This window comes from Leopardus geoffroyi, chromosome C1 (assembly GCF_018350155.1).
Source record: "Leopardus geoffroyi isolate Oge1 chromosome C1, O.geoffroyi_Oge1_pat1.0, whole genome shotgun sequence".
Lineage (NCBI taxonomy): Eukaryota > Metazoa > Chordata > Mammalia > Carnivora > Felidae > Leopardus > Leopardus geoffroyi.
In genome coordinates, this window is record NC_059328.1 from 31,244,493 (window position 1) to 31,386,509 (window position 142,017).

The 142,017-nt window shown below is 43.9% G+C and overlaps 4 protein-coding genes, 1 long non-coding RNA gene and 1 pseudogene across 8 annotated transcripts; 5 read left to right on the forward strand and 1 right to left on the reverse strand.

Annotated features, from left to right (window-relative positions):
• Positions 1–1,303: 1,303 nt before the first annotated feature.
• ZMPSTE24 (zinc metallopeptidase STE24) lies at positions 1,304–41,856 on the forward strand. Of its 3 annotated transcripts, none has more exons than XM_045482324.1 (10): positions 1,304–1,733; positions 4,134–4,280; positions 10,660–10,746; positions 12,391–12,507; positions 13,319–13,471; positions 14,999–15,140; positions 21,178–21,362; positions 32,380–32,484; positions 35,370–35,513; positions 39,248–40,993. In XM_045482324.1, the coding sequence occupies exons 1-10, from the start codon at positions 1,611–1,613 to the stop codon at positions 39,470–39,472; spliced, it is 1,428 nt and encodes a 475-aa protein (XP_045338280.1). In that variant the 5' UTR covers positions 1,304–1,610; the 3' UTR covers positions 39,473–40,993. The 3 variants fall into 3 exon arrangements, with proteins under 3 accessions (XP_045338280.1, XP_045338281.1, XP_045338282.1); XM_045482326.1 differs by lacking the exon at positions 39,248–40,993 and adding an exon at positions 41,046–41,856 and having other exon boundaries at positions 1,491–1,733; XM_045482325.1 differs by lacking the exon at positions 4,134–4,280 and having other exon boundaries at positions 1,438–1,733.
• LOC123599870 lies at positions 16,655–17,029 on the forward strand (annotated as a pseudogene).
• Positions 41,857–46,065: 4,209 nt separating the features above from the next.
• Positions 46,066–61,611, reverse strand: COL9A2 (collagen type IX alpha 2 chain). The gene is made up of 32 exons (XM_045482323.1): positions 61,436–61,611; positions 60,161–60,235; positions 58,876–58,911; positions 58,727–58,789; positions 57,646–57,699; positions 57,498–57,533; positions 57,372–57,395; positions 57,000–57,053; positions 56,595–56,648; positions 56,442–56,489; positions 56,200–56,256; positions 56,064–56,117; positions 55,707–55,760; positions 55,305–55,358; positions 55,154–55,207; positions 54,981–55,034; positions 53,314–53,367; positions 52,846–52,899; positions 52,559–52,612; positions 51,536–51,580; positions 51,124–51,177; positions 50,460–50,513; positions 50,103–50,156; positions 49,942–50,013; positions 49,641–49,676; positions 49,479–49,523; positions 49,343–49,375; positions 48,981–49,127; positions 48,693–48,747; positions 48,181–48,369; positions 47,311–47,388; positions 46,066–46,858 (listed from the first exon to the last, which is right to left on the reverse strand). Exons 1-32 carry the CDS (start codon positions 61,505–61,507, stop codon positions 46,659–46,661), a joined length of 2,067 nt encoding a protein of 688 aa, XP_045338279.1. The 5' UTR covers positions 61,508–61,611; the 3' UTR covers positions 46,066–46,658.
• On the forward strand, positions 49,270–77,660 carry LOC123599871. Of its 2 annotated transcripts, none has more exons than XR_006713331.1 (5): positions 49,270–49,703; positions 49,813–49,917; positions 53,159–53,294; positions 68,333–69,602; positions 76,298–77,660. It is a non-coding gene; the product is annotated as an uncharacterized LOC123599871 (long non-coding RNA). The 2 variants fall into 2 exon arrangements; XR_006713330.1 differs by having other exon boundaries at positions 49,272–49,703; positions 68,567–69,602.
• A 9,683-nt stretch (positions 77,661–87,343) lies between these two features.
• Positions 87,344–93,716, forward strand: LOC123599873 (translation initiation factor IF-2-like). Its single transcript, XM_045482329.1, has 2 exons — positions 87,344–87,608; positions 93,376–93,716. The coding sequence occupies exons 1-2, from the start codon at positions 87,572–87,574 to the stop codon at positions 93,714–93,716; spliced, it is 378 nt and encodes a 125-aa protein (XP_045338285.1). The 5' UTR covers positions 87,344–87,571.
• Positions 93,536–141,802, forward strand: SMAP2 (small ArfGAP2). The gene is made up of 10 exons (XM_045482327.1): positions 93,536–94,085; positions 125,424–125,557; positions 126,823–126,908; positions 127,881–127,959; positions 131,372–131,458; positions 132,493–132,574; positions 133,825–133,934; positions 134,750–134,915; positions 135,374–135,690; positions 140,429–141,802. Exons 1-10 carry the CDS (start codon positions 93,983–93,985, stop codon positions 140,552–140,554), a joined length of 1,290 nt encoding a protein of 429 aa, XP_045338283.1. The 5' UTR covers positions 93,536–93,982; the 3' UTR covers positions 140,555–141,802.
• Positions 141,803–142,017: the final 215 nt, after the last annotated feature.

Consider the following 142,017-nt stretch of genomic DNA (forward strand, 5'->3'; position numbering starts at 1 on the left):
TCCCCAGAAATTAATTCATGTATCTAAATGACTGTTTCTTACTGCTAGATTAACAGGGTTTTGCTTCAATTTTCTTTTTTGTTTTCATAGATACAGTGCCAAGAAATATGACTCACGAGGGAATGCTGGTAATTCTGTTACAGAATTGTCGATCAATTCTTTGGTTTTCTTCTGAGTGATACGCCAAAAGTCAAAGAGTGCTCCTTCCTCAGTGGGCAGTTCAAATAGACCTACTACTAATTCTGTTAAAAGCAAAGCGAACCAAGCAAAACCCCAGAAACAATCTAACAAAAGAACTTGTTATCCGGTCATTAGAGTCCTTCACTTTCTCAAGTGATTTTTAATTATACTGATTACTTTTCTCTTCGAGGCATTTAGGAAGAGTTGGGAAATTCGAGATATTGTTAATTTCAACACATCTTTAGCATTACAATATCACTGTAATTTAAATATATTTTAGTTGCAGCTGCAGATTTAGCTCAACTTATTGTAAATAATAATTATGCAAATTAGCAACGCCAGTCTCTTTGACAAACCAACTAACCAAATTAGGCTTCTCTTTGGGGAGAAAAAAATTTTCCTTTTCAAGTCAAATAAATGTGTTAACAGGCGCCCCCGTGACCACATGTCACTTCTCAATCCCAAGATAAACATGGCACTGAGCTTTGACAGGGGTTGGTCCCTAAGGAAAGTAAGGCTCTTTCAGTTCAGGTGTTTTTAACCCACGCCTTCCTTGCTTTGTTCCAGGACACTCTTAGGCAAGATGCCACCCCGCCTTCACGTGGGGTGGCAGAGGCGACATCTTTAAACGCAAATCTCATCACTACCGCCCACTGTCTAACAGGTCTGCACTCGGAACACCCCAATATGGGCCCAAATCCCGCACTAAGAATGCCTAGTCTCGCTCTCCGCTCTCCTTTTCAGCCCTAAGGTGTCCCGGGCACGCCAAGCCTCAGTTTGATCTGCGCCAGGTCAGAAGCACGGTTTCCAGAGCCGGCGAAGTCGGCCCCTCTGCGGCTCTTCCCCGCTTCCTCACGGCGGGAGTGGCGGCCCCCTCAGCGTCAGCCCCAGCTCAGTCCCGACCACCAGTGGGCTTGCGCTGGCCGGGAAGGTCCCGCGCAGGCCGCAGCCCTGCCAGGGCAAGCCAGGCAACGAACGACGCCACCTCCCCCTCGGGGTAAAGCGACAGCTCTGCTGCGTTGCCGGGCCCAGGAGAGAGGCCGGAACCCTCGGCGAGAGGCAGGCGTGGGAGGGAGGGAGGGGGAAGAATGTTGGTGCAACGCAGCTCCGAGCGATCTGACCGGGCGTCCGAGCCGCAGCGGACGCAGGCCGGAACTCGGCGTGTGGACTTCGGCCCGCCTTGGGCCGGAAGTGGGGAAGGCGGGATTGTCCTTTTCCGGCAGAAAGTAGGAGGAACCGGGGGCGTCGCCGTGGGGAAGAGTGTTGGTGTAACACTGCCGGCTGCGCCGAGGGGTAGGATGGAGGCGGGTGTCGGTGTAGTGGCGCTCGGAAGGGACGGATATCGCTGTGGCACTGCGGAGACGCTCTGAGGGGACTGGTGTCGGTGTGGCACCGGTGCACGCTGAAGGAGCTGGCGGAACCGGGTGGCCATGGGGATGTGGGCGTCGCTGGACGCGATGTGGGAGATGCCGGCCGAGAAGCGTATTTTCGGGGCCGTGCTGCTCTTCTCCTGGACAGTGTATCTTTGGGAGACCTTCCTAGCGCAGCGACAGGTGAGCCTAGACGGGGCCCACCTGACCCCGACACCTGACCTGCCCGGGCCAGCGTCGGTCTCGACCCGCAAGTCCCTGGATGATTGCTGCGGCTCCAGCATCAGCCTCGACCCTATGGGTCCCTACTAGGCCTCCTAACTTGGCCCGATGGCGGGCTTGGCCTTGAGGGTATCTGGTGCCTCTGGGAGGTTTTCCGCGACGTGATCCTGGGACCCATGCCGGTTAGGGCCTGGTGAAAGGGAAGTCAGGGCCGACTTGAGTTGACTTGAGTCGTGCCTGGCCCACAGCTTTCTTAGGATCCTCAGGCCCAGACTTACCTCCTTTACCCTTGGCAGAGACCCATGAGCCTTTAAAAGGAAGATGCAACATTTTTACCAATCACAACTTCCCGGTGATGCTCAACCATGGGATTAGGACACCATTTTCTGAAAATAAAGACTTAACAAATCCTTCTAAGGACCTGAACTTTTTTCCCTTAAAAAACAAACAAACAAACATGTATACAGTATGTTGTTTTGCCCAAAGAACAATATGTTCTTTTTTTTAAACAATTAGAGCTGTAAAATAGAAACTGAAAGTTACTTAATAACAGTTTCCTGGAGGTAATCATAATGAACGGCCTGCTGTTGGAGATGCGAACTTTTAAATGAGATAGATCTTAAGTTTGTCTGCTTTATTGTCTCTGATTGCTGATTTGTTTTATCTACATTCTTCTATGTTGTCATTGTGTCAACCTGATGGCTATGAGAACCTTTTTTTAACTGCCAGAACTCTTTCTTGAGCATTACCTTCCTCTACAGTACACATTTCTTCTCTTGGGTTACTTTCTGCATGAATCTTTAAATTGGAATTTTTAGTTTTTCATCAGTGGCTGAGTTGTGTCTTGATCTCTTCTTTTAGCCCAGGATCTTTTTTTATTTACTTATTTTTTAGTCTTTTGAGTCTTTTTTTTTTTTTTTTTTTTTGTCTTTTTAAAAAGTAATCTCTATGCCCAATGTGGGGCTCAAACTCATGACCCCAGGATCAAGAGTCACATGCTCTACCAACTGAGCCAGCTGGGTGCCCCCTAGTTCAGGATCTTTAAAGAGGTGTTAAGCTGTATAGCACTAAGTTCTCTGACATAGATATCTTTGGATAACTTTATTAGTACAGAATCTTGAGGTCCTAAAGAAGATCCTTTGGATAAGGTAAACACAGTATATAGTGTCTAAATTGAGGGGCTTATTGAACATCTATCTGTCTTACTTTAACGATAAGCCCAGTTACAGTAACTGCTTTTTGAGAATGTCTCCTTTACTCAATTATGCTTTAACTTTTTTAATGTTTTTTATTTATTTTTGAGAGAGCGACAGAGAATGACTGGGGGTGGGGCAGAGAGAGGCTCCAGGCTCTTAACTGTCAGCACAGAGCCTGATGTGGGGCTTGATCCCAAACTGTGAGATCATGATCTGAGCCGAAGTCAGATACTTAACCAACTGAGCCATCCAGGCGCCTCCTCAGTTATGCTTTAATGTAATGCCTTTTATTGAGGGTTTGGTAAGGTGTCCAACAACGTATAGGGAAGCCATGTGTCATAAAACCATTGTAGGAGATACTGTCCACTATATTGCTTAGTTTCTGTGCCCTATATTATGTCCCGTGGTCTGAAATTTACCATTTCGAATTTGGCATAATGATAAAGTTTGTCTTTTATTTTTTTAATTTTAGAGATAAGAGTGTGTGAACAGGGGGGAGGGGTAAAGGGGAGAGACAGAGAACCTTAAGCAGGCTCCATGCTCAGTGCCGAGCTCCACCCTGGGCTCGATCCCACTACCCTGGAATCATGATCTGAGCCAAAATCTAGAGTTGGATGTTCAACTGACCGAGCCACCCAGGTGCCCCAAGTCTGTCTCTCTTGAAGACCTGATCTGTTTCCATTTGTCATTCCTCAGATTTCTCTGAATTTAGTTTCCAGGACCAAGTTTAGTAATTAGCTACAATATCTGTTAATACTTATGGCTAGCATGGCTTCCTTCTCCTTTCCATGAATTTGTTTTCTATATTATATAGGATGTATGTTTTTCTTGGAGTGAGTGGTACATCACCCTTTGTACATCACCATTTGTGATGTACAGTTTTGGTTTACATGTGCAGACTGAAGTGTGATGACAGCCCTGATTTTAATTTTCCCTTGTCAGCTAGCCTCCGAGTCTCTTGTTCTGCTTTTACTTTGCTGCGTCAGTTGTCTTCGCGGTCAGTGCACTTGATCAAACGTAATATTTGTGTATATGTAAAGCAAATTCAGTAGGCTTAAGTGACAGGTTAAGGCTGTAACCACTCAATGTTTGGTCATAAATGACTATTGTAATAAATAAGGCGTTGGCTTGACTGTCTCAAAGTGTTTTCTTCAAAATATTTCAGAGACGGATATATAAAACAACAACTCATGTACCACTGGAGTTAGGACAGATCATGGATTCAGAAACCTTTGAGAAATCCCGACTGTATCAGCTGGATAAAAGTACTTTCAGCTTCTGGTCAGGACTCTATTCAGAGATTGAAGGCACTGTGAGTAAATTACTTTCTGGAGAGACAACTTATCGAAATGTTTAGTACTCTGTAATGTTGGTTTTCATTTTGTATTGTGACACAAAATAGGGTACCATATCTACACATCCTAGAATGCTTTTTTAACCTTTGTTACCAGTAATAATGGGTGTGGAGCAAAAGAGGCTCATACATAATTGTTAGTGAGTTGAAAACTGTGGCATATGATAACTATCGTAGGTCAGGTGTGAAAAAGAACCTTCTATTATAAGATATTAAGACCTTCTTTTTTTTTTTTTTTTTTTTAGTTTATTTATTTATTTTGAGAGAGAGAGAATCCCAAGCAGGCTCTGCACATGAGGTCAGTGCGCAGGGCCTGACACAGGGCTCGAACCCACGAAACCGTGAGATTGGGACCTGAGCCAAAATTCAAGAGTTGGATGTTAAACCAACTGAAGCACCCAGGCGCCCCTCTGAGATATTCAGCAGTCTTTACAGGCCTTCCTGCCTCCGTCTTAACTTTTCTACTGCCCTTCACACTGCAGCCAAAGGAACCCTGAAGGATAATTCTGATCATGCTGTTCTCCTACATAAAACCTATCACTGGCTCACTGTTTCCTTCTGGGTGCAGTCCAGATTTTTTGGCATGAGTTTTGGGGGTACTTTTGACCTGGCCGTTGCTTACTTCAGCTTCATCTTTTTATTCGTCCCCCCAAATTCTTTCTCCTTTTTTGTCCAGCTTGGTTTCTTGTAACTTTGAGTTTTTTCACATGCTAGTATCTATCAGGGGTGCTCACCTCTACAAGTCCACTCTCTTGCTGGAGGCTGATTAATCCCCACTCTTCCATTAGGTTCCAGCTGAGACATCATCTCTTCTAAGAAACAGTTTGAGGGGCTCCTGGGTGGCTTAGTCAGTTAAGCCTCTGACTTCACTCAGGTCATGATCTCACGTTTCGTGAGTTTGAGCCCCACATCAGGCTCTCTGCTATCAGCACGGAGCCCACTTTGGATCCTCTCTGTCTCTGCCCCTCCCCAGCTCATGCGTGTGCAATGTGCTCTCTCTCTCAAAAATAAACATCTAGAAAAATTATTTAAAAAAAGAAAAGAAACCGTTTGAATCTTCCCCTGTCCCTCGAGATTGGTTAAGGCAGCATTCTTTCATTATTCCTGTCAGTACTTATCACATGGTGAGACTGATAGTTCTTTTTTTTTTTAAAGTTTATTTCTTTATCTTGAGAGAGAGAGAGAGGAAGGGAGAGGATCCCAAGCAGGCTCTGCATCAGGAGCATGGAGCCTGACATGGGGCTTAAACTCACAAACTGTGAGATCATGACCTGAGCTGAAACCAAAAGTCAGATGCTCAACCAACTGAGCCACCCAGGCACTCCAGACTGATAATTCCTTAAAGAAAGGATACTTTAAGGTCTTGTAATCATTTGGCATCTAGTGACTGGCATAAAATAAGCATATAATCCGTATTTCTTAAATGAAACAAGCGATGGGTCATTTTTACTTAGTAAAACAGACCCAGTCTTCCCCCCATGCTAAAAGAAGAGAGGCTGTGTAGTGTAGAGCAGTGTTTCTCAGTCTTTTCTTCATGATCACCCCTGGCCCTGTATCTTTTTAGACATTTTTTCTTTTATTAAAAAATTTTTTTTTAAAAGGTATCTATTTTTGAGAGAGAGAGAGAGAGAGAGAGAGAGACAGAGCATGAGTGGGGGAGGGGCAGAGAAAGAGGGAGACACAGAATCCGAAGCAGGCTCCGGGTTCTCGGCTGTCAGCACAGAGCCCAATGCGGGGCTCGAACTCACGGACCGTGAGATCATGACCTGAGCCAAAGTTGGATGCTTAACTGACTGAGCCACCCAGGTGCCCCTAGACATTTTTTTCTTAATCACCCCTCCATGAAATTTTAATACCACAGATATACTGTATATCTGTTTCTGTACTGTGTGTATGTATATCTGTGCTTTATAAATAAAATGAGTAAGGTTTCTCTTCATTCCCAAACACCAGTTGTTGGTTTTCCACCTCCAAGAACAATTGAAGGTCCGTGGTGCGGAGGTTAAGAACCCAGGTGGCTTGAGTCTGAATCTCAGTTCTACCATACCAGCTCTGGGGCCTCAAGCAAGTCACCACTTCTGTGCCTCAGTTTTCTCGTCTGTTAAAATTGTGTAGTGATACTTCCTCATTTGTAGTGTTGTTGAGAGGATTAAATGAGTTAATATGTGTGAGAAGATTCGAACAGTGCCTGATCCATTATCAATGCTCTGTAAGTGTTGGCCATTATTATTTTTATCATCATGATCGTGATTATCATCACTATTCCTCTAGACCTCTTTTAAATCTCCAGTACCACTAAGAGAAAGATTCCTAAATTGAAAATAAATGAGGTCAGCGACCATAATTGTTTCCTCAGTTATAGAGAAGAAACCAGCTGTTCAGAGCTTTGTTAAATGATGAAAACATTTCCAGCTGGTCACAAAATTTTCCTTGACAGTTACGGACTGGTGTGATTAGAACCAAATTATTACAAGTCTTTCCTATTTCCTCAGGATGATGTAAAGTAGCGAAAAGGTAAGGAGAAGAATTAAATCTTATCTGAAAAACAAAATTCATTTGGCTTTTAGGATATGTTGCAATTATTAGTAATTAGTCTTCTCAATGTTGATTTTTTAAATTATATTTTTTACAAGTCCAAGCCTGGTTTAGTTACAGAGATATTGAAGATTAGTATCGAAACTTGATGCTTTCCAACCAAGCCAGGCTTTATTGTGGTTTATATTTGGCTTTGATTAGTTTATCTGAATCATTTCTTTTGTTAAGGTCCAACTGTGAAATCATCCTTCAGAGGGAGAGATGGAAGCAGAGGTGGTGAATTTAGACACCGTTCTCTTTCCTCACTGATGTTTGATTCTGTGAAGTTCTTTGGCTTACCCCTCACAGGGCCATTATAAAAAGACAGGCAAAACATTTTCAGTCTCTTTCGTTGTCACTAGTAAACAGTTCCAGGAAAGATGGGCAGTAGCTTGGTTGTTACAGTTGGTGAGCATGGGGGTGGTCTAGTTTGTTCCAGGAGATGACAGAGACAGGGAAAACACATATAGAAAGAGAGCTTTGTAATGTGCTTGTTTGATGTTTACAACAGTGCTTTGAGGTAGAAAGGGTAGGCATTGTTATTCCCTTTTTGTGGATGAGAAGGTGGAGGCTCAGAGAAATTAAATGGCTTGTCCATTTAACGGCCAAGTGACGATAAGTGGGAGAAGTGGGTTTCAAGCTCTGCTCTTCTAAGTCTTTAAAATTGCATTGAAGAAACCATTCTCAAAACTCTAGGGACCACATCATAAATGTGCTGAATTTATCCTTGGGGAATTAGCTCTATTTACCGTTCGATGGGAAGCATTTTGTGTTACTTTGAAATCCTGTTCTGTTTGAAGACAGGTTCATTAATTCCTATTTTGTGTTGATTAAAATTAATAAGTTTTTATATTTTGGTCACAAAGAACAAGTGCAAAGATTGATTTAAACTTTTTGTTGCCTCTTTTTTTCTATCCGAAGGAACATAAGCAGAGGCCTTGTGTGACCAATTACAGGTGCCACTGTTCACGCAAATGTGACAAAGCACCCAGAGAGAAGGTGTCCAGCCTTTCTGAGACAGACTTTCCTGGTGTCTCACAAATGTCAGTGAAGAGCCTGATCAGGAAGTGGAAGGGCTGGGCAGTCGAGGAGGGCAGTGTAGCAACATTGAAATTGTTGCTTTTCCAATTTCTGTGGGTTTCTGAGTGAGCACCTTGGCCTTCTTGAGCCTCGTTTTTTTCCCCTCTTTGTGATGAGAAGCCGATACATATTAAACCATATCTCACATGGTTTGTGGCAAGGACTGAGTGAGTGAGATAATGTCGATGAAGCCATTAGTACACTGCTCAATACATAGCAGTCACTTCGTCACTGGGTTTCTTTGGGCAAGTAACTTTAACCTCTGATTTTCAGGTGTCTCATCTATAATGTGGTAGTGACTATATGTCTTGCCTGCTTTGCAAGAGTCTAGTGGGATCTTATGTTTAAGAGTGATGGAGTTGTGGGGCGCCTGGGTGGCTCAGTCGGTTAAGCGTCCGACTTCAGCTCAGGTCATGATCTCACGGTCCGTGAGTTCAAGCCCCGCTTCAGGCTCTGTGCTGACAGCTCAGAGCCTGGAGCCTGTTTCAGATTCTGTGTCTCCCTCTCTCTCTGACCCTCCCCCGTTCATGCTCTGTCTCTCTCTGTTTCAAAAATAAATAAACGTTAAAAAAATATTATAAAAAAAAAGTGCTGGAGTTGTTTTTGTTGGGCTCATTAGTTCTTGTTATAAGACATCCCAGCAGCCTGCTCAGTGAGATTATCAATAGAGGGAAACTTTACTGTTCACTGTGTTTTATATTTCATTTCCCAAAGTATACTAAACAAGGTTTGCGACAGCAGTTTCTAAAAGCATTCCGAGATGCATTTGAAGTTCATATTAAAACTACCCTTGATGCGTACTTAAAAGCTGGACTTTTAATAATAGGTGTTTTAACGTTTCACCAGAAGGCTTATAAATCCTTAATTTTGCATTATTTATTAGGATTAAGAACAGGATGAAAGAAGTGCCGTCTCAAGTCGATTAGTTCAACAGGCGGTGCATATACCAGACAGTGGTGCCAAAGCATATCTTTTGGGAAGACGGGGTTTACATCCAAGATTGGGTTAGGTGAAATAGTTGGACGAAGAGTTAAGGGAGCCTTTAAGACAGCAATTTATTAAACCCAAGATTTTCAGACTTTGGTGACTGTGCCTGGAGACTGCCCGGCTCCACTTCCAGTTCCTGATTCAGTGGTTCTGGGGTGGAGCCCGAGTATTTGCATTTCTAACACATTCCCAGGTGATGCTGCTGCTGCTGCTGCTGTACAGAAACTATATTTGAGGTCCATGGTATTAAACCAACCCAGCATACAGGGAAACATCTAAAAGATGGATGGCACCAAGTGTGGGTGAGATTGTAGGGAACAGGAGCCCTCCAGTACTGCCGACGAGGGTGTAATTTGGCGTAAACACTGCAGAGAACAAGCTGATCATAATACCAAATACATTTACCAGTCATTGTGGATGGATCTAAAAATATGTAGAGTGTAAAAAGCAAGTTGTAGAATAAGTACAATATGATGTTATTTATATATAGTCTCAAAAAGCATATATAAATCACTATATTATTTATGGATACATATATAAAAATGGAAAGTAGATTGGAAGGCTTCCCATGAAATATACGATAGTGCCAAAACCTGTCAAAACCACAATGAACCGTGTGTGAACCAATGAGAATATTGTGCTTCTAACCAAGGAGTGTGATTGATCGTTGTGTTCCTGAGACTCCAGGGAAAGGAAAACTAAACCGATTCCTCTTTAGTTCCATAAACTTAGTATCTGTTGTGGCAGGTTGTGTTTTGTAAGCATGCATTCTTTTCAGATTTTAAGAGCAGCTTGCTCATTCGAATGTCATGGTGATTTGGTGAATATCTTTGTTTGCTGTATCTGCCCAAGACAAAGGGTGGTGCTGAGAAGGGGGCCTCCTCCTATGAAACCCTGACTCCTACCTCAAGATTCACCTTTTCCTTACCTGGGGGAAGCACAGATATCCCATTCTGTCCCTCAGTTTGGTAAGTGGACCTGACTCTCCACTTACACTGATACTAATACTTTGTCCTGACGGATGGGGGCTGTTTCCTTTTAGGCGAAAACCACTTAGGGAGCCACATAGCCTTGGTCAGATCCCATTTATGTGACTCATTAGCCGTGAGATTCTGGATAAATTGCTTACCTTTTCTAAGTTTAGTCCCTGATCCATAAAACTTTTGTTGTGGTCTTTTGGCAAATTTATTTATTTATTCATTCATTCATTCATTCATTCATTCATTTATTTTACAGCTTCACTTTATAGAGACATAATTCACATACCATCCTAATTTATCTGTGTAAAATGTACAGGCATAAATACTTTACCAGGCTAAACTTAGTATCTCAATTGGTTTGTATCCACGTAAATGCATATTTTAGCCTAAATAAGATAGGTCTCTTTTTTCTTCAGAGATAATTATTTTGTCCTTTTTTCTTTTCTTTCTTATGTTTTATTTATATTTTGAGAGAGTACGAGTGGGGGAGGGGCAGAAAGAGAGGGGGACAGAGGATCTGAAGCAGGTTCTGCACTGATAGGCTGACAACAGAGAATGCAGGGCTTGAAGTCACGGACCACAAGATCATGACCTGAGCCGAAGCAGGATGATCAACTGAGCTACCCAGGCACCCCCTGTCCCTTTTTCTTTATGAAATGTTCCCATCTGATAATTTCTAGTCTTCAAATTTAACCAAAGTATGTCTTGTTTTATAGCTTATTCTTCTTTTTGGAGGAATTCCTTATCTCTGGAGACTTTCTGGACGGTTCTGTGGCTATGCTGGCTTTGGACCAGAATATGAGGTATGTGATTCATTAGCATATATATTTTAGAGTCTTACTTTTTGCTTGGCTAGCTATACATGGAAGTTAATTTTTTGGCTCTGTCTTAGGCTTGCTTCTCCGTTTGTACAATCCTTGTCCACACATGCTATGTTAGGATAATGCTAGTTATTGTAGCACACTCCAGAATTTCAATAGCTTATCACAATACTTTATTTCTCAATCACAGAATAGCCTCGCGTGAGTATTTTTGGCCAACAGGTGACATTCTTCCACATGGGGAGCCAGGGACCCGGTCTCTTTTCATCTATGGCTGTGCCGTCTCCTGAGTGCCCCAGAGTTCTCTGCGTCCAACAGGCAGGTGGAATGAGGGGGTGGAGAAAGTACATTCTCTTCTTAATTCCCTTGGCTCTGTAGTATCCTTTGCATTCACATCTTGCTGGTGAACCAGTCATTTAGTCTCAGATGTAAGGGAACGGGGGAATGTGCGCTCCAGTTAGGCAAGCTATTTCTCAGGGACAACCCCTTCCTTCCAGTGAAAGGGGAAACAAGAATTTCCTTGAACCCACTCAACAGACGCTCTGTACCATACGTAGTTAGCAGATACTTCAAACAAGGACAGGGAATGTATCTTTGAGAGTCTCCTTGGAGCTCCTTGAGTCGACTACCTCTTCTTACAGAAGTTCCATTCCCTGGGCAAAGCCCTAAGCCTGAGACTCCCTGACCTGTGGTGGATGCTAGGACACTGCCTCCTGACTTCTTGTTGGAAATTGCCAACTCTCTTCCCTCTTTCCTGATTGTTTATTTGAAATGATGGCTCTCTTCTACATGTATGGGTACCTTGGGTTTTAATTCAGCTCATCCTATGTCCCTTTTCTGTATACCTTTTTCTAAATCAGCCAAACTCTTTAATTTTTTTTTTTTTTTTTTTAACATTTATTCATCTTTGAGATGACAGAGAGAGACAGCATGAGCGGGGAAGGGGCAGAGAGAGGGAGACACAGAATCCGAAGCAGGCTCCAGGCTCTGAGCTGTCCACACAGAGCCCGACGCGGACTCAAACTCACAAACTGTGAGATCATGACCTGAGCCGAAGTCGGACGCTCAACCGACTGAGCCACCCAGGTGCCCCTCAGCCAAACTCTTTAAAGACATGATCTAGTATAAGTTTCTCTGCCTTGTCCCAACCAGGCTTGCCATCTTGTCCTCTTCCACTTACGGGGTGCTCTTTTCTCTCTCTGTGCTTTTGTAAATTGCAAGGAATTCTTCCTTTCCTTGTCTCTCCTGTCCCTTTAGTTTACCTCTTCAGAGTGGCATCCTGAGTCTCCTCAGCCTTGTAAGCCTTGCAAGCCTTGCTTGAATTTACCAGCATATGTATTTGTCTCTCATTTTTTGGTTCTTTTAACCATTTTGTCTATATGGCTTCAGGTGACTTTCACATAGTGCCTATGTAATAAAAGAAACATTGTTTTATTGCTTCCTCTGGCAAGTAAACTCTGAGATACAGATGTTGTTTCAGACTTTGTAACCCATAGAATCAAGCACATTGCTTGAAATCCTGTAAGTACTCAGCAACTACCTATTGATTTGTTCACTAATCATTCATTTGAAGAAGGAATTAATATTACACTATAAAAACCGCCACTGTTTTCTTCTTGTGTTTAGATCACTCAGTCCTTGGTGTTTCTCCTGTTGGCTACGCTTTTCAGTGCATTGACTGGTTTGCCATGGAGTCTTTATAATACTTTTGTGATAGAAGAAAAACATGGTTTCAATCAACAGGTAAACTGGAGAATGCAAATATTCTCTCTTATTTATTTTTATATTAAAAATTGTTTTTAATGTTTATTTATTTTTGAGAGAGAGGGAGAGAGAGTGAGAGCAGGGGAGGGGAGGAGAGAAAGGGAGAGAAAGGGAAAGGAGAGAGAAAGGAGACACATGACCTGAGCCGAAGTCTGACGACCAACTGACTGAGCCACCCAGGCGCCCCTCAAATATTCTCCTGTAAATATAAAGACTTCTTTGTGCTTTTTTTCCCCTCTGCTGGTAATAATTGAAGCATAATTTGCTGTTTTAGAGCATGAATTCAGTGAAGGAAAAGGAACTGCAGATCATAGGTTAAAGTCTTGCCATAAACTCTTCTAGTACTAAAGTCTAGTATCCTTTTGCTAACATTTAAATGGGTTGATTTTGAACTGTAAAATGCCAGACATTTACTTGTCGTCTTAGACAACCTAGTGTCATATAATATAGACTCACTGCCTTTTAACTGTTAAAATTTCTTTAATAGGGACGCCTGGGTGGCTCAGTTGGTTAAGCATCCGACTTCGGCTCAGGTCATGATCTCATGGCTCGTGAGTTCGAGCCCCGTGTTGGGCTCTGTACTGACAGCTCAGAGCCTGGAGCCTGCTTCAGGTTCTGTGTCTCCCTCTCCCTGCCCCTCCCCGACTTGTGCTCTGTCTCACTCTCTCTTTCTCAAAAATAAATAAACATTAAAAAAATTAAAAATAAAATTATGTATCCTTTATATTCACTTATTATTTACTTTAAAAGCAGTTTCTCATTTTCTTGTGATAATCTTTTCTTTTTTCAGACTTTGGGCTTCTTCATGAAAGATGCAGTCAAGAAATTTATCGTGACTCAGTGCATTTTATTGCCTGTGTCTTCACTTCTACTTTATATTATTAAAATTGGGGGAGACTATTTTTTTATATATGCCTGGCTGTTCACATTAGTTGTTTCTCTGGTGAGTAAAATCTTTGTTTCATTTTCTTTTACAAAATTTTCTTGGCAAGATAACTATGATTTAATCTTCATTAGCATGTAAACAGTTCTTGAGAAGCAAATGAAATATAAATAAGTGGTCATCTAAATTTCCCCCTTGGTTTCTGCCTTTGGGTATAGAAATAGGAGAACTGACCCTGACCGTAGATTTTTTTCCCCTTATGCTGACTCGGATCCTAGGAGCTGGTTATTAGTTACCGTTAATAGTTGTCAGGCAGTTTTAGGCTGTGCATTTGTGAGTTGTCACCAGAATGGATGACTAGGTTTGATCATTTAGTCACTCTTTACTGAGCTCCAGTGCCTAAACATCATGGATGTTTTGAAGGGAGACTAGATTTAAGAGGGATAAGAAAAAGAAACCCTAAACCTGCCTGATTTTTTTCTGCCCTCTTTCCCCTGCTTTTTCCCTCCTCCGTTCGTGCTTTTTTATCCCTTCTTCTCTGTTCCCTTCCCCCTTGCTCCTCACTTCTCTTCTCCCTTTTCTCCCCTCCCCTGTCTTCCTTCTCCCTCCCTTCCCTCTCACCCCGCATCTTTCCTTCCTCACATCTTTGCTTCTTCTCTCTACCATATTCTAAACCACTTCACAACGCACACACTACAACACAATGAAAACAGTCTGTTCACAGCTCCCAGGAAATAGCATCTATCAGCTCTTCAACTTCTGTGATGATGAGGTGTATTTTAGTCTGAATTGCCATGGTGCTCTCTGCTTCACTTTCCACTGGTGGGACCAAGCTCCAAGAACAGGTGCTAGTTGGATTTGCACATATCTGTGTATGGCCAATGAAGTGAGAGGAGAGAGCAGACGGAATGTTCCAGAAATGCTTAAGGAAGTGCCATTTCAACCTCAGTGTACACTGTGGGTAATTAATTTTTTACACTACAGGTAATTAATTTTAGTAGACCACCCAAATAATAGCACACAATCAAGCTCTAGTAATTAATTTTTAGCAAAGAATGCAAGTCTCTTGTGATTACTCTGAAAGGCAGAATTCCAAGTTATGATGGGCTTATGAAGTAGCAGAAAGTCCCAAGATAGTTTTTGAATGGACCATTTGACTTTTCAGTTATTACCACATAGAGACTACTCACTTTGATTTAATTTAACAGATACTGAGCACTTATTATCTGGTAGTATTTGGGGTTGGGAATACCAGAACAAATGAAAAGATCCATGTTCTCAAGGCTAGATCATGTAGTTGTTTTAATATGATTGAATCTGTATAAATGGCAGTGCTTTTTTAAGAACGTATTCATAGGGCTGCCTAGGTGACTTACCCCGGTGGGGCTCTGCTGACAGCTCGGAGCCTGCTTAGGATTCTCTGTCTCCCCTTCTCTCTTTTTCTCTCTGTCCATCCTCCCCTGTGCATTCTCTTTCCCTCTGTCTCTCTCTCTCAGAAATAAATAAACATTTAAAAAAATGATGGAAAATCAGATTTCTAAAAAAAAAAAAGCATACTCATAGGTTGTTCTGACATTTGTTTTTCAGGTGCTTGTCACAATCTATGCTGATTATATTGCCCCTTTATTTGACAAGTTCACACCTCTGCCTGAGGGAAAGCTTAAACAAGAAATTGAAGTAATGGCAAAGAGTATTGACTTTCCTTTGACTAAGGTGTATGTTGTTGAAGGTAAGGCTATCCGGGGGTAAGGAGGTTTTACTCAAGTGTTTTGATTTGTTAGGATTTTACATTTTGGCTTCTGAAGATTTCTAGGACTTGGTGGCAGAGTCCAGGGATAGAAACTGGTAGCCTGATACCAAGCCTGCTCTTACCTGCAGCTGTGTTGGGTTGGCTTTACCGTGTTGGTTTTAAGTTTTGGCCAAGGCCTTTTTCACTGCTAGTTGTATCATGTATATGACACTGGTTTATATACTTCTGTTACCTTCCTGCTCCCTCAGGGAATGGAGTTGGACTTTCGCATAGTCCAGTTCCATTTAGCTCTAGTTGGGGGCTTATAAAATAAAACCAGTGATGCTGGCTTTGTCTCATCCAACAAAACTTCCAGTGTTCTGGAGGAGTCCGATTTCACTTGCACGTACACCAGAAACTGTAGTACCATTGGATACTTCAGATTAGTTGTTCTCTGCTTTTTTGATGATTGCTTTTGAGAGTTAAGCTATGTATTAGCTTACATAAGACTACTAAAGTCTCAAGCCCAAAAAGACGTAGAGTAAAACTGTTGTATGATACCATGACTTTCAGAATCTATAATTAAAAGCCATGTAAATGTGTGAGGCACTGGTTCTGCCTCTGCCAGTGGGATCTTGGACGAATCCCTTCACGCCTCTCGGCTTCGCTTTTGCTTCTCTTAAACCATAGTTTGGCAAACGTTTTCTGTAAAGGGCTTGTCAATAAATATTTGAGGCTTTGTGGGCCACATGGTCTCTGTTGCAGCTGTTGAACCCTGCCATTAATTAGTACAGAAGCAGTCACAGATAATGCATAAGCAAATGAGCATGGCTATGTTCTAATAAAATTTTATTTATAAAACCAGGTGGGAAATTAAATTTGTCCTGCAAACCATACTTTGCCCATCACTCCTTTAAATAAAAAAAGAAAAAAAAAAAATCAGTGAGAAACAGCTGTACTGAATGAAGGACTAGAACCTGAGAAGTAACTGCAGGGCCAGGGAGAAGAGATGACTGCGATGGGAAAGAATGAATTAACAGCAACTAGAAGAGCATAGAAATCTCAGACTTGTAGTGGCTTCTGAGGTTATACAGCCTGGCTGACTGCACAATTGGGACATTTCCATGGGGGAAATGGTAGAAGAATGACAATTCACACTACTTCTTTAGCCTCTGGGATCACTACTCTTTTAGTGAATAGTAAACTGGAAGTGCAGTAATCAGGGCAGAAGCATGGTCTCTGAGGGGTTTTTATGGAAGGGGGCGGCCTGAGTTGCTTATCACTTAAGTTATAATCAGAGAATATGAAATGACAGCTAATGATATCAGAATAGAGGCAATTGATGTGTAAATATATACTGTCAGTGCCATATGGTTTTAGATGAAATAAGGACAGCTTTATGGAGAATTACAACATGAGCTGGGACTTTATGGAAAATAAGGATTTGGCTTTTTTTTTTTTTTTTTTTTTTTTTCTCACTCCCTGGCCATCTTGTGGGGCCAGCCCACACCTAAGACAGGAAGACGGTGGCCGAAAAGATGAAAAAGCCACTGGAGTTGATTAACTCTGGGCTGCAAATCAATATGAAAAGTGGAAAGTATGTGCTGGGATACAGGCAGACTCTGAAAATGGTCATCCTGGCCAACAACTGCCTAGCCTTGAGGAAATCTGAACTAGGGTATTATGCCATCCTGGCCAAAACTGGTGTCTGTCCCTACGGTGGCAATAGTATTGAATTGGGCATAGAACGTGGAAAATACTGTGGAGTATGCACACTGGCTATCATTGACCCAGGTGATTCTGATGTAATCAAAGCATTCCAGAACAGACCAGTGAAAAGTAAATCATGCAACTTTTTTTTTTTTTTTAATATAACTGGCCAGAGCGTGTTAAAAAAAAAAAAAAAAAGATTTGAGTAGGTGGAGGGTAGCATATGAGAGGTCAGGTTGTGACATCAATAGGCTTGGGTTTGAATCCTGTTTTGTTTTGTTTTTTATAGTTTATTTTTTAATTTACATCCAGGTCAGTTAGCATATAGTGCAACAATGATTTCAGGAGTAGATTCCTTAATGCCTCTTCCCCATTTAGCCCATCCCCCCTGAATCCTGTTTTTATCACAAATTACCTGTGTGACTTTGGCGACTTACCTTTGCTAAATGGAAGTTTACTGATCTGTAATGTATGTTTTTGTTCTTAATAATGATCACAGTCCTCAGAAATACTTTGACTAAGTGTTGTTACTACTAATAACAATACACATTATGGATTTGTAAATTGACAGGGATATTGTAGTGAAAAGTCCACAACATTCTGTTCTCAGAAAGTACCAGATAGCAGGTGCTGGGCAGAGAATCTAGTGTGATGTGATGCAGGATGACTGAGTAGATACTTTAGATTGGGTCATCAGGCAGGACCTCTCTGAGCAGATGAGTGTTAGCTGACACCTGAAGGAAGGAGCCATCCATGCTGAGATTAGTAGGAAAACCTTCTAGAGCTTTGTGTCTTCAAGAAACAGAAGAAAGTCCAGTGTGACTCAGCACAGCAGAAGGGTGTTATGACATGAACAGTGTGAGATATACACAGGAGTCAGTCCACACAGGCCTTTGTAAATCACGGTAGGACCTTGGGTTTTATGTTAAGTTCAAGGGGGCAAAATCCATTAGAGGTTTTAGTGACATGGTCTGGTTTGTACTTTTTAAATATTGTGGGTTGCTGTGTGGAGAAAAGGTTGTAGTGGGAGGGCAAGAGTAGCAGCAGGACGAGCAGTTAGGAGACTGTGGTAGGGGTCAGCGAGGAGGTAGGGCAGCTTAGACTAGGACAGTAATTTCTAGAGTGAAGTGGATGCATTGGAGATGTGTTTCAGAGGTAGAGTTGATGGAATTTATTCAGAGATTACCTGTGAAGGAATTGGGGAAAGGGAGACACTTAGGGTAATGACCTAGATTTTTGGCCTGAGCAGCTGAAAAATGATAGTTTACTGAGATGGGAAAACTGAGCAAAGAGCAGGTTTGTGGGGGATTAAGTTCTACTGGATTAAGTTCTACATTTTGAGGTATCTATTTCAACACTGTATTAGAGTTCCTCAAGCAGTGATTAGCTCTGAGTGAGCAGTAGAACCAACTGTGGCTAACTGAAGCAGGAAAATTCCTTATTGAATCAATGTTTGATAACTCACAAAGTCACCGGGAAAGTTAAGTTTACTAGCTTGGAAAATGGACTGTTCCCAGGGAGATGAGGAGGTTAGAATCACATTGTAGAACCAGTCTGGTGTGGACCCTGCTCTTGCCTCCTGCTGTTGAATTCAGTAGTATGCTCCCTTATATCATCCCTACCACTTGTATCCATAGCATTAATTCCTCACTGCCCTGGTTCTTTGCATAATTAGCTAAATCTTGAGAGTCCCCAGTAGGTGCATCTGATTGAACCAGGGCACGGGCTAACTGCCAGCAGTGCTGGGGATGCGAATATCTGGCCTTTTAGATTTCTCAAATGAGAAGCAGTCTCCCACAAGACTTACATGGTGAGAAATTTCCTAAACTCTGAAAGGAGAATTCAACATGGAGCAGGAAAACACACACACACACACACACACACACACACACACACGAATATAAATAACAAATCTGCATTAAAGACCTCCTTGTGGAGATATACAGATGTCAGATAGGCAGCTGGATATATGAGTCTGGAGTTCTAGGGGAGAGGTCAGGGCCAGAATATTGATAGGGAAGTATCTGGCACATAGATGGTGTTTAATGCCATGAAGAGGGCACTTAGAGAAGAGAAAGGGGCTCAGGTTGAAGTCAGTAGGAGAGGAAGAGCCAGCAATGGAGGCTGAGGAGGAGAGACCATTGAGGTAGCAATAAAGCCAGGAGAAAGTGGTGTTTCTTTTAAGACAGGAGAAGAAAGTCTTTCAGGGAAGGAGTGGTCAGCTGTGTCAAATGCTGCTGAGGGGGTGCCTGGCCGGCTGAGTTGGAAGAGTAAGTGACCATTGATCTCAGGGCTGTGAATTTGAGCTCCCATGGGGTGTGGAGATTACATAAATAAACAAAAAATGCTGCTGGTAGGTGAAGGTAAGACATCATAAGACATGAAGACACAAATGGCAGTGCCTTACATTGGTTTTTCAGAATTCTCAAGTATATTACTTCATATCTCAAGTGGTATCATTAACCCATTCAGTAAACAAGCATTATTGAATATACTACATGCCACTACAGTGATACAAAAAGCTTATGGTCTAGAGCAGGGACTCTTAAACTTTAGTGACTATAAGAATATTCTGGAAGTTTTGCTAAAAGACAGATTCTTGGGCTCCATTCCCAGGTGTTTTAGTATCTACTTTTAACAAGCTCCCCTAGGTGATTTTGGTATACGTATTCCTTGAGCTACACTTTAAGGTATTAATTTTATTTTATTTATAAGCATATAATTTGCTTACTTCCATAAATAAGGCAGCTTCTAAGAAGTATTTTTAATTTAAAAATTAGAATCAAAGGAGACATAAATGAGATAGAAGTGTAAGACCTCTGAATTACACATAACTTTCCAGATGCTGAGGTCCTGAACTACTGACAAAATTGGACCACGTGTTTGACTCTTAATTTCTAGGCAACAAAACCAAAAGATGAAAAAATAAACACATAAATAGGTTAATATTTATCAAAGTCTTACTATATTCTAAACATATATACTTCTATATATGTAAATATACTGTATTCTAAATATATTGTTGGGGCGCCTGGGTGACTCAGTTGGTTAAGCATCCAACTCCGGCTCAGGTCATGATCTCACCGTTTGTGAGTTTGAGCCTATGTCAGGCTCTGTGCTGACAGCTTGCTCAGAGCCTGGAGCCTGCTCCAGACTCTGTCTCCCTTTCTCTCTGCCCCTGCCCCACTCACACTCTGTCTCTGTCTCTCTCAAAAATAAACATTCAAAAAAATAAAAATACAAATAAATAAACATATATATATATATATATTGTTAAGCATATTTTACACTAGAAGTGTGAATAGATACAAAATACACATTTTCTGTGAGACATCTCAAATTCTCAGGAGAAACAAATGTTTTATCATTTCTTCTTTTTAAGAAATGTATATAAGTAATAGTAGTAGTTTATGGATCAGGTGGTATACAATTGATTTACTTAGAATTTCTCATGTAATCTTTAATCCAGTTCAATGAGCTAGAGATTAGCCTTTACCATGAACAGGTAAATGAAGCTTAAAGAGATTAAGGAAGTTTCTTACATTTACACAACTAGTACATGGCAGAGCCAAGATTTGAACCCAAAGTCTGCTTTTAACCACTAATGTCTCTATACAGTGTAGAACATTTAGAAAATAAAGAAAAATATAAAGAATCAAATAAAAAAATCAACCATAGTTCAGCTCCTGTTAGCCACATACTGTTAAGTATGTTCTTTTTTTTTTTCCAGTCTTTTTAAAAATAGCTTTAATTTTCTTCTGATTCTAGAAGTAAGTATACTTATTTTTAAAAGCCTTGAAAAGTATAAAGGATGGAACAAAAGTCTATAGTTCTAGCAGCCAATGGTAAACACTTCAATATATTGATATATGTCTTCATAGGCTTGTGTTTATGCTTTTCTATTTACATGTATTTTTTTTTCATGACAATAATGGAACCTTATATACATGAAGTTTTGTATCCTTCACAGTATATTGGTGAATTTTTTTTCCATCTTGTTAAGATTCTTTCAAAAGTACTGCTTTTTTCTGGCTGTTTAAATTCCATTTCGCAGCTTTACCGTAATTCAGTCATTCCACTACTGTTGGATATTTAGACTTTCCTTATTGCTGTAAAGCTGTGCCGAGCACAAATATTTGTTGGCAATATGGCAGGAAAACAGACAGTCTCCACTGCTGGTGGTGATTTATGTTGATACATTTTTCTTCAGGTATTAAACAGTTTGAAAATGTTAATGTCCTTTGCAGTAATGCAATTTCTAGGAGTCTCACCAGAGGACCCCAGACTTTTTAATTCTTTTCCATGCTTTGAACTGTCTTTTCCTTAGGATCTAAACGCTCTTCCCACAGCAATGCTTATTTTTATGGCTTCTTCAAGAACAAGCGCATAGTTTTGTTTGACACTCTACTAGAAGAGTATTCTGTACTAAACAAAGCCATCCTGGAGGAGTCTGGCATGGAAGCCCGCAAAGATGGAGAAGGGGACAGTGAAGAAGTAAAAGCTAACGTTAAAGTGAGTTTTTCTTTTCCTAAGAGGCCCTGGGCTCAGTTTTTATAAACAGTTACTATGACAGCTCAGAATAATATCAGTTTCTGTGCAGTGAGTGGTGAATTAAAGGAGACTACCAAATAAGAACACCGTGGCACCTTTATAATTCTGGTATTTGGGAGAGACTATCACTATTATTACATGCTAACTACCTCTCAAGCTTTTATAGAATGTACACATGGAAATCGGAAGTGTAAGACAGGAAAATTCTTATGACTATAAGCTGTCTTTAAAACAGGACTTCATATATATTCTTGATATGTTTATGATCAAAGACTTCCCACAGGTAGGCCAAAGAGGAGATAAACATTTGATTTTTACCTCATTGAGATGCAGAAATGATAGGCTTGGCAATGGAGAGACTTGGATTTGAATCCTGGTTCTGTCATTTAGTAGCTGTGTGTCCTTGGGTACACTATATAATGTGGTTGGCTTTCTTTTGTTTGTTTGACAAATATTTATGAAACCTATATTCTGTGCTGAGATACTTTGCCTGGCACTAGAAATGCAAAAATAAAGAGGGAAGATCTCAAGAAGCTTGTGATCTGAAGGGGAGAAATATAATTGTAACAGTGAAGCTATGTATACTGAATGCAGGGGGAGCACAGGAGAAGACATGTCTTAAATCTGACTTGAGTCTCAGAAAGCTTTTTCGGGGGGCTCCTGACTGGCTCAGTCAGTAGAGCATATGACTCTTGATCTAAAGTACCAAGACTAACTGGGGGAAGAAGGGACAATGATAAGAAACAGCACAGTTTTAATCAGGAACAGCCAGCAGTATTTCTATATGTATTGGAATATGCTATTGGCCTTGGTGTCATTCAGAGATGATTTTGGTTCTGTATAACTCTAGGCAATATGTTAAGTTCTCTAAATCATTGATCATTGATCTGTCTCTCTCTTTTTTTTATTTTTTATTATTAAGTTTATTTATTTATTTTGAGAGAAAGAGTTGGGAGGAGGGGCAGAGAGAGAGGGAGAGAATCTCCAGCAGGCTCTGACATGGGGTTCAAACTCACAAACCATGAGATCATGACCTGAACCAAAATCAAGAGTTGGACCCTTAACCAACTGAGCCATGCAGGCGACCCTAGATCATTAATTTCTTTTTTTTTAAGTTGATATATTTTGAGAGAGTGAGCATGCACGTGTGTCATGTGCACAAGATGGTGAGGGGCAGAGAGAAGGAGAAACAGAATCCCAAGCAGGTTCTGAGCCATCAGTACAGAGCCTGGTGCGGGGTTTGAACTCATGAACTGTGAATTCTTAACCTGAGCTGAGATCAAGAGTCAGATGCTTAACCGACTGAGCCACCCAGGCACCCCTGAATCATTGATTTCTTAATTAAAAGATGCTGCTGCAGGGTTTCTCACCTTGGCACTATTGACATTTTGAGCCAGGTGATTTTTATTGTGGGAGGGTATCTTGTGCATCATAGGATATTTAGCAGCATCCCTGGCCTTTCCCCACTACATGCCAGTATCAACCTTCCCTACCACCAACACCTTTTACAACTGAAAATCTCTCCAGACGTTGCCAGATAGCCCTTGGGGGCAGGGCTTGGGGGGCAAGAACTAGGAAACTAGTTGGGAAACTAGTTCCTAGCAGAACTAGGAAACTAGTTGGGAAACACGGGGCTGAAGCTGCCTGCCTTTAGGGCTCTGAGGATTAAATGAAATGATATAGGTGAGATACTTTGTACTCCATATTATACATTCTAACTACTAGGAAATATTATCATTTGAACATACATTTTGATCCTAAAAAGATAGTCTAATAAAATGGCCTTGCCTGTTATAAATATGTACACGGGGCAAGATTCTGTGAAGGGATTAAATAGCATTGGGAGAGGGTTAACTCCTGTAATTTAGCTTATTTTTGAAGTAGGGTTATCCTGCCGGTTAGGATGTTGGAATAAAAGTCACTTTGGTTTGACCAAGAGTCAGGATTTTAAGCTAAGAAGAGATCTTAAGGTTATGTCATCAGTAGGAACACTGAAGTCCAGAAAGGGTAACTCGGGGACAGCACGAGGGAATCATGCAAGGTCAGCAGGTCACTCTGCTTAAGAGGTACCCACATCCAGGGATGAGGAACAGGGGGTAACATTATAGCCAAACCATGATGTTAGACAGTGGCCCACTGATTTCAAACAGTGTGATGAAATTACTGATCTTTAGTATCTAGGAGAACAGTATTCTTTCTTTCTCCTCTTTCTAGTATTTCTCCTGTTTCTAGGAGAACAGATTTTTTCAGTAAATCTTAAAAAAGATTAGATAGTCTTTTGAAATGTGTTGAGTGGAGTCTCTGAGTTATTTTGCTGGCTTTTTTTGCTTTATTTCATTGATAACTACAAATATTTTAGTATCTGGGTATAAGTTACATGATTAAAATACTTTAGACATAGTCCTGAAGAACCTTTAGTAGAAGAGACTAGCCCTGTACACAAATAGCCCATAAATTAAAGCAGAGTGTGGTAAACATCATGAATGGCTGGAATAGTGTGGTTTTTAGAAATTAAGAGGTTAATGAGGATTCTAATAGATAGTTTTCTTCTTTTTAAAAAAAATTTTTTAACGTTTATTTATTTTTGAGAAAGACAGACAGAACATTAGTGGGGATGGGCAGAGAGAGAGGGAGACACAGAATCTGAAGCCGGCTCAGGCTTTGAGCTGTCAGCACAGAGCCTGACGTGAGGCTTGAACTCAGGAACCATGAGATCATGACCTGAGCCAAAGTCAGACGCTCAACCAACTGAGCCACCCAGGCGCCCCCTAGTAGACCGTTTTCTTAACGGAGAAGATATTTGAACTAAGCAGAATTTTGACTTGGGAATGGGGCTTTTCAGGTCAAAGTTATGAAATGAATAAAATGATACAGACATAAAAACTACACACTGGCTCTTCTAAGATTAATGACTAAATGTATTCTTATAGATGGGGATGGAAAGGTACACTGGGACCAGTTTGTAAAATTCTTCCTGAAGATGTTGAGTGGTTGTCTCCAATGGCCAGGAAGGTTGATTTGGGTAGAAGCCAAAGCTTGCTTTAGGAAGATTACAGTTTGGTGGCAGCATATAGGATAGAACAGATTGGAGGCAGAGAGACTTCTGGGGCCAAGTGCATCAAGGTAAGCATGAAATAAAGAGAGTCTGCATAGAGTGAGAGGTCAGAGTAAGTTCAAGAGTCACAACAAAAGATGGATTTAAAGTACCTGGTGATTGTGCTTGTGGGGAGTGAAGGAAGTCAAAGATTGACTCAACACGGAGAAAGACAAATACCTTATGATTTCACTCATATGTGGAATTTAACAAACAAAACAAACAAGCAAAGGGGAAAAAAGAGAGACCGACAAACAGACTCTTAAGTATAGAGAACAAACTGATGGTTCTCAGAGGGGAGGTGGCGTGGGGATGGGAGAAATAGGTTAAGGGAATTAAGAGCACACTCATCATGATGAGCACTGAGTAGTGTATAGAATTGTTGAATCACCGTATTGTGCACCTGCAACTAATATAACACTCTGTGTTAACTATACTGGAATTAAAATAAAAAACTCAGTAAAGAAAAAAACAAAGATTGACTCAACACTCATTAACTGCAGTGCTTTCCAGTGTATGTGCCATACTATTTTAGGGAGTATATTAGTATTTTAAATTTGAATGGCTATATCTTTATTAATGTATATTAGGACAATGATAAAACTAGCATATAGTGATTTCATAAATATTGTCATTTAGGACAAGTCTAAGTTTTAAAAAGTGAATTGGTTTAGAGAGAGCTATTGAGTAAATAATCACATAGAGATTACACAGATGTAGCAGAAGTTTAGGAAACAGTGGTTTAGTCAGGACCTGCTACTGAACACCTACTATGTACAACACATGGGGGGGGAGGCGCATTCAATCTGGATGAGGTGGGGAAAATGAAGCATTTCATTTTCAACAGAAGTTTAAAGGAGAAAACCAAGTTATCTGAAATCCCTCCTCTCAGGGAGATCTAGTACATTTTGATGAATGTTTCCATACTGGTTATTAACATTTAAAAAGATGTCTAGGAAACTTGACTGTAGGATTTTACCCTTCAGGAGACAAAGAGAATATTTGGAACAACCTGTCTCAAAAGTAGTTTAAAAGGAAAAGTAAAACTATAGAAAAGCTGCCCCTTTGTAGAAGAAAGTATTTCCCAGCAAGGGCTAGGGTTATGTTAAGTCTTCCCAGTTAGTAAGAGTAAATGGAAAGTGCACAGGCTATAGAGATATGGGTTCGGGTTTTACCCACGACATACTAGCGAGATGATCTTAAGACATTTAAAAAAAAAATTTTTTTTTTAATGTTTACTTTGGACGCAGAGAGAGAGAGAGCATGAGTAGGGGAGGGGCCAAAAGAGAGGGAGACACAGAATCCACAGCAGGCTCCGGGCTCTGAGCCGAAGTCAGATGCTCAACCGACTGAGCCACCCAGGCACTCTGATCTTAAGACATTTTTAATTTCTCAGCTACCTCTTCTTTATCTCTAAAATGAAGATAATATTCCTCTCCTGCCCAGTTTGGTGGTGTTGGGATCAAACGAGTCAGTGTATGAATCCTGTGAAAAAAAAGGGCTATAGAAAGCGGTGCTTCTTTCTGTTCTGTTATGTGAAATTAGTGTGGGAAGAAAAGAAAATTCAGTTTTGTCTAAGAATCTGTCACAAAAAAACAAGAGTCCGTTAGTGGACCCTGTTTAAGCTCTTTTCATTCCGTATCTTTGAATGTGACTCTGTGCACTTCTAAATAGCTCCCTAGTAGTACGTGAGTGACTCGGCTGGTTAAGCGTCCTACTCTTGATTTTGGCTCAGGTCATGATCTCACCTTACGTGAGTTCGAGCCCTCTGTTGGGCTCCATGCTGGCAGTGGAGGGGCCTGCTTGAGATTCCCTGTCTCCCTCCCTTGCTGTCCCTCTGGCACTTGTGCTGTGTGTATGTATGTGTGTGTGTATATATATATATATATATATATATATATATATATATATATATATATATAAAACACTTGTGTGTTATATATACATATAACTTCCTAAACCTAGACACAGGAACCTGCACCATCTAGTAGAGAGCTGGTTGTTTAATGAAAGAATTCATAGTTCATACTGGGAAGCTGGGAACTAGTGAAAACAGAAGCCTGAGGACCAAGTTACTTTATATAAAATGACGCAAATGATAGCTGCCTTCTAGCAGTGGAGATTAATGAGCTGCATGTAAAATGTCTGATCCACACATAGGCCATTAATGGGTGGGAGCTATTATTTTTATTATTAAACAAAACAGCCATATTTTTGCTTATGAAAGCAATAGAAAACTTAGAAAACATGACTAATCCGCCTGACCATAAACATTTTACTATATGTATTTCTAGTCTTTATAAACTCATTTTTTCCATCTTTCTCCTCCTATTGGATATATGGATTATTGCCAGTGTTTTGTTGTTAAAAATATTCTTGCAGTAAATATCTTCATATGTGGATCTTCAGTCTTAATTTCCCCCTTAGAATAGATGTCTACTAATTGGTGCTTTAAATTGTGATTCTTTCTTAATGGCCCTGAAGGTGCAGGTGCACGAATGTCTCTCTGTCTTTTAAACAACTAGGCCAGTTTTCTTACCGGTTCTTGCTCTGGCCAAAATTCTAATACTTGAAAGGAAAAGAGATAATAAATGTCAATACTATCTTGCAAATCTCTTTATCCTCTTTCTCATGTATCTACCCAGCCTCACTTTAAATGGACATCTCCTTAAAAAGGAGGAATTGGGGAAGGAGGGGAAAGGTGGTAGAATATCTAGATTCCAATAAATCTTACTGCTTGTGTTCCCATTAGGTTGCATTTTTCTAAACTGCATAAAACAAAATCAATTCCACAATTCATCTGGGTTTTTTTGTACCTCACCCTTTTAAGTATCTGGAGTATATTTCAAAACCCTTGGCCTTTACTTTCTAGGATATAAGTTCTCTAATTGTTGCAGGATATTGTGTGTGTCAGTAGGTCAAGCTTATTTAGTATTTGGCTCACATCTTTATATCTTTTTGATATTTTATTTGCTTGGTGTTTCAGTTATTGAGAGAAGTATGTTAACATCCTCTATTATGATAGATTTGTCAGAATAAATGTATTCTGAGGAAATAGTATTAGATACATGTAAATTTAGAATTAATGCATCCAAAGGTAAATTGAACCTTGGGCGAATTCTGTGGTGACCTTCTTTAGTAATGCCTTTAAGTTTCTTTTCTTTTCTTTTCTTTTTTTAATTTTTAAGTAATCTCTACACCCAACATGGGTTGGGTCTCGAATTCACCGTTCTGAGGTCAAGAGTCCTATGTTCCACCTATTGAGCCATCCGGGCACCCCTTAAGTTGCCGTTTAAGTTGATTTTGTCTGATGTTAATACAGCTACACCAGTTTTCTTTTAGTTAATGTTTGCTAGATGTCATCCATTTTTTAAAAAATTTCTTGAGCTAAAATTCACCTTTTCTACCATTTTTGAATGTATAATTCAGTGGTTTTTATTTATTTTTATTACGTTGTGCAGTGAGCCACCACTAACTCAATCATCCTTTTGCTTCTCAACTTACCATCCTGTCTTAGATGCCTTATACATAGCATGTAGGTAGATTTATGATTGAGAGTCACTATTTTTTTTTTTTGACCAGCTTAGTTTATTTATATATGTTGTGATTACTGATACTTGGAATTGTTTCTGCCATATTACTTTATGCCTTTTTCTTCTGTCCTTCCCGTATCCCCACCCCACCCCTGAACATACACATGTACATCTTCATGCCTTTTTTTTAAACAACTGACTGAGGGTTTTAAAAAATTCTATTTGAGTTGTAATTCAGGTTGGAAGGTTCTTGTATGATTGTGCTTTTAGTGACTGCTGTTAAAAATTAGGATTGCTCGGGGGCGCCTGGGTGGCTCAGTCGGTTAAGCGTCTGACTTCAGCTTGGGTCATGATCTCACAGTCTGTGAGTTCGAGCCCCGCGTTGGGCTCTGTGCTGACAACTCAGAGCCTGGAGCCTGCTTCAGATTCTGTGTCTCCCTCTCTTTCTGCCCCTGCCCTGCTCACACTCTGTCTCTCTGTCTCTCACAAATAAATAAACATTAAAAAAAAAATTAGGATTGCCCATATAACTTAAAATCTTAAAATATATAGTATCTTCACTGCTTCCTGAACAATCCAGGGACCATATACACTTTGATCCAATTCCTCCTTTCATCTTGTGTTTTATTTTTATTTTATTTTTATCCCCCAAATTAGCATTATAATTATTATTTCATACAGTCATTTTTTAGATTTACTCATATGCTTACCTGTTTCTTTGCTTACCATTCCTTATTCATCTTATACCTTCCTTTCAGAAATAACTTTCCTTTTTCCAGAAGTATATGTCTTAGCAACTTCTTAAGAAATTTTTGGATTTTGTTTTTATTTCATTCTCATGCTTAGATGTCAATTTAAGACTATCTTTTTTTTTTTTTTTAGTTTATTTTGAGAGAAACAGAGAAAACATAAGCAGGGGAGGGGCAGAGAGAGAGGGAGAGAGAGAGAATCCTAAGCAACCCATGAGATCATGACCGCAGCCACAATCAAGAGTTGGATGCTCAACCCACTGAGCCAGCCAGGCGACCCAGGACTGTCTCATTGAGCTATTTATATTAGCACTTTAAAGATGCCATTCCATTGTGTTGTGGCTTTTGTTCCTGTTGAAAAAGTCTACTCTGAGCTTTTGTCATTTCTTTATAGTTCTCTTTGGTGGTTCTTAAGATTTCTCTTTGATTTTCATGTTCTGCAGGTATGGGCTTCTTTATCTCAGTCCTACTTGGGATATATTGTGATTCCTAAATCTAACAACTTAGATCTTTCCTGAAGTTTTGAAAATTCTTGGCCAGTTGTATCTGTGAGTGTTGCTTCTCTCCCATTCTCTCCAGTCTGTCTTTCTGGAATTCCAGTTAGATGAATGTCGCACTATCTCATTCTGTCTTCCACAAGTGGTAAACACTATTTCATATTTTCCCTCTCTTTATTCTTTTCTCTAGGTATATTTAATCTATTTATTCTTTAGCCAGCCTGTTGTGTTTCAGTTTTAAAGCTCCGTTTGTTTCTTTTTCAAACCAGTTTGGTCGTTTCTGGAATTCTCTAGTTCCTTCCTCAGTGTTTTTAGATCTCTTCTTTGTGTAAAGCATGCTGTTTTTTTTGTTTTTTGTTTTTTTTTTGTAGCTAATAGTTCCATTATCTGAAGTCTTATGGAGCTAATGGTGCTCTTTATTGTTTCTGCTAACTTACTCATTGTTCCATTGTCTTCTGAAGTCTTTGGTAATTTTTGTTGTGACCTCATAATGCATCACTGATTTTAATCTTTAGGAATCCTGAGGGGTCTGGGTTTAGGGTACAATCCTCAATAGAGGATTTGCATTTGCTTGGGTCATCTGTCCCCAGTGCCACCAAACCAGAAGTATTTTAATCGGTCAGCTTGGGATTTTTCTGGACCATATTATACAGATAATGATTTTGACTTTTCGTAAGAAATATTTTTTTTTCACTTTAGGTGAGACTTGACAAATTTGGTTTATTTTGCCACTGTAGTTTTTCCTAGCTCACTCTTTGACTCAGAGTGTAGCCCTTCATGGATTTGTGCGAGGGATCTCAATTTCACCTCCTCACCTTTGGCTTTTCCTTTTTTTTCTGACGTACTAAATAAACTATATATCTAAAAGGATATTTATAACTTAGTATTTTTAGATGTCTGAGGGTTTTTCAGACTATCTAGTTAGTAACATTGCCAGACTCAGGTGTCTAGGGGTGTGTGTGTGTGTGTTCGTGAGTGAATATGTGTGTGTACATGTGTGAGTGTGTGTAAGATTAAATTGTTCATTGTGTCTTGGCACTATTTACATTGAATCTGGGAAATTTATGAACAGAATTTTATTTGGCTTAGTAAACATTATATATCATCATCCATATGACCACCTGCCATTTATGTTTAATTTTGTAATATTGTAATAATATGCAAATGATTACATATGTGTCAACTAAAGTTATTTATCTTATTTGATTGATGAATATTGAATACTTTTACATTCATAGTTTGTAAAAGTTGAAAGTACAGGTCTCTGGCATCAGACCACTTGGCTTCAAATTCTAGACTTTGGCTTTGTGGTTAGAGGAAAATTAGTTAACTTCTCTGTGCCTAAATTTTCTCATCTATAAAGTGGTATGGTAAGAATACTTTTGTCATGGTGATTTTGATGTATAAATGAGATAATTAAGTATTTAGCACAGAGGGCCTATGTATGTAGTCACTGTTTAATAAATGTTAGCAATTTTTGTAGTTGTTTTTTTTTAATCTTTCCCGGCCCGGTCTTCGTATGTGTTGAAGGGAAAAAAATTCAGATATTTTCCTTATATAATTTCTATGTCATCCATACTGCTTTTTTTCAGGTTCTAGTGTTCTATCTTAACAGCTTCCTTCATATATCTGGTAATTCTTGGTTGTCTACTCCTTAGTAAGAGAATAGGGGCTAAAAACTTGATTGGAATCTCTGAGCCTGTAGCTAAGGCTTGTCCACTTTGAGCTTCACTGTAGGGTGACCTGGGTGGGCTTCTTGCTGGAGAACACCTGGGTGTTAGTATCCTCAGGTGTTTCCTGGTAGAGTGGTCAGAGTTCCCAGGGAGTACTCATCTGATCCTCTCCCTGGGGGGTAGTGTTCTGGGAGCCCAGTGTGGGGAGAGGGCTTGGTGGGGGAGAGTCCTCAGTGTTCAGCATACCCTTACAATAGCTAACCTAACACAGACACATAGTCTGTGTACGCAGACCATGCTCGTGTGCCCTGGCCCTCCACTAGGCCCACTTGCTAGTTGAAAGGTCCTCTTTTACCCAGAGAGAATGAATGTTTAGGCTCCTTCCAGGGACAGGGGCAGTTGCTTTTTTGTGTAGAGTTGGAGAAGGAATCTATAGCTTTAACCACTGCTGAAACCACTCTCACTCAATTCTTATTTTAGCTGCCTTCCCCCTTCCCCCAGTTCCAGAAGTACCTAGTGCTGTTAGTTCCCAAGCCCTGTGAAGACTGTGTGGGATAAATCAGGCTGCTTCTGCTTGCTGCACTGCTGGCTTGTGAGTCAGCTTTCTTTAGTCAGCTAAGTCCATATCACTTGTCCATCTGCTTTCCTGCTTCCAAAATGTTGCTGTTGTCACCTCTCCTGTTTTCCCCTTCCTTGTGGGGTTAATATCTTAAAAATCTCTTGATCGTAGTTTTATGGGGGATTTTGTTCTTTCTGCTACCTTAACTTGGAAGTCTTGCTTTTTTAAATGGCAATTCATGGTGTATTTGTGATCATAAGTGATATGTGCTTATTTGTAGATAATTTGGAAAATAGGAAAGATATAAGCTAGTTACACATCACTATAATTTCTATCACATAGAAAAAACTACTGTTGACATTTGATGTACATCATTTGTTTCTGTGTTGTTTATTTTTATATGCACATTCACATTTTTTCATCATTGGGATCACTATTTTTAGCTTTGTATCATGCTTTCTTCACCTAGTAAACTGTTTTCCCATGTCAGAACATAATTTTTGAAACATTTCTAATGGGTTTATAATATAGCTGTCATATAAATTTGTCATGATTTATTTAAATGTCCTACTGATAAAGATTTATATTTTTAACATTTGTTTTTGTTTTTGTTTTTTTTTCAAATCCAAGTTAGACTATAAGTTTCATGAAGTCAGGGAATGTCTATCTTGTTCATGATTCTCTCTCCAGTGGTTAACCCAATGTCTACCACGGAGTGATTCAGAGAATGTTTTGTTAAATGAATGAACAGTTTTGCACAAAAGTCTGATTTTTTTTTTAAGTTAGAATCTAAGGAAGGCTCTTACTGGGTTAAAAGGTATAAACTTTGTGAAGGTTGTTAATAATTTATTTGCAACGTGTTCTTTGATTTAGAATAAGAAACAAGGATGTAAAAATGAGGAAGTGCTTGCTGTACTGGGCCATGAACTGGGACACTGGAAGTTGGGACACACAGTCAAAAATATCATTATCAGCCAGGTAAGTTGGGAGTGACAGTTCCCTTTTTATGGCAAGGTAGTCAGAGGAGAAGTATGGCAGGCAGGAGAGGTGGTCTAGTAGAGAGGTTAAGACGGACTCTGTAGCCAGGATAGCTGGCTTCATATCACGGCTCCTTGACTTCATCCCTGTGCCCTCAGGCAAGTTCCTTAACCTCCCTCTGCCTCCATCCCTTATTGAATGATAATACTTCCTAGGATTGATGTAAGAATTCACTGAGTTAATACATGTAAAGACTGTGGAGTAGTACGTGGAATGTGGTTAGGACTGTGTCAGTGTTGATCGTTACCACCACCATCACTGCCTGCAGAGTCACTCAGCTGTGAAGATCAAAGCTTGATAAGCTGGATTTTTTTGTAAACTTTTCTCCTTTAAAAGTCATTATACATCTATTGAAAAGAAGTTGGAAAAATGTAGTAAAGATAAAGAAGAAAATAACTATTCCTATAACATTCCTCCTCTGGGACCTAAATCATCTCTCTAAACCAACTGTTAACCATAGTTGTCAGGCTCCAGGTGAAATAGCACTATACTTTGTTGACTGGTTTGGAGCAGGTGTGGCCTTCACTGAGTCTAAAGTAGGTCTTTGTACCTTTCTAAAGGGCCGATGGTTCTGGAGGACGGTGTGTGTGAGGATTTGTAAGCCCCCATGGGCCCTTCCTGTTGCCTTGCATCTTTCAGCAGAAAATGAGTTCCTTGGCTTGAGGCTAGTTGTATGGATACATGGCAGTAGATAAGAAGATAAGTCCAAATCCAAGTTCAGAGTATTCAGTCTAAAGAGGAAAGTCTCAGCCGCCTTCATGAAGAAAGGGGTCCAATGGAATTAGGCTACCCTGAGGTGGTCGGCTGGTCCCTGAGGTGTCGTACCTGATGTGGGTGGGGTTGACTGCCCCTTCTAATAGATTGGGCACTCATCAAAAGCCAGTGGGGGGAATGTCTGGGTTGTTGACCAATGCACCGACTCCATTTCTGGCACCTTGACCACTTTTTCCAAGAGTCCCTTGACCAAGTCCTAGAGTGTCTAGGGAAAGAGGCTGACTGGCATCCACAGAGCAGGTATCTTCTCCACCTTATCGACAGCCTCCTTTACCATGGACTCCTTTGGTGAACATTCACATTGGGCCAATATATCATCGTACTCTGGGCTAATTTTGGAAGTTTTTCCACATACCTCTTTTCCAGATCTTCTTGTTAGCCATCCTTGAGTTTGTTCCGAGGCCCTGATCATCCAGCCAAACCAATATTTACCCACTGCCAATGATTTTATCCTCAGCTCAGGCCTTCTCTTCTTCCAGACTGAGTGGGCAATGAGGTATACTACTAAAGTTTCCTTCACTGAGAGTATTTCCTTCACCACTGTTTGCCAGGAACAGCCCTGAGTGGTTCTGTAATGCCATAGCAGTTCATTTCAGCTGGTGCCAGCAAATTGTATTAAGTTATTTGTAAAATGGGCTCGGATTTTTCCTCCTCAATCAAATGATTGTAGGGAGCTCCCCATGAATAGGGTTGGTTGAGGGATGGCAGAGGGTCAGGAGTTGGCATACTAGGTGTATGAGCTACCTGCTCTTTTAACTTCTGCCTTCATGACATCCTTCATTTCCGCTCGCATATATGCCACTTAGGCGTGATGTTGGGGCGCTTCAGGACATTCCAGTTTCCTGGCTAGGTGAGCTAGCATAGCATCCAGTGTAGGAGAGGCAGCTCGGTTTGCAGGGTCCTGCCGTCCCAGTCAGGAATCAGTCTCTAGTAGGGCACAGTAGCAAACCCAGAGTTGTTTTTCAGAAAGACAGTAGTTACTTGACAAAAATGATATGCATAGCTCATAATTCTAGGACCTTCATAATTCTAGGAGCTTGTCATGTGGATCCACGGGGTTACAAGGGCTGAATTGCGAGCTGCTTGCACTTCATCCTGGGGCTGGCGAACCTTATGCTGAGCCCCACTCTAGGCTGGTAGTGTTTGAGTTCTCTGGCAAATGGTTTGGAGCAGCACCCTCAAATATGGTACCTATGGTCTCCCAAGATCCTGACCTGCCAAGGGAAAGAATGGTATTTGTTCTCTACCTTACTCCAGTACCCCTTTACTCATATTTTGGTACAGACTTTTCACTCTTTTTCTCTCATTTATTGTTAAAGATACATCATTTTTCTCTTGGACCTAACTGCTCAGTACAGCTCCAGTGGTCCTAAAAAGTATTCAAGGGAAGCTTGTTTCTTCGAGCTTCCACATCAGAGTCAGGTGGAAGGCCTTGTATCTGATTACGATTTAATGCAAACAAAGCCAGAATGCATTCTAGCCTTTTAACTTTTTATAGAAAGAAAATATCTCATTGCTGTTGGCCACTTTATTATTATCATTATTTTTTTAAATGCTTTTATTTATTTTTTTGAGAGAGAGAGAGAGAGAGGGAGGGTGAGACTGAGCGCTAGCAGGGGAGGGGCAGGGAGAGAGGGAGACACTGAATCCGAAGCAGGCTCCGGCTCCGAGCTGTCAGCACAGATCCTGATGTGGGGCTCAAACCGTGAACCACGAGATCATGACCTGAGCTGAAGTCGGAAGCCCAACCGACTGAGCCACCCAGGCTCCCCTGCTATTGGCCACTTCAAACCCTCAGTTATTAGAGCCTCCATTTAAGCCTGTCCTTCTAAAAAACTATACAACTTATACATTTGGGGAAATTTTATTTTTATTTCTAGAATAAAACTATAAAATTACCTAAATAACTTGTTTCTCTGATTACACTAACACTATTATTAAAATCGCACCATGATGTCTGATTCTAGTTTTTTTTTTTGGTACTTCTGATTCCACAGTGAAATAAATCACCTTAGTAATAACTTAGAGAGATTTTGTATCTTTCTTTCCAGATGAATTCCTTCCTGTGTTTCTTCTTGTTTGCTGTATTAATTGGTCGAAAGGAGCTTTTTTCTGCATTTGGTTTCTATAACAGCCAACCCACTCTAATTGGATTATTGATCATCTTCCAATTTATTTTTTCACCTTACAATGAGGTAATGTATAATCTTTATAATTATCTTACATATGCCCTTGTATTTCAAATCTAGAACCTTTAGGATAGTGAAAAAAGAAATAAAACTGTAGTTTTAACAAGTAGATGAAACAAAACCTTTTAGTCCCTTGATTTACTGGCCAGTAGAAGAAAGTAGCAGAAAAACCCAAGCCCAAATGAACAAATGCTTGCATGCTGTTAATGGGGGAATAGTCGAGGACTAGACTTTGGTGGTGAAAACTTAGATCCTAACGTACCTCAGAGGCATGGTAGGTGGAGATTAACTAGGAGAATGCTAAGTCCTAGATGACGTATTCACCAGTGTTTGGCTGAAAATCTTCTGTGTTTGAGGGGACGAAACAGTGATAGTTGAGTGCCTGTATGGCTGGATAAGGGAGGCAGTGTGACAGTGTTCCCCTGATCGCGTCCTCCGCCCATCCCCTTCAGAATGGCCTTAGGGTCCCACCACAGGCCCTCTAAGTCAGAACTGGGTGGGGTGCTATGGTAAGTGAGGCTTAAGAATCACTGCTCGGATTGCCCAGTAGGGAGATTGCATACAGGTGATACGGCATGGATTGAGACTGTATATTAACAAATCTGATGATGGCAACATGTCATGATATTTGATAAATTAAGCCAGGAAATAATATTGGGGATCTTGAGTGATTTCCATTGACAAAAATTCTCTTTGAGACAGGTTGTAGAGTTAAGATTTTTAGATAAACTAAATGAATCCTATTTCTCCATTAAAAAAGGGGGAGGAGGTTTGGAAGAGAAATAGGAATAGATCATATTTGCATAGCATTGTCCACATAAACTAACAAAGTTTTCCAGAACACTGAGATTTATTACCTTTAAATTCTTTTTTATTTTAACTGAGAATATTTATAAAATGCCTTTATGCAGTTTGTTACTGCTTAAAGAGGTTAAAGAAGACTTTTTTTTTTTTTAAGATTTTAAGTAATCTCCACACCCAGTGTGGGGCTTGAACTAACAACTCCGAGATCAAGAGTCCCATGCTCCACTGACTGAGCCAGCCAGGCACCTCTAGAGAACTTCACAGTTCAGGAGTGCCTTAAGGACACTGAGCTATGTATACTGAGTGACTCCCGCTGCTCTGCTTTTGAAGCAGTTGTGCTATTTATTTAACAAATTTTTTTTTTCTTCCCTCACTGTCAGGCTGATGATCCTGTCAGTGTGACTTTCTTGTATGTTATTATCCCTTTCTAGTTGGTATCCTTAACCGACCCTAGACGAGAAAATCAGATCATCAAACTCATTGGGTCGTGGTTACTAGATTGACTGATTCGAAGGGTCCTATTCTAAGTACAGGCATGCACGGTGTTAGTGGTTATTCTTTGCCGCAGCTAATTTGACTGCTCAGAGATTTTTGTTTTGCTTGTTTGCTCTCTTATATTGAGTGGTTGAGTTCACTTCAAAAACCACCCAAATAAATGTGGGGTATTAGAGCAATTTGAAACGTGATTAATCCGCAGAGATATTAGCAACTGTTTAAAAAATCTTGAAGAGGGGCGCCTGGGTGGCGCAGTCGGTTAAGCGTCCGACTTCAGCCAGGTCACGATCTCGCTGTCTGTGAGTTCGAGCCCCGCATCGGGCTCTGGGCTGATGGCTCAGAGCCTGGAGCCTGTTTCCGATTCTGTGTCTCCCTCTCTCTCTGCCCCTCCCCCGTTCATGCTCTGTCTCTCTCTGTCCCAAAAATAAATAAACGTTGAAAAAAAAAAAAATTAAAAAAAAAAAAAAAATCTTGAAGAGCCCACGAGATTTGTTTCAAAAGAACTAGGTATTTAAACAAAAAGACTTATGTTTAATTGTCAGCGTTTAAGAGGGCATGATAGGATGGGGCGCCTGCCTGGGTGGCTTAGTCGTTAAGCGTCTGACTTTGGCTCAGGTCATGATCTCACAGTTCGTGGGTTCAAGCCCCACATCGGGCTCGGTGCTGACAGCTCACAGCCTGGAGCCTGCTTCAGATTCTGTATCTCCCTCTCTCTCTCTGCCCCTCCCCCTCCCCCACTTGTGCTCTGTCTCTTTCTCTCAAAGATAAATAAACATTAAAAAAAAATTTTAATAAAATTTAAAAAGAGGGCATGATAAGAAAGAGCTATTTTCCTGGGAAAGATGGGGAAATTGCCCTTAATATTAAGAAAAGTTTGGCCGTGTACAGCAGAGCCAGCAGGTGCAGGTCAGTAAAGAATGCTTTGCTTGGGACACTTACAATCAGGAGAAAAATTGATCCATCGATAGCTCGACGAGGACCACTTAATGATTCTGTCCCAAAAAGTCTATTCAAGATTTGGAGAGAAATTTCAGGCAGAATTCAGATATTAGCTTTGAATATGTCTAAGAAGGGATTAGGAACTCCCAGACTTCATTTTGAAACTCTCTATTTGCTAATAGCAGTGAGAGGTACAAATGAGAGACTTTTTTAAACTTATTTTTTGTCTTAATGCTGAAGTATTTCAAGGTAAGAACTAGAACTCATGTCATTCAACCTGAAGTACTCCAGTATACAAATAAATTATTTTTCCCTCAGAAATGTGTATTTTCAAATGAAGTTTGTCCCCTTTGTAATGGTCCATTCAGAGACTGGATATTTATTCTGGCAATGTTGTCATAGCTCAGAACATTTTAGAAAATTCTGTTTTGAGGTTGTAGACTATAGCCTCTTATATGGAATTAGTGAGCAAGAATTTTTTTTAAGTTTTTTAAAATGTTTATTTACTTTTGAGAGAGACAGAGAGAGAGAGAGAGAGAGACAGAGCATGAGTGGAGGAAGGGCAGAGAGAGGAGACACAGAATCTGAAGCAGGCTCCAGGCTCTGAGCTGTCAGCACAGAGCCGGACGTAGGGCTCGAACTCACCAACTGTGAGATCATGACCTGAGCTGAAGTTGGACACTTTAACCGACTGAGCCACCCAGGTGCCTCCCAAGAATGAATACACACACACACACACACACACACACACACACACACACACACTTACTTATTTATTTATTTTAACGTTTATTTATTTTTGCGAGAGACAGAGACAGAATGCGAGTGGGTTGGGGCAGAGAGAGAGGGAGGCACAGAATCCAAAGCCGGCTCCAGGCTCCAAGCTGTCAGCACAGAGCCCGACGCGGGGCTCAAACTCACGAGCCATGAGATCATGACCTGAGCCAAAGTTGGACGCTCAACTGACTGAGCCACCCAGGCGCTCCAAGAATATATTTTAATAGAGAAAGAAAGGGTCTGAATAGAAATCAGCACGACTTAACTCTGACCCGGAGGAAGGTGGTGTGTGTGGGCAATGGAGGTACCAAGAATCTCAGCGCCACAACCTTCTAGCTGTGTGACTTCCACCAAGTTATTTCACCTCTCTGAACATGACCTTCCTCATCTGTGAAACAACAGTAAGACTAATGACCACGTAGGATTGTTGGGGAATACATAAAGTGCCTACAGCAGTGGCTGGCACCTGGCAGATGCTTAAAAATTAGTATTTTTTTGGTAAGAACATTGATTTGGGTATATATCTGTTTCTGGTCTGTTTGCTCGGGGGAAAAGTCTCAATTTATAACAATTCCCCACCTTAGTTCCCTAAATACTAGTGATCTTCCTTTGGACCTGTTGTTTCTCTTATCCTGAGCTGGACTTTGCCTGCACGCCTTGCTCATGCGCCCGCCAGTGGCCGCAGAGGCGGGCAGTGGTCAAACCCCTTCTGTTTACTTTTTCAGGTTCTTTCTTTCTGCCTAACAGTCCTAAGCCGCAGATTTGAGTTTCAAGCCGATGCGTTTGCCAAGAAACTTGGAAAAGCTAAAGACTTATATTCTGCTTTAATCAAACTAAACAAAGATAACTTGGGATTCCCTGTTTCGGACTGGCTGTTTTCAATGTGGCATTATTCTCACCCTCCACTACTGGAGAGGCTTCAAGCTTTGGAAAGTTCAAAACAAGACTGAGGTGCCCAGGGTCTGCGACTGAAGACATTTCTGATTATTTCTGTCCTGGCAGCATGTTCCAGCTCTTGATGTTTTTAAACCTTTTTTTTTTTTTTTTTTTTTTTTTTTTTAAGAAAAATTATTAAGTACAGAAAAACCCAGATTTAAATACATTTAATATCTCATTTCAAAAATGATTTTAATAATCCATTTCTTAAAACACTGGAAGAAATTTTGAGGCTTAATGTTTTTAAAAGCATGGTTTTATCTCTAGCATCTAATTTTACCATCAACTTTTAAAATTATTTGAGAAAATACAGAACTTGTTTTATTTACACACTTATATGGAACCTGCATATAAGGTGTTTAGGGGCCTGTGTTTAAAAGAGGAACACCACCCAGAGTTTTGTCTGTGAGGGAGTGAGACAGTGGTCCCAAATCACTGTGCTCGAACCTGAGTTGAGATTTGTTTTTACTTCCATGTTCTTGTGATCTAACCTGGTGAATCAGTGTTTTACCTAAGGAAGAAAGGTAATAATTGGTAAGGCTGATGTGATTTAAATGAAACCAATTAGAAATATGTTCTGTTCTACCAAATGTCTCTGTTCCCTCTCTTGCATCACACCGATCAGGAGCTTCTAAATAGTGCTTTGAAATTAGAAATTATGTTTAGAAGGTTTTAAATCACTGGGTTTTGTTTTTGTTTTTAGGAAAATCTCCGTCTTTATCTTTCTTTCTACCTGGTGGATATGATCTCATTATGGCGTAAACTAGTATTTTTCAGAACATTTCAGCTTTTTCCTCATTTATACTCTGATTCAATAAACAGTACATCCTTTCACTTAGCAGCAATCGCCATATTGAAAAGGTTTTGCTATTTTTAAAGTGGCAGAATGTGGAAAGAAGAACAAAAGGACATTTTAAGAGACATAGGGTGAAATACTGATGGTTCTCTTATGGTATTTCAGGAAAAAAATATAGTTTTATATCTCTTTCAAGAACAGAAGAGTTTCAGTTTTTATTTTTGTAATTTTTATCGGGAAGTCGTAAGTACTAATCAGGCCTGATTCCATTTTTGAAAATTACAGTTCTTGATGTGCAGCTAATTTTTATTTTCAAAACAAATGTCACGAAAGATTACTTTTCCAGTTTTCAAAGCTGTGTGTTTGACTGCTTCGAATCTCTGTCCATTTTCTGAATGAGAGCTTACTTTGTGCCTGGAGCTCGCACCCTCTGGTAATGTTTCCTTTCTGGGCATTCATCCCAAAGCGGATCAGCTGTGCACCTTTGGTATCTGGCCAGAAAGTCTTTTACTCAGCTGATATTTGGGTACTGCCTTTACATGGAAATATAATAAAAATAAAGCTAGTTTAGTACTGCATTATTTATTTTCCTAAGGCTAAAGAGGAGCAGTCTGATGATTTTATCCAGCACCCTTTATCTGTGAATTCACGCTGTGATAACTGCCTTTCCTTCCTTCTGTGCCTTTGAATATAAATTTCAGTTCTGCACAAGTGAAACATTAAAAATTGCCAATGCGGATTGATGGACTTTGTCCTTAATTTGACAAAATTGTGTGTCATTTGTTACCTAGACGTATGTTTGTTATCCCAGAGGGACCGAGGGCTGGTCGTGACGAGTGGGAAGAAGCGGCCCTACTGCTGAGCGACGCCACTGCCACCCTGTGCCTGATGCGCACAGCCGTCTCTGTGCCTTCCTCCTGCTCCACTTCCATCAGCTCAGGTTGTCTTGGGTCTGTCTGGTCTGCTCCAGCTGCCTCTTTGGGCTCCCTTACCTGTGACAGCAATAGCTAGCTTTCTGATATGTGATTGTTTGACCTAGTCACCTCCAGTTTATGGATGGCAGAGGCATAGGGATGGCTGGCTAGTACTGATGGGTTCCCTGGATTCTGACCTGTCAGGGGCAAGAGTAGAGAGGCCAGCTAAGGAAGGAGGTGGCACTCTGTACCCTAATTCTCCCCCTAATATACAGGGGACAGGATAAAGCAGATTAAGGCCTCAGGTAAAATGGCAGGGCCTCGGCAGTGTTGATCTCTGAATAGGGTAGAGTCTGCTGAGGTAGAGTATATACTGTCTTTTTAATTTTTTTATTTTTTAATGTTTATTTCTGAGAGAGAGAGTGTGTGAGCGGGAGAGGGGCAGAGAGAGTGAGGGATATACAGAATCTGAAGCAAGCTCCAGGCTCGAGCTTCAGCGCAGAGCCCGATGTGGGGCTCAAACCCACGAACCGCGACACGAGATCACGACCTGAGCTGAAGTCAGATGCTTAACCAACTGAGCCACTCAGGCTCCCCAAGTATATATTGTCTTTGTATCAAACTTGGCCCTTTGCAGAAGTCTGAGAGCTACTAGTAAATTTTCCCTCTGTTGAGGATGGGAGCAGAATTCCTAGGATTAATTCAATAATGTTAGCTCCAGTGACGGTGCCAGCTTGCCTGTGGCCTTTATGTTCTCCCCATCATCCTTAATCCTGTAGGTAGCATTCCCCTCCCTGAGGAAGCCTTCTTCCATTTGGTCTTCATCAATCCTTTGGATTCTTCTGCACATATGTTTTATGTAGCTTTGACTGTTTTGAGTGTTTTATCATTATTAGCAGAAAGCTTAATGAGTACTACATGGGGGTTTTTAAGTTCTGTCCTAGGTGCTATACAAAGAAAATTACAAGGAACTTCTATCTCAAAACGTACATTTCAAGACCACAATGATGTGAGTAAGTAACTTGTGGAGCAGGCTATATACAGTTTGGTGGGAAGGCAGGTACGGCCCGTAGTGGAACGGTACCATCCTCTTCAGACAACACACATAGGAAAGCCTCTGGGTCTTCTTATCCAGGATGGGTTCCAGGGAGGAGGATTTCCCAGTTTGACCAGAGACAGATAGGGAGATACATCTTTTCTAAAAATCTGTGAAACCAGGACTGCCCATACCCAGTAAGCAGGATGAAGCTTGCAGTTGGCAGTTGGAGGGGAGAGGATTGCTAGAGGACCTGAGCAAGTTTTGAAATAGGAGTAGGAATCAGCTGAGGAAGGGTGGGGGTGGTATTCCAGGGAACAGCAGGTATAAAAACAAGAGAACTGGGGCATTTTAGGAATTGCAAGAAGTTAGGAGTGAGAAATGAGCCTGAAGAGGAAGATGGGCCAGGCCCAAGGGGCTTGTGTGCCATAATGAAGCTTATGGATATTATCCCAAATAATACTCATTTAGCTAATATAAATTTCCTGTTAAATACTGTATATTGTTGGAGGCTGAGAATACAGCAGTGAAGAGAACAGCAACAACAAAAAAAAACTGCCTCCATAGAGCTTACGTTCTAACTGGGGAGACAACGGTATTTATGCAATGAATGAATATTTGCTGAATGAGTGAAAAGGAGAGATCGACAGGGTTGGAAATGAATTAGCGTTGGAGGTGAAGGCAGGAGTTAAAGATGATGTGGGTTTCAGGCCTGGGCACCTGGTAGATGGTAGAACTAGTCACTGAGGTGGGGTACGCTGAAGAAGCAGTTTGGGGGAGGGGAATGACTTCAGTTTTGGACAGGTTGAGTTTGAGGTGCTTATCACATAGGGTAGGCGAAGGGGCAGAGGACACATTTCTCTCCTCATCCACCTGGAGCTGGATCCACTAGCTTTGGTTCAAGGTGACCTCGTGAGCAGCATGACACAGGCCCAGTAACTAAGGCAACTGGCTGTGGGTCCTATCACCAACAGAAGCCTTGTTCTGTGGCTAAGAAACAAGCCCACCATTTATCCTGGGAATATTTCTGCTCCTACCCAATCTTTTAGAGCAGCCTCTGGGCTGCTGCTACACCGTTCCTGTGCATGCTTACCTGGCAGAGGGCCTCATCAGCTTCTAAGCCCGCCCAGTGCCCTGGTCTCAACACCCCCTTTGGAAAGTGCCAGAGTACCCAGCAGACAACTGGAGACCCTGTTTGTCGGTAAAGCACCAGAGCTCTGGCTGAAAGCCCTTGTCACTGTTGATTTTAGCAGCGTGGGTTGGACACTGGCCATCTGGGTTGAAAGATTAGTGACTTACTAAATTACTTGAAACAAAAATCCCATCATCCGGACTCCTGGAGTTCTGCCAGGGGCAGGTTTGGGACCTGAGTCTTCGCAGGCCACATGGAGGAGAGACTGCTCGGCCTCTGAGAAGGAGCTGGGCTCTCTTGATGCAATACTGGCTTGATGCAGTTCGGGCTTTCTGAATCCCCCTTTTCCTGACTCCAACGGGGAGGGGTGGGGGTTGAGTTCCTACTGCGTTTTTGTTGCACTAGACTTTTGTCTCTCAAGGTCCAGTGGTGGCTATTCATTCTTTTTTTTTGTTTTTTAAAGTTTATTTGTTTTGAGAGAGACAGCACGAGTGGAGGAGGGGCAGAGAGAGAGGAGACAGGGAATCCCAAGCAGGCTCCCTGCCATCAGCGCGGAGCCCAATGTGAGGCTCAAACTCAGAAAATGGTGAGATCGAGATCGTGACCTGAGCTGAAAACAAGAGTCAGACGTTCAACGGACTGAGCCACCCAGGCGTACCTGGAGGTTCATTCTTGACGGGAAGGGAGGAACCTGGATGCTCTGGGCCATCTGGGAACGTGCCTCAATCACACACAAGCTGAGACCAAGTCCTTCCTGGCTTGATGATTGGTGGCGCCTTCCTTTCAGCATCCTGAACATACTAGTCATTTATTTAATAACTATTTATCGAGTACTTACCATGTGCCAGGAATGTTTCTTGTTTGGTTTTTGGTTTTGTTTTTCAAACTTTTTTTCTTTTCAAATGGGGTGTGTGTGTGTGTGTGTGTGTGTGTGTGTGTGTGTGTGTGTGAGAGAGAGAGAGAGAGAGAGAGAGAGAGAACATTTAAGTTCTATTCTTAGTTTTAATTATATAGGGCAGTGTTATCAGCTGTAGTCACCATGTTACTAGATGCTCACACCCGGCACTGTTTTATGTGCTGGGGAATGGAGCAGCAAATGAGAGACCAAAGTTGCTGCCCTATGGAGCTTATATGATGTTGTTGAATAGCAATAAATGCAAAGGAGAGATAATAAAGGGGTATCTGGAATATTGGTGGGGGCGGTGAGAAGGTCATTTTGAGTAAAGACTAGAAACAAGGGCACTGGTTGTGATGGTATTTTGGGAAAAAGCAATCTTTTGGGGAAGAGCGGGGGGCACAACACTTGTGTGACACAGCATGTTCAAGGAGCAGCGTGGGGGCTGGCATGACTGGAGTGGAATATACTGGGGTCCCAGTGTCAACATGAGGTCAGAGAGGCTTAGGAGAGTCATATGGATCATAAGAACATGGGTTTTTCCTTAGTGAAATTCACCCTCCAGGCTGGTGCCTAGGAATCAGCCCCCCTTTCAGCCCCTTCAGATGCCTGAGTCCTAAGGAAGGAGGTGTAACACTTGCATAAGATTTGAAATCCTCCAGTGGACCCGGTCTCTGGAAAGTTGCAGAGAGGGACATGGAAGGAGCCCCAGCCGGCGCATGAGGAAACCTCCAGGAGGCATACACTGGCTAAGCCCAAGGCTTCAGGCACTAGGACAAGTACAGTGACTTGGCTTAGGGAAGGGGGCACCCCCTCCTTCTCCCACTCTCTTCCCCTCACCCCCTGAGCCTGTTCCAGCAGCCACAGCAGCAGTGGGGGCTCCTGGGGGAGGGACAGGGGAGCTGGGAGGCTGGGATACAGGATTTGCTAAAGTATTGAGGGCGAGGTCACCCCTGTGGTCCTTGGGGGCTACCTCACCTTGTCTGTCCTGTTTGTCATTTGGGATAAGGGGGCTGAGATGTCACTGTGTGTGTGTGTGTGTGTGTGTGTGTGTGTGTGTGTGTGTGTGTTGAGGCAGGGGAGGGAGGACCGGGGGTGGACTAGTGAGAGGAGTTCTCTGCCCTGCTCTTCGGAGGAAAAGGGTGCTCCAGCTTGTGTGGGGACCTAGTGCCAAGTTTAGGGTGAGGTGTAGGAGGGTCCAGGCTTCAGCAAATGCTTGGACCTCAGGCTGGAGTCCTGTACCTTCAGGAGGGGCTGAGGCCAGTAGAATGCTTCATTTGGGGGAACAAACACCCAAATCAATAATGGAGCACTGGGATCGGTCACTCCCTGAAAATCAAAGGCTCCCATCCTTGCACGGGTCCGAGGTACCCGCCATGCCCTTTCCTGCTTCTTGGGTGGCCTTGCTGGCCTACAAAGCTGTGAGGCTGGGAGTGCCCAGGGATACTCAGATCAGATCAGATCTGAGCCAGTCTTCCCTAGACGTCCTGAGTGAAAGTGGCATGAGTGAATGTCACTTCTGCTCTAGTGATCCAGGTCCCACAGACCTGGGAACCCCTGAAGGCAAGAACCAAGTCTTTCAATCTTTCATTACCAGTTCCTGTCCCAGGCCAGCCCACCGTGGGTAGCAGGTCTCACAGAGGACCTTCTGTGCTCTGGGCCTTGGCAAGACGCTGGGTGTCCCCAGCTGGCACATGGCTGAAGGGATCTGCCCAAAGTTACACAGCAGGCCACCATCCGGTTCTTCCCACAGATGTTCCTCAAACGTGCCTCCCCTTCAGGAGCCCCTGCCCACCCTGCCCCGACAGTGGCAGCAGGGAAACTCCCATCCTAGTTCGTATCCAAGTCGGGGGCTTTTATTTACAGAAAGGCCTGGATGGATCTCGGGGAAGGGGTGAGGATGGGAGGGGATAATGCCAGGAAGAGAGGGGAGATGGGTGTTTAAATACTCAGATGGGAAGGAGGCAGGGAGGAAGTAGTGGGGCTGGCTTAAGGATGGCCACCTCTGGGGAGTCACCCACCAGCCATCACCCAGCAAGTCCAGGGGAGGAAGATGGGATCAGGGACGGGCAGAGACCTCAGTCCACCTGCCCCAAAGAAGATGGCCCCTGGAAGATGGCACAGATTAAGGAGACATTTGTTTTGGTAACTTCCGAGTCGTGCTCCAGGAAGGAAAGCCACCCATCTGCTTTGGAGCTGGGACTTTCGGGTGACACTCGCCCTGTCGGTCTCACTTTTTCATTCCAATGCCCTCCCTTTCCTTCCCCCATATTTTAGAATTTCCTTTTTCTCAGGACTCCTGGGTCCCAGATGGAAGGTCCTGGGAAAACTGGCTTCCTGGGCTGAGGGATGGGGTATGTGTCCATCCAGAGGGAACCCAGTCCTTTCCCCCCAGGGTGCCCACCGGGCTCTGTCCCAGCCTCATGCTCATGGCCCTTTGATGGATCCAGGTTCTGTGAGGCGTGCAGAGGCATAGGCCGAGGCTCCAAGGCAGGCCGCGGGCTCACAGAAGCCTGGCAGCCCCATGGGGCCTGGCAGGCCTGGTCGGCCTGCTTCTCCCGGGGCCCCTGGGGATCCCCGAGCTCCATCTTTGCCGTTGATTGCTTGGCCGGGCCGGCCAGGGAGTCCTGTGAAAGGGAGAAGACCGGGACATCAGGGCCGCCTCCTGTCTCGGCTGGCTGTAGGATTCTCAGTCCCGTTTTTCAGGGAAGTGGTGGGGGTGGGATGAGGTCAAGGATGGGGCCAGGAAAAAGGGACTGCCCCAGATGGGTTCTGAGAGAGTCGCATTATCCATTATTCCCACCTCCCAATTAGTGAATCTTGGGAGAAAATGCCTTTTCATTTTCCTACATGAAGCAGATTTTGGTACAAGCCAGGATGTCCTCAGAATCTCAGCTGTCTGGTTCCCAGCCAGACCCCACCCAGCAGCTCCCGGGTGCTCCAAAGGGATGCAAAAGCTGGATGTGCGAGAATGAGCTGGCTGAGTAAGAGGCCGCCAGGGCAGAGACCCAAGTGTCTGCAGGTCCTGAATCCCAGAGCTGAGGGACAGAACTGCCGCTCGGCAGGGCCAAGGTCTTACCTGGGATCCCCGGGGGCCCAGGCATCCCGGGATGCCCACGTCCCATCTCTCCCCGGTCACCCTTCTCGCCGCGTTTTCCTGCGGAGAAAGAAAGAAGCCTTTACTTTTCACAATTGGAGGGTGTTTTTTCTACTTTGGTTGCTATTTCATTTCTATTTCACACACAGCAGTTATTCCTGTTTTATGCTAGTTTATAATAGGGGAAAATTGGAAATGTCTGCAGAACTGGTTAAGTAAGGGAAGGTCCAGACAGGATGGAAGGCTACAGCCAATCAAGTTCATTACAGGAAAGCATCTAATAATAATAATGATAGCTAATATTTACTATGTGCCAACTCTACGTAAATTACCTCCACATGTAATCCTCAGGACAATGCTATGAGGTGGTTGTTATTAACATCCCCCATTTTACAGATGATAAATCTAAGGCCCAGGGAGATTATCAGGTAACTTGTCCAAGGTCTATAAGGAGAAAGTGGCAGAGTCTGGACAGACACCTGTCTTGTGACTCTCAAGTTTCCATGCTTTACTACTTTGCTAACTTACCTCCCCGCTTCTAGGATTTTTATGGAGTACCACTAAGCAAATTTATAACAACACCCCCCGCCCCCAAATACTCAAGTTATAAAATAGTACATTCATCTCCATCAATTTTCTACTAAGAAAGCAAGCCCAGGAGTCACATATGACTTCTGGAAAACTTTGCTGAGGGAGTGGGGGAAAATGTACCTCATCCGGAGAGGGGGAATGATGAAAGAGAAAACAGGAGGCTGAGCCATCAGACCACACAACCCATAACCCAATTGGGGTCTGGCCTTGGCCAAGTCCATACCTGCCCAGTCCCCACCCCCACCATAGAACAGCACTCACCCTTGGGCCCTGTATTGCCAATCTGACCCACGGCTCCCACGATGCCAGGGACACCCCGAGGGCCAGGGTGCCCGTGGGGTCCCTGCTTGCCTGGGTACCCAGGAGGCCCAGGGGGTCCTGGGGGACCCATCATCCCGACCGCACCCAGGGCCTCCCTCTTGGCACTCACAGCGACCTCTGCCAGTTGCTCTGGAAGGGAGGGAGGGAGAGGAGAGGTCTGTGAGATGGGGGTGGGCTCGGTGAAATGGGAAGGCAGAGCGTTCCCCACGAGCCGGGCCCCTAGGTGTGCAGAGGAGAAAGCCCAGTGTGTAATGTCCCATTCCCCCCGGTTTGCGGAAGTCAGAGATCCAGCGTGGACAGATGTACATAGGTCCCCGGCCTCTTGGAAGCAGAGCTGGAATGAGCACCCAGGCCTGCAGACCCTCGGGCAGGGCCAAGTGGAGCAGCTCCTGAGGGGTGGCGCCGCGCCGGCTTGGACTGGGAGGAGGAGGGGGTGCTGCCCCCGCCCTCACCTTGCATCATCTTCATCATCACCGCCACGATGTGCTGGTCACTGGCATCTCGGCCCTGCGAGCAGAGAAGGCCTTCCAGGAAGAAGCCCCTGGCCGGCTCCCATTCTCCCACGGAAGTCTGTGCGGCATCGGACAGAAATCCCCCCCGCCGCACCGACCCCCAAGCCGTCCGAGGTGGGGCCTCAGGGAAGCCAGCTGGCTCCGGGGACTCCCAGCCTTTGAGGGGTCAGCCGCGCCCGCAAAGGGATTTCCTACCGGGAGACTCCCCGCTCCTGGGGGCCGACTCACCGCCACGCCCTGTCTCCCCGGCAGTCCCGGCACGCCTCGGTCTCCAGCTAGTCCTCGAGAGCCGGGGGGCCCGGGGTAGCCCTGCACCCCCGGGGCGCCCGCGTCCCCGCTGGGGCCCGGGTAGCCGGGTTCTCCGCGGACTCCTTGCTGCCGGGGCGGGGGTAGGGGTGGTGCGGAGCTGCGGTGAGAGTTCGCACGCGCGGGGGAGGGAGAGGGGGAGGGGAGGGGAGAGTGGGGGGTGGGAGGAAGAGGGGGTGGACAGGGAGGAGAAGGGGAGGGGAAGGTGCGGGAGGAGAGGGAGGAGGCCGGGACAGCAGCCGTCGCCGGGCAGCGGGGCGCGGCATCGCGGGGGCTGGACTCACCTGTCCCTTGGGCCCCGGCTCGCCAGACTCGCCCTGCAGGCACAGGGAAGCCGGGTCACGGGCGCTGAAGCCCCAGAGCCCTCCCCCCTCCCCCCCCCCCCCCCCCGCCCCGGCCGCCCCAGCGCGGCCAGCTCACCTTCTCGCCTTTCTCTCCCGGGAGACCGGCCACCCCCCGGTCGCCCTGCAAATTGAGCACAGCGAGTCAGAGCGGCGACGGACCCCCACCCGCCGCCGCCGCCGCCGCCGCCGCCGCCGCCGCCGCCCGGAACGCGGGGGGAGGGGAGACGCTGGTACTCACCAGGCCGCCGCGGGGTCCGGTCTTCCCTGGGGAGCCCTGCAGCAAGCGGGCAGTCAGGACTTGGTGAGTTCCCCTCTCCCGGGACGTCTGGGTCCCCTCCCCCTCCCCACCCCCGCCCCCCGCAACCCCCGGTCCTGGCCACACCCCTCTGCAGCTCCTCCCTGTCTCCCAGGGCCGCCTGGGACCCGCCGGACATATTTTTCCGCGAAGATCTGGAGGGCTGAGGAAGGACCTAACTGAGCTCCAGCACCCCCAGGACCTGAAGCCTCTTGCCCAGGTATTTTCCAGCCCCATTTGGTACCTTGTCTCCCTTGATGCCTGGCAAGCCTTGGGGCCCTGGAATTCCGGGAGGCCCCTGCTCCCCCTTGGGTCCCTGAGGAGAAAAGAACCAAGAGTAGTGTATCAAATGAGGTGTCCAGACATGCTCCCCACTGCCCATCAGAGCTGGCCGCCTCCACTAACCTGCCGTCCTTGAGGGCCTGGCTGCCCCACCGGCCCCCTCTCACCCTGGTCACCCTGAAATGGAAAGAGAGGATGACACACAGGCCAATGACACACAGGCCAGAGGATGACACACACCCCCTCCTCGGTCGCCCCCTCCAGACCCCAGACCCTGATGGTCAGGATGCCCTCCATTCCTCCACACCAGCACTGAGGTCCTTTGCTCCACTTTACAAACCAGCAAACTGGGGCCCTTGCCGGGAAGGCCTCACAAGGCTGGGCAGGTGCTGGAGCCGTGGATAGGACCCAGATCCTGGGTCCAGTGGTGCCAGCTGCTGCAAAGGCCACCAGGGAGGGACCACTGTGCCAGGCACTTACCTTCTGCCCCATGATGCCTCGGGGTCCGATTTCTCCTTGAGGTCCTGGCTCTCCCTGGGGGACAGAAACTGGGAGTGAGGCAATGGGCCTGGTGCATCCCTCCCTTCCACGGCTGGCTAACCCCTACTCTCCCTGGGTCTTAGCTAATTCACTTCATCATTTATCCCCTGTTCTTTGGGTCCCTGTCCTTTTCCTTCAGTAGGACCCCACATAGTTGTAGTCAGTCATCATGTGATTATTTATTTAATATGTGCCTTTTCCACTAAACTGTAAACTCCAAGTACGAGACTATCTCAGCATCTAACACAGTTGCAGGTATTTGGTGAATGTTTATGGAATGAATGAATGAATGAATGAATGAATGAATGACTCTGCTGGATTCTTAGCCCCAGTCAACTTGGCCATCTGAGCATGTCATACCCATATAGAACAGAACCAATCCCGCCATCACCACACTGTACATAGAGAAACAAGGACCCAGAGTGGAAAAGGGGTGTCTCCCTGGGTCAGTGGGTCAGTGGCATAGCCCAGACTGGCATTCAGGCCCCCCTAAACTAGGGCTTCACCCCACACTCTCACCCAGGCTGCATATGCTGAGTGCAGGGTCTTCAGACCTGGGAGGGGGACTAATGCAAGAGCCCTGTGTCAGGGAAGGGACACTTACCTCCTTCCCAGGAGGACCAGAGAATCCAGGGAGGCCCTGCTGGCCTGGCTCCCCCTGCAGGAAAACAGTTTTCAGGTCAGTCTGGGGGGTCTAGTCAAGCTCTTGATCTTGCAGAAGCCTGATGAACCCTAAACAGAATCTAGAACCAAATGAGTTGGGGGAAAGGTGTTCTTGGTCAGGTCTTTTGGAGTCCATTTATTTTCCTGTTTGTTTCTCCTCTGGTTGGGAGCCATGCCATCCTGTTTCCACAGAGGGCTGAGGGGAGCGGCAGGAAGGAGGTGCTTAGGCACTGTTGTTGAGCCGGGGGTGAGGCCTGGGCCTTAGGGTCTTTTAGCCATGCCCCTGGACCCTGCCCCCCAGGCTCCCTTGCTCAGATGAAGCCAATCCTGTCCCCAGCTTGAGGTCACCTTACCTTGTCTCCAGGGCCTCCTTTTGTCCCAGGCTGGCCCGGCACACCCTGGAGAAAGAAGATGACATCAGTTTCTATCCTGGCACTGGGGAGCCCCAGGCACCTCCTGCTTTACCTCCTATCCCCATTTCAGATCCCCTCCTTTCCTCAGCCCTGGCTTGTGGGAGCTGAACAACAGAAGGCCCAGCCATGGCATCACAGAGTTGACTGTACCCTGAGCCAAGGTGGGAGAGGACGGGGGTACAGAGGGGCCTATAGTCTATGGGAAGAAGAGAAGCACCCTGTGTTCACAGGCACACGTAAATGACTATAGGAACACAATCTGCACACAGGCATGTTATCAGGCTTTGGCCTCAGCACCTCCAGCAGGGAGGCAGGGGGCGTCCCATGGACTGGGCTTCCAGAAGGTATGCGATGGAGGTGGCCCTGAATGGTGAGAAGGCACAGAGAGGTAGGGAAGGGCATTCCAAGCAGAAGCACCTGCAAAGGCCTGAAGGTGTAGGGGTAGAAGAGGCAAGGCAGGGTTCCCTGAGAAAGGAGAGGACACGGAGGGGCCATGGCTGGTGAGGATGGAAGGGTATGGTGGGGTCAGATTATGGTGGCCTTGAATGCTAAAATGAGCTGTGAGGACAAGCCTTGCAGCTGTCCTGTTCACAACTTTCTCTGCCTCTCAGTGCACCCTGGGGACTCAGTAACCATGTCTTGAATGACTGGATGGAATGACTTTCCTGGAGGCAGTGAGGGCCATGAAAAGTGCCTTAGTGGGAAATAACCAACATGGAGAATTGGAATGATCAAAGAGAAGTCTAGAGCAACTGTCCAGATGATGAGGCCTAAGCCAGGCCAGGGTCCACAGAGGTGGTGATGAGGTCTGGGCTGGGTGGGAACAAGGACTAGAGCAAGATCCCTGGGTGTGTGGATTTCTACCTCATCAACCACTCATGCCACCATGGGGAAGTGGGCAACACTGAGCAGGAGAAGCAATTTGCCCCTGGGGCCGCCCCTGGGACTCCACCCCGTACTCACCGCTAGGCCCTGGTGGCCTTGGTTTCCTGGCCGCCCCGCCTGTCCTGCACTGCCCTGGGAGAGACAGAGAACCAGAGGCACAAGTGAAAGCTCCAGCTAGAGGGTCCATGGCTTCTGCCCCCGTGCAAGTAAGGAAACTGAGGCCCAGAGGCAAGCAGGGATGCATCAGTGGCACACTTAAGGATCCCAGGCTCCTACGCCTCCAGGATCAGTGTGATGAGACTCAGGGCCTGAGCTGGGAGGAACCCTGACCACTCCCCAACTCTACCGGCAATCCCCACTCATACCTTCATGCCAGGTGTGCCTGGGGTCCCATCCTTGCCGTCGATGCCTGGGGGGCCCTGCTCAGAAGGAAAGTGGGGAGATGCCTGGGGTCAGGCCACCCACCCATGTCCCTCTGTGACAGCTGCAGTCAGTGTGTAGGTAGGAAGTGGGTCTGGTTATCTCAGGAACCCCCACCAGCCAACTGAGTCGGGGGGGGGGCAGAAATGGGAAGAGGATTTGGGGGGATGGGCCACAGTCCTTCCTCAGTGGATGACAAGTGTCCCAGATTGCTGCAAGCTTCCCCAAACCTCTGCTACATCACCACCCCATTTACAGGTGAAAGAACTAAAGCACAGAAAGAGGGCCTCTCCCAAGGTCACAGAGCCAACCCGCCAGCAACAGAGCTCAATCCAGAATCTCAGGCTCCTCGTCCTCTGAAGCTTGGACAGAGTTGACCCCGCTCTCTGTCTGGGTAAGCCTGGGCCACTTACGGTTGCTCCCTTCGGGCCTGTTATTCCCTGGGGTCCTCGAACACCTTGGCTGCCCTGCAAAGTAGATAGAAATGAGGTCACCTTCGAGATGCTGAACCCCTGTCGGGCTGATCAGAGAGGGGAGCACTGAGAACAGGGACCTCCAGCTCTCAGGGTCCCTCTTGGCACAGGCCACATTGTGCAGGGGCTGGAGAAGAGGGGCCTGAGGCCCAGAGGGGAGGGAGTAGAGGTCAGCGCCAAGCTGATGGGACTGGGCTGGGCTGGGCTGGGCAAGTGCAGGGATAGGAACCAGCACTCACCGAGACCTCACCTGGGCTCTGAGCTCCACTTATATGAAGGAACACAACCAAATACAATGTGTGGACTTTGGGTCTTGATTTGAACAAGAACCCTGAAGAGACATTTTTGAGACAATTGGGAAACACTGAACATAGACTGATATTAAGGAATAACTGATATTTGCTGATATTAAGGGATAATGGATAATCTTGTTGGTATGAAAGTGAATGATATAATTATGTGAGAAAAAGCCCTTTTTTTTAAGCTATACAGACAGAAGTATTTAGGAATGAAATGACATGATGTTGAGGCAAAGATTTGCTTGAAAATATCAACAACAGGAGCACCTGGGTGGCTCAGTCAGTTGGGTGCCCGGTTCTTGGTTTTAGCTCAGGTCATGATCTCACAGTTCGTGGATCGAGCCCCGTGTCAGGCTCTGCTCTGAGCATGAAGCCTGCTTGGGATTCTCTCTCTCCGTCTCTCTCTGCCCCTCCCCCACTAGAGCTATCTCTCTCTCCCTCTCTCTCTCTCTCAAAGTAAATAATATTTTTTTTAAAAAAGGAAGGATATAAAATATCAGCAACAAAGTGGTGGATTGAATAGGGCAAAGTGTCAATTTGGGGAGACAGGTATATAGAAATTCAGTGTATAATTCTCTCTACTTTTATATGTGTTTAAAAACTTAACATAAAAAACTTTTAAGAAAGTTTAGTTACTGCTCAGTTTTTCTATAAACTCAGAACTGCTCAAAAGAAATAGTCTATTAATTTTTCTAAAAAGTTAAGAGAACTGGGATATAGACCAAATCCCATTAGCCCCATGGCTGATTTGCTGGAATTTCATTGTCTGGCCACAGCGAGCGTGGGACTGGATCCTATGCCTTCTCCCAAATTGAATGTGATCAGCACAGGCTGGGCTTGCAGGAGTGGGGGCTGGTGGGGTGCCTGGGCTCCCAGCACAGAGGCTCCTGCCCCGCACGGATCACTCACCTGCACAGACACACAGGGTAACGCACACACACATGCACGCACTTGCAGACACACAAAGTACAGACGCAGAGTAACTCACTCACACACCCCCATGCATTCGCACAGACGCTCAGAGTAACACACACACACGCACCTGCAAAGACACACACAAAGCAACACATTCGTGCGCACCCATACAAACACAGAGTGATGCACGCACACACAACCATGCATCTGCATGGAAAGAGTAACACACACACACACACACACACACACTCGTATAGACACACAGAGTAATGCACACACACACACACACACACACACACACACACACACACACACACTTGCACATGAGCCTTGGGTGGCCCCCCCAGTACTCTCCAGGGACCCTGGCTGGACAAAGGGTGGCTGAGGACTCACCACATCGCCCTTCTCCCCGGCTCGGCCTGGCGGCCCCCGTGGACCTTCCTCACCCTGGCAAGAAGGACAAACAGGCATCCAGATCACATGGGCTCAGGGGGCCCCACTCCCTTTGCAGCCCCAGGAGCTCCAGCCTGGAGGAGGTATGTGTGCAGGAGCAAGAGGACACTTACTGGTGACCCAGCAGCACCAATGGAGCCCACCATGCCTTTGTACCCACGAGGACCCTGGGGAGAGAAAAGAGGTACAGTCAGTTCTGGCTGGACCCCAGAGGCCAGGGGGCTGTTCATGATAGCTCTTGCAGGACACCCCCGACTTACTTACCGTCTCTCCTTTGGGTCCCTCCATGCCTGGGTAGCCCCTGATGCCCTGGGGACCCTGTCAAGACACAAGAATGACAGCAATGGCGATTTCAAGGTTCCTCTGAGGCGGGCAGCATAGTCCCTATCTCAGAGAGGGGACACTGAAGCTCAGAGATGGGGAGGGACTCACCAGGGTCACTCAAGGGGACAGAGGCAAAACCTGGGCCTCAGCTGAGTCTTCTGGCTGACAGCTTTGGTGCCTGTCCCTCAATTTCTGACAGTCAGCCTCCCTCTCTCCACCCAGAGACGTGCCAACTGGACACAGGTGTTTCTTTTACAGGTTAAAGGCCCGAGCGAGGGAATGGCGCCACTAAGATCCCTTAGGATGAGGAGAGAGGGGGGTCCCGGGAGGAGCATTCCTTACCGGTGGTCCAGGGATGCCTTGCTCTCCAGAGGCACCCACGTCTCCCTTGGGACCCTGTGGGGCAGGAATGAGTGATCAGACAGGCAGGCAGATCGAGAGAAAAACATACAGACATCCAAAGATACCATCCCTTTCCCAGAAAAAGCAGACAGGAAGGACCCTAGAACCCGTGGGAAAATGGAGGCCCAGCAAAGAGAAGGTACTTGTCCAGAGACACGCTGACCTGGAATATAGGCCTCTTGCTTCTCAGCTCAGTGCCCAGAGACCCACAGGGAAAGGAGAAGGGATGAAGAAGGGACAGTCCCTGTAAGACCCTCTTCACACACACCTCTGTAGCCCTCTGTTCCTCATACTCACGGGCCTCCCCTGGCGGCCAGAATCTCCCAGAACCCCGCGTTTGCCAGGATGCCCCTGAAGGGAAGGAGGGAACTCAGTGTGAGGTCGCCTCCCAACCACCTGCTCTGCCCTCCAAGGACTTGGGCCAGTAGCTCACCTTCACTCCCTGCAGCCCTGGGGGGCCTTTCACACCCGCCGGACAGTTGGTTGGACACTGGAAAGAAAATCCCGCCAGGTTCTGTGGTCACTGGCCTGCCCTGTCTTGCCAACTCCCAGACCCTCCTCTCACCCCACTTGGCTGAACCTCCGTGGGGCAGCCCCTCGCCATCCCACTGACTCTACCTCCAAAGCCGACCCACCCCTTCCCCACATTAGACCCGCCCCAGGGCCTCCTCTCACCAAGAAATCCGCACTGCCTTCCAGACCCTGGATGGTTCCTGGGCGGCCCTGAGAGGAGATATGTGGAGATGAAGCCTGACCTGAACCTTTCCCACCTCAGGCTTTGCCAAAGACCCTCATCCTTCCCCATGCGGGAAGTCTACGGACACTTACCGGTTTGCCAGGTGGCCCCGGGGGCCCTGGTGGCCCCTCTGGTCCAGGATCCCCCTGGAAACAAGATGGGCCAAGATCATACTCCTGTCCAGCTCTTCCAGGGTCACTCTGCCCCCTCCTCCAGTCCCCGATACTGTCCTGTCCACCCTGTCCTCCAGGTCACCTTCTGAGATCTGAGATCTTGGGGAGATAAGAGGCCTGGTTGCAGGGAGTGGCCCCAGCCCTTGGCTTTCCTGAACCACCTACAGCAAGGTGGGCTCAGCGGGAGAGGCTTCTGCCCCAGACCTGAAGGAGCTCCTGCTGGCCAGAAGCAGGCCCAGGAGCTGCTGCAGAGACACTCCAGCTTGCCAGCTTGGAGGTTAGAGGGCAGGAGGCAGAGTGAGCAGAGGGGTGGCTGGGGCTCACCTTGGGGCCTGTGATTCCAATCTCACCAGGGAGGCCAACAGGTCCAGGTGGTCCCTAGGAGGAAAGCTGTCACTGGTTAGGATGCCTCGGAGGTTTAGCCCACCCTGATACCAAGGTAGGGGCACCTAGAAGCCCCTTCTCCACTTTTACTTTGGAACCAAGCCCAGAGAGACTGACAACTTAGGGCTTTACGGGCCATAGAATCCCAGAGGCAGCAGGTAGGCCCAGAGTGAGCTGGCCCAGAGTTCTCTGGGAAGTCTGCCTGTTCTGGACACCATCACAGGATGCTGGCCCCTCCCCTTGATGGCCCGTCCTTCTGTATCCTCCTTCCCCAAGAGTCCCAGGGACCCTGTCCCACCCAGAAGGACTTACAGGAGGTCCAGCAAAGCCAGGGCCCTGGAACAGAAGGAAAGGAAATTGAGTTCATGGCTCCTTCTGCAAGTCCCCCCCTCTACCCACAAAGGGTCCCTTGAAGCCCTTGCAGGTTATTATACTCACTGGCAGGCCAGGGGGACCTGGGAGGCCGGGCTGCCCCTGCAAGAGCAAGGGGAGAGGTTCAGAGGCTGGGGTCTCCTAGGTCTCTGCTCCTCTCTCCCACAGCCCCGTCCTTGGATGGCCCAAACTGAGTCCCCAGCAGGCCACTTACCTTGACTCCAGGGATCCCCATGGGGCCAGGCTCCCCCTTGGCTCCAGTTAGACCCTGGGAAAGAAACAGAAGGTAGATCAGCGAAGGGCAAACTTGTTCCCTGAACCACGGGAGAGGGCAGGGCCTGAAGTCTCTCCTGGGCAGGCCCCAACTGCTTCCCATCCCTCTCCATGAAGGTCAAGTGACTGCAACACTGCTTTCCCCTCCCCCAGTGCTCACAGCAACCCTGGGAAACAGGAAGGCAGAAGGATTACTCTTTTATGAAAGATGAGAAACCAAGGCCCCAAGATTTGTCTGCACAGGCCTCACACCTCCCAGCTGAGGAGCCTAGAAGAGCTACATGTAGGTCTGGATTGGCCATTTTCTTGACGTCTGTCTGCCCTTGGCAACTTTTTCCAAGCCTTAGTGTTCACATTTCCAAAATGGGTTAATCATGTTTACCTCTCTGGATGGATGTGAGAACCAATATGCCAGTGGAAGGCAGTGTGCTTCTTAATCTTTGCAGGTTGTGGAAAATTTGGAGGGGTCCTGGTGGCTGTTCATAGCCACGATGACCCTCTTGAGCCAACAGGGCAAAGGCAACTCATGGGACCTCTTTCTCCTCCCATCTTTTAGTGACTGACCCAGGTGTATTCCTCAGTCAGATGACTGTCTCAATGGTTCTGGCTGTGTCCAGGAGCCTGTGACCTTGGGGCTCCTGGGAATTCTGTGGTATCGACGAATAATGTTCCTCTCCTGCATTGCTCCTGGGGCCGCGAGGGGGTAGTAGGGAAGGGAATAGGGAAGGAAAGGACAGCTCCATGCACAGTGTTCAATCTGCTACTTGGAGGCTGGAAATGTGAGACTAAATCCTGGCTGCTACAGATGAACAGAACCCCTGTTTGGACCCCCATGTGCCTGTGATTCATGCTCCTGGGGTGGCTGTGGGGTCACAAGTCATATGGAGGTGAAGGGAACTCATAGCTATAGTCTCCACCTTGCTGCCCTGCTCTGAACAGAAGAGAGAGAAGATGCCAGAATCGGACTCTGGAAGTCAGTGAGTGGAGCCCTAACTGGCTTTACCAGACACTCAGGTACTCACATCAATCCCAGGCTTCCCGTCCGGCCCATCTGGCCCCGCTTTGCCAGGTTCTCCCTTAGGTCCCTTAACAACAGAGGCGGGGCAAATATTAGCCAGAGGAGGGCAAGAACTAGAAAGGTCAAAGGTCAAAGAGGAAAAAAAGCACTCACCGGAGGCCCAGCTTTCCCAGGGGGCCCCTTGTCACCCTGTAAGATAGGAGTTGGTTAGACAGCACCCTGTGGCTCATGCTACCCCAAATGGGCAGCCCTGGCTGGCTGGCCCCACATCCCCTCTCCTCACTTTCTTCTCTTCTGTCCTGCATCCCCTCAGCCTTGCTTTTTTTTTTTTTTTTTTTCTTTTTGAAAATAGCTCCCTTTTCCTCAAAAAAAAAAAAAAAAAAAAATCATAGATGGATTGAGACCAACCCCAGCCAGGTTGGAGAGGTGCTGTTAACGTGCAAGCGGGTTAATAGACACATAGATGTTGGTAAGGTGCCAGTTAGAAGACCCGCAGATAAGGTTGTGGGCTCCAAGCTACCTCAGAGAGTGGGTGTCTCTTGGATTTGGGCAAGTGTGGGAGAAACTGGGACTTTCAGAAAAACATGAAAGGGAGGTGAACTGGGTGGGGAGCAGCTCTTTTCTGGATTGGGGTCAGGAAAAGAAGAGACTGGGGCAAGAGCAGGGACCAAGACGGCCTATGAAGAGGGTCGATTCAATCTGTTCCTAAAGCAGAAAGGATCTCCTTCCCCGGTGACAAAGGACCCATGGTGGAGGACAGCCAGGGCCTGTGGAGTTATATGCAGGCCGAGAGGACTTCAGGCAGTTCAGGGCCTGCAGCCGCCAGAGAGTCTGGCAGGGACCCAGCGCCCAATGTTTGGAGGGTGGGGGCGCCAGGTTGAATAGAAGTCTGTCCAGATGGGTAAACATGGAGCTGACCTCCTGGGGGAGCCTCCTGAATGAGGCATTTAACCCTCACCATGCTAGGGAGAGCAGGGAACAAGCCCTGCTGGTTCTAAATCGGGGAGGAAAATGCAAAGGAAGAGACAGGAGTCTGGTTCAGCTGGTCAGCGGTCTGACCAAGGCTCCCAAGCCACCCTGAAGAAGAATGCAGACATGCCGGGGGCAGGGCAAGGCGTCTCCCACCCCCCACCCCCCCAAAAAAAAGGGAGAGTAGGGGTGGGGGATAAGGAATCGCTTTGAGCTGCGGCCGGCAGACGGAACAGCAGCTCCTTGTCCGCCGGCGGCTATAAGGGGCTTTGCATCTCAGCGCTAGTTTTGAGGTTTCCCAGAACAAACGGGCTCCTTGTGGCGCAGGCCGGCGCCGCTTACTGACAACAGGGGGCGCTGCATCTCCAGGCACCCACCCCACAGCCGCCGCCGCTCACAAAGTTCGCCTTTGTCCGCGGCCTCTCCCCCACTCCGCCCCCCCCCCCCCCCGCCCAGGTTGGAGACTTACGTCGATGCCGTCAGATCCAGGCACTCCCGGCGGCCCTGGGGGGCCCGGGGGCCCAGGTTCTCCGGGCGGGCCTCTCTGAAAACACACAGAGGCGTGCAGCCCTCAGACTGTGCAGGGAGCCGGGCGTCCCAGCGGCGAGCCTCCCCGGGAAACGCAAGCGCCCTTGCGTTTATTGAGAACCTAGTGTGCACCGCACTGTGTACCACTACATGTACCGTCTTTTGGAACGCTCAGAACTGTCAGGCGGATACTATTACGAGCCCCAGTTTGCAGTTGAGGAAGCAGGCTCAGAAGGATTATGAATGATCACAGAGAGTAAGTGGTGGAGCTGGGGCCGCCGGTCTCCTTCCACCGGACCGCGCTGCCCTTGGGCTGTCGCGGTGGGGAAGAGATGGAGATGCCGACGGCGCAAGTGAATCACAGATGGTAGGCGAGGCGGTGCCCAGCAGACTGCTGGCTCCAGTGAACGGTTGCTCGTATTATTCTTTTTAGATGAACAACAGGTATACATGGTGAGTAGGTACCCCTCCCTCTCGCCCGAAAGGAAAGTGGGGGAGGCGCAAGGAGAGGGGGCGTAGGGAAGGGAGGCCCGTTCTCCCTTCCCCTCAGAGCAACCCTCTCCCAGCGCCGTTCCTCCCTCGGGTTGCCCTCGTTTGGGGGCCAGCCCCGACCCAGGCAGGGGTCGCGCGCCTGCCTGGTGCCCGCGCCCTCCCCTGGCCGAGAAGTGCCAGGCTGGTGCCCGGGCCCGGCCCCATCGCGCCCCTGTCCCGTTAGGCCCCCAGCACCCCCCCCCCCACGGCCCTCCGCAGCGCAACGGGGGCGCGGGAGTGGGAGCCGGGCCGAGGGGCAGCGGCCGGGCCCGAGCGGCGTCTGGCTGGAGCCGGGGCCCCCGGGGAGGAGGCGGGGCGGAGGCTCCGGAGCCCTGTGAATGGGCACCATTGTCTCCCCCGCCTCCTGGGCTCTTGGGGCTGCCAGGACCGGGCGCCAGCTCCTGGCCACGCTGTCGGTCCCAGGCTGGGCCGAGCGTCCCCCGACAGGGTCCCTCTGGCTCCCCGGCTCGTCCGCCTCCCTTCGCGGCGCCTGGACGCGCCCCCGTGCGCACCCACCGAGGGGACGCGCGCCGCGGGGCCGTAGGAACCCGAGGGGGGCGTCGGGGGGGGGGCGCCAGGGTAGCGGGCAGACAGGCCGAGCCCTTCACCAGCCTCCTGGGTCCCGCACCCCGGACCCCCCCACCCCGCACCCTGGCCCCGGCGTGGCAGCGGCCGCGGGACTTACGATCTGCGCCAGGGCGAGCACGAGCACCTGGAGGAGCACCAGGAGGCTGCGGGGGGCGGCCGCGGCGGCCATGGCGGGCGGCGGGGTCGCGGAGGACGGGTGCTCGGGTCCACGCTCGCACCGGCCCGCAGAGGCTCCGGGCGCGGCGGCGCTGGCTGCTCTCGGCCGGGCCGGGCCGGGGCGCCTGGATATGCGGCGGGGCGGGGCGGGGACCCGCGGGGTCTGTCACCTGAGAGGGCCGGGGGAGGGAGGCCGGCGCCCTGCGCCCAGCTCCGCCCCGCTCCGTCCGGCAGCCAGTGCCCACCCTCTGCCCTCCGAGGAGCGGCCGGGGTGCAGGACTGAGACCGTCGTCCCATTTCTCCGGGAGGCCGTCCGAGGTCCCCCTCCAGCCTGACCTTCAAGGCCCAGCACCTTCCCCCGGACCCGCAGCCCGCGCCCCATCGCTGGCCGGGTGGTCAGCCACTTCTGCCTGCGAGCCCTGGCCTGGGTCCTTCCTCTCTCCTCCAGGGCCCGGGCCCAGAGCGAGTTTTTAGGTTCTGCAGACCCTGTCTGTAACATAGGCACCACTTTGTTCAACTTCACACACAGTCAGGCCTCTTCTCTATGAGCACCTACCAAAGCCCTTCCTGGGTCAGCCATCCCGTGAATACCCCTGTCCACCTTTTCCTTCTTGCTTCCCTCCCCCCTCCCCCAACTCTATAATGGAGTTGACTGTGCCTCACCTCCAAACTCCTTCATTTCCCTCTCATCTCCCTGCTTCCGCCCCAGCAGGGAGATACGTCTCTTGGAGGTCACCAGTGGGGCCCAGCCCCTCTTTAGTAACCCTCTCTCCGCTCCCCCCACCCCCCACCGCCCAGGAGGCTGTTGGCTCCTGGAGCTGCCGTTAGCCATTCTCTCCTAGAAGCTTCCACCGTCCAGCCCTCCTCCTTCTATTGCCTTCTTCTATTGCCTTTTCTTCACTGCAGCTTTATCTTTAAGCACCACAGTCTCTAACTCTGGGCCTTCTTTCTCATTCGGGGTGATCTCCTCCACCTTCATGGAAACAGCCACCACCTTATTTACCAGTTTCCAAAGCCTACTTACCCAGCATCACCTCTCTCCCAGTCTTAGCTTCCTTTCCATTCACTTAAGTAATATTGGTAGGGTGATTTGGAATCAGACTGTCACTAACCATGACCACAGGCACCTGACACTATATGATGTCTCAGTTGCCTCATCTGTAAAAGGGGATGATGATAGTCCCTGTCTTACAGGGTTTTTGTGAAGATTGGATGAGATGGTGTATATGAGGTACTTAACCTAGCAGACACGCATACTAGGTGCTTGATAACGTTTTCGCTTTTATTGTGATTTATGGAGGACACTTTCTTTACCATCCTGTACCCAGTATGAGGGAGAGGACCACAAGATCAGCTAAAATAGTCAACTCTCTGGAACTTAGGAAAGTCCAACCCCATGGGGCACGTGGGCAAAGGGCCCTGAGCTTTGAGACGTGTTCCTGGAGCTTAGTTTGGGAGAGAAGGCTTGAGAGAATTTAATTGATCTGCCTAACAGAGTGGGAAGGAATTTGGAGTTTAGAGGAGGTAAGAAGAGAGGAGGAGGAAGTGAGGGAAGGATGATGGCATTGCCCAGGGTAGGAGGGTAATATTTGTAACAGACATCTCAGAAATGGGATGGCCAAAGTTGTTGTTGTTTAATTAAAAAAAAAATTTTGGGGGCGCCTGGGTGGCTTGGTCGGTTAAGCGTCCGACTTCAGCTCAGGTCATGATCTCGCGGTCCGTGAGTTCAAGCCCCGCATCGGGCTCTGTGCTGACAGCTCAGAGCCTGGTGCTTGTTTCAGATTCTATGTCTCCCTCTCTCTCTGACCCTACCCCATTCATGCTCTGTCTCTCTCTGTCTCAAAAATAAATAAACGTTAAAAAAAATATTAAAAAAAAAATTTTTTTTTTTTGAAGAGAAGGCGAGTGAGGGAGGGGTGGGGTGGGGGCAGGGTGGGGGGTACACAGGATGCAAGCCCCATGCAAGGCTCTTTGGAACTCACAAACCGCAAGATCATGACCTGAGCTGAAGTAGGACCCTCAAGTGACTGAGCCACCCAGCTGCCCTTGTTGTGGATATATTTAAAAAAAATTTTTTTTAATGTTTATTTATTTTTGAGACAGAGACAGAGTGTGAACAGGGGAGGGGCAGAGAGAGAGGGAGACACAGAATCTGAAACAGGCTCCAGGCTCTGAGCCGTCAGTACAGAGCCGGACACGGGGCTCGAACCCACAGACCGCGAGATCATGACCTGAGCCGAAGTTGGACGCTTAACTGACTAAGCCACCCAGGTGCCCCTGTTGTTGATATTCTTAATATTTGTTTATTTATTTTTGTTTTGTTTTTTTTATTTAAATTTTTCTTTTTTTATCGTTTTTATTTATTTTTGAGACAGAGAGAGACAGAGCATGAACGGGGGAGGGTCAGAGAGAGAGGGAGACACAGAATCGGAAGCAGGCTCCAGGCTCTGAGCCATCAGCCCAGAGCCTGACGCGGGGCTCGAACTCACGGACCACGAGATCGTGACCTGGCTGAAGTCGGACGCTTAACCGACTGCGCCACCCAGGCGCCCCTGTTTATTTATTTTTGAAAGAAAGCAAGAAGGGGAGGGGCAGAGAGAGAGGGAGAGAGAGAATCCCAGGAAGGCTCCACACTGTCATCGTAGATCCCACGAACTGTGAGATCATAACTTGAGATGAAATCAAGAGTCAGATGCTCAACCGATGAGCCACCATGGTTTTTTGCTATTTAAGTAATCTCTACACCTAACGTGAGGCTCGAACTCATGACCCTGAGATCGAGAGTCACATGTTCTTCTGACTGAGCCAGCCAGGCGCCCCCAAAGCTGTTGGTTTTTACGTTGCTCATTTCTTCATCTCTTTGTGAGCTAAATACACATGGGCCTCGTGTAAGTTTTCTTTTGTGGGTGGAAATTACAGAAAGGGGATGCGCTTCGCATCTGGATAGCACATATTAGTGTATTAGTTGTCTTTTGCTGTATAGCAAGTCACCTAAAAATGTGATGGTTTAAAGCAACAATTTCTTGGATCAGGAGTGGCTCTGTTGGTTGGCTCTGACTCCGGGTCTGTCATGAGGTTACAGTCAGATGTGCCTGGGCTTGGCTCGTCTAGAACGCTTCTCTACTCAATGCATCTGGTGTCTGTACTAGGAAGCCTCCGAGAGCTGGGGCGGGAACAGCTGGAATTTCTCAGGAAGCTCTCTCCTTTATCTATTTGTGGGCTTTCCACAGGGTCTCTCCAGCACAGCAGCTTCAAGGTAGCCGAACTTCAAACATAGCAGCTCAAAGAGAGAGGGAAAACACCAGACCGAAGCAGAGTTGCCTCTCAGGATCTAGCCTCAGAAGTCATACAGCATCAATGTCACTGCAGTCTCTTGGTCCAGGCAATTTCAAAGGTTTTCCCCGTTTCAGGGGAGGGAACAGAGACTCCACCTCCTGATGAACGAATGTCAATGTAACATTTTAAGAAGAGCATGGAGCATATGTGTGTGGGGGGTGTGGAACCTATATGGGTGCGGCCATCTTTGGAAAATGCAACCTACCATACTTGGGCTTATAACCTGAACCAATTCAGTGGAAACTGAAGCTCAAAGCAGGCACTGAGCAAGAGAAATTGTCCCACAAGACATGGACTAGAGGTTCAGGCCAGTCGCATACAAATCTTAAGGAGCAGGGAAACTCTGAATAAGTGGAGAGTTGTATATCCACATTCCTGGATAGGAAGACTCATTGTTGCAAAGATGTCAAATTAATTTAGGGGTACCTGGCTGGCTCAGTCAGTGGAGCACATGACTCTCGATCTTGGGGTTGTGAGTTCAAGCCCCATGTTGGGTGTAGAGATTTTTAAATTTTTATTTTAAAAATAAAATCTTAGGGGCACCTGGGTGGCTCAGTCAGTTAAGTGTCCGACTTTGGCTCAGGTCATGATCTCACAGTTTGTGAGTTCAAGCCCCACTTTGGGCTTTCTGCTGTCAGCACAGAGCCTGCTTCAGATCCTCTGACTACCTCTCTCTCTGCCTCGCCCCTACTGGTTCTTTCTCTCTCTCTCTTTCTCAAGATAAATAAATAAATAAACGTTAAAAAAAAATTTTTTTTAACGTTTATTTATTTTTGAGACAGAGAGAGACAGAGCATGAACAGGGGAGGGTCAGAGAGAGGGAGACACAGAATCTGAAACAGGCTCCAGGCTCTGAACTGTCAGCACAGAGCCTGACGCGGGGCTCGAGCTCACGGACCGCGAGATCGTGACCTGAGCCAAAGTCGGCCGCTTAACCGACTGAGCCACCCAGGCGCCCCAATAAATAAACTTTTAAAAAAAGTACTAACTTCTAAAAATAAAATAAATCTTAAAAATTGATTTATGAATTCCATGCAATCTCAGGCAAAATTGGAATGTAGGTTTCATGAAAGTTGACAAACTGATTCTAAAGATATTCTACTAGAGAAATTACATGAAAATAGCCAAGAAAATTTGAAAAAGCAAATGAGAAAGGTCTTTCCCCACCACAGATCAAAACATACTGTAAGGGAGTTGTTCAAATAGTGTTCTATTAGCCCAAGAATAGATTTTTTTTGAAAAGAGAAAGACAAAAGACACACACACACACACACACACACACACACACTTATCACATCTGTTTAATTTATGGGAAAGGTCTTTATATTTAGTTTATGATAAAGGTTAAATATAAAGTCATTGAGGAAAGAGTAGCCTAGTCAATACATATTGAGGCAACTGGATACATATTTAGAGAAAAATTCAAGTTAGATTTCTATATTAGTATACAAAAATATATTCCTGGACTAATTAATTGAGGACCTAAATATAATAATAACAACAAACTATTAAAACATAAAGGAAAATGGAAAATGTTTCTTTAAAAAAATTAAAAAAAACCCTTTTTTAACATTTATTTATTTTTGAGAGAGAGGGAAAGAGAGAGCGTGAGTGGGGTAGGGGCAGAAAGAGAGAGACAGAGGATCAGAAGCAGGGTCCATGCTGTGAGTGCAAAGCCTGATTCGGGGCTCGAACTCACGACCGTGAGACCATGTCCTGAGCCAAAATCAAAAGTCAGGTGCTTAACGGACTGAGCCACCCAGGCGTCCCTACAAAAATTTTTTTTAGTTTATTTATTTTGAGAGAGAGAGAGCAAGCAAGCAAGGAAGGGGCAGAGAGAGAGGGAAGGAGAGAGAGAGAGCGAGAGAGAGAGAATCCCAAGCAGGCTCCTCACTGTCAGCACGGAGCCCAATGCGGGGCTTGAACCCACAAACTGTGAGATCATGACCTGAGCTGAAACCAAGAGCCAGATGCTTAACAGACTGAGCCACCCAGGTGCCCCTGGAAAGTGTTTCTTTTAAAAATAATTTTGTGGTAAAAAAATTTTTTTAAATAAAAATAATTTTGTGGTGGGGAAAACTTTCCTGAGCAATACACAAAACCATGGAAAGATGCCTAAGTTTGACTTCATAACACTTTAACATGTCTTTACAATAAAAATGTATGGAGAAAGTGGAAAGACAGAAAAATATTTATAATATATATTAACAGACAAAGAACTAATATGGATAACACACAAAGAAGTCTTACAGATCAATAAGGCAATCTCTATCAAACATTTAATGGAATATCTCATTTGAATCTCCTACAAGCTTTTAGAGGATAGAAAAACAAAGAACACTGAAACTCATTTTATGGGGTTAATAATAACTTTGAGTTTCAAACCAGTGATGGGCAGTACGAGAAAGGAATATTAGCAGCCGATCTGTCTTATGAACACAGATGGAAAAATCCTGTTTAAAGTATTAGTAGATTGAATATAGTGAACTATTGAATGATACATCATGACCAAGTTGGTTTCATAGCAGGAAAATAAGGATTATTTAAAGTTAGAAAATCTTGAGGTGCCTGGGTGGCTCAGTCAGCTAAGCATCCAACTCTTGATTTCAGCTCGGGTCATGATCTCACAGTTTGTGAGTTTGAGTCCTGCATTGGGATGTGTGCTGACAGCTCGGAGCCTGGAGCCTGCTTTGGATTCTGTGTCTCCCTCTCTCTCTGCCTCTCCCCTGCTTGTGCTCTGTCTCTCTCTAAAAATAAATATATATAAAAAAAAAGAAAATTAAAAAAAAAAGTGGAAACAGGGTGACTAATGTAGTAGATGCTGTCCACGAAGTCAGCATGGAGCCCACTCGGGGGTCTCTCTCTCCCTCTCTCTCTGCCCCTCCCCCCCTTGCTCACTCACACTCTCTCTCTCTCAAAATATATAAACTTTTTTTAAAAAAATAGAAATTTTATGGGGCGCCTGGGTGGCTCAGTTGGCTAAGTGTCCAACTTTGGCTCAGGTCATGATCTCACAGTTCGTGGGTTCGAGCCCCGTGTCGGGCTCTGTGCTGACAGCTCGGAGCCTGGAGCCTGCTTCAGATTCTGTGTCTCCCTCTCTCTCTGCCCTTCCTGGTCGTGCTCTGTCTCACTCTGTCTCTCAAAAATAAATGTAATTTAAAAAAAAGAAAAGAAAAGAAAATCTCTGGGCACCTGGGTGGCTCAGTCGTTTGGGTATCCGACTTCGGCTCAGGTCGTGATCTCCTGGTCTGTGGGTTCGAGCCTGGCATTGGGTTGCGTGCTGACAACTTGGAGCCACGAACCTGTTTCCAATTCTGTGTCTCCCTCTGTTTCTGCCCCTCCCCCGCTCATGCTCTTCCTTGCTCTCAAAAATTTTTTTTAAATAGAAACTCTACTAATTTAATTTACCACATTATTAGATTAAAGAAGAAAAGTTTAAGATCATCTCAAAGATGAGGGGGAAAACAAAGAAACTCTGTTTTTGTCTTCCCACCTACCATAGTAATTTACTCTGCACAAACAAACCTGAAAATAGGAGCCCAAGAATCCCAGGTCCTGGGCCAGAGGGAGCAATGACACCCCAGCCCTCACATCAACCTCATCTCTCCCAAAGAGTGCCTTTTCATCTGAAGGAGCTCAAGATTTCTTTTCCTTTTTTCAATAAAATTTTGTTGTAACCATAGAGATATTTTATATTTGATCAGAGACTGAGTCTGATTCATCCTCTGTTATCAAGCTGCAGGTGTCCACAGATTTTTGGAGAAAGTGACTGATCACTGAATCACCCCCAAGTTGGATCCATGGACTGAAGTTTTCCTCAGGACCTTCCCTAACCATGCCCTTCTCTCTCAGGGGTAGGTTCTCAGGACTCAATTTGGAGTAAATGACTGAATTCTCTTACACCTGACCAAACCCACTTTGTTTCTTCAGTCATTTTCCGAAATACTTACCTCCTTGGTTCTCCGTTTCCCCTCCCCCAACCCCACATCAAGTTCTCAGCCAATCTCCCATCCCAACCACTGCGTCTTCTGGAATATTGGTTCAATGATTAGCAAATTATCTGACTGTTCTCAATTTCTCAGGGCACATTGTCCACCTCCAAGCCTGGACCTCCACATGATGCTCCCTGACAACCTGCTGTCCTGCAGCTCTCACAGTTGGAGGCGTCACATCCCTCAGGGTCAGAATGTGGGATCAGCATCCACATTATTTCTTTGAGTGCTTCTCCAGAAATGTGCTTGTAGAAGACTCTACTCCCTCAGGTGCCAACTGGTTCTATCACCCCTCCTCTTTTCTCTGGGTCCTTTCCCTCACTCACTAATGATTTGGGCACCTGGGTCACATCTTCCCCTCCTCTCAGGGTCCTGCCATCTGGGGCGCCTCACCATCTTCTTGGATGACCCTTTCAACATCCCAGATCCCATTGCCTTAACCACCTCATTTCTAGTGATCGTCTCCTCAACTCCACTTCAGCCGTATTCTCAAGGCCATACCTGGGGCGTTGGCTTCATTCAGAGTGCCTCAGCTCTGAAATATTAAAACCAATCCACCCTGGGATCCCTGAGCCACCATGCAGGAAGTCTGACCATCCTGCTGGGGAGACCACACAGAGAGAGATGCCCAGCCGAGCCCAGCCTTCCAGTTGTCCACACCAAAGCACCAGGCATTTTGAACGTTCCAGACCTGCCTGATCACCTGCTAAATGCCACTGAGGGCCTGAGGAAACTCCACATGGAACAGAAGAATTGCCCAGCTAAGCCTCAATTACAGTTGTGAGTTTTTTAAAAAAGATTTTAAAATCTTTTTTTAATTTTGAAATAATCATAAATTCACAAGGAGCTTCAAAAATAGTATAGAAAAGTCCTATGTTCCCTGTATCCAATTTATCTCAATCATAGTGTCTTACATAGCTATAGAACAATAACAAAACCAGGAAATTTGCAGTATAATTCAAGCACATTGTAATTTTCAGCAAACATGTACTGGATGGGTTTTGGTAGTAGTTTTGTTAGTTATATGTTATAAATATATAATTTCTAAGTGATTGTGAATGGTATTTTGTTTTATTTTTAAGGTTTATTATTTATTTTGAGTGAGTGAAAGAGAGAGAGAGAGAGAGAGCACACATGCAAGTGGGGGTGGAGCAGAGAGAGAGAGAGAATCCCAAGGAGGCTCCCCACCATCAGTGGGGAGCCTGATGCAGGGCTTGAACCCACAAACTGCAGGACCATGACCTGAGATGAAGTCTGATGCCTAACCAACTGAGCCACCCAGGCACCCTCTTATTGTATTTTAAATTTCTCCTCCACGTGTTCACTGCTAGCATATGTAAATGCAATTGATCTTTGTATATTTATATCCCAATACCTTGTTGAACTCAATTCTAGCAGGTTTTGTTTGGGGGTAGATTTAAACATTTTTCCATGTGAACAGCCATCTGCAAATAGAGACAGTTTTATATTTTCTTTCCTATCCATATGTCTTTCATTCTCATTTCTCACCTTATTGCACTGGCCAGAACTTGCAATACTATGTTGAACAAGAGTGATGGAGGTGATTGGGGCGCCTGGGTGGCTCAGTCGGTTAGGCATCCAACTTCGGCTCAGGTCATGATCTCACAGTTTGTGAGTTCGAGCCCCGCATAGTGCTCTGTGCTAACAACTCAGAGCCTGGAGCCTGCTTTGGATTCTGTGTCTCCCTTTCTCTCTGTCCCTCCCCTGCTTGTGCTCTGTCTCTCATAAATAAATAAAAATTAAAAAAAAAAGAAAAAAGAGTCGTGGAGGTAGACATATTTGCCTTGTTCCTGGTCTTAAGAGGTGTGATAGACAGTTTTGTGTCAACTTGGCCAGGCTATAGTCCTCTGTTATTGAAACACCAATCTAGCTGTTGCTGTGGGAAAAAAAAATTTTTTTTTTTAGATTTTATTTCTAAGTAATCTCTACATCTAATGTGGGGTCGAACTTCCAGCCCTAAGATCAAGAGTCACATGCTCTACTGACTGAGCCAGCCAGGTGCCCCTGTAAGAATAATTTGTAGATAGGATTCAAGTCCATTATTAGTTGGTTTTAAGTAAAGGAGATTATCCTAGATAATCTGGATGGGCCTGTTTCAATCATTTGAAAGGCAGAACTGAGGGCTCTCTGAAGAGGAAGAAATTTGGCCTCTCTTGCAGAGAGAGAGAGAGAGAGAGAGCAGGGGAGGGGCAGAGAGAAAGCAGGACAAAGGATCCGAAGCAGGCTCTGCTCTGACAGCAGAGAGCCCAACGTGGGGCTCAAACCCACAAACCATAAGATCATGGCCTGAGCTGAAGTTGGATGGCTAACCAACTGAGCCACCCAAGCATCCCTACATTGACTGATTTTTGAATATTGAACCACCCTTGCATCCTTGGAATAAATCCCACTTGGTCATGACATAGAATTTGTAAATATATTGGTGTATTTTATTTGCGAACATTTTGTTAAAGATTTTGCATCTGTAGTCATGAGGGAATTGGTCTATAGTTTTTTAATTTTTGTGTCGTCTTTAGTTTTGATATCAGAATAATTCTAGCCTCATAAAATGAATTGAAACGTATTCTCTCCTCTTCTATTTTCTGGAACAGATCATATAAAATTGGTGTTAACTCCTATTTAAAGATTTGATAGAATTCTCCAGTGAAACCATCTGAGCCTGGAGGGGTGCCTGGCTGGCTCAGTTGGTGAGAGCATGCAACTCTTCATCTCAAGGTTATAAGCGGGAGCCCCACATTGGGTGTAGAGATTACTTAGAAAAAAAATCTTAAAAAAAATTTTTTTTAATGTTTATTTATTTTAGAGAGAGAGAGAGAGAGAGACAGAGTGTGAACAGGCAAGGGGAAGAGAGAGAGAGGGAGACACAGAATCCGAAGCAGGCTCCAGGCTCCGAGCTGTCACCACAGAGTCCGTCGCAGGCCTTGAACTCACAAACCTCGTTTGTCAATATTATTGGTCTTTTCGAAGAACGAGTTCTTTATTTTATTGATTTTCTCTATTGTTTTCTGTTTCAATTTTATTTCTCTTGTTATCTTTGTTAATTACTTCATTCTTCTTGCTTTGGATTTTACTCTCTTTCTACATTCTATGGTGGGAGCTCTCTGAGAGATTCTGAAACATATTTTCACAGTTATTTTTAAGTCCCTGGCTGTGAATTCCAATATCTGGGTTGTCTATAGCTCTGTTTCTATTGACTTACTTTTCTATTTGAATATGGATCACATTTTCCTGGGTTTTTTTGTTTGTTGTTTGTTATTTTTGTTGTTGTTTTGCATGTCTATTAGTTTTATTGTATACGGGGCATGAATGATGTGTTATAAAGACTCTGAATTGTGTTATATTCCTTTGGAGAGTGTCAACTGTTTTTTCAGCCATTTGGATCTTCTGGTGGATGATCTTGAACATGTGTATGCTTAGTTTTATTCATTGTTAGGGTAATTCTACTTCTGGCTTTGCTCCTAATCCTAGGGTATACCTCTTAGTTACATGATGTAAGAATTTCTCCTAAAGGTGAGACCCTTCTGGGACTTTAATAGAATGTCCCGGGTGTTAACCAAGCACTTCTAACTTGGCATAATTTAAGCTCCAAACTGTCTTCTTGCAGTGGGCAGCAGCTGAAATCTTTGCTCAATTTCATCCTTCCAGCCACTAATTTTCACATGGGTTATTTGGAGTCTTGTTTGTGCACATGCAGTTAGGAAGTTAGCCATGAATTTGAAGGGAGTTGACATACAGATTTTTGGCCATCCCTCCTTGCGGCTCTTTTGTTTTTGTGGTTTTCCCTCAGATTTTTAGCCAGCGGCAGCCCTGAACTCCGTCTTCTGACTCACCAAACCCAGAGGATTCTGGATTTTTACTTGAATTTTAGCTTATCTTTGCTATGGAGACTAAGGGGTCCCCTTGGCAGAAAATCCATATAAATGTGGACCATATCTCGTGTGGTTCTCTTCATTTAAATGCTGAATCCTCCTCCAGTTTGTGCCTGCTTTTGGTTACTTTACCGTGTCATAATTCAATTTTGTGACTTATTTTGGCAATTTGCTGCACCATTCCCAGAACTGGAACTCAGCCCAATGTAGCAATGAAACAACTGTTTAGTGAACATCTGCTGTGTACCTTTGAATAATACAGACACAGTTCCTGTCTTCACAGAGCTCACACTGGGGGGATAGGGGCTCAAATAGGAAAGACGTGTGCTGAGGGCTGTATTAGTGGAAATTTGGGGGACTGTGGGGACCCAGCATATATTGCTATCAACTCTCTACTAATCGTTTTGCTGGGGATCCTGTTTGCAGTCCCTTTTCAGAGATCCTTAGCTCAGCTAAAACACCTCCTTCAACTTTTTTTTTCCTTCCTTTCCTTCCTTTCTCTCTTCCTCCATTTCTTCCCTTCCTTCCTTCCTCATTCCCTCTCTTCTTTCTGAAGTATTTAGTGAGCATTTTCTCTGTCCCCAGGCACTGTAACCCAAGAGGGTGTGGTTATCCTTATTTGGTCCTTAAAGACTCCACCTCCAGAAGGTCTTTCCAGACTCTATAAGCTGGATCAACCCACAGAACATGGCTGAAATTCATTTTTTCAATGTTTTATCCCACTAATATTTCCCCAGGACCTGCTATGTATCAGGCCTGTAGTGTGAGGAAAGAATTAAATAATTGACATCATCAGAGAAAGGGTAGCTAGGAATTACTAATTATTGTAAAGATTTTATTTTATTTAGAAAAATATTTATTTGCTCATTTTGAGAGAGAGAGGGGGAGCGTGTAGGGGAGGGGCAGAGAGAGAGAATGAGAGAGAGAGAATCCCAAGCAGCCTCCATGCTATTAGTGCACAGCCCGTGGGGCTCAATCCCATGGAACTGTGAGATCATGACCTGAGCGTGAGTTCGTGGCCTGAACAGAGATTAAGAGTCACACGCTCCACTAACTGAGCCAGCCAGGTGCCCCTAGGGACTACGAAATATTAATATTAAAATTTATCATTTACATATTTATATTATTATAATTATCATTTACTTATAATCATACTTCTTGAGCACCGGCTATATGACAGACACTGAACTGGTCTGTTCTGTGCATTTTGTGGTTAAGTCCTCACAACCTCTCAGTGAAGTAGGTCCTGTGATTATCCCCATTTTATGTAAGCCTCGGTAAAGACTGAGGCTTAGAGGAGTAAGTGGTTTTCCCAAGGGCACGCAGCTGTATTCCCACCGTTTCCGGCTCATGGTAAGTACCAATAACGTGTATTTCCTCCCTTTTCCACAAAGATCACAGCATATGGTTGTGCAGCTGGGATTCTGCACAAACAAGGATGATAGCGAGGAGAGTGGAGCTGAAATCCAGCCTCTCAGCCACCAGCTTGTCACAAGCTTTTATTTTGCTGGTCTTTGCCCTTCTTAGAGACTTAGAATCTTCTGTTTGACTGGAGGTCTGGGGCACTGCAGTTTACAATCCTCAGACCTCTAATCTCTAACCTTCCAATCTCCTGCTCTTTTCTCCTCAGCTCTGATGGGGAGGAGGGGTGGGCGTGGAAGGTAGGAAGAAAAGTCCAGCCTCCCTTGTCCCCCACTCCCCCCTTCCCCCGCCCTCACCCATCTGTTCTGTTCTTCGGGGAGTCCAACTCCTGGTCAGCAGGAAATCAGGCTGTCTGGGGCTTTGGCGCCACCTAGTGGTTCTCTGCCGCAGCGCAGAATGCCTACAACTTGACAAGTTGAATAAAAGCCCTTTCCTCGGGGAGGAAAATCCTTCTGGAGATGAAATGCGGAGAGAAGAAGATAAAAGATGGTGGGAACCCAATGAGAGAGAGATCATGGCTTTGGGGGGAGTTTGAGCTTAGAGCCTGTATTCAGCTAGACTTGGGTCCAGATTCTACTGCATATTAGTTGCGTGATGACGGGCAAGTCACTTCACCTCTTAGAGCTTTGGTTCCTTCATTTGTAACATGGGGAAAACACCAGTGCCTCTTGGTGTCCAGGAAGTGCTTATCACAGTGCTGAGCAAGCTTTGGATATTTATTTTAGGCAGAAGGAACTTTGTCAGCAAAGGCAGGGCACAGGGCTAGTTTCTCGGAACACAGAAGAGGTGACATGATCCCCTTCTCTGCTAGAACCCCTTCCTGGAAGAGAACCAGCTGCCTGTTCCAGGCTGAGCTCCAGTCCCAACCAGGTTTGCTTACCTGGACTCTGGCTGCCCTCAAATGCCTGGGCAGAAAATGCCAACCACTGCACTTCCTTCTCCTCTGAGCTGCCCAGTCCTGCTCCTGCTTTCATCTGACCCCCTATTTGTTCCAGCTGATTCTTTCCCAGTGCTGGTGCAACACTGATAACATTGCAACTATGGTGCTGGCTTTCACTGAGCTGTTTTCTCCTGGTTTCCCTCCTACCTCTCTAGCAGTTCCTTCTGAGGCTTCTTGTGGGTGTCTTTTCTCTGCACGCCTTTACTTACCACTCCACAGGGTTCTGTCCTGTCCTTCTCTTCTTACTCCCCGTGTTCTTCCTGGACCATATTACCCCCTCCTCTGACTTTAACTATCACCTGAATGTTTCCCACAGAGCCTCAGACCTGCTTAGCCAACTGCCTCTTGGATGTTCCACAGGCAGTTGATAAGTCCAAAATGAAAGTATCTGCAGACCCCCCCAAACCTGCTCTCTTCCTGTGTGGCTTACGCAGCCAGCCAATAGTTTCACCCTCTGCCCTATTGCTTAAGCCAAAGATATGAGTGTCAGCCTTGACTCTCCCCTCACCCCTCCCCCAGTTTTATCACCACGTTCCAGCTGCTATACCTCATATATGTTTATCTAGTCCTTCCACCTCTCTCTATTCCTGGTGCAACTGCCTCACCCTGGACACCATCCTCTTTTGCTTGGATTATTACAACCGCCTCTGAATTGGACTCTTTGCCTCAGTTTTACCCATCTTTGCTTCTAGTGTTCCCTTCTGGAGGCTGTAGGGGAAAGTCCATTTCCTAACATTTTCTACCTTCTAGAGGCTTCCCACATTCCTTGATTTTGGACACCCTCCCTCCGTCTTCAAAAGCAGAAACATCACACCTCTCGGACGTCTGGACTGTTCTTCCATAGTCAGATGGAAGGGTTCTTTCTTCTTTCTTCCATTTTCCTCTTCCGTTTTTAAGGACCCTTGTGGTTGCCTCGAACCCACTCAGACAATCTAGGATAATCTCTATTGCAAGATCCTTTATTATATCTGCAAAGACCCTCTTGCCATATAGTATAACAGATTCACGGGTTCTGGGGATTAAGACACGGACATCTTTGGAGGGCTCTTATTCTGCCTGCTATAGTCCTCTCCCTGATCCCAAAATATTCATGTCTGTCTTACATGCAAAATACATTTACCTCGTTCCAAACAATTCCCCAAAGTGCCCCAAAGTCTCAGCCCATTGAAGTATCAAGTCAAAGTCCAAAATCTAAATCTCATCATCAATATCATCTCTATTAGGTATCAGATGAGACTCCGTGTCATCTCTCCTGGGGTGGAGCTCCTCCCCATCCGTGGTCCCGGAAATCTAGAAAACAAGGTCTCTGCTCCCAGAATAGAATGCCAGGACTGGCATATGCTAACAGTTAAAGGCATTCCTGTGCAAACAGAGAGAAGATGGAAGAAATAAAGGAGTCACAGGTCCCAGGTAATTTCAAAATTAAGTTGGACAAGCTTTATTAGGCTTCAAGGCCTAAGGATAATCCTCCGTAGCTCAAGGCTTAGCCCTCTGAGTTGTTTGTTCTTTTTCATGAGAGACAGCACCTATTCCCAGCTGGGCCATTGTATCAGCCTGCTTCCTGCTTGTAGCCTTCTTTCATTTCTGACCCTCTCTGTCCCTTCCAGTCCAGGTTCCACTGTTTCTCCTGAGATATAAGACTCAAGAACCTTGTGGGCCTCTCATGGGTGTCTCAGAGATGCACTCCATTACACCAGAGGCTCCTTCACAGATGTTCCCTGGATAATTCCATTTCTGGTTTTGGCTTCGTTGAGACAGCTGATGTGATCTATGAGTCACACACTCTCTTCAAAAATCCCTTCACGTGACCAAATACTTGGACCTTTGGATCTTTCAGGGATGTTAACAAAAGGTTGTCCAGGCGCACCATCGGCTTTTTCTCAAGTTCACTTTCCCTGACAGTGAATCTCTCCATTTTAATATCATTTGCAATCTAGATAAGCTGAGAATTCCCCCAGGTCATCAAGCCCCGGTTTGTTTTTGTTTGATAGTTCTTTCCTCCGTGTGTCTGTGTCCCCTCCCGGTTGGTTACGGCGAGTGGCAAGAAGCCTCGAGGCCACACCTTTCAACGCTTTGCTTGGAAATCTCGGCGAAACATCCAAGTTCATCGTTTGTAAGTTCTGCTTTCCACATGACTGCAGGGCGTGTGATTCGAGGCCTCTTGCCACCGAGGAACGAGTTTCCAGTAAGGCGTTCCTCATTTCCTTCTTAGCTCTTATGGGCAGCACCTGTAACAGCCATATTTCTACCAAGTCTGTGCACGATGACGTGGGCCTGCTCAAAGTTGGTTTATGTTTTCTCCTCCGCGCCCCTCACTTCTGAGTCCTCAGCGGCAGAGTCATCGTTAGCTCCCTTGTTGCCACCGAGTCTGTTCAAGGTCATCTAAGCTTTTTCTATGATGCTCCCTACTGTCCCTACTCCCTACTGTCCTCTCCCTACTGTCCAGTCCCACTGCCTCTTCCACGTGTTGAGATGCTTGGTCCAGCACCACCGAAATCTGTATTTGTTTTCTACGGCTGCTGTAACAAATAACCACGGACTGAGAGGCTTAACGCAATACAGATGTGGTGTCTAAGAGTTCTGCAAGTCAGTAGTTGGACACTGGGATGAAATCAAAATGTGAGCAGCTCTGCCTTCCTTTCTGGAGACTACGGGAGTCTATTTGCTTTCTTTTTCTACCTTCTTTTCTTTTTTTAACCTTTATTTATTTTTGAGAGACAGTGCACAAGTGGGGGAGGAGCAGAGAGAGAGAGAGAGAGAGAGAGAGGGAGACACAGAATCCAAAGCAGGCTCCAGGCTCTTGGCTGTCAGCACAGAGCCCAATGTGGGGCTCGAACCCGTGAATGGTGTCATGACCCGAGCTGAAATCAGAAGCTTAACTGATGGAGCTACCCAGGAGCCCCTCTTCTTCTCCCTTCTAAAGGCTTCCCACATCCCTTGGCTTGTGGCCCCCTTCTTCCGTCTCCAAAGCCAGCAATGATGTATCTTTCTGGAGATTCTTCCATCACAAAATCTCCTCTGCTTCTCTCTTCTTCCTCCCTCTTCCACTTGCACAGATGCTCGTGGTTATAGGAGAGTCTCCTCTTCTAAAGAGCCTTAATTTAATCACACCTTCAGAACCCCTTTTGTCATGTAATTTAACATAATCACAGGTTCCAGGGATCAGGATGTGGACATCTGGGGGGGGGGGGGATTGATTATTCTGTCTCCACACCCTCCAGAAGTTAGCCAGGGTGGTCTCTCTGAACAAACTCAGTCATGTTCCTCTCCTGCTTAAAACTCTTAAATGGCTCCTGGCCGACTTCAGGATACAGACCAAATTCCTACCTCGGCTGGTGGAGAACGGCTTTGTGATGTGGTTGTTCTTGCTGTTAAACACCACCTCTCACCTTCCCCTCCCTCCTGCCTCAAGCACCCTGCATTACAGCCACACTGCCTGCTGGCAGCCTCACAGCTTCCATGATCACATCAAGGTCACTGTTCAGCTAGCTCACTCTTACCGTACCTTGGGTCTAGGTTAGGCATCATCCCCTTCCAGAAGCCTTCCCTGGGTTATGTGTCTCCCCCTCCTCCCCACAACATGCTCCAGTGCTTCCCCCATCAAGGTGTATCGTGTGGCCCTGGCATGACCGTGGACTTCTCAGCCTCCTCTGGTAGACTCTAAATGCCCGAGGGCAGGGGCTGTGTCTGCCTCTTTGTTGTGTCCTCATTGCCCAGCCAGGGTCCACTATGCAATGGGCCCCTCATGACTGTTTGCTCTGAGAAGTAATGGTCACAGTTCCTTCCAGCTCACGCCTTCTGTTCTGTGAGCTGTCATTGCAAGACTTGCTTGAGGTGTCCATCTTGCTAGTGGGAGCCATCTGAGCTGTGAATGGGAGCAGCAGAAGCGAGAGGGCTGAGCATGGGGCCAGACCACTAATGACTGCTGGTTTCAGCTGTTTCCCAGCTCAGGAGGCAACACAACCAGCTACTACTGTCACTCTCTGGACTAGTCAAGGAGTTTCCTTTCCATTGATGGAAAAGAGACTCCGCAGCTTGAAAGGTTGACATTTATTCGCTTTAATTTTTATTGTCTCTGTGAAAAACAAAATAGTAAATAGCATTCAGACTCCCACCTCTTTTTTTTTTTTTTATTTTTTTTCAACGTTTATTTATTTTTGGGACAGAGAGAGACAGAGCATGAATGGGGGAGGGGCAGAGAGAGAGGGAAACACAGAATAGGAAGCAGGCTCCAGGCTCTGAGCCATCAGCCCAGAGCCTGACGCGGGGCTCGAACTCACGGACCGCGAGGTCGTGACCTGGCTGAAGTCGGACGCTTAACCGACTGCGCCACCCAGGCGCCCCAGACTCCCACCTCTTAAAAATGCCCCCCCTCCTCTCAAGTGCTTTCTATAAACACACAAGCACACACACACACACACACACACACACGCATGCATGCACACACACATAATTTCCTTTTCTTCAACGTATCAACGTATCATGGATTTCTTTCCTAATCAGCACATAAAAATCTCCCTCCTTTTAAAATACCTGCATCTATTGTGTATAAAAACATCATAGTAAAGCCACCTCCCACTAATGAAGGACACTGATACTGCTTCCATTTTTTTTTCTTTTTTTTTTTTTTTTTGCAGTTACTAACGCGCTGTCTCTGATCTAAACCTTAGCAACACTCCCTCCGCAACCAAATTCAAGTTCATTTTTGCTTAGCTTCTCCGCTCACCCTGCCACTATCTTGCCTCCTACTCAAAGTTCTGTCTTTTCTGGGCTTTGTGCTTCAGGATCAGGAATAGGTAGAGAGCTGGGGCTGGAGAGGCAGGAGGAAAGGAGGAGGGGAACAGAAAGTTAGAGCTTTGCGTTTGGTGGTGTGGCCAGGGAGAGGACTGGTCTCCCTGGAAGTTAGGGAGAAGTGTGGCCGCAGCTTATGAAAAAGCTTATCACTCTGAGAGACACAAGACTGCAATTCCTCTCCACTGCGCTTACTTTTGATGACTGAACATCTTCAAATGTGACTCCATGTAAAGAGTGGGCTACCTGGAGTCCCAGGAAGTGTTAGGATTACACATGCAATGCTACAGCGAATGCCACTGGAGATGCATATTCTGGCGCCCCTGTTATTGTTTCTGGAGGGTCAATCCCCACAAGAGGAGTCACTTGTCCCGCAGTGTGTGCATTGAAATACCACTCCAAAAGTGTTTCAAACTACTTGCCAAAAAGCTTGGAACCAATTTCTACTCCTGCTACAGTTTATGAACCTGGCCATTTCTCTACACCCTCACTAACACTAGTCTTTATTTATCGTTGATGAGTTTGCTACTATGATAGGAAAAACATGCAAGAGCCAAGGAATTTCTTTTCCTTTCGTTATCAGGGAGGTTGTGCAAGGCATTTCGATCGCACCGTTTTGATCTAGCTGATATTTTCACCCTGTGTTTATGAATATAAATGTTTTTAATCAGAATCACACTAAGGGCTTTATAGACCTCATGACTTCAACACATCTAGTGTCCAGTGAGTTGCCTAGAGCTGCACCACAAGCAGCAGAGGGAGGTTTAGAAATCAGCTTTCTGGATAAATTTAATCAAAGAGGTGAAAGACCTGGACTCTGAAAATGATAAAACACGGATGAAAGAAATTGAACATGACACAAACAAATGGAGAGGTATCCCATGCTCATGGATCGGGAGAACGAGTATTGTTAAAATGTCCACACTATCCAAAGCAAACTACACATGTAGCACAATCCCTATCAGAATACCAACAACATTTTTCACAGAGCTAGAACAAATAATTGTAACATTTGTATGGAATGACAGAAGACTCCAAGTAGCCAAAGCGATCTTGAAAAATAACAAAACTGGAGATATCACTGTCCTGGATTTCGAGACATACTACAAAGCTGTAGTAATCAAAACAGAATGGTGCTGGCACAAAAAATAGATGAATAGATCAATAGAACAGAATAAAAGGCCCAGAAATAAACCCACGATTATATGGTCGATTAATCTTTGACAAAGGAGGAAAGATTATGAAATGGGAAAAAGATGGTCTGATTACTGGTTTTCTGTCTCCCAGCCCAAATGAGGGTATTATAATTTTAAAACCTTTGCCAACATGACAGATGAAACCAATTTTATTATTCCATTAATTTGTAGTTTCTAGTGAGAGTGAAATCTTTTCATGTTTATTGATCATTTTGTTTGTCTTTAATCAAAGTTCCTGCTCCTATCACCTACTGTATTTTCCTACTGGGACTTTTAATTTATTAAGTTCTCTCACAATTGCATTACTGTGAATTTTTCTGGGATTACTATTTTTGCTTTTTGTTGTTGATGCTGTTGCTATGTTATTTAATGCACATACTTCAGTGATAAAGTAGAGGTCAAAAATAGATCTACTGTTCATAGTTAATAATAAGGATAAGCCCCACTTGTTAAACACCTACAATATCCCAGAATCTTCTCATACATTGTTTCTAACTTTCATAGCCCTTCTTTTTTAAATAAAATTTTAAAAATTTTTACGTGAGAGAGAGAGAGAGAGAGAGAGTGAGCAGAAGAGAGGGGCAGAGGGAGAGAGAGAATCCTAAGGAGGCTTCATGCTCCGCACAGAACCCAATGTGATGCTTGATCCCACAACCCTGGGATCATACCCTAGGCTGAAATCAAGAGTTGGACGCTCAACCAACTGAGCCCCTCAGGTGCCCCATAGCCATTCTTTTAATCCCATGTTGAAGATGAGGACACTGAGGCACATAGAGGTTAAGTATCTTGCTTGGGGTCACACAGAAAATAAATGGACAGTTCTTTTATTATTTCTAATCCTCATGTTATTTTCTCTGCAGTCCAAGTACCCTTTCCCCCTCCTTTCTAAGGTTACTTACAGGAGAACCTTTCCCAACATGGTAGCGTGTAGGCAGTTGGAATGGCAGAGGGCTGTTGAGTCAGAAGAGAAGCATTGTCTCAAACCTTTCCACCGAGACAAGGTTGGTGGGGTGGACTCTCCAGCCCTATAAGAAGCTAAGGGGTGAATTTCCCTCTAGTGAGGATCAGTGGGTATATGGCCAGGGGATCCCTGTCTCAAAAAGTCATGGAATGGTAGCCTGGTTAGGTGCTCTGAATTCACTGAATGAGCCACATGATGAAGCCAATAGTATACATCATCAGTACCAGAGGCCAGAACAGGCAAGCCAGCAGAGAAATCACTGGTTTCCCCAGTCATGACCTTCAGCAGGGATCAGCAGTGTACCTGAACAGAACCAGCTGTATCTTGGGGTGCATTAGCACCAAATACATAAGACTCAGATCAGACTCATCACACTGTGTTGGAGATCAGCAAAGGATACGAAGGGCAGTGTACAAACTTGAGGTCCCTACCCCATGACACTGTAAGAACTTGGCCAGAAGAGGTCCAGGAATCAATGAGGCCTTCAGGAATAGAGGAAAGTGGGCAAGCAAGAATGGGTGACATGTTTGTTTCCTGGTAAGAGACAAAACCAAAAGGAAGACTGTATTATTGGTGCAAAGCTGAATTTGTGTGGTGGTTTGCAAATCTGGGCCACTTCCTGTTCAGGCACTAGTTGTATCATATGTTTGCATAAGCAGGGCCCCAACTAGCTGGGTCAAGGGACATCCCCCCTAATCAAGGGCACTAAGGAAGTTACTTGGAGGCCTGTTGAGTCTGCTTGGATGAATATTTCTGGCATGTGGTACATAAAGGGCTAAGAACCTAAAAGGATCCTTCTGCTCAGGAATTAATCAAAAAGAACCAAAATAACACCATTGGTGAGCAGGTTTAGTCATGTGAAGGACATTTCTGTGTCTTCTTCTAAAACAAATGTTTTTAAGGGGGCCTGGGTGGCTCAGTTGATTAAGCATCCAACTCCTGATTTTGGCTCAGGTCATGATCTCATGGTTCATGAGTTCGAGCCCTACGTTGGTCTCTGTGCTGACAGCTCGCAGCCTGGAACCTGCTTCGGATTCTGTCTCCCCCTCTCTCTCTGCCCCTCCCCTGCTTGCGCTCTGTCTGTCTGTCTGTCTCTCTCTCTCAAAAATAAACGTCACAAAATTTTTAAACAAATGTTTTTAAAGTTCTGTTGTTCCTTCTGATATTTGTAAAGCAATTTCTTTTTGAGTTAAGAAAAATAGGTGATAATCTTCTGCCCCACCTTGCTTGCCCACTTGTTACAATTAATGATTGCAAGCTTCCAGAGTTGAGGCTTCTGAAGACTCAAGGTTGGGAGCAGAGCCAAATGACCCTATTCTTTACCAGGAGTCACAGGGGCAAATCACAGACAAATGCCCATGCACTCATCCCACTCCCTTGGAAAAATCCCCTCTTGTTCCACTTTCCGGTGTCTTCCTGGGGTGCCATTCTGGAGTGCCCCAGCTTTGATGGAAAGCTGGTGGATCTCTCTTTGCAGATGTCTCATCCCTTCCTTTCTCATTGCTTGAGAAGGGTGTCAGAGACAAGACTGAGAGGTTTTGGAACGAGGAGGAACTTTGTGACCTGATAAATACTGGAGGAGAACCTGTCTCTCTCTTGGCACTTGTTGGAGATGGTCTGCTGTGGAAATTGCCCAGGAAAGGGCACTGGATGGAAAAATGGTATCCTGGTTCTAGTCTGGGCTCTGTCCCTTTCTAGTTAACCTGGATCTAGAATCTAGAGTCTGAATTCATTCTAGTGATAAAAAGATTTAATGACTAATTCCTTGAATCCTCAAAGAAGTAATTCCTAAATTAATCTAGGTTATACACATCTTTGCAAATCTAGCACCCACTCCTCAGAAAAGTACACATACCCACACAGCCATGAAATTCGTCATATAATTGCAGGGCATTGACAAAGAGCCAAAGTCCATTTGTATACCATGCTTTCCATGCTTTAGTGATATTAGGAAAGATGCTTTCCATGCTTTAATGATATTAGTAAAAGTATGAAGTCAGCACAACCCACAATACCCTTTGTGATCTGACCTCTGCTCCTTCTCTGGCTTCTCCTGATGCTGGTCACATGCATCCTGTCCAACAACTTGCAGTTGTCCTTTGTCACTAATGCATGCTTATCTTTCTGCCTGGAATGTTCTCCTTGATTACCTGGAAACTGTGATTAATTCTATTAAGGCAGAGTTAAGCACTTCTTTTTTGTGTGTGATGTGAACCTAAATAGGGCATTTTGATGGGCTGTTTGGTTGATGGTGTCAAAGTAGCCACAATGTCAAATCTCTATGTTAAAATGTAAACAGTTTTCTTTAAGCCAGTGTGGCAGGACAGGGTTTCTAGTCTCTCTTCCCCCTTCTTCTTTCCCCTAGCCATTTCTGATGGAAAAGGATCATTTTAACATAATGAATTATGATCAGAACGACTGTTCCGTGAGAGGCAGGTAACATCAATAAGAATAAGATTTCTATGTCCCAGATTCTTCCATCTGAGGAATTTGGAAGTAAGAAGCCTACTTTCGCAGATGAGTTTTAAGATCTTCTGCTTCTTTTCCAGATTGGAATCAGGAATGATGTTATCTGTGGCCCTGACCACCATAGACCCTGTGGGAGACATTGTCTTCTAGCTGACCACAGCCATTCCCAGCCCTTTCTCTCTTGCTGCCTCCCCCTATAGGGGCTGGAGAGCCAGATACACGCTTTTTTGACTGCCTTTGTAGTTAGGTGTTGAGCTATGAAGTCTAGTTCTGGCCCAGGAGTCGTGAGGGAAAGTCTATTGGGAGTTTCCAAGAAAATGTTTTCTTTCCTGATAAAAAAAAAAAAAAAAAAAGGAACAGTCAGATTGGAGACACTCCTTTTCTCCTCTTCCTGCCTTCAACGATGTTGTGATGTTTGGAGCTTTGACAACTATTTTGTGACCACGAGATGATTCGCAGGCACCATGGTTCTCAAATCTGAATGTGCATCAGAATCGCCCAGAAGGCTTCTTAATATATAGACTGCTGTTATTTGCCCCCAGAGTTTCTGATTCCCAGGTCTGGAGTAGGCCTGGGAATTTGCATTTCTAACAAATTTCCAAGTGATGCTGATGCTGTTGGGCTGGGAACACACTCTAAGACCCACTGAACATGAGGATAGAAATTCCATAGGCTGCTGATAGCAAAACAGAATGGTAGAGTCTGGATACTGACTGGATCCTGACTGGATCCTGACTGGATAGCTGAATACATGTAAATAACTCCTGTGTCTGGAATTCTCGTTCTGTCGGAAAACCACTATTTGTTGAAGCTTTGGTTAGTTGGGTTTCTCATGATCTACATTCAAAAACATTCTGAACTTACAGAGAGCTGGACACTGTGGAGCGGGCCAGAGAGAAAAATCCAGAGGGATGCTCATCCAAGGCTAACTTGACATGAAGTAAAAATGGCCACAACAGCAAATACTTTTTTTTTAAGTTTATTTCTTTATTTTGAGAGAGAGAGCACGAGCAGGGGAGAGGCAGGGAGAACCTCAAGCAGGCTCCACACTATGGGTGCCGCACCTGCGATGCAGGGCTGGATCTCATGAACTGTGAGATCAGGACCTGAGCCGAAATCAAAAGTTGGCCGCTTAACTGACTGAGCCACCCAGGCACCCAAACAGGAAATATTTTGAAACATCTCTTAGTGTCAATGACTTGATAATAGTAAGATTGTGGGAGTTTTAAAATATTAAGTTAACTAAAAATTTTAAAATCAAGGTAAAACTTAATGACACATGATAGTGCCCTGCCCCGCCCTTACCCACCCTGATGCCCACTCTCCCAAGCAAGCATTCTCAACCCATTTATTTATTTATTTATTTATTTAGAGACAGAGAGAGCACGAGCAGGAGAGAGACACACACAGAGAGAGAGGGAGAATGCCAAGCAGGCTCTGTGAATGGTCAGCGTAGAGTCTGACATGGGGCTTGAACCTAGGAAACTGTGAGACCATGACCTGAGCCGAAAACAAGAGCCAGACGCTCAACCGATTGAGTCACCCAGGTGCTCCACATTCTCAACTCTTGTAAGTTTCTTCCGGAATTTACAAATTTACCTAAATGACATGCTTATGCTAGTATTATATACCTTTTTGTCTTTGTTTATTCACTTCCTGCTATGGAAGATAAGAATTTAGATTTCTTTTCGTATTTCTGCCCCCCTTTCCATGCCATACACTTCCTCTCCCACCTTTTCCCCATATAGTTAAATAACAAAATTTTGTTAAATTAATGCTCGATGTCTGTGATAGCATGGCTAAATAGCATTGATAGATGAACCTTGCTTACACTTCTTTTCTGGTTAAACTTTTTTTCCCTTGGAGTCCATAACTGCCCCATTTAAATTTTTTTAAAATTTCCTGTGAATCTATGATTAATTCATCCGCTCATCCTCTGACAGAAGAGAACTTCCTCTTAGTTCCAACACATCAGCTCATCTATAAATTTCATTTTTCTTGGCACTTTCTGTTCTAAAGTTTGTCTTATGCCTCTAATCAGGAGTAGGCATTCTGCATAACCATCACCCTGGAATTTCCCTTCATCAGCACACTGGGAATGACCTTTATCTTTTTCCTGTGCTAAATGCTTTGCTTTCAGGATTTGGTGTTTTCCATTTTCCTAGGTTTACTCTGTCATTTTCGACAAAGTGTGCACAGGAGGAGAACTGGTTTGGGTTCCAAGAGGAAGCATATGGCTGATGCAAAAGAGGCAATTGAAGACAGTTTAAAGAAGCATGGGCAGGGTTAAAAACACCAATAAGGAGTATGATGTACCTTGGGGCGAGCAACAGCAGAAAGCCTAAAAGGGCAAGAGGAGAGGGTATTCTCAGAAAGACCACAGCTGTAGGAGAGGGTCATCCTCACAAGACTCTCGCTGTCATTTAGGGTGTGTTGGCTCAGCCAGCAGGGAGGGAGTAGAGAAAATTATTCAACCTCCCTCCACCGCTGCCCTCTGATTTCCCTCAGAATGCCTCCCATTGGCTGAAGCCAGCCTGCCCTCGAGTTGCACTGATGCCTTACGCTGCACCTGGGGGGCACACAGCAGGGCTAAGAGTAAAGTGGACGTGGAAAGGCCAACAGAGCACAGCCAGCACTGGAGGTAAAAGTTTGAAATCTAGTGTATCTGAGAGTCTCTCTGTTCAAAACTGCCTCTAGAGTAACACTTTGGCTGGTATGGAATTCTGGGTTGGCAACTCTTTTGTCTCAGAATTTTGGAGGCAATGTTCCGTTGTCTCCTGGCTTCCAGAATTGCTGTCGAGAACTCTGTGCCATTCTGATTCCTGATGCTTTTTATGTGACTTGTGTTTTTCCTTCCTGGAAGCTTAAGATCCTGTCTTTTTCCCCAGTGTTCTGCTATGTGGTGAGGGGTGAGTTCCTATCATTATACAACAGGGCCCCAAAGTAGGCCCAGGCCAGGTATACTTGCTCTGTCCTTCCTCGGCCCTGAAAATGTATGAAATATGGATACAGGTGCCCACTCTCCTACATCATTACAGAGGTGCAGTGCAACGGCTCATGTGTGATGTTTGGCCATTATTATGCATCTGTGGACAATGAAGCAAGATTGCAATGGTGGTGAGTTAGGCTGGGATTCAGACACTGCTAATACAGACAGCTCTGTCTCCTCTGGTGGAATCTGTGCTGGTTGATAGTAATGGGCAGTTATATTGTGAAACTAGGGGCGAGGAGGGAAGAGGGAGACTTTCAGTAGAAGTAAGGGGCACAAATTGTTTTGAAGAAAGTGGTAGGTTAGTATGGCATGAACAATGGGCCCACCAGGGTCCTCGGGTCTCTGGTGATGGGCCTGAGCCCCCAGGTTAGAGGGAGAGGTTCAAAAGCCAACCAAGCTGTCTTTAACAAAGACTATGAGACTGCACACAAGTAATCTGGGGCCTAAATGACAATGTGTGACCCAGAGGTAGGGAGAAGCCACTTTCTCTGTCTTTGCAAGGGATTGCCTGGAATCCGGAGAAGTCTTGGTGCTGTGAGTATCAAGAAGTTGACAGGGACACCAGCCTTCTCACAGTGGGCTCCATTAGCTGTGGAAAACTGATGCTCTTCCAAGAGTGTCAGGCTGTGGAAATTGACACATAGGAACTGGAAGGGGAGAGGAGGGTCATGTAGCTCAACCCCAGGGCTCAAAGAGTTGGCTTGTGCAGCAGACATATGTATTCAAGGCTGAACACTCAATCCACTGCAAGGCAGGGGAGGCTTTCAAATGTCACAAATTCTCTACACTAAGGAAAAAGTTTGAGGGTTGGTTGAAGAGAGTTGATTGGAAGGACTATGAGTTTATTTGAGACCCTTAGTTCATTTATTTACATGTGACAAATAGAACAGAGCTAGCAGTAAAGTGGGGGAACATAATTATCCAACTTTCTTAATGAAAGTCATTTTATGAGTAGTACCCTATTCAGGTAAAGTGACTGACCAGTCGATTAGAAGCTGGTTTAGTTCTGAGGCACCTGGGTGGCTCAGTCGGTTAAGCGCCCGACTTCGGCTTGGGTCATGATCCCACGGTCCGTGAGTTCAAGCCCCGCGTCGGGCTCTGTGCTGACAGCTCAGAGCCTGGAGCCTGTTTCGGATTCTGTGTCTCCCTCTCTCTCTGACCCTCCCCCGTTCATGCTCTGTCTCTCTCTGTCTCAAAAATAAATAAGCGTTAAAAAAAATAAAGAAAGAAGCTGGTTTAGTTCAACATATGACTCAAGATTTGACCTCTTAACAAGATGATGATACACTAATGAAAATTTCCAATAGCAGTAGTCCCAAAATATTCACCATGCCACCTTTTTTGGTAGTATTCTGGGCATTTTATCACAGTGGTTACTATAATATAATAGTTTTAAAAAGTTTCTATTTAGTCCTCTTATTTCTAAGAGTTGGGTTTTCAAAATACTCAGATATAAAGACCAAGGAGAGAAACCGTCTGGAAGTCAAGCATGATATGTGGTGTTAGGTTTCTCCAATTCATCCCAGTTTTTTGAAATCCACAGATACAAGGTGGCCAAACTTGGTTCAGCAGCCACTGAGACAGATAGGAGGCTCTTCTCTCTGGCGGTAACTAATGTGAATCACTTTTATGATAAAATAACACAATCATATTATGGAATAAAGGGAACTGTTTTGTAAGAATTGTCAAGGTAAAATTCAAGACTTCAAAAACAAAATCTGTACTTGGGAAGAGAAGAAATTTGCTTTAGCCATATCCTCAGACCCTGGGATATGCATTCACTTTCCTCTAATAATAATAATAATAGCAAATACTTGATGTATCTGTTAAGATAGATAGATTATGGGGTGCCTGGGTGGCTCAGTCGGTTAAGCGTCCGACTTCAGCTCAGGTCACGATCTCACAGTTTGTGGGTTTGAGTCCCGCGTCGGGCTCTGTGCTGACAGCTCGCAGCCTGGAGCCTGCCTCAGATTCTGTCTCCTTCTCTCTCTGTTCCTCCCCTGCTCATGCTCTGTCTCTCTCTCAAAAATAAATAAGGATTAAAAAAAAAAGATAGGTAGGTTATGCCATGGCAAACAAACAAAATTCAGTGGTTTGACAGAAAGAAGACTCATTTCTTGCTCATGCTACCTACCTTCCTTTGTGTGTTGACAGAGGGCTCTTGCTTATTAGTCCTTCTGGAATTCAGGACTGAATGTTTACCTCCTCAGATTCATACTGAGATCCCAATGTGATGGTATTAGGAAGTGAGGCTTTTGGGAGGTGATTAGGTCACGAGGATGGAGCCCTCATAAATGGGATCAGTGCCCTTACAAAAGAGATCCCAGAGGGGTGCCTGGGTGGCTCAGTTGATTAAGGACCGACTCTGGCAGGTCATGATCTCGTGGTCCACGAGTTTGAGCCCTGCGTCAGGCTCTGTGCTGACAGCTCAGAGCCTGGAGCCTGCTTTGGATTCTGTGTCTCCCTCTCTCTCTGTCCATCCCCCACGCTCGCTCTGGCTCTCTCTGTCTCTTGAAAATAAATAAAAATGTTTAAAAATTTTTGTTAAATAAATAAATAAAAGAGATCCCAGAGAGCACTCACAGCTTTTGCCACATGAGGATACAACAAGAAGTCACTGTCTATGAACCAGGAAGTGGGCTTTCAGTAGACATGAAATCTGTTGGTATGTTGATCTTGGACTTCCCAGTCTCCAGAACTGTGAGAAATATATTTATGTTGTTTATAAGCCACCCGATCTATGATATTCCATTATGGCATTCTGAACTGAGACAACCACCATCATGAAGGCTGATGGTTGCCATGCCAGGGGGAAAGAGAATCAGAGGAGTCTCAAAGCAGCAAATAAATGATTTGGACATGAAGTGACACATATCCTTTTTGCTCAAACTTGTTGGCCACAACCAACCATAAGAGAGCCAAGAAAGAAAATCCTACCATGAGCCCGGAAGGCAGAAAGCCAGAAATATTTAGTGAAGAGAATTAATTGTCTATCACTCACTTTGTGGCAAGAGCTGTTCCAAATATATTGCAGGCACGGGGTGCCTGGGTGGCTCAGTCAGTTAGGTGTTGGACTTTGGCCCAGGTCATGATCTCAGGATTTGATCCCCGCATCGGGCTCTGAGCTGACAGCTCAGGGCCTGGAGCCTGCTTCAGATTCTGTGTCCCTCTCTCTCTCTCTCCCTCTCTCTCTCTGTCCCTCCCCCACTTGTGCTCTCTCTCTCAAAAATAAATAAATAAAACATTAAAAAATATATATTGCAGGCGTTAGTTAAGCCTCATAACAATTCTGCGAAATAGGTCCTATTAATATTATCATCCCCATTTAATAGATGAAATAACTGAGGTACAGACAGGCTAAGTAACCTGATCAAAGTCACACAGACAGTAAACGGTGAAGCTGAAGATTTAAACCTACCCATTCTGGTCCTGTGGCCTGTGAGCTTAACCACCAGACTATGTAGTCTCTCACTAGATGGGAAATTTTGAGAAGCGCTGTCATAGATGATGGAGAGCCACTAAAGGATTTTAAAGCAAGAGGGTGTGACTCAATCAGATTTGCTATTGAGAAAGCTCTCATTGATATTGAAACTATAGGGTTAGAGTAAAGCAGGACGGCTATTTGCATAGTGAAGGGATGGAGATGAGGAGGGATTGAGCTAAGATACATTTACTACAATTAACGGGATAATCTTGAGCTTCTGTTTCATCAACTTGAGCCTCTGTTTCATCATTTCTTGAACATGATTACGGTAATACCTACCTTAATGGGTTTTTCTGAGGATTATAAAAAATAACATAAGCAAAACCTGGCACTACTATCTGGAATTACAGAGATCTACATTAAAAATCCCAGCTATACTACTCACTGGATGAGAGAGTTCATTATTCTAAGCCTCAGTTTGCTCGTTTATAAAACACATGTTAGGGGCGCCTGGGTGGCTCAGTCGGTTAAGCATCTCACTCTTGATTTCGGTTGGAGTCCTGATCTCGTGGTTTGTGAGTCTGAGCCCTGTGTTGGGCTCTGTGCTGACACTGTGGAGCCTGCTTGGGATCCTCTCTCCACCCCTCCCCTGCTCATGCTTTCTCTCTCTGTCCTACTCATGATAAATAAATACGACTTAAAAATGTTTTTCTTTAAATGTTTGTTTACTTTGGAGAGACAGAGTGCGAGCGGGGTGGGAGATAGAGCAAGGGAGACACAGAATCCAAAGTAGGCTTCAGGCTCTGAGACGTCAGCACAGAGCCTGATGCAGGGCTCTAACCCATGAACCAGGAGATCATGATCTGAGCTGAAATCCAATGCTGAACCGATTGAGCCACCTAGGGGCCCCAATAAACACAGATAAAAAAAAAACACGTGTTGGGGTGCCTGGGTGGCTCAGTCAGTTAAGCATCTGACTTTGCTCAGATGTGACCTCACCTCTGGTAAGTTCAAGCCCCGCATCAGGCTCTGTGCTGACGGCTCAGAGCTTGGAGCCCATTTTGGATTCTGTGTCTCCGCCTCTCTTTTGCCCCTCTCCTACTCGCCCTCTGTCTCCCTCTCACTCTCAAAAATAAATAACATTAAAAAACCACATGTTAATGTCAGAAAAGTTAAATAAGTTGAAAAATTATTACAAGCTCATTCAAGTTGAGAAAATTAGCTTAATTAGCTTAGGAGAAAGGCAGAATTCCTTCCAGAGAAAGAAATGAGATTTTGTTTAGGAAAAACTTACGTGTTTATGAAAGTCAAGTCTCCTAAGCACAAATAGAAGAGAAGAGGATTAGACAGAGAAGTAAATGTTTTTGTGGGTTTTTTTTTAATGTTCACTTATTTTTGAGAAAAAGAGCACAAACAGGGGAGGGGCAGAGAGAGAGGGAGACCCACAATCTGAAGCAGGCTCCAGGCCCTGAGCAGTCAGTGCAGAGTCCCATGTGGGGCTTGAACTCATGAACTGTGAGATCATGACCTGAGCTCAAGTTGGATGCTTAACCAACTGAGCCATCCAGGCACCTGACAAGTAAATAGTTTTGATCAATAAATAGAAAGTGTTGGTTTTCTACTGATGAGATGAAAGTTTTGAGGGAAGCCTGGGCTTGGGAGAAAGTAAAGAGATGGAGGAGAGGGTTTCACTAGAGAGAACTATGGGAATCTTGTCTTACCAGCTTCCCCAGTCCATTCTTCCCACCGCAGCCAGAGTGATCTTTTAAAACTACTAATTGGATCATGTTGTTCCCTTTCCCTTAGTCCAGTGCCTGATACTTAGAAGTTTCTCAGTAACAATTTGCTGAGTGAATGAATGAATGAAAACCCTTGCCAGGTAGCAGGTGGATTCCTAAAGAAAGAGACTTTTGTGGAGAAGTTCTGTGTAGTGAGGGCGGTTTTGGACACTGATGTTTAATAGTCATTTTAAGTAGTTCCCCATTTGTTTTGCTGTAATCACCCTTCCTCTCCACCACATCCCCCCAAATAACCTTCAGTGAAAGTCTGCTGCACAAAACAGCACTGTTTGGGGAGGATTTAAGAAATGAAAAAAAGTATCTAGGCAAACAATGTCCAAAGATGGCAGGAAATCTAATGAACAGGGGAACCCAGAATTCAGTGGGACCAGTGAGAGGTGACCAGAATCCTCTGAAAACGTGGGGGAAGATGTGCTGTCCCCCTTATGGTGGATTAGGGGCTTGGGCCCTCCATTCGGCTGTTGAAGAAAAGAATAAGCAGGACGACTTTGGAGTAGCCACAACCCTCAGGTTACATAAGAATGATAAATATTTAACTCATAGAGACGTTTGTTTTGAGGATTATATTGGGATAATTCATATAAAGCACTTAGCACAGAGCCTGGCACATAGTAAGAACTCAGCAAATGTTAATTGTTTCTCTTCACTTTCTTCCACTCCCTCCACTAGCTTTCTGCCAGGCTTCATTCATTCTTTTCCAAGGACACCTAGGGGGCGTGCCCTGTCCTCTCTCCGCCCACCACAAGCTCCGCCCCTCACTTCTGCCTGGCTTGGTTCTTGAGAGGCGGAGCCGAGGGAAGAGCCCAGGGCGCCGCGGTAAGGGCGGGGCGCATGCGCGGGCTGGGCTGGGTGGAGGTGGAGAGGAAGAGCTGCCGGAAGTAGGCGGCGGAGGTGGTGGCAGAGCAGGCGGCAGCTGCCAGGGAAACCGAGGCGCGGGACGCACGGCCCGCAGACAGGCAGGCCAGGCGGCGTCTCTGCGCGCCCAGGAGTGCCCCGTTTGCCTGGGCTGAGGGTCTCTAGTCCGGCAGCCTCCTCTGGACTCGGGCCTTTCCCTGAGCCCGCCAGGGGGCGCCGCACTGAGGGGGCTGCAGAGTGGGGGGCGGGCGCGGCTGACAAGAGAAGGGGGCGCCCGGCCCGGCCCGAGGGGGAGGGCTTTTCCCCCCGCTCAGGAGGTGCCCCTGGGCGGGGGACCCGGAGTCCTCACCTCCGAACTGAGGCAGGGGTTCCTGGGGGCGAGGAGGGCGCTTCGCCCTCTGCCCCCGCCGGCACCCTGGCCATGACGGGCAAGTCGGTGAAGGACGTGGATCGGTACCAGGCGGTCCTGGCCAACCTGCTGCTGGAGGAGGATAACAAGTTCTGTGCCGACTGCCAGTCCAAAGGTAGCGCATCCCTCCTGGCGGGCACGGGGTGTAGCTAGCCTCCGGCCGCGCCTGGGAGGTGGCCTGTGTGGGGAGGGGGTTTCTGGAGCTTAGGCCGCCCGAATCACGTTAAATGGTAAGGCGTGCTACTCTAACTGATGAGGCTGCCGCGTGTTCTGCGGCGCCGGGATGGTGTGGGGAGAGGCTGCGAGGGCGAGTGTGAGTGTCTGGGAGGGCCGGTGATGATGGGGGTGGAAGTGGCGTGTTGTGTGCAGGTGAGAATGTCTGTATGTCAGGGCTCCGAAGGAGTTCTGGGCCGACTGTCATTTAGAGGCAGCCCAGAGCTCACCGCCTTCCACTTGCAAAGCTGGGGGCGGGAGGGGAGGGGGGGAAGGAGGAGGAACTGCAGTGTGTGTGTGTGTGTGTGTGTGTGTGTGTGTGTGTGTGTGTGTGTAGACGGTGGGGGGGGGGCGGAGAGGCAGAGAGCGGGGGAGGAAGAGACGGAGGGAGGGGGAGGAGGGAAGTGACATGATGGTAGAAAAACTGCTTAAATAATTTTTTAAGGTGGTGATTGTTGCTGCCCGCTACTTGCGTAGCAGCTCCTTCTGTCATTTTACAGCCTTGCTGAACTCTGTCAGAGTGCATGGGTAGCTTTCTTTCTGGATATGTGAAGTGGGTACCTGCCTTATGCAGTGACACAGTGCGGATTTCTAGACAGCCTGGCCCTGGCCGTGGAGTGCGTTGGAGGCCTAATGTGTGTGTGTGTGTGTGTGTGTGTGTGTGTGTGTGTGTGTGGTGGCAGAAACTGGCACATTGTGGCTGAAGTGCAGGATCCTGTTTAGTCAGTGGAGAGAAGGAAGCAGTGGATGCATCAAATATGTTGTTCCATGATGCTTACCCTTCCAAAGGTGAAATGCGATCATTGTAAATGGGCAAAGCCATTTAGTCTTTGTTTTCTGTGTCCTCAAAGATTGATGATTTGATCCCATTAAAAATCAGTATGATAGGAAAGCTTGGTTATAAGTGAAAGCTTGGTTATATGCACCCAAAATGTACAGATACAAGATTCTGTAAATATTTTGTTTCCTTATTTCCCTTCTGAATTCTTTGGAATACAATTGGAGAAGTTGGGAAAATACTTTTCCCTTTGGGGAGAAGGGGATAGTTCTATTTGGGGAGCTATTGTTAATTTGCTTCTGTTCATAATGCAGTGGATTTACCACAGTCCTTTGCCATATAGCATATTGGGCACACAGTATACAACAAAGATTCAAATGTATTTGTATTTATCAATATTGAGAAAGGAAGGACATGCCTAATTCATACCTTTAGGTAATTAACTTTTATTTTAGAAACATGAGGTTATGAAAGGAGAACAGGGACACATAGATTTAAATACCTAGTAGTATATTTTAATGCCCTCTGCTAATAGATAAATGGCATGTGCTCTTAGGAAAAAGGTCCCCAGACTTCTTTCCTGAATTTTTGCTGTAGCAAGAATTTGCTTTAAAAAGTATTTTAGAATCGGGGAGCCTGGGTGGCTCAGTTGGTTGAGTGGTGGACTTCGGTTCAGGTCATGGTCTCCCAGTTCATGGGTTTAAGACCCACATTAGGCTCTCTGCTATCAATGCAGAGCCAGCTTTGAATCCTCTCTTCCCCCTCTCTCACTGCCTTCCCCTGCTGGTGCTTTCTCTCTCAAAACATAAATAAACTTAAAAAAAAAGTATTTTAGAGTCAATTTATATTGAGTAGGTTAATTTCTTATAGTTGACTCTTGTTAAATCTTGTCCTAGATCTACTGGAAGATTCAGTTTAAAATTTAGGAGTGTGTCTCCTGGCTTTACTCACATTCCCTTATGTCCTTAGTTGACAGATCTGGAGTCACAGTGAAGCAACCCACGAGAGTGAGCATTGCTACATTTGGGGAGTCAGATGCCATTTTGATGATTAGTACTGCTTTCAACCCCCCATTTCTCCTACTACTCATACTTACTCATATTCCAATGAAATATAGCATATGGAAGAGAGAGCTTGATTCATCACTTCTTTCCCCCAAACTTTCCACTACTCTTTCTTAATAGCATTATTGGGGATCAGGTAATGAAATATTAGTTAATTCTTAATGAGAACTAGTAACTACTGGCTTGTGAACTTTCTTAACTGCTATTAATGGTAGAATTCTGCCTCCTGAAATGATTTCTTATCACAAATTAGTTTCACATTTTGGCTTAGTGGCTTCAGTGACTTGGCCATTGTAGTAGACATGTAATGACAAGGTGTCAGTCATCTTTCTAATTTTTTAAAATGTTTATTTTTGAAAGTGAGAGACAGAGTGCAAGCAGGTGAGGGGCAGAGAGAGAGGGAGACACAGAATCTGAAACAGACTCCAGGCTCTGAGTTGTCAGCACAGAGCCTGATGCGGGGCTCGAACTCAGACTGTGAGATCATGACCTGAGCCAAAGTCGGATATTTAACTGACTGAGCCACCCAGGTGCCCCAAGTCATCTCTCAATTCAGTTAAATTATACATTGATGAAGCCTCAGTTTATCCATTATGTGAATAATCTAGCTCCTTCCACTCTTTCAATCTTTGTCACTCATTTTCCTCCTCTTTCCTAATTTTGGTTTCCATAAATGATCATGTAGACAACTACCGGGTCATGGAAGTTGACACTTCCATGGAAGTGTCCATGGAAGAGACATTATATCAGGAGATTAAGTTACCTGTTAGCTCTGGTAAAAAATACATGTAGTGGGGGGAGGTATTTAAAAACTATTGGGTTTGGAAAATGAGATTCAGATCTGAGTTTATTTATCCCTATGTCTCATGTTGTTTCTTACTTAGAAATTGAGAGCTAACTATACAGAACTTGGTGAGTGATTACTAATCCATTAATATTAAACCACATAATATAGCCCTGGGCTGCAGACCTATGAGCAGGTATTTTTGTGATGTTCTAAAACAACCCTTTGGTAATGGCTCTTCTGTTTAAAATCTTATACTTGCTTAAGGGTGTTACTATCTTTAGATATGTAATGTGAACACCAGAGTAGAAAACAAGTATGTGTATTCTTTACGTAGTATGAGCTTTGTTGGTCCTGGGATTTTTAACTCTCTTGAACACAAGACTCACCAGTTTCTGGGACTTCTAAGGCACTGAAGTGATTCCTGTGTGGCAAAGGAAGCTGCTTTGTTACTACCTTTTAAAAAGTGCTTTGACTTACTTTTAGGTCCAAAGATATGGTTTCCTCCTCACCCAAGGCTATTGTGACCTTTTGGGTAAATTTTTGGACTGATTTAAGTAGTGATAGAACAAAGGACAAGCTTACTAAAAATTCCAGATATGCCAATGGTAGCTCTACTCAGTTGAGGCTGGGTCCCATTTTTGGATAGAACCTTGTGGGATTGTACTAGTCCAAGGCTTAATCTTAACTCTGTAGTTCCATAGTCAGTGGCCCTGGAATGACTCCTACTAATCAACCTCTTCAGAGACTGGTTTAAACTAGACACTATCTTACTTACCATGTAAGGATCTTTGTCATGACCTGGATACCTGTTTCCACTAATGGGACGTTACTCTCTCAGTATCAAATTTTTTAAAACAATTGAGAGCTTTTTAATGAGCAGAGAATTAAAATGGAAGAGATTTGATGGTCTTGTGGAATATTTACTACAGACTGTGAAATCCCACATGGAATTCTGGAGTTTGACAGAAACTTTGTAATATTTGGTACTTTCCCCTTCTGCTGCATCCTGTCTCTGAAATGTTTTACCTTGAATTACCTAACCATTGCTTCTGTTCCAGTTTCCATTATATGTTCTTAAATTTATTTTATTTTTAAAATTTTGTGTTTTTGTGAGAGAAAGAGAGTGTAAGCGGGGAAGAGGGGCAGAGGGAGAAAGAGAATCTTAAGCAGGCTCCACGCTCAACGTGGAGCCCAACTCAGGGCTCGATCCCACAACCCTGGGATCATGACCTGAGCTGAAATTGAGAGTTGGAAGCTCAACCGACCGAGTCACCCAGAAGCCCCTATACTTTTAAATTTAAGAGATATCACTGTCCTGTGGTTCAAAATGTAAAAGCTTCAAAGGCAAATATGTACAAGAAAAAGTTGTATTCTTCGATCCAACTACTAACTAGGCCCAACACTGGTTAGCTTCTGAGATCAGACTAGATCCAGGTGCATTCAGGGTGGTGTGGCCGTAGACAGAAAAAGTTGTATTCGAATTCCTGATCCCTTGGGGCACCTGGGGTGGGGGGGGAGGTTCAGCCAGTTAAGCACTGACTTCGGCTCAGATCATGATCTGGTGGTTCATGAGTTCTAGCCCCACGTCGGGCTCTGTGCTGACAGCTCAGAACCTGGAGCCTGCTTCAGATTCTGTGTCTCCCTCTATCTGTGCCCCTCCCCTGCTCATGTTCTGTCTCTCTCCATCTCTCAAAAATAAATAAATGTTTAAAAAATGAAAAATAAATAATCCCTGATCCTTTAGCCACCATTTTCCCTTCCTCGAAGTAACCACTTTTGGTAATACCTTATGTGATTTTTGAGAGATGATATATACACAAACAACTACTTTTTTGAAAGTTTACTTCTTTTAGTAATCTCTGTACCAAGTGTGGGGCTTGAACCTACGACCCCAAGATCAAGAGTCACAAGCTCCTCTGACTGAGCCAGCCAAGCACCCTACAAGCAACTACATTTAATTATATGCTTTTTCAGTGCTTTCATGCAGGGAGTAATATTACAGTTCATAGCACTTTGCATTTTCAATCAGTAGTATAATATGGACAGCATGCAGGTGCTCTGTCTATGCACATTCAGGAGCTTCTTCATTCTCTCCAGGTGTTTTCTAAGGTGATACCTAGGATATTTTGATTAAGTTCAAAGATATGCCTAAGTGATTTGGAAACATCTGCTCTTGTTGAAGTCATTTTAGAAAACGTCCTAGGTCTGTCCATAGCACATATTTACCACATTTCAGGTGGTAAAGAAGTATAGGAATGGAAGGGGCTGCAGACCTGATGTTGAAACATCCAATTAAACTCCTTCACTCTTATTTTAGCTTTGTGGCCTTCAGCACTGCCCTGAATTTTCCTCATTTGAAAAATGAAAGTGCCTTGTAAAATAAATGTTCCACAAATGTAAGCATCACTTGCTATCACCATTGCTGGTCTGATTGACGCGGCCTTGGTTTTAGTTGTTTCACTTTCTGATTTTATGCCCTTAAATACTCTGGTGACTGGAAGCCATGGTTAGAATGACTCACTCAATAATTCCCTAGTCTTTAAGCCAAAACCATTTCCTATATATGGGGGTTCTGGCATTTTTGCAAATGTACTTTATGGTACCCTTGAGGATGGTCTCGGAATTTTTCCTCACTCTTCAAAATTGTATGAAAGATTAGACCAGGGAACTTTATGTAGAGATTTTCTAAAGTAGTCCTAAATTTTAACTCCAGTAAATTAATCTCTGGCTTTGCTTTATATTTGTTTTGTGTTGATAGTTAAGTCATTGCTTGTTAAGTAGCATTTTTTAGAACATGAACTTTCCTATCAGTTTTTAATTATTTTACCTATATTTGTGACACCTTTTGAGAGGTTAAAAAAATTCCATCAAATCTAGACAACAGAAGAAGTTTTGTGGCCATCTCTAGTTGTTAAACACTCTTCTCCGGCCAAGATCAAATAAATTTCTGGGTTTTTACAGCAAATGCACCTTAACTCTAACAGTCATGGCTGGGTTGACACAGTTACGCTGAAAGTAATTTATCAAAATCCTCATTAGACTGTCTTTTAATATCAACTTGTTAAGCCTGTTCCCTGGGAGATGCTTTCCTATTTGTTCTCCTTGTCCTTTAAATAACATTCGGTGGCAGTGGGATAGGGTACAAAATACCTTATCATTTAGGCGGAACTCTGCAAACCTCAAATCCACACCATATATATTCTTTCTGAAAATATTTCTAAGCACTTACTTTGCGTCAGACACTGTACCAGGCTATGTGGTAGATTCAGAGCTAGGGCCTTTGGTCTGAAGGATTACACAGTTGAATGGGGAAGCAGATGTGTAAACTGATAATGATGCAATGTAGTATTATCATGACGGCACTGTGTGCAGGGAGAAAGGAAAGACCGGAGAAAGCAAACAAGTCTGCCTCAGGAAGTCATGACTTCAAAGGCTGTGTAGGCTGTGTCTTGAATGATAAGCATGACTTTGCTAGGTGAATTTAGGCGACTTTGCATTCTAAGCAGAGGAAAATGGAATGTGCAAAGCTTCCAAAGTAGTGTGTGTGTGTGTGTGTGTGTGTGTGTGTGTGTGTGAGAGAGAGAGAGAGAGAGAGAGAGAGAGAGAGAGAGATTGATTCTCTAGTATATTGACTACATGTTGGGGAGTGGCAAGGGATAAAGTTTTTGACAGGTAGTCAGGGGCCAATAAGGTTAAAATCCTAGCTCTGTAGTTGATTTGGTGTATAGTATTGAGATTATGGATATGCTTTAGACCCTCTGCTGTGTAAGAAGCCCATACTATTGGAAGTCTACCTGCTACTCAAATGGAATAATAAGTATTGCAGACATGAAATGTTTTCTAATTGATGAGTAGTAAGAAAGGTCTCAATATTGTGCCCACAAGATCAATATGGAAGTGTGCCTTCACGAGTACATTAAATGATCTTAGAAAAGTCTAGTGAAATGCCAGCAGTAGATATTATGTCATTTCTGGAGTTGACGACGTTGATTTTGAGGCTGAGCATGCTTAGATACTCAAGTGGTTTAAGAGTGCTGAATATTTGATGTGCGCTCTTGGTTGCTGAGTGCTTAGGAGGTGTAAGCAGGTAGCTTGCAGCCCGATCTCTCAGTGCACTTTTCAGCAAACATATTGCTTTCCAATAAACCAGAAAATTACTTTCTTTCTGCATTTTTCATCTGATGTCATTATGATATGTAGGTGGCAGCTTTCTTGGGCACAGTTGTCTATATAACTGTTCACCACATGAGTCATTGTCTGTTCCTATTCTTCTGCCTGAAAATTCCCTCTTGGAAATGATGTCATGCAGTTGGTGACTGCAACACTTTACTCATTATGCACATTGCAGTTGGCTCTGTATGTTATGTTGATGGAACCTACCTATGCCATAGACACGGGATAAAGTGACTTGTTCAATGGACTCAGACTCGATTCCTTCAAATGATATCCCCCCGTAATAAAGATGCCAAGAAAGAATCTGCATAACGCACACACATGTGTTACATTCTGAGCATACAGTGCCTAACTTCTGTTATTGTGTCTGCTTAAATCCTTATCACAGTTGTACTTCTGTTTGAGCAAGTGGCCAGTTTAAGTAGATACTAATTTTGAAGAAGTTCTGTATTGGCCCTGGAATGTGACAGTTCAGCTTACCACACTGAAAAGGTAGGAACCAATCTATGTAGAGTAGAACACTTTAAAGTTAATTCCCTTTTACCAAATTCCTCTATTGTTAAAGAAATATTCCTATATTGATACATTTAAAATAATTATAATGTGCCACAATTAACATGTCCACTAGAATGTAAGCTCTACAGGGGCAGGCATAGATGTAGCTCTTAGTAAATGTTTGAATGAATGAATTGATCTTGTCATTATAAATCTTTTGTTTCTTATTAGAAGAAATCTTATACAGATTATCTGAATAGTTGTTTAATTCTTAAGAAAGTTAAGTTTTAAAATATATTTTAAAGTCCGGGACCTGTCAGGGAAACAGAAACCACTGTAGGTAGTACAAGCAGAGGGGATCTAACATACGTAATAGTAACATACGTAATGGATGATATAAGAGCTTAGCAGGTAAATGGGCTGGTGAGGCAACCCAGATATTAGCAACACCTGGGAGCTACTGTGCCCCTAAGGAAATGAGAAGGTGCTCGTGTCACCAAAGGCCGGAAGTCTGAGCTATCTGGTGTAAGCTAGACGCACAGAAAGCAAAGCTGTGTGGTGCAGCTGGAACTGTGACCCTGTAAGAGAGCATTACCCTGGCTTCCCTCTTCCTCCTCCCTCTTATCCTCATGGGTGCCTCCCATTGATGGAACTTACCCAGAAATCGGTTGGCAAGGGAGCCTGGGAGATGTAGGTCCCACTGACAGAGTGGAGCAGGGGTAGGATCCAAGTGGAAACAGGCAAGGCACAGGGGCACTTAAAAAAAATCTCCAAGATGTTATTCTTTCTCTTTATAGGTAAATAGTTGAGTTATTTTGGACAAGAGATAAGTGTTTTCAGGCAGATATGACCTTGTGTGCTTCTAAAGAATCTTAACGGTTGCTGAAAAAATAATTAGTCCCAGGAAGTAACGTAACAACTCAGTTATTGAGCTGGCATCCTATATAGTTAGGATGTGTGACCAGGAAAATTGGCTTGTGTTGAATCTGTATTTCGCTATCTTTCGCTCTAGGAGCAGTTTATCAGTTTGGGTACTCAGAAAATAAGTTCCCACCCTGTCGATCCTGGGAAGTGTTGGGCATGATTGTGTGTATGTGTGTGTGTGTGTGTGTGTGTGTGTGTGTGTGTATACACATACACTAAGCTTGTCTCATCTACAACTGAAAGACTTGAGTCAATAACACGTAAGATGGACAAAGAAAGTTTTAAGGATTTCAGCCTTCTAACATGGTGCAGATGAGACTTTCCTTGACAGTTAAAGTAATTGCAGTGGAGCTAATTTTCCTTGTGCTACACATCATTTTAACTAGTGTTATTGGTTCATCTGGGGTTTTCCCCCCACAGCTTCAGATAGGTTAGCACTGGGGGAGGGAGGTGAGATCACCTGATCCACTTTCTTCTATACTGGACCTGAAAAGTATTTTTTGTCTTCTAAGGAAGGTTGCCGCTGTTCCATTTAAAGGCAGAGCTTTCCAAGGTACTGCTAGTAGTTTTCTTCTTGATTATAAAATGTTTAATGAGTTACAAGATAGAAGTTTGGCACTTTCTAGAAGGGCTTTTTTTGTCAATCAGGTCACCTGCCTTTGGGCCCCTGCTACATTAATGGAATTGGTGGAACTAGGCCAGCAAAGGTTTTCAGTAGAGTGTGAGTATATTTCTCTTCAGGCTGTTATTTTCCACAGAGGCGACGGGGTAAGGGACTCTGAGTAAAGTTACCGTCTATAAAAATTGCAGATTTCATTGTTCTTCTCTTTCCTCCCAAAATTAACTTCCTCTTGGCAGGTACAATTCACAGATGTAATTAAAGTGTAATTTGGTATTCTAAAAAGCGTATCAGACTGCTTCCCAAAGTACCAGTTCTTTTCAGCCAGTCCATTTCCATTTAAGAGGTACATCTATGCATTTTTTGAAGCCTCATGTTTAATAATTACAACAGTTTGCTACTGTGTTTGACTCTTCCATTTTCCAAACTTTCTCCTTCCCTACCCCACTCTTCTGGCTCCTGTATTTCCCCACAGGCTTTGTGGATGCTGGTCCATTGATGGCTGAACTGCAGGTCCCTTCCCAGTGGAAAACCCCAGAGATGAGCCAAATCTACCTTCAGCTGTGGCCATCCATCAGTGTAAGGTTGCCTGGCGGTTGTCTTCAGTTTGTCCAGCACTCCTCTCCCTTGCTCCCCCTCCCCCCATCCTCCCTCCTGTGTGGCTGAAACTTGCCCTGGAATCCCGCCTTTGTAACATGTCACTGGGTAGTAATGAGATTTTAATATCGCTGCTGCTTTTCGTTTTCAAGTAATGTTAAATAGTTCTCTGACTTTTTGTTGACCATAGCCCTCTTTTCCCCACCCAGTTTGTATATTTCTTATGGGTATTCTGGTTTGCTTTTGAATGCATATAGGATATGGTTTATTTAGAAAGTATTGGATTTCATAAGCCCAACTGGAGAATACTTTGTTGATTTTTTTTTCTTAATTTCAAGTCAGAACTTTCAAAAAGAAATTTCTTAATCTGAAAGACTGAGAACTGGATCCCTCAGGCACCATTTCATTTCTCCTCACCCAAAAAACAAACGTGTAATGTTCTCATTTTATGATGCGTTGAAAATAATAAAGCAAATACAGGAGTAAGGGAGGCTTACTCTCAGCTCTAGCTCATAAGCCTGGCCTACCGTAATGATTTGAGAAAATAGAGCACCTTCTCTTTTCCTTTTTTTTTTTTTTTTTTTTTTTTTTTTTTTAAATTAGCATGCTGTCTTTCACAGCTAGTGATGGGAAGACCGTAAAATCCCCAAGCCTTTACTGGGGCCGCCTAGCTTACTTCTTTAAGACCTGCGCATTAATCCTGCAACGTAACTTACTGAAATACACTCAAAGTTAATTTTATTAAGCTTCTTCCTCTTTCCTTGCCTTACTGGAAGTCCCCCAAAGTGTAGATTTAGAAATGAATTCTCTAGAATTTCAAGCCTTGAGTTAAACATTTCGTCTTAATATCGTTTAGATGGTTGCTTTTCTTCTTCTGCCTTCAAAAAATAATTTGTTACAGAATTTTCTGTGTGAACTGGTAACATCTTATGCTGCAATCTAAAGATCGTGAAGGAGAGGGTGTCAGTGTCTTCTTGCTGATACTTTTCCACTTGCTTTATAATTGACACAAACTCTTCGATGAATAATAGGAAGGACATGGACATTCCGTGCTCTTACCATGATGCTTTTGTTCAAAGTAGCGATAAGCAGCGGTTAGTGGAAACCAATTTAAGTGTGGCAGCTGATTTGAGAAAGAAAGAGTGAAAAAGATTCAGGCTCTTCTGCTATGTTGAAAGCATTTGTATTGAAAGAACAGCTGTTTGAAACTGGGGGCCCTGTCTCTCTGAAGGTAGGCCTGAGGAGTTTGGTTAGAGGAACTGTCTTAGACTAGAGGAGAATTGTGAGAAAAACTTTCCTGTAGTGTGAGTGCTGTGTGAACGTCCCAGCTTGTATGTGAGAGAAGGAAAAATCATTAAATGCAGCATTGGAAGGAAGATTCCAGAGCAGTTCCTCTGAGCTTTCTGACTAGGTTCTGAAGCTGGTTTGCCTGATACGAGTGACTCAAATCAAAGGCCCATATTGTGGGCAGAGTAAAAATAGGGCTCAGTTTCATTAGACTTCTTTTTTTCTTTTTTAATTTTTTTAATGTTTATTCACTTTTTTGAGAGACAGAGAGCGTGAGTAGGGGAGGGGCAGAGAGAGAAGGAGACACAGAATCTGAATCAGGTTCCAGGCTCTGAGCCATCAGCACAGAGCCCAATGCACGGCTCAAACCCACAAACTGTGAGATCATGACCTGAGCTGAAGTCGGATGCTTAACCAACCGAACCATCCAGAAGCCCCTCATTAGACTTCTTAATGCATTTAAGGAAAAGAAAAAATTCATCACCATAGACCAATTATTTTTTGTATTGTGGGATATTGGGGAGTGGGGAAGCAGGAAGGTCCTTATGCCTATTAGTTAAACATCTTTAAATGTTATTTTCTTTAAAAAACAAACTTTATTTTTTTTCTGCTTTTGAAAATTACTCATATTTGTGAAAAAAATGATTGGGAAGTATGAAAAAGGGTAATGATGCAGAAGATATTTCACATAATCCCTATCACCCATTGTTTTACTTGAAATTATTCTATAATAATTTTATATCATTGTTTTGCTTAACACTTATCATAAGCGTATTTCATGAAATTAAAAACATTTAGGTACCTTTACTGTATTCCATCATTTGAATATGTCATTGTTTATTTAATTCTTGCCCAATTGTTGAACATTTGGGTTTTTCGTTATTATTATAAATAATGGTATAATGTAAATTTTTGTGTTGTTGTTAGACTCATGGGTTATTTGTGTGTTCAGAGTTGAGTGGTCACGTGGGCCCTCTAATTTTAAAATGTTGTCAGGGAGTCCTCTGGGCTGAGCCCATGCAGAGATGGCCTTGCTGTGGAGTTGTCATTGTGAACTGCTTCACTGCAGTAGACATCTGTTGAAGTGAGGAGTGGAGAGCTGCAGAGAATCCTGGCTTAACCCTAAAGAACAAATTTATGGGACATGATCACAGCAAGATGGGCCAAGATGCATTCTTTTTTTTTTTTTTTAAGTTTTATTTATTTATTTTGAGAGAGAGAGCACACACGCAAGCAGGAGAGGGGCAGAGAGAGAGAGAGAGAGAGGAAAAGAGAGAATCCCAAGCAGTCTCCTCATTGTCAATGTGGAGCCTGAGAGAGAGAGAGAGAGAGAGAGAGGAAAAAAGAGAATCCCAAGGCAGGCTCCTCACTGTCAGTGTGGAGCTTGACTCAGAGGTCGAACTCACAAACCATGAGATTATGACCTGAGCCAAAACCAAGAGTTGGACACTTAACTGAGCCACCCAGGTGCCCCCCAAGTTATATTCTTATTTTATGCATAGTCTTCCACATTATATGCTTGATATATGGACATGTTGTTGTTCATTGATGAGCATCTTTTGTTGTTCATACAGTCCTCCTTCACTTAACCAGTCTACTGGGAAGGTAGATTAGAAGTCCTCCATTAGTAGAAAGGGGGTAATACTGCTGCATTTTTTGTTTGTTTTGCGCTGGATTTTTTTTGCTTCTGTTTTAAGAGCTTTCCTTGGACTGTAAATTCCACAAGGACAGGGACTGTGTGTTCCATGTATGTCTGTATACCTAATGCACAGCATCTGGCGCACATTGTCCATGTCTCCATCATGAACACTATTATTCTATTAATGTGTGTTCAGATCATATTCTTTTTTTGTTTTGTTTTTTGAAAGTCATCCTCACGCTGTTAACTCTGATGTTTGAAGACCTGTGACAGTCCAGGAAGCCGAGCAGGTGAATTTCGTGGTTGCTTTATTGTGGTTACTTCTTTGCGCCATCTCTTTTTTGTGCTTCTGGCATCTGTGCCGCCTTGAAAGAGGGAGCCAGTCACGAAGCCAGTACTCTGCCCTCTCAGTGGGAGGTTTTCGTGTGACACATCATCTTTGGAGAAATGTAGCATGGGGTGTGAAACAGGAGGCTGAAAAAGCACTCCTTTAGCCTTTTTGTGGGATGGGAGTAAATGTTTAGACACTGCTCTCAGGTGCTACAGAAATTAATAATAACCTTGCAGCAGTTTTAGAAGCTCTTCTTATACCCACTGGAACAGGTTTACTTAATTTGGAGAACCCTGCTTTAGTTGTTTTGAAGCTGCGATTTTTTTCCCTAGAGGCCTGCCCTGGGTTCCTCTACACACTGTTCCTTTTGCAGGATCTTTCTGTCCACACCGTTGACATTTGCCTCACCCCATTGCCCCACACTTTCTGACCCGTATCTCATTATGCCCAATTCTGAAACATCGAGTTTTGAAACATGGTAGTGAGTGTTTTCTTTTTGAAAGGGCAAACCTCTACCTTTTGCTCTCCTCCCTTAAGCCAGGACTGTTTAGATGACTAACATTCACCTTGCCACTGGACTGTCTGTACTTTGATCCCAGAATTCATTTCTAGTATGCTGTTTGTTTGAAAATGAAAGTTCTCTAGCTTGTTTGGATACAACTGTGATTCAGTTAAACTGGACCTGATTTTCCGTCTGTTTGCCATTGGTTGGGGATCCAGTGATGTGTTAGGAAAGCTGCTGCACACCGTTGCAGAGAGGAGGCCATGTGTCATGGTCTTACACAAGGGTTTGTTTGTTGACTCAGATTTTGTGTAAAGCCTCCTTCTGGGTGAAAGGCACGAGCTTCCCTTCAAATAATGGAAAGGCATATTCTGCCTGGCCACTTGTTCTGGAGCCCTGGTATGTTCCACTCTTCTCCACTTTTTGGGCTTCTTTTGAGGAAGAGGAATGTGGGTAGGAAGAGGTGTGAATAAGCCTTCACACACAATCTCAGTTGTTGGGCATCCCAGTAGCAGAGAGTGAATTGTATGTTGTAATAGAAAAGAACATCTAAAGAACAGGGTATCAGTTTAGCAACCATTATTGAGCATCTATGTGTAACACACTTTTGGGGGTATAGAAAGATGATTCTGGCTCCAGCCCAGCTGGTGATTTCTTCTATGAAGTTGGGTAAATGACTTGACCTCTCTGGGTCTTGGTTTCTCCATCTGTGCTTGGACTAGACAATCCTTATGGTTCTTTCTGTACTTAATGTTTATCTGTTTGTTACAGAACAAGAGAAAAGACTTTTTCACAGAATTGATATATTCTTAAATCTCATGTGCTTCAGACTAAATGGCCTAGAAATAATTCCTGTAGAGAAGAACTTCTCAATATCAGCCCTATTGATATTTTGGCTACTTCTTTGTTGAGAGATTGTCCTGTGCCTTGTAGGATGTTTACCAGCTTCCCTGGCCTTGCCCACTAGATGCCAGTCATGACAGTCCCCACCCCCTGCCAATCGTGACAACTAAAAATGTCTCCAGACATTGACATTGCCTCTTGGGGGGAAGTTGCTACAGTTGAGAAGCACTGCTCTAGAGGGCAAAGAGTGGTACTGTTTGAATGTGGGCTATTCTTTCTTTTTTTTAATTTTATTTTTTATTTTTTAAAATTTACATCTAAATTAGTTAGCACACAGTGCAACAATGATTTCAGGAGTAGATTCCTTAGTGCCCCTTACCCATTTAGCCCATCCCCCCTCCCCCAACCCCTCCAGTCACCCTCAGTTCTCCATATTTATGAGTCTCTTCTGTTTTGTTCCCCTCCCTGTTTTTATATTATTTTTGTTTCCCTTCCCTTATGTTCATCTGTTTTGTCTTTTAAAGTCCTCATATGAGTGAAGGCATATGAGTTTTGTCTTTCTCTGACTGACTAATTTCACTTAGCATAATACCCTCCAGTTCCATCCACGTAGTTGCAAATGGCAAGATTTCATTCTTTTTGATTGCCGAGTAATACTCCATTGTGTATATATATATATATAACACGTTTTCTTTATCCATTTATCCATCCATGGACATTTGGGCTCTTTCCATACTTTGGCTATTGTTGATAGTGCTGCTATAAACATGGGGGTGCATGTGTCCCTTTGAAACAGCACACCTATATCCCATGGATAAATGCCTAGTAGTGCAATTGCTGGGTCATAGGGTAGTTCTATTTTTAGTTTTTTGAGGAACCTCCATATTGTTTTCCAGAGTGGCTGCACCAGCTTGCATTCCCACCAACAATGCAAAAGAGATCCTCTTTCTTCGCATCCTTGCCAACATCTGTAGTTGCCTGAGTTGTTTATGTTAGCCATTCTGACAGGTGTGAGGTGGTGTCTCATTGTGGTTTTGATTTTATTTCCCTGATGATGAGTGATGTGGAGTATTTTTTCATGTGTCGGTTGGCCATTTGGATGTCTTCTTTGGAGAAGTGTATATTCATGTCTTTTGCCCATTTTTTCACTGGATTATTTGTTTTTTGGGTGTTGAGTTTAGTAAGTTCTTTATAGATTTTGGATACTAACCCTTTATCTGATATGTCATTTGCAAATATCTTCTCCCATTCTGTCGGTTGCCTTTTAGTTTTGCTGATTGTTTCCTTCACTGTGCAGAAGCTTTTTATTTTGAGGAGGTCCCAGTAGTTCATTGAATGTGGGCTATTCTTAATATCTATTTTCATTTTGTTCCTCTTCTGCTTATTACCTATCCTGGGGATGGTGAATGAAGAGCAACCTCATTGGTCAAGAGCTATATCACTCTTCTTTAGCTACTAAAGAAATTCTTCCAAAGAAGAAGAAATATGCATTTCCCAGCCAGTGGGCTCGGTTTGGATCTTCAGAATTATTTTTAGAATATGAGTAGATACTGGTTGTTGCAAAGAGGAAGTTAAGGCTTTAACCTGAAACAACCTAAAAAATGTAAAGAAGTAAGTGTCCCCAGGGAGTGAAGACTGTGACTTCTAGTGGATCAAGTTAGCTGTTGCTGCCTAAAGTGAGGTCATGAGTGATAGTTTAATCATAATATCAAGTGTTGAAATATCAGGTCCACCTGGGAGACTTTGGGGTTTGTTTGTTTGTTTGTTTAAGATTTTATTTTTAAGTCGTCTCTATACCCACCATGGGGCTTGAACTTACAACCCTGAGATTGAAAGTCCAGTGCTCTGCTGACTGAGCCAGCCAGGCACCCCCACCTTGCAGACTTTGAAATGATTGCCTAGCTGTTAGCTCAGCCATCCCTCCCCTACATACCTCCTCTCCACCTCCTCCCTCACACCATTGAGGCAGTGATTGAAATGTACTAGTTCCCTTATGAGACCTAATTTTAATACTTGTTATTTTTGCTATAATATGTTGGGTTTTGGTTGAATGATTTTGCATTTGCCCCCAGTGCCATCTTTTCCTCATTTCTTATAAATCTACAGTCTTGACTAGGTTGGGTACAGAATGATGCTGTTGGCTGACTGGGGTAGAGTGTGTTTCGTGACCATCCTCGCTGGGATGCTGTGGGATCCCAAAGCCATGATTTAAATGCTTAAGCCTGTGTTGGTCCCTATCCCTCGGTCCTGGCAGGCTCTATGTTCCATCCCAGCTGAGCTTTTGCTGGAGTAATTGCCCACATAGAGCCTTCAAGCCAAACAATTGTTCGTACTGAGATAGTCTCACTGTTTAGCTCCTAATGAAACAATCTCCTTCCTGCCCCCAATGAAAGCAGCTATTTTTTATTTCCTCCCTCCCTTTTTGGAGACGCTGTATCTCAGCCCCCACTCTTCTATCGTATTCATAAATGCTTTAAGCAGGGTCTTTGTGCAGAGGAAATTGGCTAGAGCCAAAATATCATGGGCTAACTAGGAGACAAAGAGCAGTAAGGACACCCTTTCCCCAACTTTCTGTGTAGGATATTTAAATTACCTTTGTGTGATTTTTCCGAGTAATAAGTGATTTAAACCTCAAGTCCACATAAGAAAAATACTAGGTTTTTTAACAGTATACTAAATTGGGCCGTTGTTACCTAAAGGAGCTCACAGAAATAACCGAAACCAAAAATAAAACTGAACCACAAAACAACCATAGATGAGTGCCACAGGACAACAATAAGATGCTGTGGGAATCAGGGCAGGAAGGAGAAGAGGCTCGATTGGGAAAGTGGATGGAGCAAGATTTTCATAAAATGATGTTTTGTAAATACAAGTAATAGCCCAGATACAGCTATTTGTGAGAGATCTTAAGTTGATCAGAAAGTATGAGTAATCCAGTTTTCCTTATGACCAAACTTTAGAATCTCCAGAATATGAATTCAGGGAGAGAATCCCAGGGAACTCCAGTGTGTCCTGCTTCTCTTTCCCACTTTGGGTAGCTTCTTCTGGATTATCGGTGCTTTCACATGTTGCCACGTCTACTCTAAAGCTCTGGCTCACATAGAGACACAGTCACTTCCCTTCATTCTTTCCCCTTAGCCCTGTTAAGACTGTTTGGAACTTTGGGGTGCCTGGGTGGCTCAGTCAGTGAAGCATCTGACTCTTGATTTGGCTCAGCTCATTATATCATTCATAATGGTGAGATTGAGCCCTGCTCCAGCCTGCTTAAGATTTATTTTCTCCCTCTCTCTCTCTCCCTCCCTCCCTCCCTCCCTCTCTCCCTCCCTCTCTCCCTCCCTCTCTCCCTCCCTCCCTCTCCCTCCCTCTCCCTCCCCCTCCCTCTCCCTCCCCCTCCCTCCCCCTCCCTCTCCCTCTCCCTCTCCCTCTCCCTCTCCCTCTCAAAAAAGAAAAGAAAAAAAAAGACTGTTTAGAACTTTGAGTACAAAGGGAGAATAAAAAAGGGACTTTCTTACAAAATATATACGAAACTAAAAAATAGTCGCCCTTTCAAAGTTTAATTGCTGATCCTACCTTGGCTTGTTTCTAGTCCCTGTTCTGCTTCCCAATTCTGAGGTCTCTGTGCCTTAGCTTTATGGGACCAGCTTCTTGATTACCTTGCTTGATTTCTTTTTGCTCAGCACCAGGCTCTCCTCCATGTGGAAGGTGCTAAGGACCCACCACGCAGGAATTTATGCTCTAGAGAACTTGACCTAGAAGTAAAAGCCAAAGTAGCCTTGTGCTGCTGCTCACTTAGGGCTCTTTTACTCATTTCTTAGTAGATAGGCATCCAGGCCTGTTCCTGAGGTTGTTGACATAGGAGACCTCATCCTCTGGGTTAAATTCAACACTCTCCAGAAAGAGTGGGGCTTTCCACTTGGAGGCCCAGCAGCATATGCCACAACTTGTACTGCTTTCTCAGGGAGCATTTATTTAACAAGAACTGTGTACACACTGGGTTTTTTTTTTTTTTAGAAGGGAAACTTTTATTTGGCTGCATGAAATTTAAAAACAGTTAAATACAAAAGCACATTCTTTTCTTCCTTTCTCTCTTCTTCATCTTTTTCTTCTTTTTAAAAAAATTTTTATTTATTTTTGAAGGAGAGAGAGAGATCGAGTGCGAGCGGGAGAGGGACAGAGAGCACGGGAGGCATAGAATCCCAAGCAGGCTCCAGGCTCTGAGCTGTTAGCACAGCCTGACGCGGGGCTTGAAGCAACGAACCATGAGATCATGACCTGAGCTGAAGTCAAATGTTTATCCGACTGAGCCACCCAGGTGCCCCTCTTCTTTTTAACAGCAAAACACATTCCTTTTTTTTTTTTTTAATGTTTTTATTATTCATTTTTGAGACAGAGAGAGAGCATGAGTCGGGGAGGGGCAGAGAGAGAGGGAGACACAGAATCTGAAGCAGGCTCCAGGCTCTGAGCCGTCAGCACAGAGCCCGAAGCGGGGCTCGAACTCACGGGCTGTGAGACCATGACCTGAGCTGAAGTCAGACTCCTGACCAACTGAGCCACCCAGGCGCCCCTACAACAAAGCACATTCTAAAGTTTATTTATTTTTGAGAGAGAGAGAGAGTGCACATCTGCTGGAGCAGGAGAGGGACAGAGAGAGAGGGAGAGAGAGAATCCCAAGCAGGCTCCACACTGTCAGCATAGCTCGATCTCACAAAACATGAGATCATGACCTAAGCCAAAATCAGGAGTCAGACACTTAATTGACTGAGCCACCCAGGTGCCCCACAAAGCACATTCTAAACAAAATAACAAAGGTTATAAAGAAATTTAACAATTAAGAAACAAATAATTGTAAAATGTCAGTTCCCCTAATCTATGAAGTTAGAAGTAAATGGATATAAATATTACTAAATTTAGCTGGGGGTGTTGCTGTTTACTTTTTGTTTGTGTTGCATGGTTTTTAAAACCAATCAATCAAAATTTACGGGGCACCTGGCTGGCTCAGTCAGTGGAGCATGCGACACCTGGTCTCAGGGTCATGAGTTCGAGCCCCACGTCGGGTGTGCATGCGACACCTGGTCTCAGGGTCATGAGTTCGAGCCCCACGTCGGGTGTACAGATTACTAAAAAAAAAATAAGTAAAACTTAAAAAACAAATCAAAATTTGTTTGGATAAATATTAAGTTACTTTTGTAGATTTTTAAATAATAGCTCATTGCATTTTCTGTATTGTTTCAAGTGTCTCTACCTGGTTGTGTCAAACTTCAATTAATGGTTTAAGTAATAGTGGATATTTTATTACTGTCAAAGTGCAATAGTTATACTGCCCAATTCTAGAGAGTCCAATTAATTGGTAATAACGTGTTCCTAAGAATTATATTAAGCACTGGCTCAGGAATTATAATGAGAGCAAATGTAGTATCAATTAAATAACAGCCATTTCCTAAAAAAGAGGTAAATCGAAATTACTTTTAAAGAGAGAAATAGGCAAATGTCCTGCTGTGGTTGTGAATGTTCAGGAGGCAACTGCTGTTGAAGCTAAATCAAATTTGCATGTGACCCTCAGGCCTCACAGTTTAACCCTCTTCATTCCTGGGGAACCTGATGAAGGGAAAGCGTGCCCTGACCCTCTCAGGCTTCTGCTTGATGAATTAGCCACTTGGGAGAAGTTGGAATTTAAACTTTCTGTGAGCCAGTATTTGTCTGCTGGGACCATTTTCTTTTCTTAGCTCATTGAGCTTTCCTCCCAGTCGACAGGGATGCCAACCAACTTTGTTGAGCTTTTTTCTCATGGAACATAATCCATCTTTGGCAGAGGAAAAATATTTCTTTCCAGTTCTCTCTCAAGGTCTTTGGCCCTCTTTCTGTAGGAGTTGCACTTCTGTTATACACTGCTGATGTTTTGTACACTTTGAGAAGTTTCTTTATTTCTAAGCAGTAAGTTACCTTGTTAATGAACCTTCTGCATGTTTCATTATATGTTCTTGCTGTAGTCCCCTCAGCGTTTGAAGTTTCAGCTGAAGCTTTGGAGTTTCACTTTCAAGCTGTGAATAGTCAAACTGTAAAGATGCCTGCTCCGTTTGGAAATTTCACTGGACCTGCAGGCTCTTGTTTTCATTGACTTTCTTCACATAATTGTTTAAATGTTCCTGGCTTTTCTCCTTCAAGCCTTTTTAAAGGGACATTTAAGGTAACGGCATGGACGAGTTTCTTCAAATTGCCTTTGGACTCATAGTCTAGGTGGTCTCCATTTTCTGATCCACTGTCTTTGTCTAATCCCAAATTGCTGTCATTCGCGTACTATTCTCTAGAGAGCAGGCAGGTTTATCATTTCCAGCACACTTCAGTCATAGATTTTTAGCTGGCTCTCTGTATCATTTACAACTTATTTCATTTGCGTCTTTGAGTTTTCAAGCATTTTTTTTCCCTACCGTTCCCATACTCTGCTTCCGTCCTGCGGCTTCTTGGGAAAGCAACTCTAGGCTTTCCTGAAGATGCGTGTTTTCAACCACACCATCCGTTCTTTCCCTCTGAAGTTGTTCTACATTCTTCTGAGATGCTCTTAGTGTTTTGGCACCAGTCTCTAGGAATTGGAGAGATTTCAATGTATCTTTGAGTGACCGTGTGTGTCCTCGAAGGCAAGCTGTCATCATGCATGAAATGAAAGTTTAGGGGGCTCACTATTCTATTCTTTTTTTGAGAAAGCCTATTGTGTGTTAAAGTGAAGAGGTGGATATATTTAGATTTGTATTTTTTGTCATACTCTGTGTTTATAATATCAGAAGACTAGCCTCCACTGGAGGCATCAGCTTGTGCAATCAGCCTAATCTTCTCCTTGACTTTATGAGATTCTTCAACCCCGGGCAGAAAATCTTTTGACTAACTCTTTTCCTCTCCTTAAAATATGTTTGTTCTTTACTATAAAAACAGTCATAGCAGCACATACCAGAACCTCCCAGGGAAACCCCAAGAGACTTGGGCCTTGTCTCAAGCTTTCAGACAGCACCACCAAGAACAGCTGGTCCAGGACTGGTTGGAAAGACACTTTGTGGCAGTCAGGAGGCCCTCTGTTTGGAATCAGGGACTTACCACGCCCAGGAGTCCCTCTGTCTGTGTCCTGTCCCTGAGTGTGAAAAAGGCCTCTGGGTGTCTATGGGTAGGATTGACCCTCCAACATTTCTCTGTGAGGCTGGAACATAGCAGCTGGCACCTGTACACATGGTTTTAAGGGGGGAGTGATGTCTTCATTGGCATATACAGGTGAAGAGAGGAGTAATAAGAATTGATTCTAGAAAGGCCCCGATCAGGCAAGAATTTAAGCCACACTTAGGATTCTGGAGTTCACTTGACCACAAAGGTCCAGTTACATGTCTTTGAATGGGGGTAATGACATCATCAGAACATACCTTGCCAGAATGTCCATTTCAGAGGGGGAGCGGGAAAAAGGCCAAACTAGGACCCTGCCCTTTCCCCTCTGAAGTGTTCTGAAGAGTTGAATAATAATGGTACAGGTTGGTTGATTTGGTAGTTCTTTATTACCAGTAAGATCACCTAAGTATGCACTAGTTATCTATTGCGAGGACAGATAGGGTGAGTTATATAGCCTAACCTACAGTGAATCCCTACCTACTGTGGACCAGGAAAATAAGACTGGGGTGGACCTTGAACCTACATTTACTAAAAGTTAACTGCCCTTCCTATAGTCTTTTCAGAGTAGTTCAATGAATTTTAGAGATACTGTTACTACGTTTTAGAAGAGGTAGATTTCAGAGATAATCTAATCTAGGTAAGGAAATTGACTCTTGGAGAAGTGAATTGACTTGCCTGAAGTCAAACAGCTGATTTTGTGGTACAGCTTAGATAACCCATATTTTTAGCTCTGTGGATAGCAGGGGCTAAGTAAATAACATGAGATATGTACAAGCATGTTTTGGACTAGTTCAGAGCAATTACTGTTTTTGCTAGGATTTAAAGGAAATGAATAGCCACTGTATAGAGTTGCTGAGGAAAGTTGCTGCGCTCAGCTATAGACATGTGCCCTGTTTTGGGCCCTTTGGCTATGTAATTCCTATAGGCTCTTTTTCAGTTGTATTTAATTTTTTGGTCCTCCCTTGCCCAGGGCTGAGCAAAGTCCAGGCAAATCCAGGTCTGTAAGCACTGCTGACACGTAGAGAAAGATGAAGAGTGTCTGCTTCCCTACTGATTTCTTAGCTTTAATGTCTTTAGAGAAAAGCCATTTTAAGTTGACTAATCATTTCATCAATGAGTACTTAGCAGTGTTGTACTTCACTAACCTTTTTCTGATTACCTGGTAGGAGGATAATGTTGCTCTGCTTCATCTCCACTGATGTCATAGCAAGCTGATTGCTATCTCTGTTTTATCACTGATGTCCTGAGTTGAGTTGTTTCACTTATCTCATATTTTGGTTGAGTGTATGACAGCTGCTATCTTCTACTAGAATCTCCAAACTTCCGTCTTTATCTTGCGTGTCTTTTTTTTCAATGTTTATTTATTTTTGACGGAGAGAGACAGAGTGGGAGTGGGGGAGGGGCAGAAGAGAGGGAGACACAGAATCCGAAGCAGGCTCCAGGCTCTGAGCTGTCGGCACAGAGCCTGGCATGGGGCTCGAACTCACGAGTTGTGAGATCATGACCTGAGCGGAAGTCAGATGCTTAACTGACTGAGCCACCCGGGCGCCCCATATCTTGCATGTCTTTATCTTGCATACCGTGTTATTTTATGTAAATATGAGAGGAGTGTAGATGTAGCACCAGGAGATAAAAATGCAGAATAACGGGACTCAGTATAAGGCATCTCTAATAATGAATGCCGTCTAACAGTAAAAGTGACTGTCTTTTGACATGGTATATAACTGACTTAGCACTGGAGCTGTTCAAGGAGGACCCAGGTGGTCACCTGAAGAAGGATTGCCCACATTCAGTGAGGGCTTAGACTTAGTGACTTCTGAGGTTCTTTCTACCTCAGATTTCCCAAATTAACATTTCTTGGGGTACTATTTACCTTTATTCTCTAATCAGTCTCAGAAATGTTTCAATTTGCTTTGTCTCAAACATTTAAAAAGCTTAACTTCCGTTTTTCTTTCAAATATATGAATGTGAATGGTGTCTCATTTTGAAAAAAGGAAACAACATTCTTGCAAGAGAGACCAGATGGAAAGGAACTTCTCTTGCAGAACATTCTGAGAGCAGAGGTTGATTGAGTAAGCCCTTGTTCTGATGTGCTGGTTCCTTAAAATGTTCGTGCTTACAGAAGTTCAAAGTTACTGTTTATTGTTATTTTGGAACAAGGAACTAAGTGAATTCTCTCTTGTATAGGTGAAAATAGGCTGGTAGACATACCTCTCAGCAGACTTACTTAATTTCTCCAAGAAGCACTGGCCTTTCTGTGTATTCTTCTTCGTAGTGAAACAGGGGGTGAAGGGATATGGTGAGTGGAAATGAGGTAACTATCATTAGAATTGTTCTTAAAACAATCACTTCATCACTTTGCCTCCCAAATTTCATGTTGGAGTTAATGACAGGCCAAGTCAAAGAGAAATAACCTGTTTTCAAACCAGAGTTTGTTGATTTGGCTTCTTCCTCACGTGTGTATCACATTCAAACCAGTTTTCAGTGCCAGTCACAAGCTCCGTGAACTGAATTTGACTCAGTTCTTTAAGTTCATCGAGCCTTAACATCTTCATAAATTGATTATCTCATGTTGCATCTTCAGAACCGTTGAATGTCAAGCAGGAAGGAACCCCACCGTTACCTACAAATCAGCTAATAGAACTGTGATAGTGGAAGAGATCATGCAGGGATCATGTCTCTGCCGTCCCTGAGAAATGATCATCCAGCCTCTGCTTGAACACCTGCACTTAACTGGATTCTGCCATTTCAGGATAGGCTGCATTTGTTTTCACACAGCCTTAATTGTTTCAGAACTCTTCCCCAGAGTGTGCTAAAATCCACTTCTACTCACTGGTGCTAGCTCTGCCTTTGGAGCCTCACCAAAGTAACTTAATCCCTTTTCTGTGTGGTAGCTTCACCTTTAAGGTGTTTGAAAACAGCTCCCTTCATTTTGCAAAACAGGAAAAAAAATTATATTACTTTTATCTTATTGATGACTTCATTTAAAAAAATATTAGTTTTGGATACACTAGTTGCTTGCATTGTGCTAAGTATTTGGGGTAAATGATGAAGGCGTGTGGTCCTTGCCTTTTAGAGCTCACATTCTATTTAGGGCAAGAGAGACCGTAAGCAACTAGCTATAATAAGATATTGAGTATTAGAAGAGCAAAGTACATAGACACTATTAGCCATAAATAAGGTCAAGATTTATTCCATTAGAGAGCTTCACAGAGGAGGTGGCATTGGACTGGATTTGAAGTTTGTGAAGCAGGGAATGAGAAGAAAGCCATTCCAGGTAGGAAGAATGGTGTAGGCAAACAGGTGTGAGCGCATGGCAAATTTCAGAATGATGATTTCCTCAGCATGTATAAAGCGCAGGCTTTTAGAGGGCTTTATCTGTCATGTTAAGGAGTTTCAACCTCTCTTGCAGCCAATAAGGAGGCACGGGTGGCTGTGCTGTTTTTAAAATACCTGTACTGTTCTTTCTCATTACAGAAGTAACACAGGTTCATTGCAAACCATTCAGTAAGTACATAAAAATATAGAGAAGGAAATAGGTATTTCACAATGCTACTCCCCAGCAAAAAATATCTTTTGGTATTTTACATATTAAAACATTAAAATTAAAATATTATCTGCTGTCTGCTCTTGTGGCACTTACAGTCTAGTGGAAAAGAGGTGGTACACAGCTGCACAAATAAAAACATGACAAAATGTTGTACAGCTTAAGAAACTAAAGGGTAAATGAAGGTTTATAATCTTTAAAAAGTCCTTATCTTTTACTGACTTACACCAAATCATGTACAGATCAAATGGTATAATATTTGAGATTTGCTTCAAAATGTTCCACGGTTGGGAGAAAGGGAAAGTGTGTGGGAGTATAACTGAAAAGACATTGGCCAGAGGTTGATAATTGCAGAAGGTGGTGGTTAATTACACTCTGCTTTTGTGTGTTTGACACTGTAATAAAATGCAAAAACCAGAAGAAAAGATGGAAGAGAGATTATTATCTGGTTTTGATTGGGAGGCCAAGGAGTTCCTTTGAGGAAGAAACTTTTCAGCTGAGATCTTTGATAGATACAGGAGTTGACCAGGCTATAAGTGGCAGATGGTGGTTGGGGAGAGAGCTTTTTAGGCAGTGGGGTCAGTGTGTAAAGGCCAAAAGCCAAGTAAGGAATGTATTGGTGCTTTGAGGAAATGAAAGAAGACTGGTATTGGAGTTGACAGACTGGGGAAGTAGGCGAGGGCCAGGTCACGTGGACTTTGGAGACCATGTTAAGGATTTTGTTGTTTAATCCCACAGTGAGAGAGGGAAGCCTTTCACAGAAGGGTTTTACATGACCCTTTACAAAAGGTCCCTTTTGCTTCTCTAAGAGTTCAAGCTGGCTGTTTTGTGGAGAATGGTTTTGGTTTGGGGCTGGAGGAGAAGAGAACATAAAAGTGGGGAGGTGTCAGGAGGTTATTGCACCGGTCCAGGCGGTCTGGAGACTTTGTATTAGGGAAATAGGGTTGCCGATGAAGAGAAAGGATACTGAACTGAGAGATATTTTGATCTTGGTGATGATGTAGATATGGGGATGGAAGGAGAAAGGTGTACATTTCTGACTGATGCAATTGAATGGGTGGAGGTGTAACTGACTAAGACCCTAAGAAGGATGGAGAAAGAGCAGGTTTTGTGTCAAGAATGAGAGCTCAGTTTGGAATATGCCATTCAGAAAATTTACACCAGTTTACATTTTCACACCTATATATGAGACACGTGTAAAGTTAATATTCGGGCTTCTGATCTGTACAGGTTTAATTTTTAGAAAGATTCTGGGGTGCCTGGTGGCTCAGTCCGTTAAGCATCCAACTCTTGATTTTGGCTCAGGTCATGATCTCACAGTTCATGATTTAGAGCCCAGTCCAGGTTCTGCGCTGACAGCACATTCTATCTCCCTCTCTCTTCTGCCCCTCCCCTGCTCATTTGCAAGGAGGTGGGGAGGAATGTTCAAAATAAGGACTCTCTCAAAATAAATAAATAAACATTTTTTTTTTAAAAAGAAAGTTTATTCTGGTAGGAGGCTGGAGACCAATTAGTCTGTGAGCTCTTTGAATCTGGGGATCTCATCTGTACTGTCTCTGCCTTTGTATCCCTAGTACTTAGGTAGGCAGAGTGTTTGGCACATAGTAGGTACTCAGCAAATAATGTTCCAAGGATGAATGCTTATAGGTTTAGGTAGAGATTGATAGATTCAGGGAGTTTCCAGGGTAGATTCAACAGGGCTTGGATGTAGTAAGATGAAAGAGATTTTCTTTTCCTTGACCCTTCCTGTTGAAGAGCTTTTCAACAGTTCCATGATGCTGACAAGTCTCCCTACGGGTAGCCATCAATTTATTAGTGTGTTTTTCTTTTTTGGGGGGGGAGGCACAAGTAAGTGGGAGGCAGAGAGAGAGAGAATCGCATGAGGGGCAGAGAGAGAGAAGTGTGGGTCACCTGAAGTAGGGCTTGTGCTCACCTGATGTGGGACTTGAACTCACGAACCGTGAGATCATGACCTAAGCCCAAGTCAGATACTTAACAACTGAGCCACCCAAGCACTCAGTGTGTTTTTCTTTTGCTCAATATTTATTTGTTTGGAACTCTATAGATTAGAGATCAACAAGCTGTAATTATTATAATAGTAGCTTCAAGCTATCTGTAATTCTAGTTTTCTTCTCTCTGCTGACTTCTCAAGCCCAGAACCCACTAAGGCTAGCAGCTTTGGTGGTGGGGGAAGTTGGAGCAGCAAAAGAAATTTACAGCAGGGCAGCAGTAGTTGGTGTGTAGAAACTGTCCAGTAGTTGAACGTAAATAGTATTTAATTACATGCTTTCCATTTTACAAATGGAAACATAAGCCCTAGAGAGACTTGTCAAAACACATGCAACTAGTCAGTGTAAACCTAGATTTCCCTGATACTGGGCTAGTACTAACTACAGTCAAATTCTTGATAGATCAACCAAATTCATATACTTTTTAAATTTTCATGATTGCTTATTGCAGAGTGATTGCATTTAATTTTAACACTGTTTAATGCTTCCAGAGTCTGCTGTGAAGCACCTGTGGAATATGTTCACTTATCCATGACCTTGTTCTTGTGTTGTGCTAATTACTATCAATTTATATTGCTTTTCTATTTTGTTTGTTTTCAAAATAGTTCGGAATATTGCCTCTCAGAGTCTCTCTCCATTTTCAACTTCGGAGTGGTATCTTTTGTATTTTCTCCTTCATTGCCATGACCAATGTGTATCGAACAATGCAGTTTACCAGATTTAAGTAGGCAGGCCTTGGTAGCACCAGTACCAGGTACTGTGGAATCCAAGTGTGTCAGGTTGACAGTTTGGGGCCTTTGTATGTGTCATGAAGACATGTGTGGGCACAAAGGCAGAGTGGGGGAGTCAAGCAGAGAAGGGGAATAGGTGGGGGTTTAGATAGCGTATTTTCAAAGAATATTTTCAGGGAGATGAAGCTGATTAAAATTTCATGTGTTTTAGAAGATTTGAAATGGGATCCAGGGTAGATTTCTTCTTTGGGGTATTTAGTCAGTCAATTTTGGTTCTGACATTTTAGGACTGGAACTCATATTCCTGTCTAAAAAGAAGCATTCTGTGATGGGGCATAGTGTTCGTATATGTATACGAATGAGTTAACCAGCCTTTACAGTGAAGATGAGTGGGAGATGGGTTCTGGAAATCTCATTCTGTACCATGTTATTACGTGGGGCTCTCTCATACTGTCCGTCTGTATTCTGTGAGATACACATTTTACAGATGAAGAAACTGAGGCTTAGAAAATTTAAATATCTCTGAAGGCTGCACAGCTAATAATTGATGGAGCTGACATTCAAACCAAAGTTTTTTCTGGCTGTATAGATTGTACTTTTTTTTTTTTTTTTTTTAATTTTTTTTTTCAACGTTTTTTTTTTATTTATTTTTGGGACAGAGAGAGACAGAGCATGAACGGGGGAGGGGCAGAGAGAGAGGGAGACACAGAATCGGAAACAGGCTCCAGGCTCTGAGCCATCAGCCCAGAGCCTGACGCGGGGCTCGAACTCCCGGACCGCGAGATCGTGACCTGGCTGAAGTCGGACGCTTAACCGACTGCGCCACCCAGGCGCCCCTAGATTGTACTTTTAATAACAACACCTTTCCCCTACATTTTCAGCCATATAAAGTAACTTTTGTCTTTTGTCTTTTCCTCTTCTGCAATTGCATAATCTTTTATGGAGCATGCAGTTATTGATTAGTAAATCTAGTGGCTGAAAACTAAAGGATGCTGAGTGGCCAAGTTAGAACTGTTACTATTTCATTGGGAAAAGGTTATGGAGAGATGTGGGAGGGGAGAAGAGGAGGCTGTCCTCTGACTTTCATGAAAATATTATTGCCTGCATTAATTATTATTGCCTCTGTACTGAGGCCTCGTCAGTGGCTCCAGAGTATCAGGTCTCGGTAATGTATTCCTCAGAGGCAAAAGGACTTTACGTACTCTGGAATGAGAGCTGGAGAAAGTCCACAGCAGTGGCAGTGACTTAGATGATTGGGAATCACCCTCTGGACTTAGAGCCAGGAAGCAAACGGCAGAACATTCCACAGCTAACTTTTAATTAGTGTTGTGGCTTTTGATTGTGTTAGGAAACAAATATATTTTAACTATCTCGTCATTAGTTCTAGAATCTAGAGCAAAGAGAAAATGGTAAAGAAACATGAAATGTTAACTTTTGGTCCCCCTTTTTCTTTTCTTTTCTTTTTTTTTTTTTTTTTTTTTTTTTTTTTGAGAGAGAGAAAGTGGGTGCATGTGCAAAGTCGACGCAGGGCTTGATCTCACTACCCTTAGATCATTACCTGAGCCAAAATCAAGAGCCAGATGCTCAACTGACTGAGCCACCCAAGCACCCTTGGTCCCATTTTTAATCCTATATAACTTAAATTTTATCTGAATTCCTTTATGAAAACTATAGCCCAAAGTAGACACACCACACCCTTAAGAAACCACATTCACGGGGCGCCTGGGTGGCGCAGTCGGTTAAGCGTCCGACTTCAGCCAGGTCACGATCTCGCGGTCCGTGAGTTCGAGCCCCGCGTCGGGCTCTGGGCTGATGGCTCAGAGCCTGGAGCCTGTTTCCGATTCTGTGTTTCCCTCTCTCTCTGCCCCTCCCCCGTTCATGCTCTGTCTCTCTCTGTCCCAAAAATAAATAAATGTTGAAAAAAAAAAAAAAAAAAAAAGAAACCACATTCACATCTGTTTAGGCTTTTCATTTTGTTTTTATATAGCTCCCTGCCACTGAAAGATGTGTGTTAATGATTTGTGTGTGTTAACTATATGGCAGACCTACTATGCAAATCAATCTAGGGGTTTCAAGGGGCTGAAGATAAATCTGAGCCTATCAAGATAACAGCAGTAAGACGTTATTGGGATAAAATCTCAGGCAGAGAACACCACCTGGTGGTTATAGGGAGGATTTGAGCTTTCTGCATTTGTAGTATTTGCCAGAATGTCTGAATGCTATAAAGAAATTACATTCTTATTTATAATAATGGTGAATTCAGATTTCTAAGAATAATTTTCTGCCATACAATTCTAGCATTGCTTCATTAAAACTGCTGTCAGGGGCGCCTGGGTGGCTCAGTCAGTTAAGCATCCGTCTTCGGCTCAGGTCATGATCTCATGATTTTTGAGTTCCAGCCATGATGGGCTCTGTGCTGACAGCTCAGAGCCTGGAGCCTGCTTCAGATTCTGTGTCTCCCTCTCTCTCTGACCCTTCCCCGCTTGCACTCTGTCTCTCTCTCTCAAAAATAAATAAACATTAAAAAAAAAATTTTTTTTTAACCCTGCTGTCAAAACCTGCAGACCAACCAAGTGATTTTGTCTGGCAGAATTGAAGTCTGGTGCCCTTGGTTCTTCCAAACACAGGCCCCATTTATCTCTGTAAAAAATCAGTGGGTGTCTTTTCACTCTTCAATGCAACCTCTAACTGGGATAACGTGCTTATTTTATGTGGCAAATTTTTTCTAGTGGAATGACGGAGAAGGAAATATTAGTGACTTTCAGTAATTTTTTTGGCGGGTATCATATAAAAGCAAGTTGTTTCTTTCTTGTATAAAAATTATAAAGAGGAGTTTGATGATTTTCCAGAGTGATTATTAGGATGAGCAAAGTTGGCAAGTTCTTTTTATTAAAATTTATATCTGAGATTTCTTTTTTATTGCAATAAGCATCTTTATTATTTGGCAATCTTGAATTGAGATAATTGTGTAGTTGGGTAAAGTAGGGACATCAGCTCGAAGGGAAAGGATGCTATTAAGTTAATCAGGATGCATATTTTATAGGCCTGGTGGGGAAGGGAAGATAATAAAGTTTTAAATTTCAGGTTGAGACTTGGGCTGGCATGGCATGTCTGTATCTTTTTTCCTAGTAGGAAAATTGAATCCAGGCCCCACCACCATTGAAAAGTTTCTTGAGAGAAGGTTATTCATGTAAGCTGCTAAACAGAATGTGACATGAATTTGCACTTTTCCCCTGGGATATTTTTTATATAAGTAACAGTATAGTAACTCTGCATTCTAACAGTCATGTTCTCAGACACTGTACAAAGTCACTCCATACACAAATGCCCACATATTGTATAATTCCACTTACATAATATATCCAGAATTGGCAGATCTATAGAGACAGAAAGAGATTTGTGGTTGCCAGGGGTCTGGCGGGGGGGGGGGGGGGGGGGGCGGGAGGAGTTGAGAGGAAATGGGGAGTGCCTGTTAAGGAGTTTGTTTCTTTTTGGGTAATTGAAATGCTTTGGAATTAAATAGTGGTGATGGTTGCACAACTGTGTGAATGTACTAAAAAACCACTGTACTGTACCCTTAAATTTAAACTAAACTTAAAAAAAAAGTGCCGATCCATGGAGAAGTGAACAAAATCAATAAAAAAAGGTGAATGTGGTAACAATTCTCTCATTTATGTTCTAGCAGAAATGTCTGATAATCTAAATATTCCAGCTTGGGCCTTGAATGTTGTTTTAATTTGTATTTTAATGCCCTGTTCTCGACCTTCACAGGGCCACGATGGGCCTCCTGGAACATTGGTGTATTCATCTGCATTCGATGTGCTGGAATCCACAGGAATCTGGGGGTGCACATATCCAGGGTAAAATCAGTTAACCTCGACCAGTGGACTCAAGAACAGATTCAGGTACTTAAATAGCCCAACAGTATGTCAGCTGCTCTCATATTTCCATGTAAGAGCAGTTCCAGATGAATTTCAGTCAGACTGGGCACAAAGGTGAAAATAAAGGAAAATTTAGTTGTCAAACACGTATGTCAAATTCTTATACCTTAATAGAGAAATTTGTAATCTTTATAGTTAAGATACAAGTTATTCTACTTATATTTTACTTTCTTCAAAACATAGTCTATGGTCTAGGATCCCATGGGTATACCCCCAAGGTATAAAGGGGGATCTTTGGATTATTTTATGAGACCCCTGGCATTTGCAGATCTAACATTTGTAGTTTTAGCTGGTCACACACACACACACACACACACACACACCCTCCAACTTCTAGACTTACAATATTTTATTGCTAAAATGTCTATGCAAATCTTGCTTGCTGTTAGGTTGGTGGGCTAGGGATGAGATACTTAAGTTAGTGAGACTAGATGGCTTAAGATCTGCACCGTGATATGGCTTCATTGTTCTCTATTTTCTTCCTGCTTTGAAACTTTTAAACGTAATTAAATTGTTTTTTCTTTTTTGGGGGGTGGAGAGGGGGAGAAAGGATCTAAAGAAAACAGTTGCTAACGTTGGCAATAGAAATAAGAGGTTATTCTTAACCAGAAAATGGCTTTAGAAATTAGACTGCTTTTATTGATTCAGTAAAAGTCTAAAAGATTAGTTATATTTTTCAGTTACACTTTATTTTATCTTATGGAGGAAATTACATGCCATAGAGGTATTTGGGAATTTGAAGATTTAAAAACTCTTGGGATTTGTCCCTCACAAGTGCTAAGGAATCTATTTCAAAGGCCTCATGGGAAACACATTTATTGGTAATAAAGCTGAATAGATTAATTAATAGTATAAACTCAGAATTGTAGTTATTGCCCAATTATTGCCTGCCTGATTCGGTACTGATTATTGCCTATCAAGTAGACATTTTGATTGGTAGTTATGTGTCTTGGGCCCTCAAATGGGATCTTGAATTATTACTGAATTAAATGCATCTTGTCAGATGAATCTTTCAAGAAAAAGAACTCGGGGAGGGGAGTGGGAACGACAACCATGGGAGCAAATGGTTGGCAGTGGAGAGAATGGTGTTCTGGAAATCAGGTACGCACGTAGATCTTGGTTCTGCCATTGTTTGGTTGGTCCTTCAGTTGTAAAATGCTGCAGTTGGGTGAGTTTTCCAGTTCTTTTCTCATCTGACATTCCACGTGTCCCCATCTCTTTGATTGCAGTGCATGCAAGAGATGGGGAATGGAAAGGCAAACCGACTCTATGAAGCCTATCTTCCTGAGACTTTTCGGCGACCTCAAATAGACCCGTATCTTTTTTGGAGCAACTTAGAAGGCTGAGTGGTATTTTGGTGTTTGGGGAAAGTCACACAAGACTCAAGCCCCGTGATCTGACTGGGCCGTCTCTATGTGGTTTAGACAAAGTCTTTCTTTCTTCTCTCCTGCCACCAACACATACAAAAAGCATATGTGTACTTTCTGATGTCGGAATGGTGCTGTCACATGGGGAAGATTCACTCAAGAATTAAGACTGCAGTAGTTCACTGAATTCTCCCACAAAGTGACATCTCTGATAGTCTTGGCATCTCTGAAACTATTGTGTGCTGAAAAGAGTAGATTACTGTGCTGTATTGAATCAGTAAAACTACCATTCATTTTTAAATGCCTTTTCTGTGTCCTATGTGAAAGAATTAACTGTTACTGACCAGCTAATCAGTAACCTTCTTCCCCTGTCAACAGGGGATAGCACCCTACTCACAACACCAAACCCCCTAAAGGCAGTGCTTCTCAAATGTGGTTTGTAGACTGTCTCGCTAGAGTTTGCCTTTTGTTGGGTGCAGGTGGAACCTGTTAAAATGTAGATTTGGGGCCCTGCAAAAGATACGCAGCAGAATCTGGTAGTGGGGCACAAGAGTTCATAGCTTTAAGGGCACTCAGTTGCCTTTGTTTAAGGCCTATTGACCTAAGGGTTTTAAAATAGATAATTGACTGCTGTACCAGTATTCTAGAAGAGCCACAGGTTCCTCTGATGTCCATAGGAAGAATAATCCCATTTGCTGCTATCATTACCCTGAAGGAAAGTCATAGGAAATGGCAGTAACGGTGAAGGAGGCATTGTAAGGTTTTGGTCGGGGAAACTGCATGTGAAGAAACAGGAACCATATGGAGAAACCAGGCAGGAGGGAGAGGGGAGAACAACGTTACACTGAATACAGATTGACCTATTGTAGTCATACTGTGGGAAAGATTTGTTTGACTTATCCTTAATAAGCTTTCTGCAGAGCTGTCGAGGGATTTATTCGAGATAAATATGAGAAGAAGAAATACATGGACCGAAGTTTGGACATCAATGCCTTTAGGGTTGGTTATCAAGCTTTGTTCATAATGAGTAGTTTGCTTATTAATCAGGCCAGGGAAGAATTTGAGAAGAGCCACTGAAATACTCCAAAGCCATTTTTAAAAAGTAGAAAAAAGCCAATTATTGAGTCAAGACCATGAAATATGGAGCAGACTTCTGCATCAGGGACAGATAGGGCAAATCATTAGTGAGTTCTTTGCCTTGATCTGTATTTAGGTGTCAGTGATTCCCACTTCCAAATTGTTTCTTCAAATGGACATATTAGGCATACTAGATCAAACAATAATATGTGTAAATATGTGTGTGTATATATGCATTTTTTCTGTAAATGATGTCAACAAAATTAATGAAATCACCAGAGTTTTTCTTCAGTTTGGCCAGCATGTATTTCCAGTATGTTGATGGGCTAATTGCCAGTGGGACCCTGTTCCTGAGAAGGGTTTTAGGAGGAGACTACTAGTTGCCAAGCTCGCTTTCCATCCTAGGCATGTGGTTAGAATCAAATATGATGTCTGACAGCTAAGGCAAGTATAATATACAGGAGGAAATACAGCATGGTTTCTGGAAGAAGAAGATAGGTCTGACTAATGACAGCTAAAGGAGAACCAATATAATTATTTAGACCTAAAAAAACTTTTGACAAGATTCTACAGTAAATTTGCTTAGGAATAATTGACCATTTCTTTGTCTGCAGAAGTATAGAGAAGAGAGTATGGGATTCTCCAGCTCTCGCACGCATGAGTCCTGTCTGTCTGTCTATCTATCTGTCTGTCTGTCTATCTATCTATCTATCTATCTATCTATCATCTATCTAGTTTTGCATTTTAATGGGGTTTGTACTAGCCCGTGAAATCACTTAAATTTTCACAGGGCTCTAAGTCCTTCCAGGCAATTTAAAGTCAAACTAATTGGAACATACTCCAGATTGATGTTTTGGGTTTGTGTGAAAAGGGCCATCAACTTGTAGGTGAGTTTCAATGTAGGCAGGGAAGTGCAAGGTAATACATTTAGTTGGGTAAAGATGATTCCTTCTGAACTCAGTGTGAGGGACTCTTACTTGTGGTCATCCAGAAAAGGAACCTGGAATTTATCCTAACCGTTTCAAGAAAGATTAACCCAGTGTATAGCCACAGCTTGGATGGCATCATCAAAAAGAGTTTGGAACCAAAGCACACACATCTCCTTTTATTTGTAGAAAACTATGGTCTGCTTAGCTCTGTTAATTGTACCAAAAGATAAGAAATCATACAAGGTCAGAAAAGAGTATCTGAGACAATCCAGAAGATGGGGGAGGAGGGAAGAGTGGCCGTATGAAGATAGTGCTCATTCATAATTATGTTGCTGCTGTACTGTACCCATGTAAACAGCCCGTTTTAATCACGGAATGTTTTCACTTAGGAAGGAAATACCTCCTGTTTACCAAAAATCTATTCCAAAATTTTTTTCTTTGATGTACTTAGTTTTAAAAATATCCTTGTGAAGATTTATATGCCAAGAATTAATATTTGCTAAGTGAAGACAGTATCAAGTTGAAAAGAAAGTGGTTCTGTTAATTAAAGAGTATTATTTTTAAATGGACAGAGAAAGCATTTTTAACTTTGAGAAATTAAGTGTTCTGTATTAAAACATTGCACCATGTGTGGAACAGACATAGCCACATGTGTTCTTTTGTGATTAAAATATCATATTACAGATAATATGAAAATTGAAGTGGAAAATCTATGCCTACTCTTATCATCTTTACCAATGATTATCACCTTGGTGTGTTCCCTCCTTTTTCCTATGTAGTTACTTTCTGGAGGCCTAATTATAATAGTTATATAGATTGTCGACTATTTTCATTCAATTTAGCATATCATATGTTTTTATGTACTTATATAGTGTTCATAGCTTTTAATTGTTACATCCTTCAGTGAGTAACTAGCTCACAGTATATTTTACCATTTTCCTTCTGTGGAAGAGACAATATAGGAGACAAGAGAGATTGTTTAAATTTTCCTTCAGCATAGATAATTCTGGGGTGAACTTCTTGCTGCATAGAGTTATATTTCCATATTTTGGATTATTTTCTTAAGATACGTTACAAGATACGGTATTATCTAGGTTGAAGGGCTTCAGTATTTGTCTCTTCCTCCTTTTGCTAGTATACTTTCCAGAAGTTGTACTGTTTTATACTCTGTTCTCAGCGTCATGTAAGAGGGCTAGTTCATCCATATCAACATTAGGTAGTACTGAGATCTTTCTCCTCTCAAAAAAGTATTTTAAACTTCATTTTTTGATCATAGGCAAGGCTGAACATTTTTTTAAATGTACTTCCTTTTATACGCCTGTCTTAAGTTTACTCTGTGGTTTGTTTTTTTTTGTTTTTGTTTTTGTTTTTTTGCATTTAAATGTTAAAAATGTGACAACATTTATTTGCTGTTAAAAATGTGACTAATAACATTATAGTCTATGAAAGCATTATGAAACTGCCTCTGGAAGTAACAGAAACTGAGACATTCTGATCTTTTATTTTTGAAGTGCTTTTGGTTTTATTCAGGACACCCTAAAAGGGATACTTTAATCCTTTTGCTCTTTTTTTTTTTTTTTTGCCTTATTTCCTTGATTTTTGTTTCCCTAACCCTTAAGCTTGAAATTACAGTTTATTTCCTGACTTTTAAAAAAGGAGATAAAGACTGAGAAGACTTATGATTGAATTTAAAAATCCTTAAGCTTGAAATTACAGTTTATTTCCTGACTTTTAAAAAAGGAGATAAAGACTGAGAAGACTTATGATTGAATTTAAAAACACAAGGGAGAGAGTGCCTGGGTAGCTCAATTGTTTAAGGATCTGACTTTGGCTCAGGTCATGATCTCACAGTTCATGGGTTTGAGCCCTGTGTCAGGCTCTATGCTGACAGCTTGGAGCCTGCTTCGGATTCTGTGTCCCCCTCTCTCTCTGTCCCTTCTCCACTTGTGTTCTGTTTCTCTCTAAAAAATAAATGAACATTAAAAAAAATAAAATCACAAAGGATATATGTCAAGTAAGATGAACATGAATTTATTCACTGTTGTACCAAGGTGAGGCGGCTCCCCTCCAAGCATGAGCAAGTTAAATTTGAGTCACAAAGGGGCAGCAAACTGGTAAAACGTTTTTAACTTCTATAGATAGCCTAGACTCACAGTTCAGGAGTCACAAATGAGTTAGACAGAATGAGGAGGTATTTAATGGTATGTGAAAGATGTCTCTTACAGCACTAAGGCTAATGTGGAAGAGGCCAGCTCTCATGCCCCATAATGAAGAAACCCCCAAGTTTGTCAGACTCTGCATCCATTCAACAGGAATATTTTGTGTCCTTTTTGCACATTTGGAATTATAATTTTCAAACTATTAGTCACGTGTGTTCTTTGTCTTGTTTTGTTAAATCATTATAGAAAGAAAAAGATGACAAGTGGAAAAGAGGGAGTGAACCAGCTCCAGAGAAAAAAATGGAACCTGTTGTTTTTGAGAAAGTTAAAATGGTAAGTGGGAAAGTCTTTGCACTGGGTGGATGACCTCAGGTGTGTTTATATGTGGAGGGGAGGGGTAGGAGGCCTTCTGGTGGGTGGGGTGCGGTTGATAGCATACTGCACCACTTTTCCTGGGGCCCAAGGGTTCCACATTTACATTAGATTGCCTGCTGCCATTTCTGCTGCTTTCCCATTGCCTTCTTGCTGCCTCAGCTGCTCCGTGACACTTCTCCTTGGGGCTGGTTGGGAGTTTGGGAACTGCATCTGCCCTTCTGAGCAGGAGGCACGTTCCATGCCGGAATGCCTAGGCTATGTGATACCTTCTGAGCAGATGCTACATTAATCCTTCTCTCTTTAGACCCTCTCTGCCTCATTTTCCTGTTGCAGTTAAGAACAGTCCAGAAGCCTGGCTGTACTAATCCATTGCACTCCTTCTTGTATTCTTGCTCTGTCATATTGAAGTAGACACCTTTCTTTTTTCACAGGACATTGTGGCTGTAGTAGTAGATACCCTAATGTAAGAGCTTGGAATGTTGGGAGAGAGGACTTTTTACTATTTGCTTAAGGAAGAGTCTTTTATCATCACTCTGAGTCGCACTGCCTGCAGAACACAGTCATTAATGATATTGGCAGAGTGAATTAGGTAATCTTTAAACTGATCTCCCTTTTGGTATCAAAGGTTTTCTAATCACTGGGAGATTTGTTGGCTCTTGGCTCTTACACCATCAGACACCCACCTTTGTTCTTGGCTTTTCCTGGGACCCAAACCTGCTGTTTTGGTTGGACCTCCTGGTCTGTGGTTGTCTTGGTTTCAGAAAGCCAAACAAGCACAGACGATATTTTTTTCACTTTAGGCTTGGTTTATGCACTCGTACTTCCTGACTTGATTCTTTCACCTGACACTTCCTGAGTTTTGTTTCTTTGGTAACCCTTTGAATAACAGCAGCCATACCACAAGAATACCTGTGGCTTTACAGTGAAGAGGGGGAAAAAAAGCATTTCAAAAACACCTACTTATTTCTTTCTTTAACATATTTTCACCTTAGCCACAGAAAAAAGAAGATCCACAGCTACCTCGGAAAAGCTCCCCGAAATCCTCAGCACCTGTCATGGATTTGTTGGGCCTTGGTAAGAGTCAGACTTTTCGGGGCGCCTGAGTGGCTCAGTCCGTTTAAGCATTTGACTTCAGCTCAGGCCATGATCTCGTGGTTTGTGGGTTCAAGCCCCCCATGGGGCTCTGTGCTGACAGTACAGAGCTCTCCCTCTCTCCACCCCTCTACCCACCCTCCTCCAGCCCAAGATTACTATACTACTCACACTTTCTTTCTCTCTCAAAATAAATAAATAAACTTAAAAAAAAAGTCAGACTTTTCCACTCCCATAATCTTACAAATTATGATGAGTTCTCAGTCACCCTGGGAAGATAGGTGGAGATGGGATTCTTCAGTTTGTGTCTTCATCATTTAGATTGTTCTCTCATGTTTTTTTCTGTTGTTTTACGTCTGAGCAGTTGTTCTAAGAAGTGTTTACACTTTTCAGAATGACAGTATAGTGTCATGGTTTAAGAGCATGGCCTTTGGAGTCAGAGGTCCGTCTCTCCACTTACTATCTATGTGACCCTGGGTAGTTTGCTTAACCTCTGAACAGTACTTTCCTAATCTGTGTCTGCAAAGACGATAACAGTCTCTACTTCAAAAGTGCTGGAAGGATGAAATGAGATAGTGCCTCTCAAGCTCTTAGCCTCTTACCTGGCACATACTAATCATTCAGTAAAGGTCAGCAAGCTTCACTAAAGCAGCACCTGTGAGCCATGCCCCAGCCCTCTCATTTTTCAGGTGCAGCCTGTTTCTGAGATGGCCTATTATTACCTGTGTTTATTTTTCTCCAAACCTTTGAAACCCTGAACTAGCAGTTCTGCCCCTTTCAGAAATAGAGTCCTCTTTACCTTTCACAGATCTGACGGCTATACTTTAGTACATTTCTGCTGATTTAGGTTATTGGCTATTTAGGTTTATAATTTCTGTACCTTTCATTTTCATTTATCTCTGAAAAAGAGATAAAAGCTACACAGCTTTACCCCTCACATGGCTGGAAGGGAGCCAGCCAGCCCTTTTGCTGTGGTGCTAATATAGCCTTCAGGCCTGGGTGCTGCTGCCCTGTGCCTGATAGCTGGGCTGCAGGCTTCTCCAGCATGCTCCTGGGAACATAGGGTGAGGTCTTTTTTGAGAGGTTCCATCCAAGCTGGGTGGTTTCAGAAGCCTAGATTTCCAGGGCCCTGATGGAGCATAGGCCTACTCTGTCTGCTTCGCGTCTAGAATAGAAGAAAGACATGGACTTAATGAGCAGTGCTACAGGTTAGCTTTCATCTCTCTTTCCAGATGCTCCTGTGTCCTGCTCCATTGCAAATAGTAAGACCAGCAATACTCTAGAGAAGGATTTAGATCTTTTGGCTTCTGTTCCATCCCCCTCTTCTTCAGTTTCCAGAAAGGTGAGTCACGTGGGCTCCTCCGAATTAAAGAGCATTTTGAAAAGGGTAATTTTGATAACTTAGTAATGGCGCCAAGTCATACTTCCTTGGTGGAATTGGACTTCGGTTTTCTTGATTTCTTGATTCTTCCCTTAATATTGTCATCTCTGTTACAGCCCAAGATTACTATTCATTCCATTTTGTCTCCTGCCCCCAAAGAGTGAGTCCTTTGAGTGGGCTTCTGTTGAAGGTGTGTCACCTTATAAAGGCTGCTACTTTAGGTCAGCTCCTCAGCGTGAGTTACTGCCAGAGAATTTGTAGGTTTGAAAGACTTAAAACTGTTAATGACCACCATCTGTGGAATGCCTGCTTAGGACCAGGCACAGTGCTAGGTGATTTTGTATATCAGCTTGCATATTTCTTTTATAATTTAAAATATTTACCACAACCCTACAAAACAGGTAGTTTATTGATGAGGAAACATGAATTCAGAAAGGTTATGTGACTAGCCTCTCATTATGCGACTAGTAAATGGCTGTGCTGGGACCTAAACTCCATTCTCTGTGGCTGCATCATTTGTAGGTTGTTTTTATTTGTTTGTTTGTTTGTTTGTTTTTCACCAAATCTGTAGATTTGTTCTGTAGATCAAAGAATTGTACCAGAACTTAACTATCCGGTGTTTTCACATATTTGTATGGTAGGAATGTTAGGAAGCTATTAACTTGAGCTGTGAATTCTTCTTGCAGATGTTAGAAGCGGCAGAGAGATGAGGGAGGTCCTTACCGAGACCCCTGTGAGGACCATTCCAATTTTCCCCCTCCCCTCTTTGCCCTAAGGTTGTAGGTTCCATGCCAACTTCAGGGAGTGCTGGCTCTGTTCCTGAAAACCTGAACCTGTTTCCAGAGCCAGGGAGCAAATCAGAAGAAACAGGCAAGAAACAGCTCTCAAAAGACTCCATCCTTTCACTGTATGGATCCCAGACACCTCAAATGCCTGCCCAAGGTAGATTTCATGGGGGTGGTGGCAAAATGCCAGATAGAGACAAGAGGACTTATATGCAAGAATTATTTGTTGTAATAGGGAGCAATTGCTTTGGGGGCCAGGACGTTATACTGCAAACAAACCTGAACCTGACATTTTTTTGTGAAGCTACGAAGTGTCAGCAGATGGGTAGTAATGTAACTCAGAGCCATACTCCTGTGGGGTCTGGTATCACACTTGTGTGAAGTCTGACTCAAGGTCTGGACCTGGACCCTAAAAGGAAAGTGGCTAAGTCGGCAGCCCACTGGTAAGCTGTCGCAAGCCTTGTAGGGAATCTATTTTGCTATGTAAACGAGCATTCTGAGTTGAGTAGAAATGCTACTGAGAAATTCTAGCTGGAAAGGAGTAGCCAGTGAGAATTTAGATTGACTTTGTGCACTTTCCTCTTAAACCGATCTGTGTGTGTGTTTTCTTGGCAGCAATGTTCATGGCTCCAGCTCAGATGGCGTATCCCACAGCCTACCCCAGCTTCCCTGGGGTCACACCTCCTAACAGCATAATGGGCAGCATGATGCCCCCTCCAGTAGGCATGGTAGCTCAGCCAGGAGCTTCTGGGATGGTTGCCCCCATGGCCATGCCTGCAGGCTATATGGGTGGCATGCAGGCTTCAATGATGGGTGTGCCAAATGGAATGATGACCACCCAGCAAGCTGGCTACATGGCAGGCATGGCAGCTGTGCCCCAGACAATGTATGGGGTTCAGCCAGCTCAGCAGCTGCAGTGGAACCTTACTCAGGTAAGCTACCCCATTTACTTGGGACGAGGGTTTTTGGGCCTTCCTCAAGGCCATCTCATTTTGTCTCTTCCTTATTCTTTGAACCCTTACAGTGTAGATGAGATAGATAACACAGAGACCTTCTTAGGTTTGCCACGCCCTTTTCTTTTCCAGATCTGCCCAATGGCAGATTTTCTGAGGAGTTCTGGGTTACTGTAAAATGAGGGCAACTGCCTAAATCTAAATTTCTCCACACTTATATTAAAACAATAGCAGAAACAACCTATACAGTTAAACAAGGAGTGCAAATAAAACCACTCATAACCCATGACTACCACATCCAGTAGACAGAATACTCCAAACTTCAAGTTACATGGTGGTGATCAACCAAATCCAGCAGAGCCATCATCAGAGAGACTTGTGTGGAAAGACGAGAAGGTGCAGGGGGCTAGAGGTGACAGAACATAGATAAAATCATCCCCTAGAAAGAGAAAGACGTATCTCAATCAGGGGCACATTGAGAAGAGGTCTGAGACTTAGCAACTAGAACTCTGGTTACGTGGAGAATCGAAAAAGAGGGGCTTGAAATATACAGGGTAATAGGTGGTAGCTCTGGAATAGTATTGCTTCAAGGGTAATGGAGGTGACTTAGAAGGAAGAGGTGCCCTTTGGGGACCTGGTAGTGAAGGGAAAGTAACAAATGAGAAGTGGAAAGAAGGAATTACAAGATGAGAAAATAAACCATCCTCTTCCCCCCATCCAAATAATCATTTCACTATAGTGACAGAAGAGGGCACTCTTGAACTAAGAAATCTAGCAAGCTTCCCCAAACCCCTCACACCTGGCTGTAGTATTGCTGATTCAGAAGAACAAGGCACTACAAAATAAACAGAAGGTGGCAAGTGACATTTATACAGAACTACTATGGGAAGAAACTAGAAAATGAAAATCAAAACATTTCAATAAGTGAAAATTCTCCCCCCCAAAACGGCCATGAACAGAAGAAAACTGTTACACAAACCACCAACCTGAAGGAAATGCCCTTTAATACTGGAAGACGAAACAGCTTGAATCAGAAATTTAAAAGCTTAGAACCAAAATGGACAAAAAACTGGAAGTTGTGAAATGAAACTACTAAATTCAGGAAGTAAATTGAAAAAAGACAATTATCATAGAAATAAAGACTGAATTACAAGTTACCCAGACGAGAATAGATTCAACTGAAAATATATTTGGCATTGAAGAAAGTCATGAAACAGGTAAGAGAATGGAAACTAAATATAGAAAGCAGGAAAATAAATCCAAGAGAAAGTGATACAGAAATTAAGCAAAGAAGGCCTAACATAAATATATTTGGAGACTGCCAAAGAAGAAAGACAATATAGTGGAGGAGAATTAATATATTTAAATCTGTAATACAAGAAAACTTCCTATAAACAAAAGGCTTGAATACAATATTGAAAGAGCCTACTGTGTATGGAAAAGTTGATCCAGAATGGTCAACTCTAACATACATCTCAGTAAACTTTGAGACTTTATGGAACAAGAAAAATTCTCAGGGCTCCAACCCTCTCCTTACCACCACCCAGCCCCCAAGATCTGCCATCTATAAAGCAAAAGGAACAGACTTCTAACAGCAACAGACAAATCAACAACAAGGTACTCACGTACACATGAGACAGGTATTTTATAGCTAGACAAGCTATCATCCTTCAAGGATTGAAGCTATTAAAAAAAATCTTTAAAAAAATCTTAAATATGTAAGAAGTCAAGACTTACAAGTCTTTCCTGAGGAGTATACCAGAAGACAAGCTTCATCCATTTAAGAGATGACTGAGGACATTTTGGCAGAAGGACCGATGGTGATTAAATATTTAATTGAGAATCTAAAATTAAGGTAATGATAAGGGTAGAAGAATATATATAGTATTCTGAACAAACAATGCAACTGAACATAATGGGAGGAGAAAGTGAGAAGGGGGAAGTAGAATAAACTGATTATTAGGAAATAGGTGGAAGTCCAAGGATGAAATAAGCTGACAAACCAAATGGTAGAAGCTTGAGTACAGACTAAAGCAAGCAAAAGAAAGTATTAGCATAAAGGTAACCACTAGAACAAAAATGAAACTTTATAAATGCCAAGCAAATATTTTAGAAGAAAATGGAATGCATAGACTATGAAGTACAGCAAATATAATAAGCAAAAATGTAATGTAATAAAATTAAGACCAAACACATCAGTCATATCAATAGGTAGCTCTTCTACGAAAAGAAAAAGATGTTTAAATTGGCTCACAGAGCAATGGCTGATTTTACACTAGATGCAAAGAAACCCAACTGAAACAAGAGTGATTCCAAGTCTGACAGCAAAGAGATGGGCGAAGGAGTATCGGTGGAGCAGCGTGCGTGCGTGTCCACACGTACGCATGCCCTTGCTATCTCTCTCAAGTTTAGGAGGCGATGTTTAACTGCTTTATAAAAACTCTCTTCATGCTTTCCTTTTTCTGGAGTCTGGAATCATTTATATAGTATTGGTCTTTGGAGATGGGGTGGAATTCGGAATTCCCGTGTGCCACTGTATGGGCCTTTTGCTTTTTTTGTGTGTACTGATTCTTTGATAGCTTTCTCTGTTCTATGAAAGTCAGCTGTGGAAAACTCTAGGTGCCCAGATTAGCCAGTGAACCTAGGGTTTCAAATTCATTTATCAAAGATTATACCAAGCAGTCTGTCTCATGACTTTTTAGTTTCCTGTTTCAGTAGTTATTTTTCCCTTGTCATTTCCTATTTTGTATGTTTGTGTTCTCCTTTCCCTTTGCCCTTGCTTTCAATTAGGTTAACTGGTGGTCTATTTTGTTAATTATATATATATTTTTAAAACCCACAGGATTTTGTTTTATTTATTCCACAATTTTTTGTTTGTTTTTGACTTCAATTTCTGGTTTATCTCTATTGTTTCCTTCTTATGCTGTCTTTTGATTTACTTTTGCTTTTCTTTTTCTAGCTTTCATAGGTGGGATTTTAATTTGCCTATTTTCAGTCCTTCATGTTTATTTGTATAAGTAATGAAGTGCTGTGAAACTGATTAGGACATGTCAAGAGGACATATGAGCCAACTTCCAGAGGCTCCCACTGTCCAAACGTGGGATAGTGTGAACATCCAAAAGAGTGATGCTGATGGATTATAACACTGAAGGGGAAAAAAAAATCCATGAGTCCATAGTGATACATATTTTTAAATGGGTGTGGAAGAGAGAGGGAGGAAAAGCCTTATTTACAGTGCCTTAGATTTACAGTGCCTAGATGCCTTATGGCATCTAGTAATTGTAGAAAGAATAGGGTATTCACATATTCTCCAAGAAATACCCTTTAGATTACATACACATTACAGTGAAAAAAAAAACACAGTGGATACTACCCTAGCCAAGTGCTGAAACATCAGATTAGCAACAATGGGACAAATTAACATCATGTGCCTCCTGATATCTTGTACTAAGAAGGACACAATATCACTTCTATAGAAATCTTGCCAAAAGTATTTAACTTGGATCCAATCATGAGAAAATGTAAGGTGAATCCAAATCAGAGGATTTACTGCAAAATAACGGCCTGGATTCCTAAAACGGTGTCAAGAAAGAAAAAGTGGTGGGGGAATTATTCTATATTAAAGGAGACAAGAGACGTGAAAATGAACTGTAACATATATTATTGTATTCTTCATATCAAATTTCTTGTATTGTGGTTCTAGGAAAGTGTTCTTTCTTATGAGATGCTTCCTAACTTACTAAGAGATGAAACGTTATGTTCTGCAATTTTCAATGCTCATCAAAAATTCATATATATATATATATATATATATATATATATATATATATATGAAGATCCCACACAAGATGTATCTATCTCAGAGAGAAAATATGGCAAGGTGTTAACAATTGTGAATTTAAGGAAGGATATATGGGTTTCGTTATATTCTTTCAGCTTTTCTATAAGCTTGAGGTTTTCTTTAAAAAATATTGGTGGGAGAAAAATAGAACTTCTCAAGAAAAACACTTGTACAGAAATGTACCAGGCTTGGGAAATTTAAGGCATTTTTCTTGATAAGTAGTTTCTTCTGTTCACTCCCAGAGGCCAGTCTTTCAGTCTCATTCATAAAGAGGCCTCAGCCCCACCCAGACCTTATTCCACTGGTTCTTTTCACCCAGCAACTTCCCTTCTCACACACTGAAGACACGTTGGTCTTTTTTTCTTTCTTTTTTTTTTTTTTTTTTTGCCTTCCTTTGTTCATTCTGAACAGTCCAGTTTCTCTTTCTTTTTCTCTGTGCTTGAGCATGCACAAGCACTTTCACTGACACTGACAGTAATAACTCTGCTGGAGATAGAACAGGAGCGCTGGTCCAGGGCTTGTCTGTAACTCTCGGGGCCGGCAAGTTAACAATAGGCCCCTTCTTTTTAGGAGGAAAGACTAGAAAGGAAAAAAGAGAATAGCTTCTCACGATGCTTTTATGTTGACTAGCCCTAAGACTCCTTTCCTTCCCTGAGCACTCGTCTCTGTCAACATCTCCTTTCTGAAAAGTCCTTCATTTACGTGATCTGGAGCCCTCAAAATGATCTGTTAAGGTTCAGGGCAGATCTGTCCCATAACAGTTCCCCTTGTCTCATTGCCCCCTCCCCGCAGACAGAAGGACTCCTACCCTGTCTTTTTGCAGTAATTGGCTGCATGCCCACAGCCTGGTCTGAAAGTCTCCTCTCTCCCTTTCAGATGACCCAGCAGATGGCTGGGATGAACTTCTGTGGAGCCCATGGCATGCTGAGCTATGGACAGTCGATGAACGGCGGAAATGGACAGGCAGCAAATCAGACTCTCAGCCCTCAGATGTGGAAATAAAAAACAAAACACCTGTATGGCTACCACTCTCCTCAACCCTCTCTCCCCCACTTTTCCTCTTTCCCCAACTCCTCCCACCCCATCCCCCTTTCCTACCTCTCTGTTTGGTTTAGAAATTACTCAATCTGTCGTTTGGGGGTTGGCATTCTGCCCAGCCCAGCCACTTCCCGGACACGCAGGCCTCTCTGTTGCTTTATGACGAACATGTCCCCTCGCCATCCCGCCTTCCTCTGCAGCCTCAGCCCCAGTCCTCTCCTGGCACCAGCACCTTAGGAATTGTTGGCAGAAGGCACTTAAACTGTGGGAGAAAAGTGCACACCTCTGAGTACCTTTCCCGTGAGGTTAAACCTCCTATCAGACTCTCAGGAAGGTCTGTAGGTGTTGTCTTTTAGGCAAAGAGGGGAAGGTGTAGAGGTACTTCCGTATGTGTTGCTAAGCTATTTCTGCATGTTTAAATTTTTGGTTGAAGAGGGAGGCATCATGCTCCCATAATTTATGGGAAAGAAGAAAGTACTGAAATCAAATTAAATACCCCTTGCGTCTTAGGTCAGGTTGGCCCTAGCCCTGAGCTGAGGCAAACACCCTGCTGTGGGGATAAGCAAAAATACTACTCTACTTTGCCCTGAATCGAGGCTTCAGGACTCGCCGCTTCACTCAGCATTTATTAGCACCAAAGACTTTACGAAGGTCCCACATGAGAACACACACCCCGCCTCCATGCTACCTGCAGTGGGATCTGGCTGTATGGCTGGAGGACCAGCCCCTCCAGCGGGAATGCAGAGCTTAATGTGTGTACTGCGTGTGTGTGTGTGTGTGTGTGTGTGTGCGCGTGTGCGCGCGCGCGTGTGTGCGCGTGGATCCTTTTCCCATCTGCTCTGGGTGTTTTGTTTTGTTTTAGGTTTACACAGAGAGGAGTTAATTTATCAACAGCCTAAAACTGTTGCCACTTTTTCTTACAGTTTAAAAAAATTGCAGTCTCACAGATCGCTCTCTTCCTCCTCCCCCTTCTCTCCCAATCCGCCAGTCACTCTCTCATGCCTATGGTATCCCAGGCTGCTGTTTCCCCACCTTCTCCAGGTGTGTGAGGCAGAGAGCCTGGAGCTTTCCTCTCGGTCATTATTCACCCTACGTGAAAATTAAAACGAGAAAACTTTGCTTAAAAGATTTCACCTGTGGGAACCACAATTCCTGGTTGCCTTTCTCCTGTGTATGTGTAAATTCCTTAATAAATATTGCAGGGAAGGACCATTTGTTTGGCTCTTGCTGTGTATCACTCACGGAGGAGGGGGAGTTGCACCTAGGTTTTCTGCTTTCCAGGCGCAGTTCCCCCACTTCCTGGATTCTAAAAAAATTCTATACTGGGCATGCCCCAAGGACAGGGCCCAGGCTCCGGTGGCCAGAGAGGGACCTTTGTCCTTTATCCAGTGGTGTCTGGAGGCGTGCGCTGAGGGAACCGTGCATAT

Bases quoted from the DNA above. Each gene is read 5' to 3' on its own strand.
- LOC123599873 (XM_045482329.1), top strand. From the start codon at position 87,572: ATGCATCTGTGGACAATGAAGCAAGATTGCAATGGTG. The intron at 87,609-93,375 runs GTGAGTTAGGCT...TCCCTCCACTAG, and splicing joins GAAGCAAGATTGCAATGGTG to CTTTCTGCCAGGCTTCATTC.
- ZMPSTE24 (XM_045482324.1), top strand. From the start codon at position 1,611: ATGGGGATGTGGGCGTCGCTGGACGCGATGTGGGAGATGCCGGCCGAG. The intron at 12,508-13,318 runs GTAAACTGGAGA...TTCTTTTTTCAG, and splicing joins AACATGGTTTCAATCAACAG to ACTTTGGGCTTCTTCATGAA. The intron at 32,485-35,369 runs GTAAGTTGGGAG...CTTTCTTTCCAG, and splicing joins AAAATATCATTATCAGCCAG to ATGAATTCCTTCCTGTGTTT.
- SMAP2 (XM_045482327.1), top strand. From the start codon at position 93,983: ATGACGGGCAAGTCGGTGAAGGACGTGGATCGGTACCAGGCGGTCCTG. The intron at 125,558-126,822 runs GTACTTAAATAG...CTTTGATTGCAG, and splicing joins GGACTCAAGAACAGATTCAG to TGCATGCAAGAGATGGGGAA. The intron at 133,935-134,749 runs GTGAGTCACGTG...CTTTGCCCTAAG, and splicing joins CTTCTTCAGTTTCCAGAAAG to GTTGTAGGTTCCATGCCAAC.
- COL9A2 (XM_045482323.1), bottom strand. From the start codon at position 61,507: ATGGCCGCCGCGGCCGCCCCCCGCAGCCTCCTGGTGCTCCTCCAGGTG. The intron at 55,208-55,304 runs GTAAGTAAGTCG...TTCTCTCCCCAG, and splicing joins AGGGACCCAAAGGAGAGACG to GGTCCTCGTGGGTACAAAGG. The intron at 48,370-48,692 runs GTGAGGGCGGGG...CCTCCCTTCCAG, and splicing joins GATGATGAAGATGATGCAAG to AGCAACTGGCAGAGGTCGCT.